Below are 144,179 nucleotides of genomic sequence, written 5' to 3'. Positions count from 1 at the left end.
TTTCCTTTGGGACAATACTGAACTCCTGCTCTATTTAGCCAGTCACAACAATTGAACATTTTCGAATGAAACTGATGCAGAATTTTGAAGAGGGAGCGCAGACTTAACATGCATTATGGACTTATGAAATCACTATTATCAATCATTAAAATATCACAACTAAATATTTTTTCAAGTGATTTCAGAAAATATTGTCTTAGACCCCATGGCCCTCTGTGCCAATGGATTTTAATCTATTTCAATCTTTATTATATCAAATGTTGTTTTCCTCCCTCATAATTGAAATTTTCACCACAAAGACTACTGGCTGTACTGACTCATTACATGGTGATCGTACGCCTTTGGATCACCTCTCCGTCTGAGTACCGTTGACCCTGAACAACATGGGTTTGAACTGCGAAGGTCCACTTATCAGTGGATTTTTTCCAATAAATACAGTACTACGTGATCTGAGGTTGAGTGAATCCATGGATTTGGAACCCAGAATATGCAAGGCTGAATACGGAACTTGCGTATCCAAGGATTCGAGTGTCTCTGGAGGGTCGTGGAACCAATCCCTCACGGATATAAAGTGATGGCTATAGACTGAAGCTAGATGTAAACAGAGCTCCTGACTGACACGGATCAGAATTCACTGATGTCTGCCTTATTTTTCCTCCTGCAATATGAGATGTGTCTTTGAAACATTCAGCTGTTTCAAAGGCCTGCTCTTGGTCGCACGTAGAAGTTCCTTAAACTACTCAGATCGTGGATCACAAATATCTGTTAGCTGTGAAGACCTTTCTTAAATCACTCATTTGGAAAAGCTTGTCTGTGTATCGCCTCTAGTTTCTCAAAAGTCAAAGTAGCTTCCTTAATGCTATGGGAGGCTCCTCCCATGCCTTGTTACTATTCTCAGAAGTGAGTCAAACCGAAAAACAACAAAACCTAATAATTAAATTATGTTCTTACAAGTAATAATGTTATATAAATACATTTTTTTCTTGCAGGGACTGTGAACAATTTTGAATAATGTGAACTAGTCATTGAGAGATTTATGCCTCAGGAATGGACCCATTTTTTCATTTTGGAAGGACCGAGAGGGTGTAACCTGAAAGTTCGAGAGGGAATAGTTGAAAGGAAGTATGTTTGAAGTGTTAACTGCAGATTTTCAAATTGTGATGGCATTGGGGAAAAATTCTATTTTTCCAAACCGTTTAGACAGTACTAGTACTGAGAGTTTGTATTTTATTTTACTTTTCATTTATTTTCTTATATGAAGTATAGTTGATTCAGGTGTACAGCAAAGTAATTCAGTTATACATATGCATATGTATATATATACACGTGTGTGTTTATATATATATATATATATATATATATATATATATTCGGATTCTTTTCCATTATAGGTTATTACAAGGTATTGAATATAGTTTCCGGTGCTTTACAGAAGGACCTTGTTGTTTACCTATTACGTTTATAGTACATACTGTGTATCTGAGAGTTGGTATCTTAGAAAGGGTGTGTGTATGTGTGTTTGTGTGTTTGCAAGCACGCATGTACATATCTTATTCAACAGTTACACATCAGGCAAAATAACAAAATGGTGAGTCTGCAATATACACACTGATGGAGAACTTCTAATGCGGCCACACTCACTAGACTGCTTCGAGGAACTGCAGGGTCCAACAGCAGAGGTGCCCTTCTCCAGAACTTGGGATGCTGAAGGCTCCTACAGGCCTTCTTGCCAAAGCCAGGTAACCTCTATACACAACATCTCACACCTACAGGGACTCAGGAAATGAACTATGGTGACCTAGTGGTTTCCAAAAAGTGGGTTGAATGCCATATGATTGACTTTAAGAGAAAAAAAAGTGTTTTCTCAAAGAGCTAGGGAGCAGAGGGCAGGGTAGTCCAGTCAGAAACTGGTGATTTCCCCAGAGAATTCCATTTGAAGGATGTCTTTCCATAGATGCTTCTTCCATGGTGTGTGGGAAAAGTTCTCCATAGCAAATGAATAAACATCTTTCCTTTCATCTTCATAATCTTTTACTTTGAAAAGTAAAATCTGATAAACTCACATAGTTTTGTGGGTGGTATTGTAGGAAACAAAAAAGAAAAGAAGGAGAAAGGGTGACCTCTCTTTCTGTCTTTCTCTCGCTCTGTCTCTCTCTCTCTCTCTCTCCCTCTCTCTTAATGTCCATGGCCAGGACCTCTTTTCAAGACCTGTATCCAGGACCCCTGGGGGGAGCCCCCAGGATAGGAAGAGATGCCCATGGAGGGATTGAGAAGAGTATCAGACGAAGTAGAGAAACAACTAACTGGACAAGCCAGGAGCCAATAAGGAACAACTCCATGTCCATTTCCCCCCATGTAGTGAGGGGTATTCCTTAAAAGCAGGGAAACAGTAAATTTTGGAGTCTATGTGTGAAACATGGAACCCATAATAACACTATTTTCTAAATGTAAAGATTTCTTACTTGATTTCCAACACATTATTATTATTAGTTTGCCTTGTAACAGTATTTTGAGGCTCATGGTTTAACCTAATATTTTCACTTCTGCTCCAGCTCCATATTTGAAATGTAAATTTTGTGAAATGAGAAATGTTTTCATCGTGCCTCTTATGAACACTAATTCAAAAACTCGCTCAGAGATGAATGAACTGGTTCTCCCTCCAGTGGCACACGTGGGCCTTGAGTGGGGACACAGCTGCCAAAGCCCACACCTGCGGGAGCTGGGAAGGTGGGCTGGGAAGATGGCTTTGAACTGACTGGCTTCCTAGTGGAAACAAAGAAAATAATTTGCTCGATTAGATCATGGCTTGTCTTGGAAATAATCCAGCTTAATATCTGCCAGCATTCTGAAGGGATCATCAGTGAAAGACAGTACTGTGTGCATGGGCGATTCAGGAATTAAAAGAACAATGACAAATAACACACTGGCTCTCCACTGCAAAGCGTGTGAAATATTCCAAAAGGAAATGTTTCAGAAGTATAACCGTACCTCTCACACTGAAAACATCACTTAAGTGATCGTATCAACCAAGAATTAGGAAGCTACCCAGAGGTATCAGCATTGTTTTAGGAGGAGATTAAATCACATATTTATCTAGGAAATGAAAACTTGATGCCTCATTTTCACTGTCCATTTGTTCATATTGATTTTTTATCATAATTTAGAAACAGAGCCAAACCCTCCCAAACACAAAAGCAGAATAAACCTCACTTTCTTATTACACCAGAGAGCTTCTAAGTAGCGGAGGATTTTGATTTAGATTCAGGCATTAAAATTAAATCACACAACCTAAGGAAAAATGATCTGTAATAATGAAAGCCACACACATGGGATATGAAAGTGGTCTTGAGTAATGAAACTAACTACAGTTGCAGTGTGTGAGGCCAGTGTGATTTAATGAAGAGTGCTTTTGAAAACCAATTTCTTCTCTGCTGTCATCTATCGATTGCTGGCATATTAGCAAACAAATTACTGGAAGAGATGAATATCATACATTAGAAAGGAATTATTCCTCCTCAATTAAAGTAGCTTCATTTTAGATGCCCTGTGGAGGCTGTTAGGACTGGGCCTGTAGGTACCATTTCAGGGCATAGCAGAAGCATCAGCTGGACAAGGTTATAAAGGATGCCCTTTCTCTAACTGTTACACAGTGACACTAGCCACCAGGGAATGAAAAAGTGTGTGGTACTGATATTGACAATTCTTTCATTACCTGAGCTCCTTGACGCGCTTGTTTTAATGCCACCTGAGGTAATGACCGAGGTCAAGATTTTTCTGCATTCATACTGAGCTGCCTTGAAAGCTCTGAGTTGGCACTTTTTTCTTTTCTCTTCTTTTAAAATCAACATCTTTATCTTGTTTGGTCCATTTTAAGATTTTCTGATTAAAATGTTTATCAGTGATAGTTTAACCAGGTTACAGAATTTTATGACATTTTTTTAAAAAGTACTTTTTTTTGGTGGGCAATAAAGATCATTATAGTAAATACTTTTTTATGAGCAGATTAAACAGATGAGGATTGAAATCCAGTGAACTCATGAAAAGGGCTTTATCTACCCGTCTCATTTTTTTGTGAGTGATTTGTATGGCATTAATGTTTTGGGAAAACACTGATATGGTTTCAATCGCTTTGATTTAAATCACAAAAAGAATGCATTTTTCAGTTGGTCCTCATAAACCAGAAGCATTCTTACTTGGTAGTGGGAAGAAAAAGAGCCTGTCCAGCTATTATCAAATCCCTTTCTGACCTATGCTACGTGACTCTGCATTGATTTTACTTCTCTATTTGACTTCTAAGGAATTTTAAGTACGTAACACTAAACTAATGTCTAGCAAGAATCATTATGAGATACGTTAAAAGGGAATTAAATATTTTTATTCATATTTATAGGCAATAAGAGAGAAAAAGGACAGGAAGAAAGAAGGAGAAAGAAAAAGTTTTCATGGTTGGAAAACTGTGAAAAGAATCCCTCAAATTCCCTAAGAGAGAAAAAAATCTCTACCTTATATGTTTGGGATGGAAATAATACATGTGCAACATGTGCAAAAGGACTTTGTAAGTATGAAGCTTTCTGTAAAGGAGAGAGCTGAGTGCTACGGGAACCAAGTGCCATGATCTCCAATAGTGACTGAACAAAAATTCTCACCAATCACCTGGGTCTTGAGATTTTGAATAAGAAGTTGTTGGAAAGGTCTTCTGAGATAGCACTTGAAAAATGGCTTCTTCCTCAACGTGTAGAATGAAAAACTAATGCTAAAACATCATAGAACATTGTTTGGTGGCTCACACCTGGTCTTCCTAGATGGAATGAATACACAAGTTGCTGGCGCTACTCAGCAAGTTAAAGAAAATCAAGGACAATGACACAGACTCGTTATTTCTTTCTTTCCTTTTTGCTACTATAAATACCTGTCTTCTCTTTTCATGTTATGGATGCTTTTATACAAAAACCGGCAGGTAAAAAGAAGGCAACATTATCAGGTTAAATAAGTAGTTTCTATATCATTTTAGGATATCTCCTAGATAAATTAAGACAAGTAATTATAAGGGAGAAAAAAAAATGCATGAAAACTTACATTTTTAAAAAGCCTGAGGCCATAGATAGACTTATCCCATGCATATTCATATGCACCTATAAAAATGTCATAGTTTTAAAATTCAAGTGCTTTTACTCCAGTGTCATAATCCTGGGACTAATATATATATACTACTATATATAAAATAGATAACAAACAAGGACCTACTGTATAGGGAACTATACTCAATATTTTTTAATAACCTATAAGGGAAAAGAATCTGAAAATATATATATATATGTACACATATATATATATATTTATATCTGAATCACTTTGCTGTACACCTGAAACCAGCACAACGTTGTAAATCAACTATATTTCATTTTAAAAATAATAAACAAATAAATAAAAATACAATTCTTAAATTGGAAACTCTTTCTTCAAATAATAGCTGTAAAGGAAGCCCAATATTAAAATATATATGTATACACGCACACACATAGGTGTGTGTGTGCGTGTATATACATATAAACTAAGCTCTCTATTTTAAGATACACGAGGGTGAAGAGGGTACCTTGGAACGCTGTCTGCTGTCTCCCACCTGCACCCTGTTTTTCTATAACCATAATTTAAAGATTATTGAAATAGCTCTGCAAAAGTAAAGTGAGATTTCTAAACTTTGGCTTTAAGTTATGAAATAAAGTGAAAGCTACAGAAGCCTTGTGTCACCATGGGAAATTTTTATTGTTAAAACTACTTGTCAAAAATTAACCTTTTTTTCCTACATTTATTAGAAGTAATATCATCTACTTATTAGAAGTCATAACCTTTGTAGCATTGTGTGTAAGTTGTTCTGAATAAAGTTAAGGGGATGTGAATTTGAAAGAAAAAGAAGTCTGAATTATGCAGCCTGAATCATCTCCCATGATATTAAAAAATATCAAGATATTTTTATTAGCGACAAATCTGAAAACTAATTTATCCAGTAAATGACACCAGCACTGCCCAACCCCTTTCTATATTTCTTAACTCTTTTATTATCAGCCAACCACGTCCATAAGTTCACAAAGAATTTCCATTAAAAATGAGCCTTACAGAATACATAAACCATGAAATTATTGTCAACAGTGCTACAATTCCCTCAAACATAAAGTCCAATAAAAATACTCTTGGTGTAGATAAAGTCTGTGAATACGCTATAATGTGGAGATAACACACTGAATGGACATTTATTAATCACAGTAAAATACCCATTAAAACTAAATTGCATGTGTGTTAAGCAGAAGCAGTCAGGATATCATAAGACAAATCACAGTATTAGGTTTAGCCCCAGTTTGAGTTGTAACCTGACCTCAGCAATCTGAGATCCCTGGGTTCACAGTTCTTTCTGTGACTGGTCTGCTTGTGCAGGCTCACACTGGCCGGTCTGTGGCCCCTTTTAATTTTTTTTTTTTTTTTTTTTTTTTTTGCGGTACGCGGACCTCTCACCGTTGCGGCCTCTCCCCCTGCGGAGCACAGGCTCCGGACGCACAGGCTCAGCAGCATGGCTCACGGGCCCAGCCGCTCCGCGGCATGTGGGATCTTCCCGGACCGGGGCACGAACCCGCGTCCCCTGCATCGGCAGGCGGACTCTCAACCACTGCGCCACCAGGGAAGCCCCGTGGCCCCTTTTCACAGAGGAAAATGTCTCCTCATTAGCCATGTTAACAGTGAATAACTGCTGACAAAAACTACCCTATTGTATTTGACCCTGCTCACTTTGGGGGAAATAAAATGAAAGCCAACAACAAAGGGAATATGGAGTAATTTTTGCAGTTCCTTGAAATCCAGGCAAAGGAGAGAGGGATGCTTTCTAAAAGTGGGAGCAATGGTTGTCAAGAGTGGCAGGTAGGCACCATTCACTGAATGACCTGGAATAACAGGACTCCAAGGCCAGATGGGTGTGATGGCGGCACTGAGTTCAGCTGTGACAATTCAGTGTGACCTTGACTCTGCTGTCCTAAAAGGCCTTGCAGAAGAGTTAAGGCGAGACAGTTTTTTGTTTTGATTTTGTTTTTGTTTTGTTTCTCCTTGCATTTTCCCGAGTCTATGAGACCCAAATCCAATAATCTTCATGATATACTACCACAGTATACTCACCTCTGCACTGGGCATCATTTTGTTTATTTATTTATACTTATCACCATGGTATCAGAAATAGAATCCAAAAATCATACTTAGTTTGTAAATGAACATATAGAGCCTCTGGGTTAAAATAATATACAGATAATAATACACAAAATAGTCTATGTGTAACAACCTAAGACTGTCTATTGGGTATTTTCTGGTATTACACATAGGTTTGCCACTATTAATGCTGACCAACTATTCGGGTTTGCTCCAAATGAGAGTCTTCCCAAGATGCGGGACTACATCTGGGAATCCCCAGGCAAATTGGCATGAGTTGGCTACCCTAATTTCCCTTTCCTCATTTTAAAAATTTGTTCACTTATTTTAGCTATTCAAAAGTAAAGGGATTTTTTGTTGTGGTTCAAATACCTGATGTTGTCAGGAGGGAAAAAAAGTGATGGCACGTTGAAATAGGACTCTTGGGTTGAAGGAGAAGTATAATGAAGATTAAAAATATTTTGACAATGTAGAATTAAAGAGTTACAGTGTCAGGATATAGGTTCATGGTGAATCATTTCACAAATGAAGGGAAAAAACTGCTGTTGGAAGTTAGCAGAAATAGCAATAATGTTGTCATTTCTTTTAAATTCTAGTTCAATTAGAATCATGCTGAGGAAAGAATGATGTGTAAAGAGAACAGGTATTTGTTGAGTGCCTGTGATGTGACTCTGGAATCACAGCCCATTTATTCCTCCCATGAACACTTTCACTCTGCACTACATTTTCTACTTGAAGATAAGATATAACTTCAGAGCAATTAAGAGTCATAACCAAGCTTAAATTGCTGGTAAATGAAAGACGGTGATTTGAATTCAGATCTGTCTGTTTCTAAAGTTATTGCTGTAGGAACCAACACTGGAGTTTTTCCATAGTCACTGCCATGCTTCCCTGGGGTGGGGTAGACTAGGGGTTCCCTATTCCAAGTGATCAGAAATGAGCTTAGTTCTAGTGGCTTCTGCAGAAAGACAGAATTACAAAATTATAAATTTAAGTAAAATTACAATGGAAAGCAGGAATATGTGAAAGCACTGCTTGTCTTTAAAAAATAATCTTTCAAACCTGAGTTAGTTAGATTTCTTCTAGGCAGCTAAAATATCTCCTCTTGCCTCTTCCATTTCCCACTTATTCCATCTCTTCTAACTTCCCTCCCTCTCTCTTTCTTATAATTTGGCTTTTAAAATTTTGTCCAAAGGTTTTTACTACTTGCTGTAGAAAATGTAATCCAATTCAAAAAGAGTATGAAAGTGAATATCCTCCAAATGCCCCAAACCCCAGAAACAAAACTTTTGATTACCTTTCAGTCTGTCTCTATCTCCGCACAGGTGTAATTGTACAAACTCTCTCTCTCTCTCTCTATATATATATATATATACACACACACATTCATATATATGTGTATGTAAAAAATATGCTCACAAGGCATATTTTTTATTCAGGTCATTAACATATAGTGTAGTTTCATGCACCAGTGTATCATACATTTTAATGCTACTTAATGATGGAAGTATAGATGGTTTCTAAATATTTCAATATTTTTAAAGACAGTATAATTAATAACTTTGCATTAACATCTTTATGCACCTTGTCCAATGGGCTTCTTGCAATAATAAGAGTAAGATTGCTGGGTTAAAAGGTATGCTCATTGCTCATTTAAATTTGATGTATTGCCAAACTTCTCTATTAGGAGCTTATATGAAAATAAACTTCCATATTTCATACTGTGGGTAATAATTTGTTTTATGTACACACATATACAAACACAGGGTATATGCTAAAACAGGTAACAAAGGTCATGACATCATTATTACTGACATTGATGTCATTATTATTCTGGTTTTCTAAATATAATATTTAGTAATATGCAGTAATAGCCATTCTTCTATAATGTGTAATGTTTTACTTATAGAGAATATGTGATTACTGAAGGTTTGAAATAGTTTAATTACCTTTAATCCTATCTAAACTACTATTATGTGGAGTAATTCTCAGAGAACTCTTTTTCTCAAAGCTACTAGAAACACGCTAGTATTTTCCTATTACTTCTTGGGTCATATATGTTGTCCTATTTTCCTTCACATTTTACTTATTTTTCATTTATCCATTTGTTCATTAAGCGAATTTGTGTTTGGGTGCCACCCTTGTGGCAGGCACAGTTCTATATTCTTAGTGAACCAGAGTCAAAGATTTCTGGCCACATGAAGTTTCCATTCTAGCACAACAGACATTTTCTCTAGAGAGAAAATAAAAAATAAATAGAATACACAAATCTTTGAGTATGTCAGAATTTGACCCATACTAAAAGGAAGATAAAAAGTAGAGCAGTTTAAAGAACATCTGAAGTGTTCAAGCATATTCAAGTAGGAAGGATCAGTTGGCAGTGTTAAATAGGGTCTTCAGGGTGGTTTTATTGAAAAGTTAAGATTGGAGGAAAGAAAAAGACTGATGGAATGAGGAAGTTAAAAAACATAGCTAGTGAAAGACATTTCTCAGAAGGAGTGATTGGAGCAAAATTCCTGTGTCAGGAGTGTGCTTCATGGGGTCTAGGATTGGCAAGGGTCCCGTATCACTGAACAGAGTTCAGATTATTATCATACAATTATTTGCATTCATCTAGATCCTCAGTAGCTCTCTGTGTTCTAATTCAGCTCTCGCACTTACTGGGGCTTCCTGACTATAAGAGACTTTACCTCTCTCTGTCTCAGTTTTCATTTAGAAAATGAAGGTATTAAAATACTGACCTCGCTGTGTTGATGAGAGCAATGAATGAATAAGTACTTGTCACACATTTAAAGCAATGCCTAGCACATCATAAGAACTAAAAGTGGGTTAGCTCTTATCATTGTCATCACCACCACCAACAGCAGCACCGTCAATACCATCATTTCTCACCCAAGAGAAATTAATTTTGTAAATATCAAGTCATTGGGATTTTTGTAGTTTTAGCCAATTTAGCCAACATTTAGTCTAGGTCGGTTGTCATCAAAGATTTGTAATTTTCTTTCCAGCCGTTCCGATGTCCAAGGTGGTAAAAAGGTAACCATATATAAAGGTAATATATATTATATTCCATATTGTATACGTCTTAATAATCAAGGTTTTTGGCTTGTGAGTCTTCTCATGTTGCATACAGTAGCTCATTTAAATCTTCCTACATAAATATAGGATTACAAATCCTAAGAATATGTTTCAATATTATTCCTAAATCATTGTTTAACTTCCTGAAATTTCTTGGGAGGTAGAATATTCATTCTGTGCTTTCTAAACTACTTTTGTTTGGCTTTTTCGTCTTCTAGATGATAAGAATCTTATGGGCACAAAGCTGCAATTTTTTCTCCAAATTTTATTTTGCCATTAGTACATAGCTACACAATGACAAGCAGATGTTTTAGAGGAAAATATACATTTTTGACGTGCGTTTTTCTTTAGTAAGAATTGGATATTCTCCTCTGAAATATTTCATTAACTAGTTTGATGGTATATTTACCTTTATTGGCAGAGGGAGCACCAGTGGGAAGGTGTTCAGTCAACACCAGGACACTGGTAGCTTTCCTGGCCTAGTAAGTGGTCCAGGTTGACCAGCTGTCATCAAACAAGGAGGAGGCTTGCTGTAGGAATCTGGAGCCTTGAGTTAGATTCTCGTTTGTTTAGTCTTTAAATTTCTCAGCTATAAAATTAAACAAAAATTAAAAGTTGTCCCCAGGTCTTTACTATAGAGTACCCTAATCCTCTTATTCTAAAATATAGTAGAGCTCAGTTTATCAGGAATCTCATTTGAATTAACCAGAATGTCTATTTGGCGACCTTTAATTCCATTTCTAGCTAAGCGTGCAGGCAGGCCAAAAAAGCAACCAAGTTGTTGCCATCTGAGGTCTCCCCAAAGACCTGTTTGCCTAAAAGCATCACACTTCTTAGCCTCCAATTATAAACTGTCTATAATTAGACCACTTCATATAGACGTCTAGTGACTTACAGACTTTAACTTTCATTTGGAGGCTGCCTTGGTGGCAGGCATCTAACAGATTACATAGCACATAGTAGCTACTTCATAAATATGGAAGGAATGGAAAAATGGATCAAGATGGAACTGTTAAATAACAACAACTCTATAACACTAGACTCCAGTAGTTTAAATTATCACACTTGCTAACACAAGTTACTTCCCAAACAGAAATAGAGGTCATCAATTTGTTAGTACTGAGAAATTAAACTTAAAAAAAAGAGCTGTTTTTATTTTTTACTCTCAGTTATTTTTAGAAAATATATAGTCTGTGACATTACTTACAAGAGAAGCTATTAGGATTTTCCACTTCGTTATATAATTAACCATAAAATGAAAGTAAATTCTGCAAAAATTGCTGAATGCTTTTTTTAGGCGTGATCTATTATTATGTCACTATTTCCTTCAAACCATTTTGTGTGTGTGTGTGTGTTGCTTTTGATGCTTAAAATACTTCTTCTAAAATGGGAAATGAGATAGCTTTTTCAGCTGTCATGATTTAAAGACAATCTTTTATAGTTCTTTTTATAGTTTCCTTTTCCTAAATATCTGTGTCTACCTCCAAAGTCTCTATCTATAACTAATGTACCTTTTCAGAAGTTAGAAAAAATAAATCTAATATTATCCTGTATATTCTAGATAATATAATTTATTGAGCACTCTTTGAAATATTTTGTGTTATTATTTTAAATGAACATATCTTAATTTTAAAAGAGAGTGAATATGATCAGACAGGCCATAAATAATTAAGGAGTGGCTCAATAAGATAATGGTAGACATATTTAATACGTACATTATCAATAAACTCTAGATAATCATATTTAGTATATTAAGTTGGAGGAAAATAAGTTTACTTACGAACATAGTACATGATTCATAAATCAATCTTCAGGCTTTGAGTATATATGTGCTTTGAGTAAACAATGACTAAGTAAGAAGGATTAGAAAACAAATTCTGGTATTGTTCAAACCAAATGTTTATTATGTGAAGTTCGACAAGTCACTTAAATTTTCTGATATTAGTTTTGTCTATATATATATTGGGTACAGTAATATCTGATCTTGCTGACACTGAAGGATTGTTTTATGATCAGATATAATAATAATAATAATAGTACAGTGATTTTAAAACTTTAAAGCATTTATCTATGTACAAAGCATCAATAATTGACAATTGACCAACCAGGAAGGTAGAAGTCCAGCTCCTAACCACTCCATTGAGTTCTCTAGAGGTGAGTTATAATTACTGATTGTCTTATTAAGTATTGTTTTTATTGATCAGATACTTACTTTCCGGTAGCTAACATTCTAAAGGATAAAAATAGACAATAGATTATAGACAAGCACACACACACACACACACACACACACACACACACACAAAATAGACAATAGACAAGCACACAAATACAGTTGATGTATCTTGATGGTGAAAAGTGCAATGATGGTCACCAGACCTTCTGAGGAGTACATAACTGAGTGGATTAGCTGTTTGATGGGGTGCAGTTACTGTAAACAGTGTACTCATGGGAAGCTTCTGAGAAGATGAAGTTTGAGATGAGATCTGTAGAGTAAGAAGAAGCTAGGCCGTACACCAGTGAGAGTTATAAATGATAGTATACATGGCCTTGAGGAATGAGATGGGTGGGTGAATCTTGAAAATATATGGCAAGAAGACTTGGCTACATTTGTTGATAGATTGAATATGGAGGATGAGAAAAAGAGAGTCTGAGTAAAAGATTTTTGGTTTGAGGAATTGGGTAAATAATAGTGTCACTTACTGTGATTAGAAAGAATGTAGGAAGAACAAATACAGAGCAGGAGAACAAGAGGTCAGTTTCGGACATGTTACATTTGACATATATGTGAAACACTCAAGTGGAGATGTCAAAAAGGATATATGCTTTTGGAGTTTAGAGGAAAGATAAATGTCAGGGATGTAAATTCTGTAATCGTCAGTGTGTGGAGCCTTTCTGAAAGCAAAGAAAAGAATGAGTTCATGTAGAGTTTGTAGACAGATAACACGGTATGAAAGAAAGAGAGAGAGAAATTGATGATAAGAAAAAGCAAGACGGATACTCAGTGTTTGGCGTCCACTTTTATGATCCATGCTTGTGTCATAACCAATTGGTAAATATGTTAAATAATAGCAAAAAACTGAAACAGCATTGAGTAACCCAGATAAGAAAGAATCCGGAGCGTACATTGGAGGATGACATTTTACCAAAGATGTGCTTTCGGTTGCACCATTGAGAAAAGACTTAGAATACAAAGTTTGCAGAAGGTTTGGAGTTTTAAGGGTGAAATATTGATGGAGTTCCTATAAGATTGATTTTTATATCCTAGTGATTCATAAGCAAGGTTTTCAGAAATGGGAGAATGTTTTTATTGAGATATGGGAAGAAAAGAGACAGAAAGAAATATTTGTCTGGTAGAGTGGAAAAACAATCTTTCTAGAGCCAAATAATAAGATTGTTAATGAGGGAGTTTTGTAATTTTAGGACCTAGAGGAGAAACAAAGTTTGAACAACACTGAAACAAGATACGAATACTATTCTTGTTCTTGTTCTATAAGCAGGAGTGAGGATCTGTGTAGTAATTCTCACTACTTTACAAAGTCCCTTTAGTCCTATAGCCTCCACACGTGTTTTTGTTACCCTCAAACTGAGATTTAACCAGAGTATATTAGATCTGGCAATGACCTTAAGGATCATTCTTTCCAACTATGGCATTTTATACATAAGACAAGCGAGGCCCCTGGGAGTTTAACGATCTAAACAATTGTATGACTGTGCTGTGGCAGTCAGGAGGCCCTTCCTCTGCTGTTCAGATTTCTTTTATTGGGTGATTTTTAATCACTGAATTCCCCTAACAGTCGATTATAGATACAATGATACTTTTCCTATACTATGGGTACATGTGATATAAGAAATTAACTGGGAAAGAAGAGACACATTAAAAAAATACATCATTGTTCTAATGTTTCCTTTGTGAAGGTTTTCTTTGTGAAGATTAAAAAAAAAACTTGGAAATATATATTACCATTCTGGTAATGTGATTGTCATACATTATTAGAACTTTTCAAGCTAAATGGTTTATTATTGCATAAAAAGGAACTGTATTTTCCACATTATCTTATAGATTTTCTTTCACCCTTTCGACAGAATATTCTAAACAACTCATATTCATAAAACAGAAATGAGGCACACAAATATGGATAAAATGTATCTACACAATTAGGAAATTTAACGAATGGTATTTTCTATTGACTTCTATTTTATACACTTGAACTGTCTATAAATGCTATTGTAAAGTTCCCAAGTGTAGCAAGTAGGCACAGATATGAATTTAAAGAGTCTCATTTGTAAAAATCATCTTTGAAGTTGTAAATTAAAAAAACATTTATTTGCATATAGGATCTTTCCAACAGAGGATCTCAAAGCATATTTAATTGTGACATGATTTATATAAAGCAAGAAGAGTGCCAAGAAAAGTCTTTATTTTTTCTTTATACAAGAGCATGCTACGAGGATAAATAGTCACTGAATATCTGCTTCTCAAACTACTAGCATAGTTTAAAAAATATTTTTCACTCCAGGAAATCTGTACTATAATACTTAATGTTTCCTTCTCTTCTCATTTATGATTTTTTTTCCATAACTCATGAGACATCTGATGAAACTATACATGGCATAAAGTGGCTGTGTGTCTTCCCTCATATTAAATAATAATCAAGGTCATTTGCCTAGATTATTTTTGCTACCAATCAGTTTTTCTTCTGAAATTCTAAACAATGAAGAAACTCAGACTATGGGTATAATTTTCAAAACAAAACTCATACAATTTTTTTCACTGATACAATATCTTATATATAGTTTATTTTCCTTTTTGTGTTCTAATATAGAATGTTTTTTAAAAGTATTCAATTAACATTTTTGAAATAGCAATATAGTGTTGAGTTATTAAATTAGGAAATTAAGGATCACTAATCCAAGGAGAATGCTTCTAGAGGGATAGAATTGAAAACTGTGAACCACACACAAATAAAGTAAATGTATTGACAGGTTTTGTTGATTGTATTTAGTTGAGTAAATTTACAAAAGAAAAGTAAGGTTGAGATGAAACTGTACTTATATCATGTATATTTTTTTATAGATAATATTTCTGTATTATACATGAATATTAAGTGAAGAGTAAATAGAATGAATGGAACTTGTTATGTAAGTGCTAAGTTAAGTTTTTTTACAGCAACATTCTGCAAAGAAAACTTCACAAAAGTCCAAAGCTAATAAACCAGGTGAACAAATCTCTAGTATTGGGAAGTGGATTGGGATAAAGAGAGGGGAAAAAAGGCTTTCTTAATGTCTCAAATTTATTGGCAAAGAGAGAGAGTGCTAAAGGTATCTTGATGCAGAGATCTGTGTTTGTTAAAAATAATAGAAAATATGTTTAACTATGAGGGTGTACTTAAAATATATTCCATTTAATTTTATATGATTACATATATTTAATTATCATAATTTCTTGCTGGATAGAGAAAGCAAAATTAAGCCAGCATTTTTAAAAGCATTGGTTTAAAGTATATAAGTACATGTCTTTCTCATAAACACTCAAGAAGTAGGTGGTCCAGAGCTAGCATACCCAATCCCGTATATTTCAAATCTTTTTATCAGGAAAGCTTTCAAAAGCATACGAATTAAATAGAATAGTATAACTAATCCCTCATTGATCCACACTAATTTTGGACAGTTGTTCTTAAGTTCTGCTATTCCTGTTTCATTATACCACCACACACAATCCACACCATAACATTCACTTGTTAGTATTGTTTTACAAATGTGTATCTATAAAAGTAGAAAATGTCCGTCACCCCAGAACATTTGTTTTCATTTGCTAATACGCCATCCAAATAGCTTTGAGGAAGTGTCTGGATCTTTTAACCACTTATTTCTATTGAATTCTTTGCTTTCTTTTTTTTTTTTTTTTTTTTTAGTGGATTACACTTTGACAATTCTTTATAGATCCTGGAAAAAAAACCCTTTATCAGATATTTTATTTGCAAAATTTCTCCCATTCTGTTCATTTTCTTTCCATAATTTTACTAGTGTCTTCTGAGGAGCAGAAGGTTTTAATTTTAATGAAGATCAGTTCATCAATATCTTCTCTTATGGATCATTCTTTTGATGGAAATGTCCAAGAAATATTTGCCTAACCAAAAGTCCTAGAGATTTCTTCCACTAGAAATTTTAGAATTTTAAGCTTTATACTTGGCTCTTTGTATTTTATTGAGATCATGTGTGTGCATGGTACATGCTATTGATAAAATTTTGTTTTCTTAAATAAGATATACCATTGTTTCAGTGTCATTTACTGACAAGACTATTCACTGAATTGCCCTTACACGTTTGTCAAAAATCAAATGACTATATATGTTTGCATCTAGAAACACTTCGATTACCCATTGGCCTCTCTGGACACCAACTGGCCTCTCTGGACACCTCACTCTAGTGATTCTGCAGCTTTATAGTAGTGCTGAAGTCAGGTCCTGCAACTCCTCAAACTTCATTCTTCATATTCGAATTTGTTTTGACCATTTTAGGTTAGTTGCATTTTAACATGTATTTTATTTTTTTAATATCTTTATTGGAGTATAATTGCTTCACAATGGTGTGTTAGTTTCTGCTTTATAACAAAGTGAATCAGTTATACATATACATATATCCCCATATCTCTACCATCGTGCATCTCCCTCCCTCCCAGCCTCCCTATCCCACCCCTCTAGGTGGCCACAAAGCACTGAGCTGATCTCCCCGTGCTATGCAACTGTTTCCCACTAGCTAGCTATTTTACATTTGGTAGTGTATATATGTCCATGCTACTCTCTCACTTTGTCCCACCTTAACTTTTCCCCTCCCCATGTCCTCAAGTCCATTCTCTAGTAGGTCTGCATCTTTATACCCATCTTGCCCCTAGGTTTTTCGTGACCTTTTTTTTTTTTTTTTAGATTCCATATATATGTGTTAGCATACAGTATTTGTTTTTGTCTTTCTGACTTACTTCGCTCTGTATGACAGACTCTATCTAGGTCCATCCACCTCACTACAAATAACACAATTTCATTTCTTTTTATGGCTGAGTAATATTCCATTGTATATATCTGCCACATCTTCTTTATCCATTCATCTGTCGATGGACACTTAGGTTGCTTCCATCTGCAATCTGCAAACAGTGACAGATTTACTTCTTCTTTTCCGATTTGGATTCCTTTTATTTCTTTTTCTTCTCTGATTGCTGCGACTGAAACTTCCAAAACAATGTTGAATAATAGTGGTGAGAGAGAGCAACCTTGTCTTATTCCTGATCTCAGAGGAAATGGTTTCAGCTTTTCACCACTGAGAACGATGTTGGCTGTGGGTTTATCATATATGGCCTTTATTATGTTGAGGTAAGTTCCATCTGTGCCTACTTTCTGGTGGGTTTTTATCATAAATGGGTGTTGAATTTTGTTGAAAGCTTTTTCTGTATCTATTGAGAATATCATAGGGTTTTTATCCTTCAGTTTGTTAATATGGTGCATAACATTGATTGATTAGTATATATTGAAGAATCCTTGAATTCCTGGAATAAATCCCACTTGATCATGGTGTATGATCCTTTTAATGTGCTGTTGGATTCTGTTTTCTAGTATTTTGTTGAGGATTTTTGCATCTATGTTCATCAGTGATATTGGCCTGTAGTTTTCTTTCTTTGTGACATCTCTGTTTTTGGTATCAGGGTGATGGTGGCCTCGTAGAATGAGTTTGGGAGTGTTCCAAACTCAGAATAAAAGGGAGAAAAATTAGAAAGAAAGAATTAGTAGAAGTAGAAAGAAAGAAAGAAAGAAGGGAGGGAGGGAGGGAGGGAGGGAGGAAGGAGGGAAGGAAGGAGAAAAAGAAAGAAAGAAGATAAAGTAAAATAAAATAAAGTAAGATAAAATATAATAAAGTTATTACAATAAAAAAATAATTATTAAGAAAAAAAATTAAAAAACAAAAAAATGGACGGATAGAATCCTAGGACAAATGGTGGAAGCAAAGCTATACAGACAAAATCTCACAGAGAAGCATACACATACACACTCACAAAAAGAGGAAAAGGGGAAAAAAATCATAAATCTTGCTCTCAAAGTCCACCTCCTCAATTTAGGATGATTCGTTGTCTATTCAGGTATTCCACAGATGCAGGTACATCAAGTTGATTGTGGAGCTTTAATCTGCTGCTCCTGAGGCTGCCGGGAAAGATTCCCTTTCTCTTCTTTGTTCGCACAGCTCCCGGGGCTCAGCTTTAGATTTGGCCCTGCCTCTGCATGTAGGTTGCCCTCAGGCTTCTTTTCTTGCCCAGACAGGAGGGGGTTAAAACAGCGGCTGATTCAGGGGAGCCACGGGGAGGGAGAATTATGGTATTTATAATTGGAATGCAGGGCCAGCCTGTGGCAGCAGAGGCCAGTGTGACGTTGCAGCAGCCTGAGGCATGCCCTGTGCTCTCCCGGGGAAGTTGTCCCTGCATCACGGGAACCCGGCAGTGGCGGGCTGCACAGGGTCCCAGAGGTGGTGGCGTGTGGATAGTGACCTGTGCTTGCACGCAGGGTTCTTGGTGGCGGCAGCAGCAGCATTACCGTTTTACGCCCGTCTCTGGAATCCAAGTTGATAGCCACGGCTTGCACCCATCTCTGGAGCTCGTTTAGGCAGTGCTCTGTCTCCTGTGGGCAGATGGGGAAGGAATCCCTTCTCCTCGCACACTCCGAAACAATGGTCTCTTGTCTCTTCGGCATTTCCAGACTTTTTCCTGGACTCCCTCCCAGCTAGCTGTGGTGCACTAGCCCCCTTCAGGCTGTGTTCATGCAGCCAACCCTAGTCCGATCCCTGGGATTTGACCTCCGAAGCCCAAGCCTCAGCTCTCAGTCCCCACCCGCCCCAGTGGGTGAGCAGACAAGCCTCTCAGGCTGCTGAGTGCCAGTCAGCACCAATCCTCTTTGCAGGAATCTCTCTGCTTTGCCCTCTGCATCCCTGTTGCTGTGCTCTCCTCTGTGGCTCTGAAGCTTCCCCCTCTGCCACCCTTCTGTCTCCACCAGTGAAGGGGCTTCCTAGTGTGTGGAAACCTTTCCTCCTTCACGGCTCCCTCCCAGAGGTGCAGGTCCCATCCCTATTCTTTTGTCTCTATTTTTTCTTTTGCCCTACCCAGGTACGTGGGGAGTTTCTTGCCTTTTGGGAGGTCTGAGGTCTTCTGCCAGCTTCCAGTAGGTGTTCTGTAGGAGTAGTTCCACATTTAGATGTAGTTTTGATGTATTTGTGGGGAGGAAGGTGATCTCCACGTCTTACTCCTCTGCCATCTTGAAGGTCCACCCCCTTAATATGTATTTTAGAAGGAGCTTGTCAATTTTCACAAAAATTTGTGCTAGGATTTTGACTGAGATTATATTGAGCTTAGAGATGATTATGGGGAAAGTTAGCAATATAAATAAGCACAATACATTTCTCCATTTATTTACATATGTACTTTCTATTATCAGTGTTTTACAGATTTCAGGATAGATGCATTCCCATCTTTTGTCAGAGTTGTCCCTAAATATTATTTAGTTTTGATGCTACTCTAAATTACATTTTTATTTACATATTTGATTGCTTATCACTAACATATAAGAATGCAATTAATTTTCATGTATTGACCTTTTATCTTCCATTGTTGGTAAACTCTTCTATTGGTTCTGGAAGGTTTTTTTGTGCACTTCATAGAATTTGCTAATAGATAATCATATTGTGTGACTACAGAGAACCTCTTAATTTGCAATCTGGCTGACTTTTATTTCATTTTCTTGCCTTATTTCACTGGCTAGATACACAGTCCAATGCTGAAAGATACAGAGAAATTAACATCATTATCTTGTTCCTGATTTTAGAAAGCGTTTAGTTTTTCACTATTATGTATGATTTGTGATGCAGGGATTTTGCAGATGCTATTTCCAGGATGAGGAAGTTGACTTTAATACCTAGTTTTTTAAGAGTTTTTATTAGCAATGGATGCTAGATTTTGAGAAATGCTTTTATAGTCTATCAAAATGATCATATGCTTTTTGAGATTTGGTCATTTTTGTTCAGCTTATCCTAAGTTATAGAAATTATGAGTAGCGTGCTGTCTGTAGTTTTCATGATTATTATAGGTAGAGGATTAAAAATTTATTAGTCTTCTCAAAGAACCAGATTTATTGATTTTCCTGTTTTCTATTTCATCAATTCCAGTTCCAATCTAATCCTTATTATTTTTTCCCCTTACTTTTGGTTTAGTTTGTTTCTTTTTTTTTTCTAATTTCTTAGGGTGGAATCTGAGATCATTGATTTTCATTTCTAGTATGGGCAATAATGTTATAAATTTAAGTACCACTTTATCTGCATCTCATTCATTCAAATATGCCATGATTTTATTTCTATTCATTTCTAAATATTTTCCAATTTCCTTTTGATTTGTTCTTTGCCACATGTGTTACTTTTGAAACCACTATATTGAGGTATTACTGACATACAAAAAGCTGTACATATTTAGTGTATACAACTTTATGGGTTTGGAAATATGTATATACCCATATAATCATCACTATAGTCTATCCCAGAAACATATCCATCACCTCCAAAAGTCTTTATCTCATATCATATTAAGAAAGACTCATTATTAATAAAAATTCTATTATGGTGAATTTATTGTCAAAAAGTGAGTCTATTGTTAAAGTAGAAAAATCTAAACTACTAAAGAAGTTCCCTTTATTTAAATCTTAAAAAGAATTATCCATGAAAGGCAAAGTGTTATTTTTGTTTTGTATCATTAGCCAACACACATTTTTATGATTTTGCACAGATTGTTGTTTTGAAATTATTTTTACTTCCTTGAAGAGCTCTTTTTGGAAAAAAAATGCTGTACATTGAAGCTTAAGGCTTGAGGAAAATAATTTTGTCAAATTAGAAAAAGACTGGTTTTATGACATCAAGTAATAATAGTTTGAACTGTAAGAATTGCATACACTTAAAACCATGATGACCTTCAAAATGGCAATGTCATATGCTTCTACCTAACACGTATTATACCTTGAGGAATGCATGGTCACTGGATTTTTCTTGTGTATCCCTAGAGGCTCCCTGAATCCTCTCAAAGAGGCTTTAGTCATTTTTCAAGGAAACAAAGCATGTTTTATTAAACATGCCCTTGTTTAAAGAACATGTATTACATCACTCCAGGAAAAGCACAGGAGCTAATGTAAGATTTTTCTCAGATCTTCACCACATGGAGAAAGTGCTAATTAGTGACAGTACATAATTTGAACAATTGCTACTGACAAAGTTCTTCATAAACCTATATTTCAAGGTTCCAACAAGTTCCCTTGATTTGAAATTAAATCAATTTCATCCAAAGGCACTCAGAATAATGGAAATCCCCAACAATTAATGTAAAAATAGGTAGTTTGGTCAGACACAGATTACATCTCATTACCAGCTAGTCTTTCTTTGGGGTCAAGTATGCCATTTATATTTTATTAAAGTAACATACTTCTGCACAAACTAGATTTTTCTTATTTTAATAGTGGTATTAACTTAAAGACATACATTAAACCAATATACATGCAAAGAACAATGTCTAAAATAACAACTTTCTTTCCTCCTTGTCACCTGGCCTAGATTCAAACACTGCTGCTATAGATATCAAGTCATAATAATTTAAAATATATTAAGTTTATTCTTTAAAGTGTAGTGTATAATGCAGGACAGTGCACACAGTAAATGTTTTGGGAAAGGAATAAACAATAAAAGATTAAAGAAAAGACACAAGAAAGAAAGAAAAGATGTTTGAAATTTCCTGTTTACTTTGTCTATAAGGAAACAACATTCACAGACAAATTAAGAGTGTACAATGTGGGTATGATGCCTGATTTCCCATTACTTATTTTTTTAAAATTCTACATTATGGTAATTCATCTTAGGTGTGATATCTTTGAAGCAACTGCAACAATCTACCAATATATTGAGGAATCTCCTTTCTCAAAATGACCTTTAAACAGCATTCTTTCAACATAAAGGAAACAAAATGTGCTTATTGAAAATAAAGTTAATTATCTTTGCCATCAAAAATAATTCATCAAATTATGTATGTCACAGTGCTGTGTGCTCTACATTAAGAATTTTTAAAAAATATATGCATATCCTAAGAATCAGTGGTCTAAAATAAATAACCCTGATATTGAATAAAAAAGAATTAGGCTTGAAGTTTTTGGAAAATAGGACAAAAATTAAAAATTTAAAAAAACATACAGAGTTGTGCTTTAAGTTTATTTTTTCATTAAAAAAAGTAAAGATGTTCTTCCTATTGACATCACCAGAGAAGGTGAATGCAGGTATAATCCACAAGTCCAATTTGGTATAAGCTCCAGTTTGAAAAATGCTGTTAACCGTTATAATTATAAAGAAAACCATTTGTTTGTTTGTGTGTGTGTGTGTGTGTGTGTGTGTGTGTGTGTGTGTGTGTGTATAAAGAAGCATTGATCTTATACTAGGCACATTCTGTGGAAATGTTTCTCCCAAGTCCCTATGATTGCCAATAGAGATACGTTCTTACAGGATTATAAATTTTATAGCCAAGCAAAACTTTAGATGAGCTGTTTTGCTGTCTTTTTTTTTCATTTCTCTATTATTATATTATTCCCTTGGTACTTTAAGGCAGTCACCAAAATGTCAGAGGATTTATTAAACATTTTCATATTCCAACCAAAATGTTTTACCAGTGAAGGGAAAAGGGCATGGTACTAATTTTAACCTAAACTTTGGGAGAAACCCTATGATATTCTCTCACAAAGCATAAATATTTGCACAATGGATTACTAACAAGACCTTCAGTTATATATATTCCTTTGCGAACATGGGAGAAAACTAAATACCAAAATACTTGGAGGCGCCAAAACCAATATTTTATATATATATACGTATATATATATAAATTTATATTTCACTGTTTTAAAAATTATTTTGAACCAGTTATCCAGTTTGAGGCAAAACAATATCACAGGTCAAAATTCCATCTCTTAATTAAATAAAATAAGAAAGATCACTGAGTAACACCCCATGATAATTATTAATATTTTCAAACTTGATATTTTCAGGAGAAAATTAAATAGGGACCCTAATTCTCCACACATGGAGTCCAGAAATAGGCTAACACAAATACATACAAGCTTCACTCTCTCAGTTTACTTCTCTATTTGATTATTTTTCTGGAAACATATTTGTTTAAAGCATCCCTCATTAGAATTTCACTCAGAAGAAACGGAACATGTGTTGCAGGTTATAAACACTTGCTCTGGTGATCAGTAACTTACAACAAAAAATGCAGGATTTCCTGCCCTCTCCCAAACTCAGATAATCTCTATCATTATAATTATAAATAAATTATAAAGCCCAATTTTCTTTCTTTTTAAAATGTAATGTTCATAAATGTTTGCAATGTTAACATTTTAATTAGTTAATATGATCTCACCATAGGAAAATATGTTTGTAGTGGTAGAAAAAATTACAAACATTTCCCACCATCTAGAGATTCTAACAACTTATTAGCAAAGCTACTTGTGGTCTTTTCCCTTTACTGGTTACACACTGAAACTCCTTCTGTATGTGGAAACTATATATGAAAACCATTTGCACATGTTTTCAGAGGCTGTTCTTCAACTTTATTCTTAATGGTGGCATGATATTTATATAAATGCTTCATGATTTATAAAATTTCTTATTACTTCAAGTTTAACTTATGTCCAACTCGCTATTATAAATTATAATTAGTGCACATACGTACTCATAAATCTAATTATAATTATAAAACATATAACTTAATATTTTAAGAAAAAGTTTAGAAATTTCAAAAAGATACTTACTTTAATTTTGAAATGGGGTACTGAATACATTGACTATTTTAATACAGTGGAAACACTGAATGATATTGAACTGACATTAGTTTAATAACTCCCTGGTTAATAATGCCCTTGATACCTATACTCTATATGTGTATTTTGATAATTTAACAGAGCACAAAGCAATATAGTAGAGAGCTTAACTGCACTGTCTACTCAGTTTACCTGTGTTACAAACTCAGTTGTGTCACACGCTAGGTGTATAACCTTAGGCAAATTATTTAGCCTATTTTCTCCTTTCCTCATTTATAAAATGAAGTGATGGTAACAGTATACCTATTTCAAAGAGTATCTGTGAGGATCAGTGAGTGAATATAAGTTATTAGAACAGTACTTAGTACATAGTAAATCACACGTGTGTGTTAACTCTTATGGTAGGAAAACATTAGGTTACTGAAGCTTTTCTAATCCTTCCAAGTTTTCCTTTTCTCATGCATACAAGTATCTGCTTACTCTATGTCTTTATGTCTTTGGGGCTTGTACAACATCTATTAAAACAGAACTAGAGAAATATATTCGCAGATCAGAAAAGTGTCTGACCAGTCAGAGCAATACCGAGTTATCAAGTCACTGAGTTTAACGGATTGCAGCTGGCAGGATGAAGATGGCTCTTATCCCAACTTGCCCAATCCCTGGATTAACCATCCTTTCCATTCCTATTCTAAATCATACTCTGGGGAACGCTGGGGAACCAGTTCCTCACTGGTAGGTGGCCCCCCTATTGGACACCCATTCCCACTGCCAGAGTACCTTCACCTATGCTTTCCAAATGTTTAAGGCTGTGCCAGGTGTCACTTTAATTATATAATTTAAAATCCTTTGATAATTGATAACATGTACATACGAAAGGAAAGAAAACAGATGTTTTCAAAAGAGAGTTGACAATGTTTGCTGAGATTTGAAGTTGCATCTCTAAAACTAACAACAGAAGCTACCAGGGAATTAGGTATATGTAAGGTAACGGTAAAAAATGTGGAAAAATCATAATCGAATAGGTTTTACACACACGTGGCTTTTCAAATGTCATCAAATTCTTACTCTAAAGAATAGAAACACAATTACAGAGTATGTGTTATAGATTTTATCCAACTAAAACCATCAGGAAATTAGTCATAAATAAATGTATTAAAAATGTAAATTGGTTGCATTTCCCGCCCCCAACAAATTATGCTGGCTATTTATTTATTCATTTATGATACAGTTTAGTTTTTAGCAGTCATAGCAAAAGTGAGCTGAAAGTACATATTTCTCATATGGCCCCAGTCCTCACATGTGCACTGCGTCCCCCACTAGCAAAATCCTGCATATGTTTTTTAAAACTATATGTTTTGTGATAATTGGAAATTTACATGCAGTGTATGAAATAATACAGAGAGATCCCCCTGCGCCCAACACGTATTTTCCCCCAGCCATTTTGTACAACTACAGCACGCGATCATAACCAGGATTATGACATTGATACAATGCACTGACCCGATTCACATTTCAAAAGCAAGCAGACATGCTTGTTTGTATGTGCACTTAGCTGTATGCAATTTTATCACATGTGTAGATTTTTGTGGTAACCATCGTAATCAAGATACAGGGCATTTCCATCACAAAAATCCCCTTTCATAGCCACAGAGCGGCTGTGGTGGCCATATTTATTTTAACAAATATATGTAACATGAGCCAGGCAGCGTTCTAGGAAAACTTTTTTTCCGGACACGCAGGCTCAGCGGCCATGGCTCACGGGCCCAGCTGCTCCGCGGCATGTGGGATCTTCCCGGACCGGGCACGAACCCGTGTTCCCTGCATCGGCAGGCGAACTCTCAACTACTGCGCCCCCAGGGAAGCCCTAGGAAAACTTTTAAAAAGCTAACTCATTTAAAATTCTTCTTCCCAGTTTTACACATGAGGAACATTAAGAGACAGAGAAATGAGTACATTTCTCTAAGTCACAGAGCTGATAATATCATGGTTTATTATGAGGTTTGAACCCAGGACACCAGGATCCACAGTTCGTGCTTCAGATTCTTTGCTGGCTCACACATCAGTTGATGAGAGAACTCCTTTGTGTTTATATTTTTAGTTAAAATAAAATATTTAATGTATATTTATGTATTTTTATGACTCACAACATTAATCATCCTTTTGAATTATCGAATCAAATACCACCCTAAGATGGTTTGATGAGAAGACTGACTTACATAGTTAAAACATACATAGTTTTCTGAGCCCAGATATAATAAAAATGCAAAATTATATGCAGATTATTTTTTCATAAAACAGAATCCAAAAAGCAATCTAATATGTACTTATAATTTATCTTAGAACTATAAAATTGGTCCTCAATATAAAACCATTCAAAATCCATGAAATTGAATGCTATAATTAAATAGGTTTCACTTTACTTTTCACATGTCCCTAGAGTAGATGTGAGACCGTCTTCTGTGTCAATAGGAATTAATTCCTTGGTACAGAGATATTTCACCCACTTATATAACAAGGAATGTTTATTGAAGCACATACTATGTACCAGGGATCTTTCACATGGATTATGACTTTAGTCCTCATCTTTATTCTAGTTGAGTCTATAGTCCAGGAGGTATATACTGATAAATGATAATGCATTGGGATAAATGCAACCTGGAAAGGCAGGTGAAACTAACTCGGCTCAGGGAAGTAGGGGGTAGTAGTGAAGGCTACATCACAGGAGAGACGGCACCTGGTGGCAGCTATGCAGCACGAGCAGCAAAGGCAGGAATGGCTTCAGCAGAGTGAGTGATACAAGCCAAGTGGCAGTCATGAAAGTACATTTTTTGGAATAAAACTGAAGCAAGACCCAATGCGGAGTGAGGTGTCAGATGATGAAATCACCTCCAATGTAGAAATGGAAAGACTGAATATCTGGAGGTAGGGGAATGCCATGCACTGGAAACGACAAAAAGTACTGTTGAAGTTGCATGGAAACTGGCAAGACAGAGGGCCACAGTTAGTACCAACAGGGCTACATTTTGCCATGTGTGGCAGATTACATTAAACATAGCAGGGAGCAAATAACGGAATTTCACCTCTGACCTCTAGAGCCACTGATGTTGCCTCCCTGTTTTGCCGGATTTTAGATTCTATCTGTTGGGGTCTACAGTAAACATTGCCTGGGAAGCTGCAGTGGGCAATGGTTATGGGCATGGGTTTTTGATCAAGATATACCTGGTCTTGAATTCTATAATTATTACTTTTTAGATGTGCGAATTAGGCAAAAGCCTGGTTCCCTATAAATTCCTCCTGTAGGGAAATCAGGAGATGTTGGAGCCCACGCAGGGCAGCCTGGGCAGTGTGTGTGATCAGGGCGAGGGGACGGCAGGTGGGGACCCCATCGATCGTGGTTGGGCAGTCTCCGACCAGCAGGTTTGCTCGGCCCAGGAGACTCCGGCTGGGCTTGTTTTTGTGCAGCTCGGGGAAGTGACCCTGGACAAGCAGGCTCTCTCCTGGACAAAACAAAGAACTGCCAGAACGAGGCAACAGCTGCAGAGACACCACCTTAAAATGGGACTCAGATTAGGCTCATGACACCAGGAACCGCGTTTCACCCTGATAATAAAACAAGGGGGAGAAGGGAGAACTGACCTCTACTAGGTAGCCTGTCTTTGAGATAAGATGCTTTTAAACATTAAACATTGGCAGGGCCTTGCTCCTTGCTAACACAAGCAGCACACAATTTCCAAGCCAGCTTTAAAAGCCATTGTTATCTTTGTTATCTGTTATTATTTGGATCTTGGACAAAATTGATGGAGTAGGGGCCAGTAGAGGAATCCTGTTTGATCTGGAAATTCTCTGTGGAGAGTCCAGAAGGCCAGAGCACCAAGTTCCCAAGATCTTTTAGTTTACCTAACATCTCTGCCTTTGGTCTTTCATTATGTTCTGCAGTTTGCTTAGGTAATCTCAGACAAGCTTCTCTTGCTTGACGTATCCCCAGCAACTCTCAGAGAAGATTATGTGGAACCACCAAGAGTCACTGCCACTGATGGGTCTTTTTGTAGTATGGTTCCTAGCACTGTATTTTAGAAAATGTAGTTGATCACTGACTCTGTCTTACACTGACTCTGTCTTACAAGTTTGCTGTTAAATCTCAATAAAATTACATCTACAAAATACAGTGCCTAGAACTTAGTAAGTCCTCAAATAACGGTAGCTATTATTATTATCTCCTCCTAGCAATAGCTGACTCTTTTTTGTCTATACTTGGATTTATCATGCGTTGCTGAAATTTTAGCCTGAACTCTGCTGGTCTGATTTGCTCCATTGCTGATGGTGACTTAACTGGCAAAGGGATATATTTTTATATCTAATTCAGCTTGTTGCATGTGTGTGCCACCATGAAGAAGCAGTGGTTTGGTTTGAGTTGGCTTTGCTGTGAATCCAACCCTGAGAAATGGCTGGGGCAAACCAAGATAAGGGCCTTGCATTCTTGGCATGAAAGGTGTGTAAGAGCAAGAGCCCTCACGGAGAAATGTCTCTCAATAAGCATGATTTCTGAAGGATAATGTCAGATAATTAACTCAATTTATATATATTTATGACATGCCTACTCTGTATCAGGTACTTGCTGAATGTGCAAAATAGATATGATTTCCGTAACAATTCAGTGAAGAGACAAAAATAAAGAAATCAGGGCATAAACAAATACATAATTTCTGATTTTCATAAGGACTCTGAGCAAAACAAAAATGAGAACGTGAAGCTGGAAGTAAGGACAACATTTAATGTAGTTTCAAAAATCAGGGAAGGGGCTTCCCTGGTGGCGCAGTGGTTGAGAGTCCGCCTGCTGATGCAGGGGACACGGGTTCGTGCCCTGGTCCGGGAAGATCCCACATGCTGCGGAGCGGCTGGGCCTGTGAACCATGGCCGCTGAGCCTGCGCGTCCGGAGCCTGTGCTCCGCAGCGGGAGAGGCCACAACAGTGAGAGGCCCGCGTGACGCAAAAAAAAAAAAATCAGGGAAGGCCTCTCTCAGAAAGTGACAGGTAAGTAACCACATAAATACCCAAATGAGCATCCTGCCACATGCTAGGTCCTTGAATCGTTCTGTTTTAGAGCACATGCTAAAATACAAAATGCCCTTATCTTCATTCAAAATTCTTCCAAGTCATTCACTTGATGGTCAGAATTTAAAAATGAAAAGAGAGAGTTCTATATATCCCACTCCCACCTGCATTTAGAAGGCACGATTGAACATTCTGAAACTAGAAGCTGCTGTTTCTTCAGACCTCTACACTACTCCATGGACACACTTTCCTTTATTGAGTCCTGCTTTTATAAGAAGATCTATAAATTTTAAGAAGCAAATCAAATGGGAATTGCACATTTGGAAGAACATACACATTTTGGCTGTGTGAAAGATAAATGCACTGTGTCTTCCTTTGATCAGAGAAGAGCCTCTGAAGAACTAACTCTACAGTCGGCACAGAGGGATAATTCGTTCAGCATCTTTGAATTTCATTCTGACTTTTTAAATGATGTAGGCTCCTCTGATATTTTAAGATCACTTGTCATTACGTGTTCCTAATTTGTCATTTGATAGATTCAAACAGCCCTAAAGAAGCATCGCTGATTCAAAAGAATGAGTCTTTAATTTTAGGTTCCCCTCTACTTTCTGTCAATGCGGCAGCGCATCCCAGTTGAGCTCAAACCAAGATTCCGTTTGAATGTTTGTGAAACTGGTAGGCTGTGCATCTCTCTGGCATATGCTTTTGTGATTTTCTCGAGGGCTTTTAGGAGTGTTTGTTGGATGTAGGGGTAGAAACAGATGGAGATGAGAGTGGGTGGGAGAACAGAGAGATAACCAAGCAGAGACAGAGAGAGGCAGAGAGAGAAGAAAGTGATGAAATGGCTTTTGACTGCCCACATGGAAGATTCCTTTTGAGAGAGCTGAGCAGTGAGAGTTGATGTATTAAGGTTCTCCAGAGAATTGGCTCTTGCAAGTTTGGAGACCGCGAAGTTCCCTGAACTGCTGTCTGCAAGATGAAGACCCAGGGAAGCCAGTGCTGTGATTCAGTCTGAGTCCAAAGTCCTAAGGGCCAGCAAGCCAATGGTTTACATCCAAGTCCAAGAACCAGAGAAGGTGAGACAAGATGTCCCAATTAAAACAGGTAGGCAGGAAGCAAAAAGGGATTAAATCAGCCTTCCTCTAACTTTTGTTCCATTCATATTCTCAACAGATTAAATGATACCCACCCACATCGGAGAAGGCAATCTACTGAGTCCACAGATGCAGATGCTAATCTAATCTAGAAAAATCCCTCACAAGCACACCCAGAAATAATGTTTAATCTGTGTACTTCATGGCCAATTATGTTGACACATAAAATTAACCACAGTGGTGTTAGAATCAGAAGCTAAAGAAGTCATTCTAATAGCTGTAATTAACAACTGAAAAACCTTTTCAGAAGATGTTAGGTCAGGATTACAAGAACAAGTGAAATCTAAATTCAGGTTGGGGGGTCAATGCTTCTTTTCTCCATCTCAGAAACACTGCCACTGTGCTTCATGGACTTCTGTACTCTGAGGGCTCATATATGTTCCCAGGAGAGGCAGAGGAAGGTACCTCGATGAAGAAGCCAGAGCAGATGAAACTGTGTGGAAATTACTGGAAACACATGGAAGTAACCCCAGCAACTCTCAGAGATTATGCGGAACCACCAAGAGTCACTGCCACTGAGTTCCTATAGTTATCAAAGGTGGGATCTAAAAGTCGTACTAATTAGCTCATAATGTTTATGTAAGCACTGCTCCTTCATACATTGATGGTAAGACTTTAAAGGGACAAACATATTCCCAAGACCTTGATTTGGGTCACTGTGGCACCAAACTTCACCATCACACCCAAGAGTTAATAAGGAATAAGGAGGAAGATTTCAATAAGTTAATGATGAATCAACAACAAAATCCAGTTAGTCTGAGTCACTGCAGTTTTCACTCTTAAAGTAGTTTGTTGAGTTTTTACAGGCGCAGTCATAATTTTAAAATAAAATATGATGTGTGGAGTAATCTTCCCATGCACTATTTTCATGCCACATCATTGAGTTTTTTTTAATGAAATTATAAAGAGATGGTTCCAATATTGTATTTATAACTAAAAATGGTAGGATCTAAGCTTTGTCTCCTATTTCACTCTTATCGTATTAAAGCCACAAACCTGAAAATCACCAGTTAATTAGGTAACACTTTTAAGTTACGTGTACTCTCAACTTCCTTGACTTAATTGGGTCATTTTATTTTACCACCTGTCTATTCAAAAAGCTGACTTAGCCTCTGTCACATGTTCAGTAAGCAAATACTCACCTAGTGGCACATATGAAAGGAAACAAAAAAACTAAAAACACAACACAACAAAACAAAACCCTCCAAACCCAAACGAGTTGTGAAAGAATATATATTTTTTAAATGTTCTCAGCATTTTCTGTCATCCCTCCTTTACTTCCAGAACCTTGTCACTCCTCCATCAAGTGGTGGAATCTATGTCTCCTCTTCTTGAACGTGGTGAGTCTGATTGCTACAACTAATAGAATAAGAAAGAAATGATGCTATGTGATTGAAGCTAGACAATAAAATGGGATAGAACTTTTCTCTCTGTCTCTTATATTCCTTGTGAAGTTTAAGACACATGGAGAAACCCATGGGGGGAGGAACTGAATTCTCAGCCCTCACCTTTAGCTGTTTTCCTGCCTAACAGCCAGCCAAAACTCTACAGCCATGTGAGAAATGGACCATCTTGGAAATGGACCCTCCAGCCTTCAGGGGAGGTGTCTCAGCTGATGTTCCATGCAGTACCACCAAGCCAATACCAATTTTAACATGCGATATATGCTACATATCACTTATATATAACACATACTACTATATAAGCATGTATCACAAGGTTTATAATGTTATAAGCACTGGTAAAATTTTCTGCTGGGTGTGGCTGGAGAAATACTTCTGAGTTTTTGCAGAATCTTTTCTTCCATCACCACATTCCTCATTGATCTTTTCTGTCCCCTGCCAGCAACCTTCTTTGTATCTCATCAGTTTACACAAGTTGACCGCTGTGCTCTATTACCAAGCATTTTAAAAAATGTTAAATTTCAGGAAAAGGAAGGGAATTGATTGTATACGCTATGTACCAAGCACCACCATTGGGTGGTGCAAAATATTGGGTTCTTTGCAAAATATTTTATTATTTAATTGAAATTACTTTTTACTGTCCTTTCTTTTGTTGCTGTGGGTTGCTTTGTTTGTTTATCTGTTTTTGTTGACACACAAATTTTGTAGATCTTTTGAGTGCAGAACAAGGGCTTTTTTTCCTTAGTGTTTGTTCTGCAACATTCCTGCAATAAAATTCTGCTAGTAGATGTGGCAGCAGGGGATGTACTACAGTGCAGTCAAGCTTAGGAAACGTTACTGAAAAGAAATTGAAGACAGGGTACACAGTGAAATATTAACATATGCCGCTTCCCATTGCTTACAGAAGTAGTCTTAAAACAACTTGGTCCCAGGGCTTCCCTGGTGGCACAGTGGTTGAGAGTCTGCCTGCCGATGCAGGGGACACGGGTTCGTGCCCCGGTCCGGGAAGATCCCACATGCCGCGGAGCGGCTGGGCCCGTGAGCCATGGTCGCTGGGCCTGCGCGTCCGGAGCCTGTGCTCCGCAACGGGAGAGGCCACAACAGTGAGAGGTCCGCATACCGCAAAAAAAAAACAAAAACAGAAACAACTTGGTCCTGTCACCACAGCAGGACATAAACAGAATTACGTGGTCCCTGCACTATCAGTAAATAAGAATTTGAACAATCGTTGTATATTTAGTTACACACTTACAAATAGATTGCCACCAATTCAAATATCTATTAGTGACTATTAATTCTTTCATCATTATGTAAGTATATAAATAGAATGTGTAATATTTTCTTCCCATGCTCCAATAAGGAGCACACTCCAACTTGGTTTAGAGAAACCCTGTGTTGCTTGCTGGCTGTGGTTACAATGCTGTGTCATCTGTGAATAAAGTTTTCTCCTTTATTTCTCATCATATGTGAGCTGACATAAATCATATATATTTATGTAATATATGTTTTATATGTTAAATATATATATATATATTTATGTTTCACATATATATATGGAACAGAACATAAATATTCTGTTTCTCTAAAATATTAATGTATTCTCAATCTACACTGAGATCGCAGTGACTTTGGAACATTCCCCTGGATAAACAAACGATTTAGTCTATAATCAAAGTTATTGTTATTTAGCTTACAGAAATAACATATGGCATGAAAATTCTCCTTATATTCTTTCGATACCATTCTATCTTTCTATCTAGGAAGGCTCATAATAGTACAGATGATGCTGTCAGATGTGGTATTTCAATGGCATTAGCCATTTCTAACACCGTTCAAATTCAGTCTTAACATGTATACGAAAATATCACATAGAAAAAGAAAAAGAATTCTTTTAAACTCTTTCTGCAAGCCGATGCTCATCCTTCTGGCCAAAGTAATCCTAATATTTTGCTTATAATGCCATAAAATTAGATTTGCCCTTCTTTCACTAATTCTATATTGTTTATAGCTTCCTTTTAGTGGTTGTTCTAGTGTGTATGCAGTTTTGATCATTTGAATTACAGACACATGCAAATTATTTTCAAGAATTAGAACCTATTTTTCCTCTTTCTAATATATTATTTTGTGTTTCATATTTGAACTTTGTAAAATTACTATGGAAATTGAGGCAACTTCTTAGATTCATATAGTGGATAATATTTTATATTTATTTCAGTAGCACTGACTTTCAACTGCTATAATTTTAATCCCATCTAAAAGCAACAATCAAGAACGATGTGAGTCGAAAAAGAAAACAAATAGTTTAAAATCTCAGATGTGGCGTACGTATCTTTTTCAATTCAGCTTCGGTGAATTTGTCATCTAATCTTTTCTAAAACGCTCAGCAGGAAGTTTACAAAGGCCCATTAGAAGCAAACACTGCATGATGGAACGTGGGGAAGAAAAAGGAGCTTTGTATTTTCAAACAAGAAATAGGATTTAAAAAATAACCTGTGGGGCTTCCCTGGTGGTGCAGTGGTTGAGAGTCCATCTGCCATTGCCGGGGACGAGGGTTCGTGCCCCAGTCCGGGAAGATCCCACATGCCGCGGAGGGGCTGGGCCCGTGAGCCATGGCCGCTGAGCCTGCGCGTCCGGAGCCTGTGCTCCGCAACAGAAGAGGCCACAATGGTGAGAGGCCCGCGTACCAAAAAGAAATAAAATAAAAATAACCTGTGATCAACGGTTTGTTATTTTTCTTTGGGCCTTAAACTTTGGTTTCTCTTATGAAGTCTTATGCTGTTAAATTTCAGATGCTTATTTGACTAAGTCACTAAAGTGTAGAAAATTAGCACGGAGAGTGTTCTGAATAATTTAAATATTTTTCCAAGATTTTTTAAATTGAAAAGAGGAATAGGATTAAAGTTTATTAAAGAGAAAACAGATATTTTAAGTAGTTAAGGAAGACAATATTGCTCAAAGATTGTTTAGTATGGTTAATAATTTAGTATTTTCAAAATGGAGACATCACCAGAAATTCTATCCCTACGTGTGTGAAAGGCAATATATGTTAGCTCTAAAAAGTAAATAAGAATGCAGATTAGCAAAAAGATTTAATTGTGATCATAATCCCACTACAGTGTGTATCTGGGCATATTTTCTATATATTCCTCTACTGCTCTCTGCCTATCTATCATTTATCTATCTATCTATGTATCTATCATCTATCTATCTAGTCTATCAATCAATCATCTATCATCTATCTCTTATCTATCTGTCTTTTTTCTATCTATTCATCGTCGTATCTATATCATCTGGCTTACTATATGAGAATGATACCATTTTATAATCTAAATTTTGCCATTTAACTCTACAGCATACCCTTAGATGGATGTAGTCTAAAATAAGTTGGCTTTACTCAATAATTGTATTGTGTGTTGATAATATGTCAGTATGTTGTGATGCAACATATATTTATTTTGAGGAATCTAGATGTTTTATATAATAGTAAAAAAATGTAATGATTGAATCAAGAATTTAAGTGGGATCACTGTCATGTTAAATCTGGATTAAAGTCATTAATATAGATTTAAGATTTATAATTCAAGAGTAAATATATAGCCTAACCTCATCCACTGAAATGCACAGAAGAAATGCCACTTACACAATGTTATTCTTGCAACAAAATTCCGGTCTCTAATATAATTTTTCACCAAAAGGAAGAAGAGTTCCTTGGAGAAATAGCTAGTTTCATGTCTTGGGGAGGAATATGCAAACTAAATGTGAAACATCTTTAGTCAGAAAACTTGTCAGCTTTCAAAGATTAATGGTACATATTAAACTGACAAAAGAGCCAATCTACGAGAACCTGCCACAGGCCAAATTTGAGACAATTTGAGCCTAAAAGGAGACTATTGACTGAGGTCAACTGACATACACATAATATGAAAGGTTTCAGTACTGATATTAAAAAAGCATTTACTAATAGGCAAAAATGAAAGAGTTAACATAAGACATTCAACAGAAGATGAATATGTTTCTATTGTGATTTGTGTTGGTATTATTGACTCATTCATTGTCTTGGAAAATACAAGATCTACTACACGTAAATACATCATTAATAAAACTCTGTTTGACCCAAAGGGAACAACAGTAACTTCATGTGTCGTGACCTTTAGGCAAACAAAGCTAATTAAAATATCCAGAATTCAATGAGATAGGATATATGGAAGTACTATATAGCCATAATGATTAGTTGAATTTGGTCCTGTTCAAACATCCTTTGAGACATTTGATCCATGTCCAAATGTCCTTGCTATTTGGTCCTGTCAAAAAGTCCATGCTTAGAAAACATCCCTAGGTTCAAATAGTCCATATAGTTTATTTATATTCTTGGTTTACAGGATTAATACCTAAAACTACTATCATGTTTTATTAGTCCAATAATTGTGCTGTGGCTGTACTGCCAATAATGACCATTCTTGCCTCCGAAGCCTAGCTGGTAATGGTACACGAGGCGAAATAGGTGGATTGGGATTCAAATCTTGCAGAAGAGCAGGATTGGCAGAGGTGTATTTTGAAGATATTTTGAGCTTGGTTCCAGACCGTGACAATAAAGCAATAAAGCTTGGCAATAAAGCTTGGTTCCAGACTGTCACAATAAAATGAGTCATGTGCATTTTTTGCTTTCCCAGGGCATAAAAAAGTTCTGTTTACATTATACTGTAGACTATTACATGTGTGATAGCATTATGTCTAAAAAAATGTATATACCTTAATTTAAAAATACTTTACTGCTTCTCATCATCTGAGCCTTCAGTGCATTGTAATCTTTAGCTGGTGGCGGGTCTTGCCTCTTTGCTGATGGCTGCTGACTAGTCAGGGCTGCTGAAGCTTGGGGTGACTGTAGCAATTTCTTAAAAGAAGACAGCAATAAAGTTTGCACATCAGGTGGCTCCTCCTTTCACTTGAACACTTGGAGGTCATTTTAGGGTTATTAATTGGCTTAATTTCAATATTGCTGTGTTTCAGGAAATAGGGAGGCCCAAGAAGAAAGATGGAAATGGGGAAAGGCAGGTTGGTGGAGCAATCACAACACACACATTTACTGACTAAGTTCGCTGTCTTAGATGCACTCAGTTGGCACGTGACCCCACCAAAACAACTACAATAGTAACGTCAAAGATCACCAATCACAGATGACTCTAACAAATATAGTAATAATGAAAAAGTTTGAAATTTAAAAGACATTGATGTTTACTTCTTCACATGTCCAATTAAACCAGCTTTATCTACAGTCGAGAAGGGATAAAAAGACTGTAGATTAACAATTTTCTTAAATAAGATGTTTTCTTTTTACTCATTTATTCAACATCTAGGTTAAAAATATTGGTTCTGACAGTGGTTTACCTAAAGATCCTCTGAGGACAAAGTCTGAGCTCTTAAATACAGTAATTAGTTTTATGTATACATAAAATACAACACAGACAGATGATGTCAAATATCAAATTGATTATAATACAGATCTTTTCATTTGCAAGTCTTGTTTCTCAGAACTAAGGGAGTTTCCTCAGAGGCATTGTGATTTTTTGTTCTGGTGCCTATTATACAAATTGTGGAATGGGAGGATAGGGAAGAGGTGAAAGGCAAGTCCTATAAGTTCAGGAGGAAAATTCGGAATGTAAGATTCTCAGTTGCATGCTGATTTTACTCAGATACCTCCTGTTAGTTTTTGCACAACCATCTGTAATTACTTGAGGGTGTGTGTGTGTGTGTGTGTGTGTGTGTGTGTGTGTGTGTGTGTGTAAGGTGAGACTTTGGAATGTACAGTCTTTCTGTCCCATGTATTATCTAGTTCTTACCAGACCATATTTATGTGGCTGAATTTTACAGACACAAACACATCTAAAAATGTCTCCATCTCAAGTGAATTCAATGACAGAGAAAATGGTCTCTGTACTGCATTTTCTTCGTCCATAAGGAATGCAAACTGGGTCAGTTCTAGTCACCAAGTATAAGCCTTTTATCTTAAATTTAGTATATGACAGGGATTCAGTTTATCTCCAGAAATGTGATGCTAAATATTGACCATTTAAAACCTAATAAGATGCTGAGTGGTAAAGATTAATAAATCAAATGCATTAACACTGCAAACGTCTTTGAATGTTGCAGGCTGCCATGATAGCACAGATTTTACTTGACTCCATAGTACCATTACACTAGCTGCTGCTCTAAATTTAGCTCATTGAATGCCTGATGAAATGTCGTATACTGAGAGTCCATTATAAGCACATCAACTCTTGCATCTGTAGTTTTCAAGTCTAGACAGTTATTCTTTGAAAAAACTCTTAATGGGTTTTTAGCATTAGCATTTGATAAACTATGAGCTATTTCACCTAGGACAAGGCTCTCCTAGTCAAAACAAATGTATTTCCTCTTCTAATTTAAAGATCACAGAAAATTAAAATAAAACAGTAGCACTTATATCAAACCCTTATTATATATTTATAGACATCCAATATAAAAATCCATTCAATCAAATAAAACATAAAAACATAAAGTCAGTGGTACTTATTTTAAAATATAGTAGTAGTAGGACCAGTAGTAGTAGCAGTAGCAGGTGTCCTTATGGAATACTTACGTTAAACGGAAGACTGGCATACTTCAAGACACTAAACCTCACAGTAACTCTCTGTGTAGGTATTATTTCCCTTCTTACAATTGCGGAGACTAAATTTCAAGGAAATTAATTACTTTTGAAAGAGTCACAGGATTAATCAAAGCAAAGTCACATTTGGAGACCAGAAATAACTAGTTCCAAAGCCACCCTGCTACTTGACCATCCTAATAGAGATGTGTAGTTTGTTACTCCTTTCTGCTCTCCTAATTTTAGTTGTTGTCAGCTATGGACTATCATTTAGACTGTGCAAATAAGAATATATCTGAGGTAAGACTGCCAATGTTGGAGCAATTGCCTAGATGTTCACTTCCTTGGACACCATGTAGCAACTTCCCACTACATTCAGGAAAATGCTTTCTTATGCTAAATGAAGAGTGAAAGGAAGTAAAGACACACTGTGATTTTGAAATACTGTCTTGGTCCCAGTCACTTCTGGAAGAGATAGTTCCCAGGGGAAAACAAATTCTTCTTTTATGATCTCAATATTCAAAGTAATGCAATATGTTCAACCACCTACCCATTTAACATAGGTTCATAATCAATGCGCGTTCCATTTTATGATGCAATAACTCGAAAAATTATACAACTAATTATAAGTAAATTGCAGTTTCAGTCTTTAGATTTCAATTCTTTTGCTTTTTCGAGACCATGTTTTCTCTTACATACAAATATCTGGAATGCATCCTCAAGGTTTTCCTTCTCCATTTTTTAACAGAATCAACTTGAGTGATGTGACAACCCATTTACGCCCTTAGGCTGCAATTTTTCTTATTCTTATGTTTTATTTAAGTCTTTTTTTTCCCCATAGGGCAGATAGGGAAAATATGTCTGGGCAGATTTAGGCAGAAGCAGCTGTTCCCCAACCCCAGGCACTACAAAGCGTGAGCTTTCAGAATTCTCCCTGATCTTCCCTTTGAGCATCTGGTGTAAAATCTACAACAGGGTGCCAATCTCCCTAGGTCTGCGGCCCTCAAGGGTTTCATCCTCTCTCTCTAGCCCATAGTTGGCCTTCTACAGTGCACTGTAACTTTCTAGCTGAATCTTACCAGCTTTTATGGTGTTCAGGGGTGTCTCTCCCAGATAAGCAAATGCTCAGGTCTTGCTTCTCCCTGCAGGAGTGTGACTCTCAAGATTTAGGGATATTTGATTGCCCTGAGATCTCAATTATTTGTTGGTTTTAAGGAAAGTTGATTACTTAATTAAGAATTACTTAATTACAACTTGTTGATTCCTTAAAGCTTGCCCCCCTCCCATTTTTCCTGTGGTAACGGGATGAGCAATACTTTCCTGCTCTTCATATTTCCAATCTTTCAGTCTGTGGCAGGCACAGGTACACAACTATAATACAACCTTTTAATAGCAAGAATGGGTTGATGGTAGCGCAGAGAAGGGACATTCACCCCAGTCTCCAGCACTCAGGGAAAACTCTAGGAATTGATTTTAAAAGGAAAAATTGGGATTCCAGAAAAGGAGAATTCCCGAGAAGAAGGTCTGCACATGGAAACCACATTTTGTGATAAAGGGAACCGTAAACAGATTAGGATCATTACAGCTTAAATTCAGAAGGAAAAAAGTGCCTAGAAGTAATTCTGGAAAGGGAGATAGTCCCAGATACCAGATGCCATTTTACGAAGCTTAGACTATGTTCTCCTGGTCATAAGAAGCTGTGACAGCGTTCTACAAGTAGTTAATGGGGTGAGTTTTATATTTTACATAAATCTTGAGTATTTGTGCAAATGGTTGACTCAAGAGACTTGTCAATGGATGCAGTGGCTGTTCAGTACTTTATAACAGTAGCACAGAAATAAGATGATAAGAGAATGTGGGTGCTACAGCTGTCATTAGCAAGGATAGAGAATAAGGGCCAATTTGTTAAACCTTAGGAAGTAACACAAAATTTAGAAATTGCCTGGAGGTAGGGGGTAAGGTGACAAATGCTAAATGGAGGTATCAGACAGAGAAAAAACGATGAGCAGGTTTATACAAGAAAAGGATGGATTTGGGTTTTGACATATGGAACTTGAGATGTTCGTGGAACAGCAAGGGCTGTATTCAACAGGTGGTCAAGTACATGATTCAGAAGCTCAAATAAGCTGCTTAAGCTTGGAAACAGAGACTTGCCAGTCTCTAGCATAAAAGTGGTTGATTGAAAGGTATAAACAGATGGGATGATTGAGAGATGATGGGTCAGGAGGAAATAGTGGAAAATTAGGACACCACCTTGTGAATTCCTGAAGCAGCTAAAGGGAGTCACTCAGGAACTAGTCTGAAAGAAACAGTGATAAAGTCCTAAATATGACCAGAACGCTTCTGAGGAAACCCAAGGAACAGAGCTTTACAATATAGTTTACAAAATAGATGACATATATCCCAACATCTCCTCCCTCTTGCATCCCCTTCCCACCCAGAGATCTTTAACAAAGGATAGAGACTGAAAAAAAAAAGAAAGAAAAAGAAACTGAAAAAGCCATTGCACCCAACAAGTAGGGGGCCAAATGAGAAAAGGCAGTTTTAGTAGCGTGCTGTGGGCAGGAGTCAAATTTCAAAGCATAGACGATAGACCAGAAATTGAGTCAGTGAGGACAGACTGTATTTAAGAGTAATTTTGAAAAAGATGATGAGGCTAGAAAAGAAACTCAACTGCCCTCAGAGAATACTGCAAATAATGATGTATTAAAGGACAAATGTCAGAAGTGTCAACGACTAAAATTCATTTGTATGCACGTGCATAAACATTCCAACCTGAATTCAAGTCCTGGGTTAATCTGAAAAGTCAAACAATGTCTCTCCCCCTAATGTGTCTCTTCCTAAGAATTCCCCTCTTACTGTTCACTCTTCTTTCCTTCTCTGCCTTCCTTCCTGTCTTCTCTCCTCCTTTTACTGCTCTTCCTCTCATTGGTTTCATTATTCCTTTCCCTTTCCCTATGACATACCTATACAATTGATACATATTTTAAAATAAATTCTTAAAAGTTAAGGAAATCAAGGGAAAATGTACACAAACTTATGTGGATTGGTTCATTAAAAAGTCAATTGCAGGGCTTCCCTTGTGGCGCAGTGGTTGAGAGTCCGCCTGCCGATGCAGGGGACGCGGGTTCGTGCCCCGGTCCGGGAAGATCCCACATGCCGCGGCGCGGCTGGGCCCGTGAGCCATGGCCGCTGAGCCTGCGCGTCCGGAGTCTGTGCTCCGCAACGGGAGAGGCCACAGCAGTGAGAGGCCGGCGTATCGTAAAGAAAAAAAAAGTCAATTGCAAAAGGAGGTAAGGACTAATAAAGTGTTCTTTGAGGCCAGATAGTATCAGTCATGTGGAATGTTTTCTTCTGCTGGGAAGAGATGACTTTGATGAACCGTCACCATTTTTCCCGAAGCTTTGTCGCACAAGGCTGTAACATTCCACCTGATGACAAGAAGGAAAGGTGCCAGAAACCAGTACTACTTTGCAACTTCCTATGATATCTTTCTCTATCCAGAAATTTTGTATGCTTAGTATCTTGAAGTTTCTATTAAAAAATAGAAAGCGAAGGACACACAGACACACACACCCTTTCTTCTCAAGCCTCAAGAGAACATCTGTAAGTGTATTCTTTAAATTTTTAATCTAATTTTAAAGGCTACACTCCATTGGAATTATTAGAAAATACTGGCTATATTCCCTGTCTAAGTGTATTTTTTAAAATATCTGCCATTTCTGCCACAGGAGAGATTATGATCAGAACCCCAGCACGTCCTCGAAATAGTTTTGCCCATGACACACCTCTGTCCTTGTCCATCCATATGTCTTTGAGTGAGTCTAGAATATAACCAAGAGTCAGAGCGTAATGTCTACCTATAGACTAGTCCAAAAGGGTAAGGATTAGGTAGCCAGTTCCCAGCCCAGGGTTGACATCACCTCCACCCTGCTGTGTACCAGGCACAGACAGATCCTCTCACTGATATTATAGGATGCTGCACTCACACTGGTCCAGGTACCATCTGAACATGACAGAGGCAGGCAGAGATGAAATATCCCTTCAGGAGAATTAATTGTATTATTTTGCTTTGTTTCTAAGTTTTCTCTTTGGACATTGTATGCTTATTTCTGCTTCAAGTTTCACTCATGTATTTATTTATTGCTTTTTGCATAGAAATTTTATATCAGTAGACCAAGGAATTTCTCGAAGTACTGAGAAATGAAAGAAAAATATGAAAAAGGAGATAGGAGTACTTGGTTCCCAGTTGTTCTTGGATTGATATTAATTTCCACTTACAAAAATGATTAATCATTTACATTTATTTTATGCCATATCTGGATATTCTATGTAACATATGTGAATAATGAAGCATACTAAAACAATTAAAACCATATAGTTTGGGGACAAGAAGAGTGTATATAAGTATACACACATATGTATGCCAGACATACATATATGTACATACATATGATTCAGTACAGGTATCAGAATGTATAACCAGATTCCCTTGGAAGACTGATTTTGTCACATGCCCACAAGCTCATAATATTATTACAATCAGTTTTATGTACTTTATCACTATACTAAATCTTATGAAGTAAAATTTTAAGATTTACACTAGGCAGAATTCTAAGATGACCTGCATCCCACACTCTTGTATAAACTGCTCCCCTTGAGTGTGGGTAGAACCTTGATCCTAGCCAATAGAGTATGGAAAGGTAATGGAGTAGTTACTTTCTTCCTTATCTTATATGGCAAAGGTGATGGAATAATTACTCACAGAATATATTATATGTAACACTTTGTCTTAGCGGTCTTGAGAAAGAGAGACTCTCCTGCTGGACTTGGAGAAGCCACCATGTTTTGAAAGGACACATGGGCAGCTTCTATGAGCGGAGTTCAGTTGTTAACCAACAGCTGGCAAAAAAAAAAAGGAGGGGGGGACTTTGGTCATATAACCTCAGGATATAAATTCTGCCAACCACCTGAATACGCTTAAAAGCTGATTCCTCACCAGACAGGCTCCCCAACACAAATGCCACCTAACCTGCGTTTAGATTATAGCCTGTGAGACCCTGAGCATATGCCCAACTGCTCTCCCACAGAAACGAGAAAATAAATGTTTGTTGCTTTAAGCTACTAAGTTTTGTTAATTTTTTACACAGCAATTTATACAAGACGGATGGAAATGTATTATGTAAACAAGTGGTCATAAGTTTATACAATTCTTGTAAATTGTCTCAAATATCTGATTACCTGTCAATTTCAACATCTCTAAAACAACAATCATTCCTATGACCACTTCATAGGAAGTGGTCATAAGTTTATACAATTCTTGTAAATTGTCTCAAATATCTGATTACCTGTCAATTTCAACATCTCTAAAACAACAATCATGGTTTATACAAGATGTCTAGATGCATGTACATGTCATATATGGGTCATGCCCAGATAAATTTCAAGAAGAAATGCATATGGGATGGTCAGTGTGTTAGGCATTATTGTTATGCAGTGATCTAATTGGTGATCAGAACAGAACCAAACCCATGCCAATAAAGAGTAAGCCTGGAACCAAGTCTGCTTATGGGTTTGGAGATGTAGTGTGTTCAGTCTGTGTTCTCTGGGTAGGTTTTCTCAGGGTGAGATATGAAAGGCAAGCTTGTCAAGGACACACGTATTGTTTGAGATCCATACACCTGGGTCTATAATTGTGTCTGAGCAAATGCGTTTGTATTTCCGGGTTGATTATTTCCTTTCATTAAAAATAAGCGATTTAATTTGTTGAGATGTCATGTGAGTAAAGGTAATTTGTGCACTCTTTGTTTATATTCTTAAAAAGAAAGTTGCCTTCCCTTCATCTTTTTTTCTTATTCCTGTTAACTAGAAAATGGCAAAACTGGAGTTGCTAACATGGACCCAGAGGTGAAAGCCATTATATTGAGAATGGCAGAGAAATCCCGCCCTCCTGAACAGTTTGGGAATAAACCTGAGAGAGTAGTAAACTTCCATTTTGTTTAATTCATTGGATTTTGAGTTTCTTTTGTTTGAAGACCTAAAGGATTCTTACTTTGAACCCTAACTACTAGATTAATTATAGAGTGGTCACCTAGACCGATCTTTCCTGTTTTTCTCCCTGGTCACGAGGTACCTTGGTAACATTTCCGCCTCATAACTCCCTGTTGCTTACTCCAAACTTTCAAAATACGCAGACCTGTAAGAAGTTCCAGAGCCCAGACTTTTGAAGTCTTGACATCTTCCTGCTCATGACTCTCTGTTTTTATGTTTTACTTATTTATTTTTTAATATTTATTTTATTTATTTATTTGGTTGTGCCAGGTCTTAGTTGCAACTCGCAGGTTCCTTAGTTGGGGCATGTGAACTTTTAGTTGTAGCGTACATGTGGGATCTAGTTTTTAAAAATGTATTTTGAGTCACAATATAGGGTAATAATTAAAAACATAAGACAAAGTAAAAGTCATATATGAAGAGAATGTTGAGTGAGAAGAGAAAAGCACAGAAAAGAATGAACAGATGCTATGGATTGACATTTGAGGAAAGGTAAAGGAAAAGTTTCAATAAAGGACATTGGAGATGTATCCAGAGGTTAGAAGGAGAACTCTGAGAGAACGATGCTATGGAAGCAAAGGAAGAGACAAAGGAAAGTGAAGGGTTGGGAGGGAAATGTTAAAGTTGGCTTGTAACCTAGTCATTCCTGTCATCAGAGATTCAACTCGGGAGAAAGAAAAGGATGCAGATGGGCAGGTGGCCTGGTCTACTCTCTTTGTCACCTGGTCCTCTGATATCTGCCCTGAGGAAGACCTCATCTCTGAAATACCCTTAGCAGGATGTTGATGGCTAAGATAACCTATAGGCAATTGGACCCAGTATCTAGGAGGAATAGCAGCCTAGAGAATGTGACGTAAGCTGCACAACACTTAACTGGTTATAAAATGGAGATATTTATAATTTAAATAATCCCACTCTGTTAGGTGACCACGGACCTCATTAGAGACCTCATCTATTACTCTGAATCAGAGGTGCATGACTGATGCAGGAAGACAGGACCCCGAGGAGCTGCCCTTGAAGTCCCAGACTCCTCTCTACTTCAACTAAGCATTGATATTACTGGTAATACTAAACATTATCAGGAAAATACCTGATCCTATTAGTCTGATTTGACAATAAGGTCCTATGTGTTCGCGCACAGTCAATATTGTCAAAATGTTTCATGGAATCCAGAAAAATAATGCTTAAAAATATTGGTTGGATTTAGTTTTTAATTTGGGCAAGCATCAGTGGGCAATCACTGGTGACCTTTGCTGTGGGCAAGATTTTAGTTGACTGTGGATGAAATAAGGAATGATAAAGTAGAGAGGGTCATTCTAGCATCATCCATTAAGCAGGTGAACTGAGAATGAAAGGCAGGAAGCATATTTTCTCTGGGAAAATATCCAAAGAAGAATGGATTTTTTCCTTTCCTTCCTTCCTCCCTCCCTTCCTTCCTTCCTTCCTTGCATCCTTCCTTCCTTCCTTCCTTTTTTCCTTCCTTCCTTCCCTCTTTAGTTAATGAGAGAAGGGGAGAGGGCACCAGATCAAGAGCATAGATTAAGGGTTTTTCTATGGACAGAAAGAGGAGCATCTCTTACTCTGAGATCGGCAGGAAGTAGCAAAGACAAATACAGATCCTGGGAACTTTTGAAACTGCAGTAAGTTGGAGGATGTCATTTCTGATGACCTCTACTGTTTCAGTCACATAAGTGACAAAGATGGGGTTAAATTTCGGCTGTGAAATTAGCATAAGACTAAAATTTCAGTCGAGCAAATGAACACAATTAGGGGATTAAAAAATAAATCAATGAAAGTCATCTGAAATGCATTCATTATTGGATTTCATGACATTAAAGCCTTATATATAACAGAATTATTCTACCTCCTAGTACTCCTTTCTTATACACTGAGACCACTGTAACTTGTCCATATGAAATCCAATGTAAAAAGTTCTCTCCTTTGAACTTCTTTATGCAATTAAACCAAACTATTAGTATTTATTTTGGACTTTGAAAATTCAGCAAGCTAATTTTCTGTCTCTAAACTTCTGGCGTGTCAGTTCTTGTGGGACTTTTCCAAAGTCTAATTTTCAATAACGGCTACCCTCTCTTGTTTTGTGGCTTTTGCTAAAAGTATCTTAAAAATATTTTATTAATCTCACTCTGCCTGCCACATCCCGGAAGCTAGGTCATGGAGGTTTTCTTTTATTTTTTTCCTTGTCTTAGTTTCAAAAAGTGACATTTTATATGTTATAAGAAAGAGAAGACAAAAACCTCTATTCCTTTACAACATTTTATAATACCCTCTCCTACTCCCAATGAAAGCTTCTTCTCCCTCTTTCTCCACAACCAAGATAATAGAGCATCACATCAAGAGATATAAGAGCAGGCAGTCAATTTGTAAGGAGGCCTGAAACATTATACCAAATACATCAGTGTAATATAAATCAGTCCCAAACAAGCACTCTCATGTATACACATCTATATTTATGGAATACTTTTCCATTTACATAATGCAGTCTCAGTGGTTGAAAATTCTGTAACAGAGGAATGCAGAGCCTAATGCTATTTCCCAGAATAAGTTATATTTAATTTAAACTTTAAATCCTTCAAAGATCTCATAACAATTTGTCCATTTTAGGAAAAAAAAGAAAAAGTAAAACAAACTGAACAGAATTACAATTAGGTAAAATGGAGAAAGACTTACCAATTCTTTTTTATCATTGTCTATTTTTGTTAGTGTAAAGAAATCTGGTTTTATTTGGAATTAAAATATAGTATATAATGTAATAATTCATAAATAAGTAGTGATAGAAAATAATATAATGATTAAAAAATAAATTAGAAGTAATATGTATCAATACAAAGTGAGTTTCTTCCCATTTTCTCTAAATAAATTTTAATAATTTAAAATTTTTAGTTTTAAAAGAAATAATTTATTATACTCTCTGGTGACTCCTTGCTTCAAGGTGTCAGATATTGATCCTGATATCTCTTCTATTTCTCTAAGTGGCCAATTACCCTTATGAAATATTCAATTCAGCTAAATATTTAGGGCTTGGATGACACCCACTTCTCTAACTGCCCACCCTTCCCCCAAGGCCATTATTAGTTGAACAGAATGACACCAATTTATTTTCATTCAGCAAACAAAATGGGGGAAGTGGAGACAAAATATTATAAGGAAAATGAGATCACAAAGCATTACCCTATAATGATGTTTGGTGAGTTTAAGAAAATATAGGAGAGCTATAGAGTATTTGATCTGGGAAAAATAGTAGAGATAACATGACATTGATTTTAGACCATGTTACTTAGGAAGATAACTGGAGTTTCTTGATCAATATCTGTAGCCCTCTTTATATTCCTTAGTGCTATTGACCTCTGAAGTAGTCCGTGGAGTGTCCAAACAAATGAGGGCATTTTCAATGTATAGCAATTCAATCCAGCATACAATTTTATTCACTCATTTGGAGCCCCTCTGTGTTATTGATAATCCAAGATCAATATTAGACATAATTCCTACCCTCCAAAAATAAACAAATGGGACCTAATGAAACTTCAAAGCTTTTGCACAGCAAAGGAAACCATAAACAAGACCAAAAGACAACCCTCAGAATGGGAGAAAATATTTGCCAATGAAGCAACTGACAAAGGATTCATCTCCAAAATTTATAAGCAGCTCATGCAGCTCAATAAACAAAAAAACAACAACCCAATCCAAAAATGGGCAGAAGACCTAAATAAACATTTCTCCAAAGAAGATATACAGACTGCCAACAAACACATGAAAGAATGCTCAACATCATTAATCATTAGAGAAATGCAAATCAAAACTACAATGAGATATCATCTCACACCAGTCAGAATGGCCATCATCAAAAAATCTAGAAACAATAAATGCTGGAGAGGGTGTGCAGAAAAGGGAATACTCTTGCACTGCTGGTGGGAATGTAAATTGATACAGCCACTGTGGAGAACAGTATGGAGGTTCCTTGAAAAACTACAAATAGAACTACCATATGACCCAGCAATCCCACTACTGGGCATATACCCTGAGAAAACCATAATTCAAAAAGAGTCATGTACCAAAATATTCATTGCAGCTCTATTTACAATAGCCCGGAGATGGAAACAACCTAAGTGTCCATCATCGGATGAATGGATAAAGAAGATGTGGCACATATATACAATGGAATATTACTCAGCCATAAAAAGAAACAAAATTGAGCTATTTATAATGAGATGGATAGACCTAGAGTCTGTCATACAGAGTGAAGTAAGTCAGGAAGAGAAAGACAAATACCGTATGCTAACACATATATATGGAATTTAAGAAAAAAATGTCATGAAGATCCTAGGGGTTAGACAGGAATAAAGACACAGACCTACTAGAGAATGGACTTGAGGATATGGGGAGGGGGAAGGGTGAGCTGTGACAAAGTGAGAGAGAGGCATGGACATATATACACTACCAAACGTAAGGTAGATAGCTAGTGGGAAGCAGCCGCATAGCACAGGGAGATCAGCTCGGTGCTTTGTGACCGCCTAGAGGGGTGGGATAGGGAGGGTGGGAGGCAGGGAGATGCAAGAGGGAAGAGATATGGGAACATATGTATATGTATAACTGATTCACTTTGTTATAAAGCAGAAACTAACACACCATTGTAAAGCAATTATACTCCAATAAAGATGTAAAAAAAAAAAATTCCTACCCTCCATGATCTTCCTGTAGTATTAGGAAAGTGGCACGTAAGCTCTATGAAGGCCGTGACAATGAGTCACTCACACTTCCTTCGAATGTCTAATCCCTTCTTGGTGTGTTCTCAGAGAACACAAACATGGGTGATATCAAGAGTAATAAAACAGGAGGTAAGATGTGGCACACCTGTCACCTGGTCACTTGGTAAGCAAAGAGGACCACATGTTGAGGGATGTCCGGGAAGAGATAGTTGCTGGCATACGATGGCAGCCTTACTAATGAATATTTCACTTATAGTGACCTGGGAAACATTTTGGTGGAGAGAAACAGGTGATTTAGGCATTTGAAATCTATGCAAGAAACGATGTACCCAAGGAGTTGACTGGTTATTGAAGAAGTGTGGTAACCTCCTATCTTAGTCAGCTCAGGCTGTCACAACAGAACACCAAGGACTGGGTGACTTGCACAGAAATTTCTGTCTCCCGGCTCTGGAAGCTGGGAAGTCCAAGATCAAGGTACCAGCTGATATTGTTCCTGATGAAAACTTCCTTCCTGGTTCGCCAATGACCTCCTTCTTGCTGTGTCATCACATGACAGAGTTAGAGAGAGCTCCGGTATCCCTTCCTCTTCTTAGAAGAGTACCAGCCCTACTGGATTAGCGTGTCATCCTTATGACCTCATCTAACCTCCATCTAACCATCATCTCATAGACCCTACCTTCAAATATTAGGGCTTCAACAAGTGAATTTGAGCGAGGGGAAAGACACAAACATTCCATCCAAAAGACTGAATGTGGTCTCTCTAGAGAGAGACAGTGAGAAACTGAGTGCCATTACCAAGTACTTAAAGGCTGACCTTGAAAACTAGAAGTCCTCTTTGGAAATTCATTAAGAGACCCTTATCTCCTTTAGTGAGACGGGGGGGGGGGGAAGATGAATAGCAGACTTAGAACCTAAAATTCATAGATCTCCAAGAGATATTTAAATATTCAGTCAAACCCAGTCTTTGGACTAAGTTTAGGACCCTGCTTAGAAAAACCTGAGAACTGGAAACATGGAGTAGGCCATCTGGATGGATGCCCCAGTGGGTTGTCTCTGCAGATCCCCTGAGCTGTCATGGCCTACAGAAGTGGCCCAGCTCTCCTTAGCAAATTCTTCCCCTGTGATGAAAGATAACGTACAAGGGAACGGAACCCCACCCCAGGAGCCCACAAGCTGATAACCATGATTTAACCCCAGCAAGTATAATCTGGCTAGGGGCATGCTGGGACTGATAAAAGAGGAATAAAATTATACAACAAAAGGAGCTACAAGAACTAGTGAGCGTGTACTTGCAGGAGAATCATTGGGGTTAAATTTTGAGTATGCTTAAGAGGTCTGAAACTGAAGACTCAAAAAGTAACAATTCATTGACCTGGTGGCAGTTTCTTAGGACACAGGATTTTACAACCTGACAAAGGCCCTAAGGATGAGCCTGACACACTGGTAGCATGGCTATTAGAAACTTGGTGAAAGTGGGGGCCAATGCTTAGTAAGATATACAAAGCTGAGTTGTTGTAACAGATGGTAGTGGAAGGTAGACAGAGGCTGACAGAGGGGGACATGATGGAACAGATATATTATGTGATGCCAGAGGACCCACTCGAGGATTATGTTCCCTAGAGCCACAAAGAGAATGTACCATTCATCAAGGCCAGAAAGAATACTGTGGTGAGAAAGATACCCAAGTTCAGAGACTGCTGTCCTCTGCAGGCTAGGGTTAATGTTAAAATGCTTCTCTAAAATAATAGGGTCAGGGTCATTGTTAACGTATACTGGAAGAATTCATATATATTTGGATTTCACAGAACAGTACAATTCAAAATATATATAGGAGAATTGTAATTGTGTTGTCATTTTTTTTTCTAATAAGGGTATAAAAAGTCAAAACAAAACTAGATTTTACCATCCAAAGTAGAACTTTTCCTCAAGTCATTTCATGAAAGGAACAGTATTTCAATACCAAAAATTAGGAAAGAAATAACCTCAACTCAATTTAAAATCCTTAATAATGAATAAATTTGGCTTTAGGAAAATTTTACTGCATTAACCTTGTTTCTTACGTTTTGACATGGCCCAATAAAATCTCATTATGGAGGAAGACTGGTTTGCTGACCAGAACTTGGAAACAGCTAAGTAAGATTTTGTTCCAAAACCAACCATATTTACCCAGGATAGAGAGCAACCCAGTGCCAAGCGCTTAGTTGTGGTTGAGAAGACTCAGATTGGAAGGTCTGAGACTTAATGTATTTGCTCTCTATTAAAGACTCTTACATCTGCTGGGGAAAAGCTGCCACTCAGCTCTTGCTTGAGCTGGTAAAGCAAGACTTCACTGGACACAGGTGAGTGGAAATTCAAATTGGATAAGCTGGCAACAGATAAAAATTAAGACAAGTGAAATTGTCATTACATCTTGAGGATATAACCTGTTTGACTTCTCCTTGTGTGTAAATCAAGGGTTTCTCTTTTCATTGCTAATCAGGATAATATGCTGAAGAAGTATCACTGCACTATTTATGGGGGAGTAGGCTGTTTCTCACCAACCTCAACTAAATAAACTTAGTCTTAAATATGGGTTGCCCATGAAAAGGGGGAAGACAATAAGATAATGATAGGGTAGCTTAAATGGAATTTAACCTGTTTCAGGACTCAGCTATCAAAATTGCTTGTGGGCAAAGGATTCCAAACAGTTGCCTTATTGCCATATTCTAGTGCTATCCATTGCTCCATACATTACATTCTTCTGGGATTCCTAATTTTTGTATATGCATCCTGTGTCTTTATGTGCTTCAGAAACCTCAGTCCCGTAGATGTGTTCTGAATCTATTTTCCAGTTCATTAACCTTAGCTTTGTGTTTGAATCTCCATTTAATTTACTCTCTGGGTTTCAACATCTGTGGATTTCCATAATTATAATAGCAAATACCATAGACTTGCATAGATTTTTTTTATATATCAGGCAAAAATAAAGTGCCAAATCCCATTTCTACCTGCTTGTATCACAGAACGTTTTGCAGCAAGGCCAACACTGTGGTTCAAGAACCGGAATGTTGGGGTCAGATAGAAAACAAATTTTGACTCCATGCTGATGAGTTTGGATTTTGTCCAGTAATGAGCCAACAGGGAGCTGTCCTGATAAAATTAATTTAAAACAGCAACCTTGGTGACAAGGTAGGTGATAAATTAGAAGGGATTAAGACATGAGTGAATTAAAAAAAAATAGTACAATCTTCTGGGTAAGGGATTTTTGAGAGGCTGAGATAGGAAAATTTCACTGGGGCTAGAGAGGAAGGCATAGATTAAAGAGACATTTTGAGGTAGAACTGACTTAACTATGGTAAGCAATGTAGATGGGGGAGAAGTAGTGGCTAAACTCCAAGACTACTGGGGTTTCCATTGTGGAGACAGCCAGAGAGAAATATGCTGAAAGAAATTACAAGAAACAAAGTTAGAAAGTAAATATCATGCTTTGGACAGATAGGGTGTCTACAGGACATACTGGCTGCTCTGAAGAATAACCATTTTATAGATGAATACCTGGTCATCATACTTCCCAGAAAAAAAAAAACATTATTAATCTTTCCATTGTTCTCAAAGTCCAGCGTATGTGCTAACAGTCTCTAAATATGACTGCACTCTCATCTCTCTGTGAGCATCAACGGCCTACCTTCATGACTTCCTTTAGCCATACCTAAATGTTCTGCCTTGTTGTTTATTTCATATCTCCTTTTGCAAAGTTGCTTCTTCTACAAGAAAAGTACTCACCTCAGGTAGGCTGAACCCTTATTTATCAGGATTCACACTAACAGTCACTTACTCTTACTCTGAAGTTTTAAATTTTTTTCTTTCTCCCAAGCATCCCCACCCTCAAGATCAAATCACAAATTAATTTTACATGTTCTGAATACATCCCCCATATATTTTTCTCATAACAGAGTTGAATTCAGTGTTTTCACCGGTGTTTCCCTCAATACAGGGTAGATACTGTATTGCATTTGGTTTTCTAGTCCAATAGCCCCTGTAGCTAGGAAAGAATAATGTTTGTTGAATGAATAAATGAATGATTAGTTGAACCAACATTACCCATTAGGCGGTTGTAATTATCAATCAGGTATCCTGAAGATAGGTTGTTAATTAAGAGAGATATTTGAGTGGCACCCAAGGAGATAGAAGAGAATTTCAATGGGAAAGGAGTTGGTTAAGGGGTTCAGATGTCGAGGGGAGATCTAGAGGATGAAGACTGAGAAAAGGCTGAGTTTGTTATTAAAGAAGCAGTAAAGACAGAAATCATGGTTGAAAGGTGATAACTAGGGTGAGCATAGCACTAGCAGTTCTGTAGCAAGAATAGCAGATTATCTATTTACCTCTCTATCATTTATCTAATCATATATTTATGTAGTTAGTTTAGTACTCCTTGCTCTTTTTATGAAGCATTTATAGGATATACACAGGGACAGAGACAATTAAAATAACCCAAACTGGGAATTCCCTGGCCATCCAGTGGTTAGGGCTCTGCACTCCCAATGCAGGGGGCAGGGGTTCGATCCTTGGTCAGGGAACTAAGATCCCACATGCTGCACAGGCGTGGCCAAAAAACTAAAAAAAAAAATAACCTAAACGATATACTGAGAATGAATGTTCTTTTACAGCTAAAGTTCAAACCAGGAAAATAATCTAATATTATGCAACCTGGACCTCTGCAATCTCATACTAGACAGACTAGTGCCTGAGATAAGTGTGTTGTGTATATATGTGTGTGTGTATATATATATATATATATATATATTCAATTTAATTACTGTATTCCTAAAAGACATTAACATATCACCTTCTTCTTCCCTCATTTTACAGGACACTTTCACATAGAAAAACAAAACCGCTTGAATATGGATGTATTTTGTTATAAAAAAAGATAATATTGAGATATTTCAGTCAAGCATCCAGGAGAACGAGTTTTTGAACGTACTGCATCAGTTCATTTATTTTTATGGTTTAAATTTTGAACTGATCAACCGACCTATGTAATAAAACTAATTTTTCATATAACGACTTTTTAAATTAAAACCAAAATAAACACATATTCTCATGAGGCCTAGTATGAAATAAACATTTATATGAAATAACATCTTAAAAGTCTATATAAACTAAGAAATTAGTGACGTGTTCATTTTCATTCATTAGGTTAATTGATCTATTTAATTGTATTTCTCTTGAAATATTATATTGATTGTAACAAAATACCTTTAAACCTACAATTACAGAGATTTACCAAATTATAAATTCTCTGTTCTCATAATTAATTTATTTCATAATATAAAATATCAGGCTTCTAATCATAGCTATGATGTAGCTCACAGCATCTGAATGTTTCAAAATAGTTTAGATGACCTGCTACTCGTTGTAGCAAAAAAACTTCAAGAGCTTCTGAAATAGGTCAGATCATAATGGTGATACTGAACTCTTCAACTGAGAATAATTAGGTTTTATTTTCAGTGTTCACTGACCTGGCCTGAAATTTAAGGTAATACAGGAAGAGTTTAGCTACACTTGGCCTTACTTAGAAGCAGTTGTTCGCTCTGTGTCCTATTAGGATGCTTAGCAGCCCTGAAACTTTTGCTGACATCTGCATCGGCAACACTTTGCCACAGTTTAGGAAGCTGAAGTGATCAGTGGCCAAAAAAAAAAATGGTTACTATCACTTTCTTCAAAACAAGAATTGACTATTAAATCATTTTAGCTTCAGTGTTCCTGCATATAACCACAAATGCTCTAGTGATCGTGTTTCTGAAAAAAAAATTTTAAATTAATCATGATAGCGTGGAGCATGGTGGCATTATAATTTCTAGTTTAATATTCAGTGCAATATTAAGAAAACATTTTTTACCCTGATTTCTCTTTTATCCCATGACTCAAAAGAAAGCATCTATTAGGTCAAATAACATTTATCCTTTATATCAGGACATGTATGCAGTTCAGACTGTAAGGTTTAGCAATATGATATCCTTTTCCACGATTGGGGCAGAATATTTTACCTGCCACAATAGTTAGTGCAGCAAACAATTTACCATCTGCTTTCATTCTGAATGTGTTTTCATAGGTGTGAGGGCAGCTTGCTACCCCGTGTCAGCATCCATTATAAGGCACCATGCAACTTGACATGACACAATATGACAGATGAAACCCAACTCAATATGGCATCCGTGAAGCTGATACAGATGAGGAATTGCAGTGCATGTGCTTTCACACTTTAGCAGAGAAATAATGCAGAGATGCTCAGGTATTTTGTTTCACTTATTTCTGCCAACCTAATTTTTGAAAGAAACACAACGTGTTCAGTTGATTTTTCTCAAAATTTCCAAAGCAGAATCTATATGATCAAGGAGAACTAGACATCTTCATTCAGACCGTCATTTCTTCTGAGAAAATGTTCAATAAGCAGAAGATAAAATTATTCCAAGTAAAATGGCAATAAAATCACATGAGTTTATATTCTGAACATATTTTCAATTGTACATATTTTCTGACATCAAACCTATAAGATAGCAATAAATATTACACCCTCAATACTTAAGCATACAGTGTATTGACAGTTCTGCTATTTTGATGTACAAAAACTTTGTAATGATTCTTATCTTGTCTTACGTGCCTATTTTTTTGCTCCAAATAGATTGTAATCTTAATGAGCAGATATATCACATCTCATAGCCTAGAATAAGAGAGAGATAAGTAAATACCCTATAATACCTAAGATATACAACTTGTTATAAAGGTATATACTTTGAACCTCATGGTAATAAATACCAGTTCTTATAAATCTTGGCAAAGTGAAATAAAACAAGTAGTTTCTTTAATATAAAAGCTCAAATTCATTACACAGTATTTTAAGTTTTCAAGAAAATATGGAGTTTAAGTTGATTTTTGAAAAAAATGTATTTTTAAAAATTTTGGTAAGCATAATATAAAACGAAACACTTTTTAAAAGGTTTTCGATTTCAAAAGTCACACAGCAATATCTTATTTTTATGTTTCAATGACACAATAAGCCACAGGATATACTATCAATACCTTCATTTTTGGAAGACTCATACAAATAGATTAATATTTTTGCCTCTTACAAAGCAGAAAGAAAGATACCCAAGCTGAAAACCAGAAGATCTAGGTCTTGTCCATATGTCCCTCTGATTATACGATTTTTGTAAGTTTGTTAGATTCTTTTAGTCACATCTTCTTGCCTCCTGAATAACATAATCATTATAATATGATCTGATTTCTATTACATCTACGTAGCACAAGGACAATTTCTAATTTTATTTAACTCTAACAGAGTAAATGTTTGAGTTGATACTATATGAGAATCTTAAAGCAATTTCACATATGCAATTGAAAATCTGTCTTTTTGTCTCTCTGTCACTCTCTCTCTCTCTCTCTCTCTCTATATATATATATAATATATGTATATGTATGCATATATTTCTACACATATATGCCTGTGTACACACACATATATATATATATAAATAATTGGGTTTTAGAAATAAAAATAAAACCTAACTCTAAGATAGTTGGTAGGAGGAAAAGTTTAAAGTTTTAGTATAGGTTTCTTATTGAATATAGGTTCATATAGGTTCAACATATTCTTATTGAATATATTGAATATAGGTTTTTATAAGTTTTTAATAAGGGCTTTTAATATAATATCATAGAATTTTATGATGCATTATGAGGCATTTCCTTAGATTTGCATTCCTTATATAGGTTAAGTCAGGGCCTAAATAACACAGTATTTATGTCATTAATATACACATATACAGATAGTGTGCACATTTGGGTGTATTTTAGGGGAGGTGTCAGCAGTGTGTTTTGTGTCATAAATATAAATGTGAGTATATGCGTGACTGACCAAGAAATATCAACCTTCTCTTTGATCACTGCTGAAAACGGATATTTAAGATGAAAGGGAATCTTTATAACTCTCCACTCCTCCCAAATTAAAAATGTACATCATACTAAAGTACTATTGACGGTATTAACATCCTTCTAATGGGCCAGCTGAGTTACGTTTTAATCTCATTTTTTCCTTTGATGCTGATATGTAGTCTTTTGCAGGATCAACTTTTTTCCCTTTATTTCTAGTCTCTAGCCTAACTCACTGTGATGTAAGAACATGCATGAAAACAACTGCTGTCACTTCTGCTTTTCTCAAACGTGTAATCTACCTATTAGGACAAAAGGCTAGCACCATTTTCATCCTGCCTCTCCCTTGTTCACCAAGTCCCCCACCCCCCAAAAAAGTGTTCACATTTTCACACTGTGTTTAATTCAAACTCTTAGAATAAAGTTTCACATTCTCTGTTGACAAATGATCAAGTAATATTTGAATCCTTTTTTTCTGTTGCAGCAATTCTGTGCTCTCAGTTTTAGGAGAAATCAGACTATATGTTGCTCCTCCAAAGTTAAAGCAAATTCACACTAAAGTTGGCTCTTTATCCAAAGATGTCATATTATGTATACGTTTTCAGGATTCAGGCCATTTAACCTTATTTGAATGACTTCCTTGGTAAGTTTGCACACCTTGTTCATGACTCATATATTAAATAGTTCCTTGTGACAAGCCATTTTATAATCTCTCTTGAAACATCATAATTGTGTATATTTTATTAAGTAACATTTATAAAAAATTAAAGTGTTCAATAACAATATGCCACTGAAGACATTTTTCATTTCTTTATAGTCTCTCTTACTGCTTAGAGTTTTCCAGAGTTGAAAAAATAAAGTATGGTTCTGTGATCTCTTTGTGGACATAACAATGTTATGAGAAACATTTTCAAATGATTATATAATCAAAACAGTTATCCTTTTGGTGATCACAATCAAAAACAATTTTACTCGCAGTTGGACTACATACTGTACACATTATCTCATTTAATCTCCTTATAAAATTTATGATTTGGTGTTATTATTTCCATTTTATGCACAAGAAAAATTTTAAGTTCAAGATATTAAGGGATTTGCCAAAGATTATACCCAGCTAGCAAATGGACAGCCCAGGTGTTTCGGATTCTCCATTAATGTAATAGGAAAGAACAAATCTGACTCCATATTGGATCTGTTTCTTTTACTTTAACCTTTGTATTCTACTGCTTTTGCTACAAGTTAATCACTAAAGGGATGTTGCCTATAACTTCAAGGGTACATAGTGGCCCATATCCTAGAACCCTGCCTCCCATACCTGAATATTAAATACCTTTGTTCAGCTCACAGGAAACATCCTGACCCAGCCCACCTGTGAATGGCTGCAGGAGAAAAGAAATTAACATATCCTGTCCAGAGACTGGCCAAAACCAGGAAATACTGGCAACAATTTATGGTCCTTTTACATTATATCCTCTTTGTTCTGTAAAAGAAATTAGCATCCAGACCTTGACAAGATGGTTCTTTAGGACGCTAGTACGCCATCTTCTTGGTCTCCCGGCTTTCCAAATAAAGTCCCTAGTCCTTGCCCCTACACCTTGCCTCCTGCTTTATTGACCTGTCGTGTGAGAAGCAGTATGAGCTTGGACTTGGTAGCATTAATAGAGGTGCTCATGCACTGTATTTCTTATTCCACAATGTTTCCTCAAGGGAATTTATTAACAACTAGTATGGTTTTACTTTCTGTTTTTGTTTTTGGTTCTTGGCTCCTGAGAAATAACCTGTATCTTGCATATTTTTGAAAGGAAATGTTATGGTTTATAATATGGGTTCAGGTCTACATTAACAAGTAAGTTTGTGTTTTCAAGTAACTTTAGTTTGGTCAGTAAATCGCAACTTCTGTCATCTCATCAGTAAAATAAAAATAATTAAGCCAAACTCATTGGGTTTGCTTCATATTTGAATAAGACACTGTCCACAAGCATAGCTCAGGAAATGAAATGTAGTAGGCATTTCATAACTTTAATAGTTATAAAATAACAATAGCCTTTCGTTTATGAATGATGTTAAGATTGACAATTATACTTAATGTAGCAAACTGATAAATAAAAATGGAATAAAAATCCTAAACACTGATTGATACTACATCAACTATTTTACTTAATGAAAGAAGACTAGTTCCTTCCTCCTTCCTTCCTCCCTTCCTTCCTTCCTCCCTTCCTTCCTCCTTCCTTCCTTCCATCCATCTTTCCTTCCTCCCTTCCTTCCTCCTTCCTTCCTTCTTCCTTCCTTCCTTCCTTCCTGCCTCCTCCCCTCTCTCCTCCCTCCATCCTTCCTTCCTCCCATCCTCTTTTTTTCAATCTCTCCTTACTGCTCCTTGTCTTCCTTTTCTACTCTTTTTCCTTCTTCTTCAATTTCTTTTCAGTTTACAAAACGTTCTGGGCATCAGATATTTGTATTCAAGATGTTAATTTGTATAAATGTTATGGCTATTCATATTTTAATAAGTATTTTCATATTGTTTTCCCTTTATTGTATATAACTGTGGTTAAGGAGGGTTAAATAGTTGATTATCTCTTATAAACCATGCACCATGATCTGTATGTAACAGCCCAGGCAAATTTCACAATAATCATGTCTTATTGCCCCATTTTACAGAATGGGAAATGTATGTGATCAGGGTCAGTGCTGGAATTGGGACCTAGTGTTTTTTTTTTTTTTTTAACTCTACATTTTTTTATTGAAGTATAGTTGATTTACAATATTGTGTTAATTTCAGGTGTACAGCAAAGTGATTCCATTATATATTTTTTCAGATTATATTCCATCGTAGGTTATTACAAGGTATTGAATAAATTTCCCTGTGCCATATAGTAAATCCTTCTTGCTTATCTATTTTATGTATAGTAGTTTGTATCTGTTAATCCCATATTCCTAATTTTCCCTCCCTCTCTCCCCTTTGGTAATGTAAGCTTGTTTTTATGTCTGTGAGTCTGTTTCTGTTTTGTACATAGATTCATTTGCATTATTTCTTAGATTTCACATATAAGTGATATCATAAAATACCTGTATTTCTCTGTCTGATTTACTTCACTAAGTATAATATTCTCTAGGCCTCTATATGAAATATTGTGGTGCATGTATCTTTTTGAATTAAAGTTTTCATTTTTTCCAGATATATATCCAAGAGTGGGATTGCTAGATCATATGGTAGCTCTAATTTTAGTTTTTGAGAAACTCCATACTGTTTTCTATAGAAGCTGCACCAATTTACCTTCTTACCAACAGTGTACAAGGGTTCCCTTCTCTCTGCACTCCCTCCAGAATGTATTATTTGTAGACTTTTTGATGATGGCCATTCTGACTGGCTTGAGGTGATACCTTACTATAGTTTTGAATTACATTTCTCTAATAATTAGCGATGTTGAACATCTTTTCATGTCCTTTTTTTTTGGTCATCTGTTTGTTTTCTTTGGAAAAATGTCTACTTAACTCTTCTGCCCATTTTTTGATTGGGTTGTTTGTTTTTGATATTGAGTTGTATGAGCTGTTAGTATATTTTGGATATTAACCCCTTGTCAGTCACATCATTTGCAAATATTTTCTCCCTAGTTCTGTCAAACCCAAAAGCCTGTATATTTTTCCTTTCAGCATTTCAAAAAGAGACTCTTAGGTCACATAGCCATAGGTTTGAATGTGTTTGCATTTTAATATTAAAAAGAGAAATTGAAACTCTAAAGATGTCATGTGTAATGAAGATTTTTATCAGAAGAATATTTTAAAATGAGAAAAATAATAAAATGTTATTTCTTTAAATTTTGAAGTGATAAAGTAAAAAATTTGAAAGCTGCTGCACATTAGTGTGTAAATATAAATAACTATCTAGGTATTTGTTTCTGTACCATCTAGCTGCATACAGATATTTTCTTAAATTCAGCGCTTCATAACACAGGAAATGTATGCCTATAGTTTTAATAGTTTTCAATAAATAAAGTGAAAAAATATGCTACTCTCAAGTAACCACTCCCATACATTTAATTATTCAGATAAGACCCTGGGCCATTTTTTACCTGCTAGGAGCATGTTCAAAATTTTAGCAAAATATCAAGAAGGAAACTATTAACTGTTCTGAAAATTGCATTACAAATTTAAACATATAATGTGTCAATAAACATCTTGGTGTAATATGTGTACATCAGGGTGTACAAAATTATCTAATTTTTAAAGCTCCATTTTGAAATGATTTTAACTTCATTTCATATATGCTTGCATTCTCTGTCAACTAGTTTGTAATATTTCCAAGAATAAATATTTGTTTATTTATAAATATATACTTTAATGATTAAGGTAAATTAAGGATATTAATAACTAATTGTTGAATTTTAATACAGAGAATAGTTAACGAAAACATAGGCTATATTTCATAGTATACCTCTACATGGTCCATCTCTTAATAAATACACTACCAATGCCACTGAAGTTCTAGGATTGATAACCATAGATGGATAACAGTGGCAGACAGTTCATTCTTCTGAGCAAACAAATTAAATGGCTTTAGGAATGGAATCCTTCCCCAAGTACTACATTTCAGCTATTCTAGAAGCACATTTCCCCCAGTATATCAACTCTAAGTTCAAGACACATCATCTAGGAATTGATGGCATCTTTCAATCTCTGCCAGCAAATGTTAGCCATTGGAGGAATGACTGCAATTCCATTGATTTTCTTGCAAAGCAAAAATAAAGTGCTTTATTGTACCTAAGAATGGGAAAAACCCACAGGTAGATCACCATGTGTTCCATTTTGCAAGTGAGTTATGTGCAAAATGATTGCCCATCACCTGCAAACAATAAAAAAGAAAAAAGATGACATCTTCCTTGAAATATATTAAAGATATTTTCAAGTTTCCAAAGGCTAGTGTGATGAATATATATGCTGTGTAAATTATTCCTAAGCATGCATTATAGTTTATAATTTTATTTTCTGTCTGAGTGGTACATAAAACAGTGGTACGTTTAAGTACATTTAATAATCAATGGCTTGTCGGATTTGAGTGAAAACAATATCTTTTTATATCTACCACAGAGCCTGCAATTCCATTATTTAGACTTTTAAGCGCTTTGTTCAATGTAAGTTGTATAAGAAAATACTTCACTGGATTGACCTAAAGGCTTCTGCAAGCAGGTACACACAAGTAATGCTTAGAATATTGGGAGGAAATGGAAAATACTAAGAGGAAGTACAGAGGTCCTTATGAAAAAGATTCATGCAATTTTGACTGGTGTCTGACCTCTCAGAAAATTGGAGTAGGACATTTATTCCACAAGCAAGCAAACTGATGTCAAAATATTTACTTAATTTCTTCATTAGTAAATATTTGCCATTTATCCACAATATTGAAAAAGATGAAGTAAAATAAAGGTTTTTTGAAAAGTTGATACATAGAAAACATTATTTCCTGATAAACTGAGGAATTAAAACATTTTATTGATCCAGGTGCTTCTGAAACATTCTAGGCTAATGACTTCATTCATGTATTTTTTTCTCATCAGCTCTTGTCACTATGAAAATTATTCTACAAGACTTAAGTAATTGAAGAGCCTTAGTAAATCTTCCAGGAAACTATGATACTGTTAAATAAGTTATTCCAACCAGAGTAGTAACATGATTAATGTACTTCCCACATTGTTCTGCTTTCTTTAGAAAATATGAAGGAAGGCACAAGAACACTCAAACAGAAACACATCATTAGGTTGGCTTCCCATTAAACATTTCATTAACATCAAACGGTCCTGTTTTATCCATCTTAAACCTTCACCTGGGAGATGATTTTATAAATCATAGCCTGATCCTAAAGTTATGCTTCCTAGAAAACAGGTCACGATGTTCCAGAACCACAGGGCTGACACCACATTCCTCTTGAGTGGACACATACATCACTCCAGTTCTCAGGGATTACTATTTTTTAATGGGTTTCGCCAATTCTGTTTACCAAATGCTTACAAAACACAATCCGTTCTTTGGAGTCAACTCACTTAATATGCTACTTACAACTACTCATGTAAGAGGCAGCCAGCCGTAGATGTCTGTGTTTCCTCTCTTGATAGCCTAGCCTGTTGGTTCCACCAGATCAAAGCATATTCAAAGATAAGGCATTACATTGCTTTAACTCTCCCTGTGGAAAATGTGACAAACTTGGCCATACACATTTATGTATGTATTACTGGATTATTTTATGAAAAAAACCCTTTAATTTTTAAAGCCAGAATATTGGGATTCATTGATAACACCTTCATATCCTCATTTATATAATTTTTGCAGTATTTTATTTTAATTGGGTGAACAGTTTCCAGAGCGCCTCTTACCGCCCCCCCCCATATACTTGCTGACATAATAATACTGACAAGGAAATAAATGCTTAAAGAACTGCAGGCTGGGAGTGAACTTTTCGTGTCCTTAACCACTTAATTAGCCTACAGTAATGAAGCACCAAAAAACAAATCCACCAGTTAGGTTTTGTAAAGTGAAGCAGAAACAATGCTTAGTTCAACTTGTTATTTATAGAAGCACAACACATTCAAAATAAAGATGAGCCTTTTTTTTCCCCTAAAGGACAACATCATAACCCAGCTGTGTTTAGAATTCTGGCTTCCAGAGCTCTGCTAAGGAATGCTGTCAGGGATGCATGCTTTCTCTGTACCCTGCACTCCTGCACAAAGAAGACATTCACTCCAGTTTCAGATAAATATGCCATATTCCAGTAGTTGGTTTTTATTTTACTTATTTATTTTGCGCTACGCGGGCCTCTCACTGCTGTGGCCTCTCCCGTTGCGGAGCACAGGCTCCGGACGGGCAGACTCTGCGGCCACGGCTCACGGGCCCAGCCGCCCCACGGCATATGGGATCTTCCCGGACCGGGGCACGAACCCTTGTCCCCTGCATCGGCAGGCGGACTCTCAACCACTGCGCCACCAGGGAAGCCCAGTTTCTGCTTTTTAACAAAGTGAGTCAGTTATACATATACATATGTTCCCATATATCTTCCCTCTTGCATCTCCCTGCCTCCCACCCTCCCTATCCCACCTCTCTAGGTGGTCACAAAGCACCGAGCTTATCTCCCTGTGCTATGCGACTGCTTCCCACTAGCTATCTATTCTATGTTTGGTAGTGTATATATGTCCATGCCACTCTCTCACTTTGTCACAGCTTACCCTTCCCCCTCCCCATATCCTCAAGTCCATTCTCTAGTAGGTCTGTGTCTTTATTCCTGTCTTACCCCTAGGTTCTTCATGACATTTTTTTTCTTAGATTCCATATACATGTGTTAGCATACGGTATTTGTCTTTCTCTTTCTGACTTACTTCACTCTGTATGACAGACTCTAGGTCCATCCACCTCACTACAAATAACTCAATTTTGTTTCTTTTTATGGCTGAGTAATATTCCATTGTATATATGTGCCACATCTTCTTTATCCATTCATCCGATGATGGACACTTAGGTTGTTTCCATCTTCTGGCTATTGTCAATAGAGCTGCAGTGAACATTTTGGTACATGACTCTTTTTGAATTATGGTTTTCTCAGGGTATTTGCCCAGTAGTGGGATTGCTGGGTCATATGGTAGTTCTATTTGTAGTTTTTTAAGGAACCTCTATACTGTTCTCCACAACTCTATGACATAAATCACAGCAAGATCCTTTTTGACCCACCTCCTAGAGAAATGGAAATAAAAACGAAAATAAACAAATGGGACCTAATGAAACTTCAAAGCTTTTGCACAGCAAAGGAAACCATAAACAAGACCAAAAGACAACCCTCAGAATGGGAGAAAATATTTGCAAATGAAACAACTGACAAAGGATTAATCTCCAAAATTTACAAGCTGCTCATGCAGCTCAGTAACAAAAAAACAAACAACCCAATCCAAAAATGGGCAGAAGACCTAAATAGACATTTCTCCAAAGAAGATATACAGACTGCCAACAAACACATGAAAGAATGCTCAACATCATTAATCATTAGAGAAATGCAAATCAAAACTACAATGAGATATCATCTCACACCAGTCAGAATGGCCATCATCAAAAAACCTACAAACAATAAATGCTGGAGAGGGTGTGGAGAAAAGGGAACACTCTTGCACTGCTGGTGGGAATGTGAGTTGGTACACCCATGCTAATCCTGATGAGAGATGGTACAGCTCCTGGGATCACTGCTTTCCTCTATGTTGCTCTGGAAGACAGGAATCTCAACTCAAACCTTAAATTCATCTAACCATGTTTAAATTAATCAAACTTGTTATCCAGAAATAGAGCATTTGTCCACAACTGGAAATATCTGATGCCTGGGGGTTTCAGGGGGTTTTTGTTTGTTTCTGCCCCTTCCCTTCTTTTTTTTAAAAAATTTTTATTGGGGTATAGTTGTTTTACAATGCTGTGTTAGTTTCTGCTTTCTGAAGAACCTAGGGGCAGGACAGGAATGAAGGCGCCCCTTACCTTTTAAGCACCCATTCTCTCCTCCTTCAAACTTGGAAGAATTCATTAGCACAAATTCCCAGACCAGTTTGGAAGGAGATTACTCAGTTTGTCTGTCCAAGGTCATCCACTGGAGCCGATTTCTCACTTGGCTGCATCCAGAGGCTCACATGTCTGACCCTTAAAGTCACGCCATCCTTTACCAGGGTTCTGGGACCAAAGGGCGGCCTCCAAGGCTTTAGCGCGACAGAAGCCTGCTCACATGACACCAGGGGAACCTGGGGAGGACAGGCTGGAGGCCCTTCATTCAACACCTTGTTAACTTCTTATTTTAACAAGTTGACCTCAAGCCACTGGCCCCAAAAATAAATAAAAGGAGGGAGTGGAGGAGAGGAATTAATTGCATTGTCCGAGGAAAGACGTCAAAACAGATTCAGGTTGCTTCTGATCTATTTATTCTATATCTGTATCTGTATCTGTACCAGTATCAGTATCTGTATCTACCAATATCTCTCTATATATCTTGATATAGTTATATAAAATCAATTTATATCTATTAATACAAGATATAAATATAGATAGATAGATAGTTATGGAAAAAATTAAAATTCAAAGCATAATATTTAACACAATCTTGAAGCCCCCCCAGAAAGATCTCGATCTACATACAGTAAAGTCATCTGGACAGAATTAAAATAAACTAGGCGTAAAATCAGTAAGTAAGAATGAAAAGGCCTACAACATCCCAACAACAGAAAAATAAATTAATAAAAAATAAGACTCATATTGATATAGAGAACTGAAAAAATAAAAACTATAAACAATAAAATTCATCCTCTAAAATAATATTTAATAGATTTTTTAAAGAATAAAAGACTAAATCAGAACTATCAAACATAGGAATAAATATGGTATAAAATAAGACCATATACTCTATGATGCGGATGTGGTGTTTTAGTGCTGTTTCTCCGGCACTTTGAAAAGTGATGTGATTAGAGTTTAGTGAAAACTCTGTTTTGATTGTAGATTTTCTTTAACTGATATAAAAGCCTGTGAAAAAATTATCTTTGCAGATTTAATTTACTACATAGATAAGCCAAGGGAATACAATTAATATATATTAAGAATCATAGAAATCAAATTCCAAAATTTCCAAAATCTAGCAATAGTAACTAAGAAGCATATGGATTCAAAGCCTTCATTTACACCTACCATAAAAATGCACATCATCTAAAAATTAACTTGGTATGTATGTATATCTCTATCTATCTATGCATCTACGTATGCATCTATGTATCTATGTAAGTATGTATGTATGTATGTATCTATCTCGAGAGAGAGAGAGACAATTTTTCTAAAGTTGTATGAATAAACATAAAAATATTTTTAAATGCAACTTATCCCTAAGTAAAATATAAATGTAAATAACAATATTACTTTGGGCTACTTAACAGAAGTATGATGAAATGGTTTGGGAAGCAATACTGGGAGAAAATTTGTCAATTTCTTTTAATTTAATTAAATTATAACGAGAGAACTTGCTGTGCTAAAAATTAAAATACATTTTAAATAGCCATGTGATTGAAACGGTGTCCTCTTGAGTTGGAAAGACAGAATTTAATCAAACAGAGCCAAAGAACAGAAATAGACTTTAGTGTCTAGTTTTTAGTACATACATGATAAAGATGACACTCTGAAATCAATGGAAGAGAGACATTATTTATTAATAGTTCCAGGGTAACTGTTTACTAAAAAAATAAAATAAAATTAGTTCTTCTACCCTACCATGTGTTCAAACATATTACATATAGATAATATGAGATAATATTCAAAACAAAGAGAACAAAAAATATAGGTAGATATTTCCATAACTTAAAGAGATTTTGTAAGCACTCACACAAAAGCATAAACTATAACAGAATGTTACATTTAATTTTATACATTTGGAATTATACATATGCAAAAAATGAATCTTTTAAGCTTGCTAAAAATATAAAAAGAAAAATATTGGTAATATATGATGAGTGATTATATAAAAGATATTAATTGGAAAAAACATAAAAATAGAATTTTCTTAATTGGAAAAAACATAAAAAATAGAATTTATGCTTAAAAAATCATATAAATATTTATTTATGATTGTTATTCTTAGAAGAGTCCAAAAATGTAATTTAAAACATTGAAAATACATTTTTCTTATAATTTGAGAAATTTTATTTAAGACATTTGTATTAGATTCTGTGAAATGGACAGATTAAAAAATTACCATGCATCAACTTTATAAACAGAATAAATAAATAAACAGCTTAGGGCTGTTGTATTAAGAGGATAAAGGAAATAACCTAAATACTCAAAAACCCTTATCGATCAACTAGACTGTGCTGTATCTATAACATGGAGACTTTCCAAAGGGTACTAGCTGACATGGTAAATATTCAAGATTTGATCTTATGTGATAGCATAAAACAGATTCAAAAATAAGGAGCAAAATCTCCCATTTGTATTTACTGCTGTCTATATAACTGTGTCTATACTATGTGGTTCACTGACAGCAATCCAACTCGGAAAGATACACAGCAAAACGTTAGGATCTATAAGTAGCCTGTGATAGGATTATTTTTCCTTCTTTACTATGTATGTATGTAGAATTGTCTTTTTAGAAAATCATTATGCCGTTTTATAATTAACAAATTATTTGAAAGTAAAAATCATTAAAAAATCATTTTTACTACATAGATTTGAAGCTTTATAAAGTTGTTGTTTTATAATTACCAAACAATAATCATGCAAATCAATTAAATTCATTATCTTGTATCCAAAAATGGGCTAATTAAGTTATCTTAAATGTTTGCATTATTATATCTGCATTATTTTTCTCAAGACCAAAGGTTTAATAGCAGATTCCCCACAGACATTAAGATAAAGTTTCCAAATTACAATTCTTGCTGAGGCCTTTAGTCACAGTTAGATGATCTTTGTTTGCTTTATTTAACTTCCTTTTCCAATGTCTATTTTTAGAACTCAGGAATATATAATTATTGTCCAAATGAATAAGAACTGAAACAGGAAGTGTTCCAGAATTAAAACTCTGGACAAGGTATTTGGACAGGGAATACATTTAGAACAATATGATTATTATTTTAACAGGTCAAACAATGGAGATCACATGTCATATAGATGCATCGCTTTAAAATGAGAATCTTTCACACAACCAACAGAGATCTGCACAGATGCCAATATCAACTTGACACATTCAATACAGGATATTTATACTTCCTCACAGTACTATCCATGGCTTATATTCTACAAACTACAAAAGTTTCAATTTTTCTTGATCTAATTACCTCTTTCATTCTCCTAATCATTTCTTTTTTTCAAGACTTTCATTTAAGTAATAAAGAATCTGGGCCAGTCTGAAGGAGGGCATACTTTTCTCCCTTACTCACTTTATTTTGAGGATTAACAAGATTTATGGACGGGTGCTTATTCGGTGGGGCTTTGAGACTGTTTTATTTTACTGTAGTCATTCTAGCCTTCCGTTGTCTCTGCTCTTCCTCATGAATTGAACTTTTTACCTCCAAGAGTCCATATGCTCGCTCAGTGGACCACAGAAAATGCCAAATGCTGCCTAATCGTATTTCTACCTTAAAACCGGTAACCGGTTATTTTCATCTCAAACTTTATGGCCAGTGCAAAAGCTCAGGAAAGGAAAGAAGCACTGTATGCTGAGAACACACGAAGTCTCATTAATAATTTAAACTAAACAGAAATAGAAAAAGGTTGCGGGTGTTCCCAAACTTTAAATGCACTTTATTTTTCTGTATTTTTCTAAATTTTGTTTTGAAAAATATTCTCTGGCTTCTTGTAAATCTACAACCTAATAGATCGGGCATTTTGCTAACGTGCAACATTCTTGCAAACGATGCTCAAAAACATCAATGAACATGAACTCAAGTCCTACATTTACTGTGAAGCTTTTATTGCATGGTGTTTCCAAAGTAAATCCACTGAAGAAAATACTAACTTCCTAGATTGCTCTGTTCTTCATTTGCTCACATTTTGTCCCCTGTTAAGGCTCCACCTTTAAGAAAATTAAGAATGATAATATGTACTATTCTATGTAGGAACTTTAGTCGGAGTTCCTACTAAATGATGATATATATTGGCACTGACTTGCTAGTTTGATCATAAAAATCTGACCTGTCATCTTTGACCCAAATATTTGTAAATATTATGCTTCTGGGATTATTACTGTGGCGTGCAAAGAGCAAATCCACAGCAAAGAGAACTCAAACCTGGCAGCCTTTGGTGGAAGTCATTTGACGGCCTTATCAGCAAAGGAACAATTTTACCAGCACCCTCCTTTATTTGTCTGTTTCCAGTGCTTTTTACGCAAGGGATGATTTTGAATTTGCAGATTTGCAGCATCTCTTAGTGTGTGGTGTCTTTTTTAAAAGCTATTTTTAAAACCTTTTATAGTAACAGAAGAGCCAAATTTCCCCATCTCTATAGATGTGTCCTTATAAAAATAAAACTCCCTTTGGAAAACGTACAGTAGGCTTAATCCTAAATTAAAGTAGTTGCTGAAATGCTATTACTTAACCCCTAGGCGTACATGATTTCTAAAGAAACAAATTCCGCGTTTAATTAACTCTGAAATCCTCCTGTAAATGGAACTTATGCGTTGTGTGTAAAGTTCAAGGCAGGATGCATTTAGAGGAGAAAACCGCTTGGAGGGCTGGCTGTCCTACAGCATCCCGCCTGCCCTATCTGAGGCGGACAGATTCCGCACATGGCTACATGTTCTAAATTAGGGAGTGCAGGGGCTCATCTAGAGTGCACAGATTAAAATTTTCAGTAGACCTAAAACTGTCTCGAAGGCATGAATGAGCCTGTCGCTTTTTCTCTGCCTCTCCAGCAAATGATGGATTCACTTTATCCCCACCATCTAACCCACGAGATCTGCCAGCTTTCAGCCGTTATTCTTTGGCCCCAGTCATGCTGAAATACACAGGTTGCCTTTAAACAAATCTGCTTTTATGGAGCAAAGCGCTGTGAAACAGAGCTGATTAGGGTCTGACACATCGAATTAGACCGGGCTATAAAGTTGCCTGATGACTCTATTGTTTCAGGGGACCTGGTTCTAGCTTTGCCATTCTTTCTAACCACGCGTGGAACTTTGTTTCATTTGAATTTAGGGGAGAAAACTTTTGCAAGAGTGAAATTACCATGATTGCAATCATAAATATTTGATTTCTAAACAAATTGGATGCAGTGTTTTTTCTTGGCACCTTGAAACCCAGGTTCTTGCCAACTAGACACTAAACAAATCAGCTAAGAAACATGAAAAATTACCATTGGAGGGTGTTTTAAAATATTATTGTGTGAGAAATAGCAAGGCAAATGACCAATAAAGTATACAATATGTGTGAAACGTTCTGAAGTATTTTTTCAATAAAACCACCTTTGTAAATATAACTAAGACTATTGTTTAGTATCCGTCACAGATGAACACTATTAAAAAAAACTACTAATCATTTTATAAGAGGATGATTGCTATCATATTAGCATAAATTCTCATATACTTCCTGGATCCATTCATGTGTGTATATACATTTACCCATCACGATAAATACAGGACATTTATCAGGAATTTACTCAAAGTTTTGAGCAAATATTCCCCCAAAGATGCTTACCTTTAAATACATCATTATTGCTTTTTATGCAAATGTGTTATACTTTCTTTTTCCGACTCTAGAGAATTTTCTAAGGTTACTCTCATGTTTTTATCTGGAATCCTGAAACTAATACCTTTTCAGCAGTCTTATTTGCTTGAGATAGTAATTCACCTTAGGAAGAGGATAATATAAAGAATACTAGTTAGGAAGTAATGGGGTTTTAAGCCATCAGTTAGTTGCATGTAGCATCTTTTTGCATCTCAGTTCAACAGGTTGAAGTTTAGATTATAGAGGAGAGATGGATTTGATATGAGATCAAGTTTTATGTAAGCAGAGTTCCCTGGCCCTGACCTCCTCCCTCAAAATGCCAGTGTTAATCTCTCTGCAGCCTGTGTGGCCCACAAGCCACCAGTCTGTGCTGTACCCACAGGAGGGACCCTCTGTTCTGAGTTCTATTTGCCACCTTCCCAGGGCAGGTGATAGAAGTAGCTTATCTTAGACATTTTTCAGATATTTGAGTGATGTGCTAATGCCAAACAGAATGTAACATACAAAAACAATTGTTCATGAAATTGTTATTTTTCCTTGACGTCTTTTGTAGCTTTTCAAGTTCAGACAGTTCAGGGAGGGTTTGGGATTGTTCCAGATTTCTAAAATTTGAAAAAAAAGATTGAACAAAACCTGTGTTTTATCGTTAGTATTTAGAGATTCTTACAATTGATAACCTCGGCCTGGACTAGTCTGATGGTCACTGTGAAATGTCAGTGTGATAGAATAACTTAACCTCAAAAACCAGATTGCTCTTTCTATTACGTGTACGTCACAGACCACATGTGTGTGGGTTGGTTTGGGGTTTTCTTCCTCTGCATAATGTCTGATACTGCAGGAAAGAAAGAATGTTTTTTCTTAGCACTTCTAGATGTGGTCAGGGCACTCAGTATCGCCCAAAATCTTTATATGGTGTACATGGATAGGAAAAAACAAGTTCTCATAACTTGTTGTTATGATTTCATTACTTTTGTTGTTACATTTATAATAGACACTTGGGTTGAGGAGACCCTCAGGGGCTTCCCAGAGGGTAGGGCTTGAGTAATATGTTTCCTGAGCTGGAGTTCAGAGGATCCAGGAATCAGGAGCTTTGGCTGACTTGATGATCTATCTCTTTGATGACTACATCTGCTGGTCCTTTCTGATTCTGCTATCATGAGAGGCAAGAGGGCATTTCTGGAACCTTGCATTTGCATCTGAACTTGTTTTTTTCTTGATACATTTAAAAATTACTCCACACATGATCATACATATGCATGCCTACCCACAGTTACACATCTCAGACTGTAAATTCCACCAGTGATAACAGTAGATGGTTATGAAACACAGCTACAGTTGTGAAGTCATTTTTGGTTAATTCTCAGATTAGATAGAACTGTTACTTTAAATTAAATCTTGAAATAATTTACCTAAGGTCATTTTCACTCAATATGTTAATAAAACCAGTTATCTTTTCCCAACGTATTTCAGTTAAACAAAATACATGGGATTAAAAGTACTATATGGAGAAAGTCTCCTTAAATTCATCTGAATGAATTTAATAAAATACCCAAATATCAAAAAAGTGGGAGAATACTGTCCTCGAACAAGCTGAAACTAAGCAGTAATAATAACAATAAAAATCTTACCAAATAAGAAATTTGTCAGTTACAAAACCATTTTCTCTTAGCATCTATATAGGTTTTATAATTCTTTATGCACTTAAATAATACTTAGGATATTAGAAGAAAAAAATCTCTAACTTCAAGAGTTTTACATATGGACATAATTCTCTTAAAATAATTTTTCTCCTGCAATGCCTACCAAATGTTACATATTAGCTACAAGCAAAATAGATGGAACAATAATTATAGGCATTTTGGCCTCTGTATATTTACATTTCCATTATTGTAGTTGAACAGTTTAACACTTGAGTAAAATTCATTCTGTATTGTTAAGAAAAAATTATATATTTCCATAATTAAAAGAAGGTTAATTATATATTAGCTGGAATACCTAAAGTTACATATATTTAAACATATAGTATTTACACACAAATGGTAAGAGGTAAAATAAAGATAATAAAATACAGAAATATCATTACAATTGATTCAAGTTGCAATATGACAGTATTTTTCTAGATTAATATGTAAATGATTCAATGATTGAAATATGTTTATTTCTCAGAATTTATAAATTTTCACATGTACATATTGCAATTTAAAGTATTGATATAAATCTTTTTATTTATGAGTTTCTAAATTGGCAAGCATTTGCCCTATTATTTTGTGATACTTTATTGTAACACTGCCTTATGATTTTCATTGTCAGAATGACATATTGAAGTAAATGTGATTTGAAATAGGCAATTCAAATGAGGTGGAATAAGTGCTGCTAATATCTAATGTTTGAAAATACTAGCTTGTCAATATAAAAGGGAAAAAATTACCATTGTTTTAAGCCAAGTTTTGTTGATGTAGAAATATTGGTTTTTTCTTTCAAATTCTTTCACACTCTTAATGGAATTCTATTCAGATTTACATCAGGGTTTTATTTTATTTTACCTTTATTTTTAGGGGTGCAAATAACAAAAGGAACTAACAAAACAAGGAAAACCATTACCTCTGTCTTGTCTAAACTGAGTACAAATCCTAGTGCAGACAGCGAGTCGGAAAGTTGGGTATAGGAATCTGACAGTCATGCACTAGGGCTCTGCTATTTTTGTGCATTTGAAAGTCAGGGTTTGGATGCTCTCTGCAGTCGTGGGATAAGTTAGCTGTGGGAGGGAATGCACATATAGGGAAGAGGGGTGAGGAAGGGGCCTTAGGACACTTCTCTAGCCAGTAACTGATAAAGTAGAAAAAAAATACCAACAAAGGAAATGGGAGTGCATTACTAGTAGTCACTAGTGAAATGTCAAGAAAGCTGAGAAAAGAAACTTTTATGAAAAAGAGGATGCTTAACACTGCTAAGATGTAATGTAACCTGAAGAGAGAAAACTGATCTTCAGGTTTGGCAGACTTTATACGAGAAGTCTCTGGAATGGTGACACAGAAAGTCTGACCAGAGAAGGGTGAGGAAAACTAGGAGATGAGGAAATAAGGCCAGGAAGGTGAGACACTTGAGGAGAAATTAGTTCTGAAGGAAGGGAAATCACAGTACAAAGGCAGAGATGAATAGTATCAAAGACATAGATACTATGTATTAAGTCTGGCTTATTAAGGCTGGCTTTCATACAGTGACTATTCTTTCAGCTCCACGGGTGGGACACTTGAGCATATGGGTAAATACTGGTTAAAGTGATGATAGAAAAATGAAGTCGTTTTGACTGGTTTCAATGATTTTATCCCCATGCTGAGAGTCAGGTTGGGGATGAGTTGTTGAAGATTTGAGGAGAAGGCGTGAGATTGTCATCCCAGAAAGCAGAAAAGGTCATTTAGCAGAGAAATGGAGTTGCATTATCCTAGAGTGTTGAGAGCCTATTTGAGATCAGTGATCATAAATGTGAACTGAGTCCATCCAGCAAGTTTGTGGGATTTTTTTCTCCATCAACGTTCAGCTGCTTGAGTCTGTGCAGTGGGTGGAGCTTCTGAAGCAGTGGTATTTTGACATGTGAGTATGCCCCCTGACCCCCCCACCCCGCCAACAAAAAAAACCCCGGAAGGACAAGCAAGTTAATGATATTTGTAAGAGAGTGATTACAGTGCTAAGTGGGAAAATACAAAGGAGGTTGGGACAATAAGAGGGTAGGATAGAGTAAAAATGAGGTAGGGTTTGATGCATTCATTGGAGGTTGTTATGGGCAGTAAAGTAAGTCAGCGGGAAATAAACAGAGACAGATTAATAAAAACAAACATTTCAAATCACGATTTAAAGGTGACATAGATAGTGGTCATGAGAAGATATACAGTAGAATGACTAGAGCGAATCTGAGAAAAATGATAGAGCAAAGTAGGTCAAGAAACTGATGAGCCAGTGACACCTGTTGGTGGATGATCCTTGTGGATGTTGAGGTTTCCAAGGATGCAAAGCTGCAGGGAGGAAGGGAGGAGGAGAGTACCCTTGTGCTAAAGCTGATAGCTCAAAAAACTAGTACCTGGGAGGCCATTAGGTAATGCTCACTATCACAGGTAATGGCAAGAATGATCCCATGGAAGGTACTTCAACGGTATTGAGATTTGTGAATAAAGAAATGAATAAATGGTTTAGAACAGCAATGAGAGAGCTGCAAAGGAAGTGAGGTCTACAGGCGACAATTCATGTTTAGGTCTTTGGATCTAGGAAGAAAAAGTTTAATTATAACTTACAGTTTGTAGTGTATAGCTTATATTATGAATGGATTAGAAATGCAAAATGCCATGTGAATTCTGAAGAGGCATATAACCCTGGAAAGAGAGGGGCACACTTGTTAAGGATGCTGAAATTGAGTTTTGCATTGAAAAGCATTATCTAGATTCAGAAATTTTAAGTAACTATTGTAGATGAGAAATTGAATAATTATATCAATCCTAAGAACTAGATTTGTTAAAAAGAGCAGAAAACACTGAAAAAGACATTTAGTTCAAAATATTTCTCTATTTTTAAAAAATGGTAAGGAACTATACAGATGTATGCTAATACGGATGGTTGCCTTAATTTTGACAATAGGTACAATAGCTCATTACGGGCTAAGTTCAACTTGAAGAGAGAGAGAGAGAGAGAGAGAGAGAGAGAGAGAGAGTGTGTGTGTGTGTGTGTGTGTGTGTGTGTGTGTGTGTAGTAACAGTATTTAGGTATGCTTTGAGTAACATTACATTTAAACATATTTGAGGCTCTAGAATTTGTTCTGGAAAGTCAGAAATTAAAAAGTAGTTTCAATACAAAGAAAACTAATAAAGCTACTTACTCTGAAATTAAGTATTTTTAAAAATCTAGGGATTATTGAATTGATATTTATATTATAAATTATCTACACTGTTTCATTACAGATTTGTGTATTGAATAAGAATGCTAGTGGTCATAGTTCTAAATATTTTACAGTAAGGCCTACTATGAATTTTGATAAGTATATTCATTATTAGATAAGTTTTCTGGGTAGAGACTTTACTACAAGAAATCTGGATTGAGACAATCTTTAGAGAGAAAATAATGGGTTAGGAGTTTATATTACATTTAATCCACTCAACAAAATTGTCTTATTCTATACACTCATATTGCAATTGGCATTTAATTGAGTTGACTTCTTCATGAGTATTAGTTGGTTAAATATAAATTTAATGATATGTGGACATTAATTCAATAGAAATATCATATGTATATAACTAATCGAAATATTGATTTAATATAGGTGTGCCACATTTGTTCATATTTTATGTGGTCATAAAATGTGTTAATTATAGCATGATTTTATTTTTGATACATTTTATTGCTGGAAGTTTGGATAAAATAATTGAAATTAAAACACTGTGCTGGTTCTTGGATTTTTCCATGAAATGCAAAGTTAGGAAACAAAAGTAGACATGTTTATTAAATCTATGTGATTAAATTTTAGCCTACACATCCAGATTAAGGGATGGTAGTTGCTAATACATTTTAATTTGAACGCTTTTATTTAGATCACTGAGTGTAAATGTGGCTATTAGAATATCTAGAATGTTAGGTCACTGAATTTGGGTGACTTTTCCTCCTTGAGAAGGAAATAGAATGAGATTGGAAAGGCTGATATGTAATTCCAAGAAGAATAGGAATTGAGATTGGATCTATTTCTCCAAATAATTATAAAAAAATATAAATTTGGGGTAATGAATCTATTCATGTAACACTATTAATCTCATTATTTTAAGACTGACATTTATCTACCCACCTATATACCCAGCTCTGTTTCCATTTCACCTCTGGAATCTGGACAGAGAGAAAGAAAAGACATAACAAATGTGTTTCTTCTCTGATTAGTTACTTGACAGAGGCTAGTTCAGGTAAGTATTAATTCCTGGAAGGAAACACAGTATTTCATTTAATAAGAATGAATACAGAAAGATCTCTAAGATCTGAAAGATCATACAAATTCTAAGATTTTTTGTTCTAGTTCTGTAAAAAATGCCACTGGTAATTTGATACGGATTGCCTTGAATCTGTAGATTGCTTTGTGTACTATAGTCATTTTCACAATATTGATTCTTCCAACCCGAGAACATGGTATATCTCTCCATCTGTTTGTGTCATCTTTGATTTCTTTCATCAGTGTCTTATAGTTTCTGAGTACCGGTCTTTTACCTCCTTAGGCAGGTTTATTCCTAGGTATTTTATTCTTTTTGTTGCAATGGTGAATGGGAGTGTTTCCTTAATTTCTCTTTCTGATCTTTCGTTGTTAGTGTATAGGAACACAAGAGATTTCTGTGCATTAATTTTGTATCCTGCAACTTTACCAAATCCATTGATTAGCTCTAGTAGTTTTCTGGTGGTCTCTTTAGGATTCTCTATGTATAGTATCGTCATCTGCAAACAGTAACAGTTTTACTTCTTCTTTTCCAACTTGTATTCCTTTTATTTCTTTTTTATCTCTGATTGCCCTGGCTAGGACTTCCAAAAGTATGTTGAATAATAGTGGCAAGAGTGGCCATCCTTGTCTTCTTGCTGATCTTAGAGGAAATGCTTTCAGTTTTTCACCGTTGAGAACAATGTTGGCTGTGGGTTTGTCATATATGCCCTTTATTATGTTGAGGTAGGTTCCCTCTATGCCCAGTTTCTGGAGAGTTTTTATCATAAATGGGTGTTGAATTTTGTCAAAAGCTTTTCCTGCATCTATTGAGATGATCATATGGTTTTTCTTCTTCCATTTGTTAATATGGTGTATCACATTGATTGATTTGCATATATTGAAGAATCCTTGCATCCCTGGGGTAAATCCCACTTGATCATGGTGTATGATTCTTTTAATGTGTTGTTGGATTCTGTTTCCTAGTATTTTGTTGAGGATTTTTGCATCTGTATTCATCAGTGATATTGGTCTGTACTTTTCCTTTTTTGTAGTATCTTTGTCTGGTTTTGGTATCAGGGTGATGGTGGCCTCGTAGAATGAGTTTGGGCGTGTGTCTTCCTCTGCAATTTTTGGGAAGAGCTTGAGAAGGATGGGTGTTAGCTCTTCTCTAATTGTTTGATAGAATTCACCAGTGATAACAAAATATTTTAAATCCACTATATTTCAACAAATATTTTAAAAAATTAAAAAATTGAATGTCAAAACAATAGTTGGAATAAAATGTATAAAAGATTAAAATACCACAAATAACACGTTTTTATTTAATATAGCATCAATAACAGACAATTTTAAAAATATGTCACCTCCCATAACCTTCATGTATAAATCATACCTGTCATGTTATTTTGGTTTGCAGTAGATTTGATCTAATATTTCCCCACTTGTTTAATTTGGGGATCAAATGCATCTAATTGTTTATATACCCAATGCCACAATGATGATGGTAATTTCTAGTTTGTGCTCTATGTCGCCTTTTAATTGACATTAAACAGTTGTTGAAAAAAAGCTTTTTAAATCAGCTAAAACAGATCTTTCTGAAAACTGATTATTCTGGATCATATAAATAATTTAAAAAACCTCGTTTTATTGAAATTAAACATTTCCATCAAACTCAATTCAGGGAAGCCACATATGTAATTAAGCACATTAGCCAAACAGCCCTTTATTACATACCAATTTATTAGGAAAGAAATTTACGTGGGGAAGGAAGGTGTTGACCTTTACTGAGCACGTACTATATTGAAATTAAACAGCCCAATAGAGACTCTTATTGAATTTCATCAACTTCAATGAATTTCACAAAATGTGCTGGAGGAATGCTAACTATAGATTTAGGGGAAAACATTTTATTTCACCAACAGAGTGCTAAAATGATGAAGGCTTCACCACTGTGGGTCCTTGGGGTCTTAGGAGGGTCTGCCTGTGAGCAAAGACGTGGGTGTGAAAGATGGCCATGAATGATCAGTTAGTTAATGGACAGACCACAGAGATGAAACTAAAAGCCAGAAAAGGGGCACCTGGTGGCAGGCTAAAGTGAGTGACTCTTTCAATAAGTGAATCAGGTTGAAAGTTCAAGGGGAGAGGGAGAGGCAAGGAAAGCGCTTCCATTACAGAGCCACCTCCCATTTGAAAGGCACTGGACTGTAAAGTTTATTATCCCATGTCCTCCCATGAACCTTATGAAGTATTAATGGCCCATTTTATAGGAAAAGTTCCTTGAATCTGAGAGCATTTATATAGGTTATCCAAGGTTCCCCTGCCAGTAAGTAGTGAAACCAGAGTCCAAAATGCAAACAAACTCACTCAATAATCCGTGGTTTGTCAACTAAATTCTTCCTCCACAGACTGATCTGTGTCTTGGGACCAGCAGTGTCTTCATGTGGGAGCTCGTTGGAAATGAAAGGTTCACACCCCCCGCCAGAACCACAGAAGCAGAATCTGCATTGTAACAAGATCTCCAGGTGATTCTCATCTACGTTAAAGTTTGAAGAGCACCAAACTAAAACCATCTCGTGAAGCAACACAAGACGATAAGCAGAACGAATGATGGGCGCTCCAGACGTGGAATGAGCCAGAAAGTACGCAAATACAAAGAGAGTTGCCGCCTCTATCACAGAGCACCTGCTGGGGGTCTGTGATGGGAAGGCTGGCTACCTGCTGTCTCGGACAGAGGCAGAGGATTAAGTTGCCCAGACATGGCCAGACTGTGGCCAAATTAGGAATCAAAAACAAAAACCAACCCATATCAAAATGTGAACTGAAATAGCTTTACGAATTATCTGCTCCCAACCCCTCATTTTCCACTTCACGTGCTGACTTATGCAAGGTAGACCGAAACCAGAACTGACTCCTACTCGCCAGACCCGAGTCATGCCTTCAGAAAAGGAAGTGCTATTAGCTCCCCCCAAATGAAATCATATATCCTGCGTTTTTCAGGATACCTCTGATTTCACATATTGGATAATGATTAGACCACACATATCAATGTAATGAAATACTTGGATATATAAAGCTTAAGTTTTCAAAGTGTTGATTTGCTAGCAATTTTGATAAATCTAGGCTGAATGCTCTAATACTAGCAATATGATGTTATATAAATTCAGTATTAGGGCAAAGCAAAAATCTATTGATTTTTAGTTAATGGTTTATATGAAAGTTGTTAAATTGATGTCACTTTTTCATGTTTATTAATAATCTTGAATTTCAGCATGTTTACATTATCGCTAAGTTTTAGTTATTCATTTATTAATGTTTATTGAGTGTTTAAGAGATGCTAGATATTATTTTAGTTATTAGGGTTTAAAAAGGCCTCTGATTTGGCTCAGAAAACAGAGGCATGAAGATAAAGAGTATCAAGGTTCACTGTTAGCTGTATTTTAGAAGTTCATTGTTAGCTGTATTATCATGCCTCTGATTTGGCTCAGAAAACAGAGGCATGAAGATAAAAAGTATCAAGGTTCATTGTTAGCTGTATTTTAGAAGCACAGAAGATTCAATGGACACAAAAAGAGAGATTCAATTCAACTTGCAATGAGGTTGAATCCTTCAAACAAGGTATGAAGCTTGAGGTGAATAGTGTGGGTGGTTACTATGTGAAAAAGCTGGTTGGAATAAATCTCAGGGGAAGGCACCACGGTAAACAAAGGGATGGGCTAAAAGGCAGGAATATCTTTGACAAACATACAAGTAGTTCAGGATGAACTACTACTGTGTAAGTTGTGAACTGGATTTTGTTGAGAAATCAGCCTACATGTCTGATGTCCAGGAGGTTGGACTTTGCTCTTCAGATGATGGTGGAGCCCTGGAAGGAGGGAATAAAGTGATCACTCTGGCAGTTCTGAAAGACTGTTCTAGTGCTGGTGTTCGGGGGCTACATTACACCAAGGGAATCGATTAAGAGAGGACAGACTTGATGGGAACTGGAATTAAGAAAACATATGGTGATTTAATGTCTTTTTGCATCAAGTATGTTATCTGAGATTAGTGTGCATGTTTGGGCATTGGAGCAAAAAAAAAAATAAATTAAACATTCATCTGGGTCGGGGGGAGCCTTGGAAAAAAATTTAGTAAGAGACTTGAATTTGAATGGGAAGTAAGACCCTGAGCATGTGAATTTTAAAAAAAGGAAATGTTTGCTCTGCTTTAGAAATGGTCAGGAAAATCATGGCGAGGCAGTGCAAAGAGGAGAGGGGGGAGCCGGAGAAAATGAGTAAAGGTACAGCAACATGGAATACTGGACGGTTCCATTTTTAGGATCACAGATGTCTCTTGTTAAGCTTGCTTTACATACAAAGGCTGATGTGAAAGTACTACTACGTCAATGTATCTGTATGCCAAGTATCTGTATATGTATTAAATTTAGGAGGAGCTAAATTTAATATTTGGGTCTATATAATAGGAAAATAGGGGGATTAAGTAATGAATAGCAAAAAGTAGAAGTTATCCTCAGGGTATGAATGGGAACCCCAGCCAACTGAAGTCAGGTCAGTTGTAAATTAGCAGTTACAATCAACAGAAATAAGAAACTAGACATGTAAGAGACATGTGAAGGGTGACATTCAACACACTGAAAACCCTCTGTGGCAGGTGTTCCAACCTATGAGAAAAGATATATATCTATAGACAACCAATATGGCCATACAAGCGTTATTCTCTGAATACAAGTCCTGCTGAAATTATTGGCAAATGTTTGCTTAATTTGGAGCTCAGCTAAATAGGACAAAGGAAACACTCATGGTAAGGAATGACTTTACTCCTCCCTTAGGGAGCCATTTGTATTCATGAAATCTGTGGACTTATGCAGTTAACATAGGGTAGGAATCACGCCAAGCCAATTAAGTACTGAGTCTTCTTTACGTTTGGGCGTGTGGTTCCAACCTAAGAAGCCATGCCGCTAGTATTCGAGCCCCAATATTTGCTCAGATCTACTTTGCAGGATCTGGATCTAGATTTTCTAGTTGAGCCATCTAGACTAGGGTTTCCAAGCTAATATATGGGCTCTTTGTATGGCTTAAGGGCCTTCGTAAAACCCAAAAGTCAAAGGAAAGAAATATATTTAAAAATGTCCACCAGACTTCCAATCATTCTGAAACAGCCACTGTTGATCTGCAACAATCTTTCCCCATTTCTCTTGCAAGAACATGGAAACCTATCGTGCATAGGCTGTCACTACAGGCACAGTTAAAAGTGTTCTTATTAGCTGTGTTCTGCTTGTTTTATTTTTATTTACCTTGTTACCCCTCATCCACTCCTTATACCAACACCCAAGGCCCTACAAGCAACGGTAACAACCAGATGGGTCTGCTTTCTAAGAAGTTTTGCACTGAAAATTTCAAAATATTAGTTGAGAAAGTTAGATTTTCAGGCCAAACAATTTTTGTCTTTATCAGATAGAAATAACAAAAATAAAATGAAAATAACCTGGGGCAGACAAATAACATTTGATTGTAATATTTGATACTATGTTCAAATGCATTAGAGTGACAGTATGTTGGAGTGACTCTGAAGGCTGGCTCCAGAGATAACCTGTTTGCATTTGTGTCCTGATTATTCTTTTTTATTTCTAGCTGTGTGATGCTGAGCAGTTACTTAACCTCTCTGTGTTTCAGTTTCATCATCTATAAATAAGGGTAAAAATAAAAGGTTATGGAGCGGTTTGGGAATTACACTGGTTAATACATGTAAAGCGATTTGAATTATGCTTGGTACTCAATGCAGGAAAAAACGAAACAAAACCCTCATTTTTTTTTTTTTTTTTTTTTTGTGGTACGCGGGCCTCTCACTGTTGTGGCCTCTCCCCGTTGCGGAGCACAGGCTCCAGTCGCGCAGGCTCAGCGGCCATGGCTCACGGGCCCAGCCGCTCCGCGGCATGTGGGATCTTCCCGGACCGGGGCACGAACCCGTGTCCCCTGCATCGGCAGGCAGACTCTCAACCACTGCGCCACCAGGGAAGCCCAAAACCCTCATTTTTTGTTTACTGCTATTATTGTATTTACCAGAGTTATTACTATTCCATTCTTCACTCTAGAACCGTGTGTAACTCCCACTTGACCTTGGCTATGTTTGTATGTCCCTGAAGTACCCAAGGATCTCTTTTATGATGTACCATATACGTTCAGGTGGTGGGGTGAGAAGGGTGTGGTATCTTTGTCCATCAAAGTTTTGTTGGAATAATCGTGGCCCCATGAGATGATGTCACAGGTCAGAGTTTCATTTCATAAGAGAGCACCCGTCTTGGTTATAGGCATTTTGCACTAGGTCTCCCTTGACCCTAACTCCACTCGCGAGTTTACCCAAAAGGGCAGTATTGGGGAGCACCTGCGGAGCCCTTATGGGGCCTGCAACCCGCCTCCTCGCCCCCCTCCCTACGCTGCGGGTGAGTAGAGGGAAGAAGGCAGTCCCACTGCAGGCGTCCAATGGAAAAATCGCTATAACATTAATGAAAACAACAAAGAACGTTGGAGGATACTTAGCAGCCAGACAGCCCCACAAGGCATTGGCAAATAAGCCCACTAAATGCTGTGTTCAAGTTGTCTTATCTTACGATTCATCTGCAGGCTTTAATTAATGTGTGGCTCCATAATTTACCCGATTTCAAGTATTATCAGTATTTCTTCAAGGGCTTTTGCCTTGATGGCTACCCGAACTCACAATAAACAGATTACATTTTAATTGAACACCCTTGTAGTCTGACTTAGTAAGTCATCATTCCAGATATTTTTAAAAATCTCATCTGAATTTTAATAAAGATCAGCGTATATGTGATAAAGGGTCTCAGGTTTCTCTTATGAGAACTATATCTACAGTTCTTTGAATTCATATAGCCTAAAGTTGTGGTTACTTTTCACATGAAATTCATATTTCCAGAAATGTTTAGGATGTTATTTGCTGTGGATAAGTTAGGATTTGATGGTAAATAATAATTGTTTTCACTGATTAACAATCAAAAGGAAAGTTTTGTGGTTTTTTTGTTTTTTAGGAAAGTTATTAATGTGTAATTTGATTTTGGCTATTTCCTGTATCAATTACTGAAACTTACTGGAATCTAGGAAAGTGATTTTAAATGAGAGGTAGCTTATAGAGAAGATTGACTTATTTATTCTCCTTGAAACATGAATAAATTAGTGATTATGTACCTTGGGGCTTACAAATTTAGATAGTCAGTAAATCAATGGATCTAACCATTTCTATCAGGGACAAAAGATATAACTTTTGAAGGAAGCTGACTGGGAAATTCAGATATTTAGGATAAAGCTTTAATCTATTATAGAGAGTTAGAACTACAAATTACAAATCTGTTCTCAATTTAAAATAAGCAAGTAAACAGTAAAAGTCATAAATAGTAAAAGAACATAAATATGAAAATATTATATCCCTTCAATTTAGTATTCTTTCAAATATGAAGTCTTAACCAAAATGCAGAATGGCTTTGTTCTCTTCAACAGAGTTTAAGTCAATATAAAAGAACAAAAACAAACTATTTTATTTGAATTCAAATTACTAAGCACTTTAATTGCTAAGTAAAATTTCTTTCACACATAGTGAAGAAACATATTCAGAGTTATTTCGAATAACAACAGCTAGAGAAAGGTGTTAAAGACTAGCATACTCTTGGAAAAATCACTTTATCACTTAGTCTATTAAAACTATGTATGCTCTATTTTCATTTGTAGCTGAATAATTTCAGCCATATTTAACATTCTTGTTATTACTACCCTGTATAATGATAAACTAACATGAGACATCAAGTTGCAGATGCGTATTCATTAAAGTTGCTTATTGGCTAAAAAATGTTTATAAGTTAATATTTTTAAATGACTGAAAATTATTAAATTGTTTCCCCTGTGATGTCAAATATGCTATGTGCCCCAGTTAAAGGGGAGGCAGCGATTACAGGATGTAGGGGAATATTCCCCAGCCAATATGAATACAATATTTAATATAAAGTCAGGAAATGTAAGTGCTGCAGGCCCTTGATAGCTAACCTAGAGACCTCTGGGTGCCGAGCTAGAAAAAATGAAGTCTGATTTTGACTTCATCATATAAACAGAATGTCATCCACACATCAAATTCCACCCACAGTGAACCCCTGGCATGGTTAATGATTATAATCTTCACATTTAATCATGGGAACTCAGTGACAGGCAAACAAAGGTTAGCTAAACTGACAGTTCAGATGGTTTCAACAGAGAACTCCACAAGTTTTATTTCTAAATGTGTATGTACAATTCCAATGGCATTTTGCAACAATGTAGTTGAATTTGTACAAAGCATACCTACATGAAAGAATTGACCGTTTGCCTATCTTTTATATGGTAAGAATTATACGGAAATTTGTTAGATTTCTTTCCAATGCCTGTTTTCCCAATACTACTTTCCCTGTTGAAATAAGTGGTGGGTTCTTAAATCTGAAACAATGATCTGGACGAAGACTGGATTCTTTTAACTGAAAATGTTCTTAAGTTCTCATCTTTCTTCAAATCCTTGGATTCATTTTACTAAATAATCTCATTTTAACATGTTTCGTTCCTTCACAGAATATGCACCCAAATCATGTATAATCTAATAAAATGTGTTAAAGAACTCGAGATATGTTCTATAATAGCATGCATTCAGAATTCCTTGAAATGACAATGATTTAAAGTTTTTAGAATTTTACACAAACACACCATGAAAATAAAATTAGCTTATTGTATTTTAATTGGATAATCATGACAATTCAATGAATACATATTTAACCAGTGATCAATACTATTTACCTACTAAAAAATCAAAAGTGGGCATTATTTAATTATTTTAAATTTAATGAAAGTTTTATAAAAATCATGTTTTAATATGTAATGTATGCCATTATATATACATGACATATTTGTATTTATAATTTTTGTACCTTTTCCAATATTATGCTTTTCCTTAAATGATAAGATATACTTTAAAATGTATTAAAAATTATTTGAGGATTTTCATTTTATTGGGAACTTATTACCTCACACAGACAAAATATATATATTGCTTCTCCTCATAAATTTTTAATATGAGATAATTTTAATAAATATTTTATAGTATTTAATGCATTGTTCTACTCAAGTAGCTTTTTTAGTTACTTTGTATTATTTTTTTCCAAAAAATGAATTTATTGTCCTTATTCACCAAGCAACAATAACATAAGAATGTTATGATGCTTAAGAAATCATAAGAATCTTATGATTTCCTAATTTTATTTGTTAAAAAAAATAAAACTTATCTTCAAAATAACTACAAATAAAAAAGAGAAAGAGAGAGTGAAAATCAAAGAATAAATGCAGGTACAATCAGAGTTGAGTGGGGTCTGCTGCTTATACAATTTAGGGTCCCATTTTAAGAAAGATGACACAAACTCATGAATAAAAATGTGTGTAAAAAGCAGATCTCATGTACAGCATGATGACGATAGCTAACAATACATACTGTATACTGGAAATTTGCTAAGAGGATAGTTCTTAAATTAAATCTCAAAACATACACACATACTTGGTAATCATGTGAGGTGATGGGTATATTGTTTAGCTTGAGTGTGTTGATCTTTTCACAGTGTAGACATATCATCAAAAGTACATCTTAGATATATACAATTTTATATGTCAAGGATATCTCAATAAAGTTGTTAAAAAATAAGCACAATCAGAATGAAAAAAAATCGCAACAAAAAATTAATGAAAAAATCTCAAATTACAAAATCTAGAAAGAAAAACGCATTTTCATTAACTGACTACTTGACAAACTATAATACTTCCTTAGCTTTCAGTTACTTATATTTAGATCACCTTTCATATGACAGAATAATATTTGCACTATTTTCTGTAGAGACAAGAAAAAGATAATTCAGTCTTCCTTTTAGCCCAACTAATTAAATTTTGCTTTGCATTATTGATTTTAAAAAGTTCAGAAAAGTTGCTTTCAGCTTCACAATTGTAGGATTTTTATCTAATTTGGGGATATTTCAGTCAGATTCTCCCGTACCTGAGCTGTTCCAAATATATCCACTTTTTGTAGTGCTGCCACAGGTTATGCTCTGCAGACGTAAGAATTCTGATAAATTCTATTTTGCATGATACTCATCAAAGAAAAAATAAAATGTACATCAAATATATTATTTTGTTCAATGCCTTATTAAGAATGTCACTGACTAGGGCTTCCCTGGTGGCGCAGTGGTTGAGTGTCCGCCTGCCGATGCAGGGGACACGGGTTCGTGCCCCGGTTCTGGGAAAATCCCACATGCCGCGGAGCGGCTGGGCCCGTGAGCCACGGCCGCTGAGCCTGCACGCCCGGAGCCTGTGCTCCACAACGGGAGAGGCCACAACAGTGAGAGGCCCGTGTACCGCAAAAAAAAAAAAAAGAATGTCACTGACGAGAAAGAACTTCCAGTTGACAAGTTACCCATGAGCACAATAACAACAGTCTCCACATGATGTTTTGAGAATTCTTCTACAGATTAGATTTTGGCTCCATACATTGTCGACCTTGTTTTTCCTCCTAGGCCTACACGCTTTGAGGATATAGTTCTAGAATACCTTCAAATCCATTGACTGCAGGCCCTGGACCTTTGAGTTGAGACACAGAGTATTTATTGCAGGATAGGGAGAAGCAGGAATATTCTTGGAAATTATTTCCACCCCAGAGCAGCTGGCAATAAGTGAGCTGTACACCTAAGTGATATAAACCACAAAGCTATATCCATTACATGTATTCTCACTCAGCTTCTCCTTAAGGGGATCCAGAAAAGCCTGTATCCACTCCTATCTACTCCAGTCACCCTAGGGAAAAGGTGACGGAGGGGAAATTTAAATGGAAAGAAAGAGTGATCCTAACAAAATATCTTGCTTTTGCAGATTTTACAGACATGTGAACATGGGAATACGTCACTTGTCCAGGGTCTTAGAAAGGCCCGTGCAAGGGAGGAGGGCCCTGGAGCTTGAGGTACTTTAGGTTCATGGAAAATTCCCCTGTTGGTAGATTATAGATAATACAATCTTGATTCAGGAAACATGTTTGAGGCTCTTTGATACTGCAGGTTTCTTTTCATGGTTCACGTTAAAAGTATAAATTTGTTGAATTATATAGCCATGAAATATATAGATTCATTTTTATAAAATTTATCTCTTACCCTCTTGCCTCTCATATGCTCATAGGGGCTCAGGTACAGGCACACATACACCTCACATTTAAAATCTTAGAGGCATTACTCAGCCATGAATAAAGAATGAAATAATGCCATTTGTGGCAACATGGATGGGCCTAGAGATTATCATACTAAGTGAAGTAAGTCTGGCAGAGAGAAACAAATACCTTATGATATCACTTATATGAGGAATCTAAAAAGATGATACAAATGAACTTATTTACAAAACAGACATAGACTCACAGACATAGAAAACAAACTTATGGTCACCAAGAGGGAAAAGGGAGAGGGATAAACTAGGAGTCTGGGATGAACATATACACACCACTATATCTAAAACAGATAACCAACAAGGACCCACTTATAGCACAGGGAACTATACTCAATATCTTATAATAATCTATAATGGAAAAGAATCTGAAAAAGAATATATATATATATCTATATCTATATCTATATCTCCAAATCACACTGCTGTACACCTGAAAATAATACATTGTAAGTCAACTATACTTCAATAAAAATTACAAAAAAAAATCTTAGAGGCAATAAATAGCCATGATGGAGAATCTATATTTCCTTAACAAATTTCCCCTTTAGTCAAGTAAGAAATTATAATAATCAAGAATTTAAAATCAGGGTCAGTTTAAATCCTCCGGATTTTATCAACTATGAGTAGACCAAGAAAGAATTAATTACATCCAAGGAATAATTAGCAATAACAACTGAGATATAAACTCACAACCTAGTGTTAGTTCCTAAAATCAGGAATAAATTAAAAAGCAGCAATTGGGATAGTAAAACAATTGGGAAGATTCACACTTTATTTATAAAAATTAAAATAATTTCAGCAGAGAGAAATCCAGAAATGCTTTTCTTTCATTGTCAAATAAAAGTATATACCTCTTCTTCACATTTATGAGGAAGAATTTATAGCATGGGTGTTACTAATTGTATAGATGCACTTCAACACTGTAAAGAATGTTAAATGTTACTTTGATAATCTATCTCAGACATTTTTCATATTCTAATGTTTCACAATTATGTAATAAGAAAATAATAAACATTATGTTAGATTAACACATGTACTTCAAAAAAATAAAAATATACTTTTTAATCCATCATTCATAATGTAATAAAAGTCATTTCATAAATATTGTCACAAACTTTTTAACCACAAACGAATATTCTATTCTACATTACCTTCCCCATCCAATCAAACTTTGAGCACACAGTTTCGCCAATTTTCTCCTGAGAAATGTTACTATTACATGAGTTGTTCACAATTAAGGTAACTTGACCTTATCTGATGTATATTTGCAATAACAAAGATTTTCCATTCTAAGTGTTAAGATTATGAAACACTCCATTTGAGATCAGGCTATCTATCCATTTTAGCAAATTACTTGTCAAATGCTGTTGTACCTCATCAGAATATTTTAAATAGAATTGTACTTCAAATAAAGTCTCAAGCGTTTTTTTGTTTTGTTTTGTTTTTTTAAACTTCTTTATTGGAGTATAATTGCTTACAATGTTGTGTTAGTTGCTGCTGTATAACAAAGTGAATCAGCTATACACATACATATGTCCCCATGTCCCCTCCCTCTTGCATCTCCCTCCCACCCTCCCTATCCCACCCCTCTAGGTGGTCACAAAGCACTGAGCTGATCTCCCTGTGCTATGCGGCTGCTTCCCACTAGCTATCTGTTTTACATTTGGTAGTGTATATATGTCCATGCCACTCTCTCACTTCGTCCCAGCTTACCCTTCCCCCTCCCCGTGTCTTCAAGTCCATTCTCTACGTCTGCATCTTTATTCCTGTCCTGCCCCTAGGTTCTTCAGAACCTTTTTTTTTAGATTCCATTTATATGTGTTAGCATACGGTATTTGTTTTCTCTTTCTGACTTACTTCACTCTGTATGACAGACTCTAGGTCCATCCACCTCACTACAAATAACTCAAGTTTCATTTCTTTTTATGGCTGAGTAATATTCCATTGTATATATGTGCCACATCTTCTTTATCGATTCATCTGTCAATGGACACTTAGGTAGTCAAGCGTTTTTTTAATGTAAAAATTAGGAACAGTAAGAACGCTAAGAAAAGTTAGTGACAATTTTACATGTAGATGAAGATTAGGAGAGGTTGAGTGGGAATAGATATTTTTTAATCTATTTCCAATGTTACATAACACAATGCTTGAGCTGTCAAGAATTTATTAAAGAGGGAAAGAAATGAGAAGAAAAATGATGCTGGGTTTTAAGCCTGAAATGATAGCATGATGGTACCAGAAGAGATTAGAAGTGTTGTTTATCCTCACATTTTTGATTCTGGCTGATAGACATTTAAACTGATGGCAACAAACAAGCTGAGAATAAATGGGTAACCCGTATAACTCTTTCAATTTTATAGCCACAGAAGCAGGGCACGGTGACTTATAATCCTGAAACATCTGCTGTCTACCCAATGGGGAGGAGCATCTTTGAGGAACAGACTGGTCAATTTCTAGAATCAGTAAGAAGGAAAGATCTGTGAAGGACACGGCGACCCCAAAGAAACAAACGAGTATGAACATGAGCTCAGAGCTCCACAATCAGCGTGTGTTCACATGGGTATGTCTAGCTAAGAAAAGAAAAGAAAAGAAAAAAACTACAACATCCTAGTGAAAAGAAATTAGAACCAAAATATAGCTACTGTGAAATATGAGTCCTAAGGGAGGTCTTTAGGCAAGTATGTTTTTTAATCTTTAAAATAGGGATAATGCCACATGTAGGTCCCGTATAAATTATAAAAAATGATCTGTGTAACAGCACTTTTAAATTATCAAGTGTCATATAAATAGCAGCTCGATAAGCCCTGCAGAGAAGCGTGAGATGATGAAAGGAGATATTTGATGTGCTCTCGTCCCAGGCAGTCTTCATTTCCGACTGCCTCTCACAGATCCAGGGCCTCAGTTCACTGGTTAGGTTATCTTGATGGTATACACTTTCACTTTCCATGCTGATTTTAGAACCCAACCACCCCATATAAGAGAGTCAACGTCATGTGGATTTCATCTGAGTGCAGAAGTGAAGTGTGAGATAGAAAATAAGTCCCAAGGTCCATTGGGGAAGTGTTTTCCCAGTGGACGGCGTTTCTCTGTTGAATCAGTCTTTTTGTGGGATATTGTCCAAGTGAATTCAGTGCCCAGAGAATAATGGTAAACAACATTACGAGACCCTAGTGGATAAGCATCTGTTATCCCCAGCTCTATGGAGGTTAAATATAAAATGGCTGCTGTGTTTCCCAAAAATGTGGTGAGTGCAACTACCAATTTCCAACTACTACCAGTTTGTGCTATTCTCATCAGAATTTCCATCCTGTTGCCCTTGCAAGCACAGAGAAGCCAAATGTTTGTTTCACTGATTCTCCTTGAGTGCACAGAAGGGCATCACTGGACAGGAAAGGATGGTGAATCTCTGCCTACAGTCAGATTATCATGATGTTTGTGCCAAGCTACTTGATATCATACAAAGAGTGGCTTTTCCTGTCAATCTTTATTTCACTTCAAAATTCACTGATACAGCATCCTCACAGATGTAGCAGGATTGGACACTGTTTATTACACGTGAGTCGTATACCCAAACTCTTAGAGAGTTACATGCTACAACCACAGCAAATGAAGCTACACAAAAGCTGAGCAAAAATTAAACTCGAGATAAACAGTTGATATGAATTTAGCTAAATGAAACATATTAGCTAAAGAGATCTCCCCACTGGAGAACAAAAACTGAAAAAACTTCTGTTACTTCCTTACTTTCACTCCATCAATGTTTATAGCTAACAAACCATAAAAAAGTGTGTGTGTAATATACATAGTACATGCGAATTCATCATTTCAAGGTGTCCTAGGAGGACAAAGCCATGATCCACTCTTTGCTAAAGCTGCTGTTAATCGTCAGTTTCATAGTGTTCCATGGCCCTGTGTGCTCTGTGCAAAGTCCAAATCCCCTCTTGAGAAAAGACTGAAGTTGCAATTACAAAATGACAATTAATTACTGCTTGCTCTTAAAAGTGTGCCTTTTTTAAAAGATAAATTCCTCGAGGTACTGGATCATGGTATGATAATCACTGGAAGAATACTTAACTATCAACATAAGTACTGACATTTTGAAAATACTTAAAATTGAAATTCTCTAGTACTGAGGTTTGGGCCTAATGAAATCATTTCTGAGAATGAGCCAGTCACTTATATCCCAGCCCCGAAACAAAAGTCTACAAAACAGCAACAATTACTAGCCCCATTTTAGAAACAACAAAACTTCAGGAAAGAGAGGACATGTTTTACAAACGTCCCAATACCAAGTGGTGTGTAGGTACGGAATAGTCTCATACCGGGCCCAGGCACTAAATCATGAGGGCGTCTTTCCACCAACAGGGAGAAATGGAAATGGAATGGATCCCATAAAAACCCAACTCATCCTTCAAAATCTCCATTTTCGTTCAGCATACCCATTTCAAATTCAGAATCTAAAAAACAAAGCATGCTTACGAACACGTTCTTCTGTTGTTCAGCTATAAATATCATAAAGCATTCAATGCATATATTCATTTTTAACAAAGCCCAAAACATTCATGTCACATTTCTAAGGTCTCTTATGTAAATTGTTATTTTATTGCAGTTATTTCTATAATTGAAGATACACATGCCACAAACTACAATCCAACAAGAACTGATCTCAGGTCACGTCATGCTCTCCTGCTAGGCATGTTGAAGGAGCAAATACAAGAGACTCTGTGATTGTCAGAAGACAATATAAACTATATTTCTTTGGAATGGATTTTACCTTTCTTTTGGTCAAATATGTAACAGCTAAGCAAACAAAAAAAACCCACCAAGACCCCAGTCCCATTTTTATCCTTTCTTTTTTCTAATTAAGATAGTATTGCCACTAACAAAATTAACAAAGTAACACTGATAAACTACTACCATCTAATCCTTACACCTCATTCATGTTTCACTGCATGTCCCAATAGTATCTTATGACGAAAGAATTAGTTCAGAATTGCTGGATTTAGTTTTCATCTTGTTCTAGAGCCTTTCGCTTTGTAAAAGGCCCAGATTTCTACCTATCATGCATGGCCTTAGCACCTGATAAAACTTGGCAGGAGACTGAGACAACATCTCACTCTATTTGTTGGTAATATGAAGCTATTTGAGGCATAAGTGTATTCTATAAATGTATAATGATAATTACGATGAGCACAAGAGAAACATAAACTACCACAAATATCAGAAGGGGTTCATGTAAATGAAAAATCAAGCGAACAAAATGTCATATAACAAATTAGAATTACAAAATAAAAACATAAACATAATGTAACTTGTTAGAAAATCAAGCCATGTCCATCATAAGTACTGGTGGGAGGAAAAGAGAATTTGGTGACCAAATGCTTCAACTCACTTCTCTCAGCCTCTGATTAAAAAATACATTAGTATATAATATATGTAAAAACATAGGACTGATTCTTAAATATGTCAAACACTTGACACACAAAATTATTTTCCAAGTGTCTATGTTATATTCATAAATACTGACCGTATTTTATGGTCATGATCAAAATTCAACAAGTAAAAAATGGAATTAGTATAGCAATGCTATCTGATTATAATACGAAAAAATGTTAATAAATATTAGAAAAAGGACCTTCATTCTGGCAATTAACTTAAGAAATCTTTAACTAATACTTGAGTGGAAAACAAAGCAGAAATAATTGTAAAACTTATCAAAATCTATATCCTGAAAATAGAACTTATGTGATATTCGTAAGGCAATGATCAGAGATATAGCTACCTGATACTGTGTAATGAAATCTGTCAACAATTAGAATATGGGTAAAATCATTGAACAAAAATTTTCCAAATGACCAATGCAAGATGTTACAAAATTATTTATGGACAGAAGGTGCATTCAAATTACAAAATGGATTTTAATATTACAGAGTAAGAAAAATTCATGACTATTGTTTCAGATTCTATATTGCAACTAGCTTTGTAAGAAAATAGTACTTGTCAAGTTTTGGTGTAGCATAAAAGAAGAATATGCACTATTATCTGAAAAGTTCATTAAAATACTCCTCCCATTTCCAACTACATATATGAATGTGAAGCCAGATATTTTTCATATATTACAACCTGAACTCATATAGCAAGAGTTGAATGCAAAAGTAGTTGTGGAAACCCACTGGGTTCAATTAAATCAAATTTTAAGGGAGATTTACAAAATATAAAACCACCCCAGTATTTTCATCTTTTTAAAAAAATATGGTTATTCTTACAAAATATGTTATTTATGTTAACATATGTGGTTTTATTCTATTAAAATGAATTGATAGATACATATTTCAAAAACTTTAATTTCAAATACAGTGAATATCAATAAACTAACCTATTTAAACAAACGATCTTTGAAATCCTCAATAATTATTTAATGTTTAAAGGGATTTTCACACCAAAAAGATTAGACTCAACAGCCTTAACTGATGAGTTTAACTCATTCAATGGAATTACTGATATGATTGCAATTATCTGTATCTTATTGTTTTCTGTTTTTCTCTTCTATATTTTTTTCCTCTACATCCTTCCTACTTTTTAAAATTATTTGTTTTTTTAGTAACCCACTTCATTTTCATTTATCTTTCAAGTTTGGGTTTTTTTTTTTAATATTTTTGTTTTTTGTTTGTTTTCAGTAGCTTTTTTTGTGATTGCTCTAAGGAAGATTACAATATACATACTAAATTTTCCCCCAGTAATTTAAAAGTTGGAGGAAAATAAAATGGGAGTCTTGCTACCAATTCACCTGTACTTAGAGTTCTGGTTTCTTTCTCCAAACTTCCTGCTACCACTTACTCACCAGAGTCCTAACATACTTGCTTCATGCGTTCCATCTGAAGTATTCACTTGCATTTAGTGAGAGAGATGGTGGAAGGAGCCTATGCCCTCCTGAGTGAAACAGCAGGGGTGTGGAATTATGACTACTGCTTTTCCTGCATCTACCTAGATAATCATAGAGTCTTCTGCTAATATCCTGAATTGCACTGATTATTGATTGTTACACAAACCTTGCTTTCCTGGATTAAACCTCAGTAAGTCCTGTTCCTTCCTACTATATTAAGTTGGATTTTATAGTATTTAACTTGGATTTTTGCATCCATAGCCCTGACAGAGATGATCTGTAACTTTCCTTCTATAATATTTTTCATGTTTGAGTATCAAAGTTATGCTGGCTTAACAATTCAGTCAGGAAGTCTACCGTCTTTATTCTTAAAGCCATCTAAGTCTGGGTTATATTGTTTTTGTGGAACAGTTTTAATATCGGTTTGCTGTTTAAAATTTTTTAATCGTGAGAAAAAAAATATAAAACTTATCATCTTAACACCACCTTACAGTTCAGCGGTGTTAGATATCTTCATATTGTTTTGAAACAGATCTCTAGAACTTTTTCATCTTGCAAAACTGAAACTCTATACTCATTAAATCAAATCTCCCTTTCTCCTCTCTCCTCCCAGCCCCTGGCCACCTCCATTCTCCTTTCTGTTTCTGTAAGTTTGACTACTTTAAGACACCTCATATAATGGAATTATATAGTATTTATCCTTTTGTAACTGGCAGATTTGTTCAAAATATTTCGGTACATTTAGGAGTAATTGTATTCTGTATTTCTCTTTGTGATATTTTAAACTAGTATTATTTTTCAATGAATTGGTCAATTTCAAATTGTTAATTTGCAGCATAAAACTGTTCACCGTAATTTATTATTTTTAACGTCTACAGAATCTATAGTGAAATATTTTCCCATTCTGATATATTTTATTACTCTTTTTTCTCTCCCTACACTCCTTACATTTTATTAGTCTTAATAAGAGATTATCTTTAATCATCTTTTTAACCAGTGCTTGACTTGTTCATTGCTTGCCTTAGAGGATTAAAATCCACATTCTCAGGCTTATTTTCTTTTATATTTTTAAAATTTATTTATTTATTTATTTTTGGCTGCGTTGGGTCTTCGTTGCTGCGTGTGGGCTTTCTCTAGTTGCAGTGAGCGGGGCCTACTCCTTGTTGGGGTGCACGGGCTTCTCACTGCAGTGGCTTCTCTTGTTGCGGAGCACGGGCTGTAGGCCCACGGGCTTCAGTAGTTGTGGCTCGTGGGCTCAGTAGTTGTGGCTCGCGGGCTCAGTAGTTGTGGCTCGCGGGCTCTAGAGCACAGGCTCAGTAGTTGTGGCACACTGGCTTATTTGCTCCGCAGCATGTGGGATCTTCCCAGACCAGGGCTCAAACCCGTGTCCCCTGCATTGGCAGGTGGATTCTGCACCACTGCGCCACCAGGGAAGTCCTCTCAGGCTTATTTTCTAGTAGATTTGTTTGAGGTTATAAATTATATTTCTAGCACCGTTCTATCTGCTGTCTATCTATCTATCTATCTATCATTCAGTTCGATATATTTTCTAATTTCCATTGTGATTTGCATTAGTTAGAAGCATATTGCTTGTTTTCCAAAATAGTGGGGCTGTTTTTAGCTCCCTTTTGATCACTGATTTCTACCTTAATTCTGTTATGGTCAGAAAATCTACTCTGAGTGAATTGAGTCTTCGGAAATTTCATCAGTTTTGCCTACTGATCCCGTTATGGTCATGTTGGTATATGTTGACTGTGTATTTGAAGAGAACGTGTTTCATGATGTTGCTAGGGGCAGTTTCTTTATGTCAGTTAGGTAAACTTAATTAATTGTGATATCAAGTCTTTTATATCATTACAGAATCTTTATCTTTTTCTTCTGTCGGCTCGTGAGAAAGATACGTTAAAGTCTTTCACTAAGATTGTACAATTTTCTGTTTCTCCTTTGACTCTCTCTTGGAAGGGCATCTAGAGTCAGGCTGACCACAGTTCTGACCAATCAGAAACAATACTTGCTTTCTGCGGTTTGTCCCTAAGCATCAACGGTCTTTATCAGAGTCTTGTGTATTCTGCATGCCTCTTAACTCAGCCACATCCAATCATGTCTTACCAGACTGCAGAAAAACTCCAGTCTGCTTTTCAAAAGCTTTCTGCTTGGGCTGTTAGTCTGCTGACCTTGGTGTCATGGCAGCATCCCCTCCCAACCCAGTACCTATAAATGTCCTAGGGGAAAACTGTCCAGGTGATTGAAGCCCACTGGTCCCTGCCAAAGCTCTGGGGTTTTGCTGTTGTTTTTTTGTCCTCCTGACCCCCAGCTTCTTTCTATGTAACACCTAATGCTTATCCACTTTCTCTCAGAATAAGTCAGCCCGAGTGAAATTTCGGCCAAGTCGCTAACCCGAACAAGATTTTCCCCTTCAGATTCTTAGCTCTCTGGCTCACTTGTCTTTGCATCATTCTGCACGCTTCAGATGATTCACCATTTTTTATTCCATCTTTTCTAGCTGTTTAGGCAGAAGTTCCCATCTGCCATCAGCTATTCTATGCTACTTACAATCAGAAGACACTTGAGTTGAAACTATTAGATTAGTTCCTTTTTTTCTTTTGTTGTCTTAGCTTTATACAAGCAGGCTTTTCCTGGATCAGCTATATCTACAGGTCTTTGGTGCTTTTCTCATTTATTGTTTTTATTTTGAGACTGGGGTTGTGTGAGTAGGGGCAAGAAAATGTTTCTGATCACCTTGAATTTTTCCCTAGTAGTCCAAAATTTATGGGTAAATTAGTTTGTTATTTGCTTCTCCCTAACCAAGAGGAAATGAAATCTGTAGGATTTTTTTTCTTATTTTTTCATTTATATTTTTATTTTAAATGCAAAGACTGGATTTTTGCACTCCACAGGGACAGGCTATATTCTACAAATATGGATTTTTTCATGCAATTCTTTATTAGTCTGCAGAATCACTTTCTGAAATCAAACAGCAATTCAGTGGTTCTCTGCTATCATCCTACTAAGTCCTTTTTCCCTCTGTTTTAAACCAGTGGTTTGGATTTCACACCTAGCCCTTGAGAATGGGATTTAACTGGGTCTTTTTTTGACCACTGGGTCCTCTTTTCCTGATATCTTCCTCATGATACGCTGGTCCCTTCACACATCCTGGAGGGTCTTCCAACTAGTCTTCATATGGAGGCTCTAACTTTTTATTAGTTTTATTTTTTTTAAAAAAGAGAGAAAATAAAAATAATATTTCATTTTTGTTTTACTTCTCCTTGTTGCTTCTAGGACAGAAGGAGGAAATACCAGATTTATACATCTTCAAAAAGAATTAGCAAGCACCACTCTTAATTCCCGTATTTTAAGGGTGAAATATATAATCAAAGGGGTTGGCTCTGCAAAATATTTTCCTAAATCCTCAAGCTCTTTTATAAGAAAGGGACAACTGGCTGCCCATATGTTACATTTTAATTTGAATACTTAAGTTAGTATCTTATTTACATAATAGCCAAGGATTAAAACATGTGGGACTAAATCAGAAATATAGCAAAAGAGATAAGGCAATAATTCCCGTGAATGGAAATTAAAATACATACACATATGGATAAACACAGAAGAGATGCTATAACAATATGGCAATAACCAGTATGTTTCTAAATTAATGATCTAAAGTAAAACTCAGAGGATCCTTAGAACCTACTGCAACAAACCACTTAGTTAAAATCTCCTATAGAATTGTAGTGATTCAGAAGAGAAAGGACGCCTAATAAAATTCAACTGCTTTTCCAAATTAAAGACGAGTAACACTAAAGTGTTTAATCGTGTCAAATTTTGTTTCCAAATATTGTAAATACTCGGTAAATAGACACTGACTGACCTAAACTGATGTATCAGAAAGTCAGGAGAAACCACACAGTTCTAGTCTTCGATTCTTTCAAATCCACAAAATACTAAAAACAATGAGGAAATTCCAAAATATTTATCTTTATTGTAATTTAGACCACTTTTCTGGCAGTCCTTTAAATCTTTCAGTACATCAATCCAGGTAAGACATAAAAGGGAAGATACTATGTTACCTTCAGGAATGTTTACAATCTCATGTAGCAATTAACTGAATTTTTTAAAACTGTATTCCTCATGTGTGTCTCACCTCAGAATGTTCAATATCTACTTAATGACCTTGTTTGCTGTATCATTACAACTTCTGGCAACCTCTTGCTAAAGGAACTTTAAAAAATTAACAATAGTTAAAAAGCAGGAGGAGATCATTATGCTCATTAATGAGGTTGTTTACCCGATTCCACAACAGTCCCTTGCATGGCAGGAGAGCCAGGCTATTTTTATGTCACATATACTTATCCTTGACATTCCTTAATTACTTTTCTTAGTTTTCCTTGACTCACCTTAACCACCACAAGTGTGTGCCCCAAACCCACCATCAATCAAAGGTAATTCAGATGACAATGACCCGCTAGTAGACTTGATGTAACACTGGACCTGAAAAGGTTAAGCTTGTTTTACAGAAATTAAAACCACAAATTCTTGTTAGATCTCAACACTTATGTTTATTTTTAACACTGAGAGTAGAAATTTAAAAACTTTGAATGAAAGGTTGTCTTTCATGTACTCAATTAAAAAGGTAAATATTATGAAGTCTACTATAAGCAATGATACTCACAAGGGGTAAGTGAGAGGACTTTGGAAGAATCATTACAGTCACAAAATTACTGAGTACTGAAGATTTCTACGTGGTCAGTTATTTTAATTTGTTATTATATTAAATTTATACAACACTCTGAGGCAATTAAAAATGAATCAGTTGATTATTAAGATTCTTGATGACTTAAGACAGGATGAATAACTTGCTTAAATGCCAGGACCTGGAATAGATCTGATAAAATTGGGAAATTATTTTCATGCAATGGAATGTTTTGGGGGGTAAACCTGTTCTTTTCTAAACTAAAAATGTTAATGATATTTGACAATAAAACAGAATAAGAGTAAGAGGTGGTCTGGTATAAATTTTGCACTATAGAGGGGTTTCTTTTTGTTTATTTGTGTAGAAGTGGGAAATCCCTAATGTTTGCCAAAGTAAAGTAATAGTAGTAAAAAGGAGTGGGTTCCTAGAAAAAAAGAAATTCAAATAAGATGTTTCAAAACACCTTAAATGACTCTCTATGAATCATTGTTGCCATATAAAGTTGTAAAGCAAGTTAATAGAGACCTTCAAGTGATTTAAAGTGGTGACCAAGGGTGATGGAGCTGGGGAGAAATAGGCAGAGGCAGCTTTCAGGGATCCCAATGCAATCAGTGCCTCGCTCACGGTCCTTGTTTGCCACAATTGAACTTAGACGTGTCATTTTACATACATTACCTACGATCTCTAAGGAATTATTCACAATCTCTTAAAGCATATACATTAAATTTATTTCCTAGGATTAGGAACGGTTTGGCATACTTGTTATCACTATTAGCTACTGCCTCCTGAGAGGAGAATTAATAAGTAATATTAAAAATAATGAGAATATATGTCTCAAAGACCGATTAAATAAGATTGTGACCACAGGGTGACAGAGCTATTCTCGATGATCGGATGTCATGGCCATGGGTGCGTATTTGAGACACATTCATGTAGAATAATGCTGGCACCAGTTGTTGTGAAATAGTCACTTTGTCCAAGTGAAACATATTGACTGACGTAGATACTGATGCTGTCATTGTCTGTCTGAATATCGTGGCTCTAAATAACTGCTTTTACCAAAATGCCTCAACCTTGATATTTGTCCACAAAATCCTTCAGGTAAAAACTAAAGTACAAAGAGGAAATCAACAATTTAGCCGCTAAGTTTCTTCCCCGCCACGGATTTTTAAGTTTCAAGTTTTTGATTCTTATACAAGAGAAACACTTGTAGAGACAGTGTTTCTCTTATCTATTGATCCTTTGATAATTGTTTCTGCTGTACCTAAGTGTCCCTCAGTACAGAGTAAAATCTATTTTAATGGAAAGAACATGAAATTTGTACTCATGAAGAACTGGATTTATGTCCTGATGTTGGTAAGTAATCTAATGTACATCCTAATCGTATTTATGAGCTACAGTTTCTGTATAGTGAATAAAATATCTCTGCTCCAGAATTATATTTAGAAAATGCAAACCTTACATAGTACCGGTAGCATTTTTGTCTCTCAGTAAATAGAGTGTTTATTTCATTATCCACCGTGTGATTAATTTATACTCTCACACCCCCAGGTAACTCATTGGCAAGGTGGGTAGTTTCTATTTTCCCCATCCTCAGGGATGCCCCAAATCATTTCCTTGCTACTCTCTTAACATACACACTCTCTCCTATAAAACAAAACTCTCATCTTTTCAGGATTACATATGTAATTTTTTTACACTATAATTCCTCTTCCTTGTTGCTGAATTATGTCAACTCACAAATCATACCTTCTCTTTCATTAATTTTATTGCCATTTTATATTATCATGATTATGTATTTACCTTTATAGACAATGTACTCTTTAACAAAACTGAGAAAATAGATGCTATGTTTATTATTTTCCTGTTTCTTGAAATAGATTTCATAGTTTTTAATTTTTTATTATATTTATTAATTTTATTTTATTAGTTGTATTTAATTATTTTATTTTTATTCTTTGGGTTGTTCCTCCTTTGGATTTCAGCATCTTCTCACAAATTACCTCCTTTCTCTTTTTTTCCTCTTTTGCTCATTGGATAAATACCCCTGCCATACAGATTTACTACTCTTTCCAAAGTCTTGGTGTAAGGTTTCTTTGGGACACCTGCCCCCAAAATGCAATCACCCTAACATTAGGTTTCTCTTTGTCCAGTCATCGAACCCAAATCTATCTTCGTATCTCTGAATTAGTGGGTTTCTTTCAGTCTCCAGAGACTCTTGAATCAATGCTTTCACAAGGAGAGAATTCACGAGATATACTCTCCATGCTTTTATTTCTATTTACTTATTCCCTTATAGCTTCTGGCATTTCTCTTTAATATGCATATCTGATGACAGACGATGCCTCCCTTCACCTTCTTCCCTCCCCTTTTTCTTTCTTTCAAGTTTTGTCATTTTCTTCAGATTCTGGGAATAGAGTAGGCACTTGACTGCACCTCAAAAAATAATAGGGAACAATTTTAAGAAATATAACTTCTGACCAAATTAGATAACGATGAACTTCTTTAAATTAACATCTTCATTAGGAAGCAGATGACAAAATAAGATTTATCTCTTAGGGATTTTTGTTTTTGTTTCCCTTTGCTTTATAACAGTAAAAAGTTGTCTTAAAACATGGTTACAGAAATTATAAAAAAAGAGACAGACTACATGATCGATATTCATGATCATACTAATATCTGGCTTGACGCTGAGTCTCAGTTAAGAAAACTTAGAAGAAAAGAGTCATGTGATTTTTACTTGAGTAATTATTGCAAAGATTTATTTTTAGTGTATTGCTGTATAGCACTTAGCGGAGTAAACATTTTCTCTTTTTCTTCTGCCCTTTCCTCCATCATGGTTTACCATTTGGTAATCCTAAGAATGATTTTAATCTCTAAGGAATGCAAATAACTATGATTATCAATGCCATTTATTAAGCAATATACTTTTTGCACTGAGTTATAAGAAATAAAAGATGGTTTAAATACAAACAGCCCTTGTCCTGTAGGAATTTACAATGTCAGCCAATGGTACAAATCCACGTTAAGAATACAGACATAAATAAACAATTCCAAAAGTAAAATATATGCATTTTAAATCTGAGTGACATGAAAAGGAAGAGTGTTTCCTGGAAGTTGGAGGAATAACTGAGATATTGAAAGTAAAACTCTAAAAGCAGCTCAGCTTCTGGCCAAACCCTTACTGCAAACTCCTTTGAGTATTGCTGGAGGGAATGTTGATTGGCAATCTTACACTGGTGGCCACAGATGCTGCTGAGGATTCACTGAAAGGCCTCCTGGGGTAAAGACCCTTCAGTTTTTCTCAAAATAAATGGAAAGTTATACTTCGTTAGAACCAAAATCTGTTGCATTTTTCTGGCAGCAATACCAGCAAATGGAGGTTACCATGTAGTTGATATTAGTCTATAGCAAAAGGAAAAAAAACTTGAAAATAAAAAATTGGAAGCAGTCTTGTATGAGCTCTGAGGTCAGACAACCTGGGTTTGTGTCCTGGTGCTAGCCTACTAAACTTTCCAAACATTAATTCATCTAAATCTCAGTTCATCTAAATTTCTATCACCCTTATGGTTGTAGCTAGACCTTGTCATTACCAATACGGGCCACCACACCTATCTAAATTCCTTGCATCTCTCTCTGGGATCCCTTCCACCTTCCTTTTCAGCTCTCTCTATCTTGTACCATATTTTTGTCAACTTTTCAACTTTACAAATGACCTCCAGTTCATTGACTCTACCAAATTTTTACTGTCTAGTATTCCCTTGATTATCTATACCCTCCTTCTTACCCAAGTTAAATCCATGATAAATTATTATATCCACTCCTTTCCCTTACAAACTTTACTACATTACTCATTTGCACCCCTCCCTCTCTCCCTCCCTCATTTCCTCCCTCCTGCCTGCCCTTAACACTAGGCAAATGTAAAACCTTGATTAAATCTAAACTTCTGTCTACTCCACACTACACACATGCAGCTGGAAAAGAAACATAGCCTAGGTGGCTGGCTTTGTTTTCACTGGGTAACAGCAGACCTCAAGTGTGCCCTCAGTGCTGTCAGGCAGTCATGTTCCCCCTTAGTTTCTAGAGTATTTACTCATTCCTTTTCCAAGGTAAGACTTCAATCTCCATTATTTTCTCAAATCACAGCGTCCCCCTTTCCACTCCCACTTTTAACCGGTTACCTAGACAAGAGCCACACACGTCTACCCAGCTACCAACACCTGCACCCCTTAACTCTGCTGTCTTTCATCTCAGTATAGATGAGCCATCGTTAAGCCCAGCTCGCATGACTCCCTCTGCTTCTGCACCGTCTCCTGTTTTCTTCCCCTTACACTAGACATAACTTCAGTTCTCCACTCATCCAGTATCATCTGTTCCTTGCTCTCTAATGGACAATTTCCATCAGTACCCCAAGAAACCACTTCTATGTCTCTCATTAAAATACAAAGTTACCAGAAGACTTCCTTTGAACCCACTTACCCATTTGGTTGTTTCTAATTGTCTGTATTACTGTCTCTGACTTCTTCCCACCCATTCTCACAATTACCCAACAAGCTTTGGTTTCCACCATCCCAAGAAAACTGCTTGCCTTCACGCAACCAATGACAACTTTGTTGTTGAATCCAGTGGTAAATTCTCGGCACGTGATTACTCTTCCTTCTTAAAACATTTTCATTTGATTCCAAGGGCATCTTACTCCCCTTGTTTTTCCACTTTCCTCATTTGGTGCCCATTAATCTTCTTTACTGGTTTCTCCTACTTCTCTGTTTCTATATGAGAGTCCCAGGACACTTCTCTTGTTTATCTACACTCATGTCCCTGGCGATCTCCTCCAACTCAAGGTTTTAAATATTAATTACATATTAACTACTTCCAAATGTATTTCTCTGTCCTGGGCTTCTATGCCAAACTTCAGATTACCATATATGATAGCAAATATATCTCATCCTGGATGTCTAATCTCAATTTGAATATGTTCAAAGATGAATATCTGATTACCCGCCCTCCCAAATCTATTCTACTCACAACTTTCCCCATTTATGTTGATGACACCTCCATTCTAACAATTCCATGGATCAAGCCCAGAAGGTTATCCTCATCTGCTCACTTACCTCACAATTGACATTCAATCTGACAGGAAATCCAGTTAACTCTACCTTTAAAATATATTCAGAATCAGATCTATTCTCATCATCATTAATTTCTTCTTCTACCATATCTGAGAAACATCACTTCTATTCTATTTTATCTCAACAGTCTAACAGTTCTGTGTTTTCATCCGTCCTTTCATCATAGTGTCTTCCATACCAGAAGGATCCTTTAAAAATGTAAGTCAGAGTATGTCACTTTTCTGTTCAGAACTTTCTCATAATCCCTCCCTTCCACACTTCCCCACGTTACTCAGTAAAAGCCCTAATTCCTTCTGCTTGGAATGCTTTTCCCAAATACCTTCTCTGCTATCTCCATTTGCCCAAGTGTCACCTTCGCAATGACGTTTACGTTCACCAGTATTTAATACTCTGCCCCCTTGAACTCTGCTCCACACAGACCAACCCAATCCTTGTTACTCTGCTGTACATTTTTGGTAGTCCAAATTCCACAGAACTTATCACTTCCTTATGGCCTATATAATGTAGTTATAAATTTATTTACGAGTATTACTGTGTACTGTCTATCTCCCAGATAGAAAGCATGTTCCAATAGAGTAGGGATCTTTATACATATATCTCAATGATACATAGTGTTGGTCAACAAATGTACTTTAATGAAATAAATAAATAAATAAAGCTGTTAAATATTGCTATTATGTATATCATGCAATAGGTTTATGATAAGAGCTAAATGAAAGATTGAATAATTTGCTTAGCTGAGCGGCTAGCACAAATTAAGCCTTCAATAAATGTTACTATTATCATTATTTTATGTCAGCTTAGATTGTCTTATTGTTTAGACAGTGCTGAGAAAATACTAATCAAATAGCTTTTTAAACTTTATGGCTATTAAAAGTATTTGGGCAAAAGAATTTTCATTCTAATTTTATACCAATTAAAATTGTTTAATTGCACCAATATAGTATTGATATTTGTGTTCTATTTAGCATAGCAGTAATTTTAAAGTCTACCAGAAACAAATATTTTAAAACTTGACATATCTATTTGTATACATATGTAATATATATGTGTACGTATATAAGATGTATACATGTATATTAATATATATGTGCATATGCATACATATGTTGTGTATTAAATATACAAATAATATTTTAAAAACTAACAATTTTATTCAAATTTGTTAGAGTTTATTGTAAACAAAACAAAAATAAAATAATATTTGAGAATGTGATATTTGGTTCTGCATTGGATTTCCCAACAAATCATGGAAAAAATTCAAGACAAGAATGACACAGTAAATTACTACAATGTTAAATAACTGTGTTTTATGTGTGCATCTGTTTTATTTTCCCATGCTCATTTTCTTCTAAAATTGCCTTTGCATTGTCAATATTCCTAAAAGAAATATTTTTGAGGTTACATACTGCTTGTATTTTGTTCTTTTTATTTTCATAAACGTTGCAAATACAATAGCACACTGACAACTCTTTCCGAATGTACTAGAACCCTGGCAAATACCTCTCAGATCAGTCTATTTTTATCTATCTCCCCGTCCAATGAATCCTTTACAATGTTCAGAGTATAAAATCAAATCCTCTTATGTCCTTCCCTTGCTTAAGAGCTCTTTTCTGCAGAATAAAGTTCAAATCCCTTTTCCTGGTAAGTGAGGTCCTCCATGAGCTGCTTTTGTTTGCCTATCTTCCCACAAGCCTCGCCTTTACATCCCCATTTTCACAAGGACTGCAGCCATATTGACTACTTAAAATCCCCTAATACGCCACATTCATCTCTGAAGCACTGTACATGTGTCTCTCACTGTGTAAAATTTCAAAAATATATAAAAATGCTTTCTTTATTCCAGAGATTCTGTTCATTGACTTTGATGGCTCCAACTTACCCTTCAAAACTCCTACAGACTTAGTTCCAAGGGGAGTCTTTGTTGATTGCACACGATTGAATCTGTAGGCCCACCTCTGTGTTCCCACAGCACGTTTCACATTTTTTCCAGTTATAGCACTTTCCATGTCCACAATTCCTAGCTTGTTTACTTGTTTATCTCCCCTAAGATGCCATTAAATTCTTGAAGCAGGAGCAAAAGCATACCATATTCTCAACCTAGATAGCACTTGATACAGGGGAAGTACTCAGTTAAGGTTTGCTGATTGCATAATAGCGCACAGATGGGTAGTACAGTCTAGCCTCAGGAGTGACAAAGACATTAGAAGACATGACTGAGCAATGACCTCAGTGCATGCAGTTCTGGTCCAAAAGCAACCTAGCATCAAGATGCCATCTGGAATTGCAAGACTAGGTAGTTCTAGCCACGTCTCTATCCTTGACGTCTGTGGGTAAAATTTAAAACTTTTCTTCCCCCCCACACTTCGTTGTTTTCTATTCCACTGTCTCATTCTCTGACATCGACTCAAACGTTACAGCTAATATTCTTACCAAACATTTTCACTTTGTTTTTAGTTCTTGCTATTTCTTAGTTTCACCCAGGAATTTCCCTCTCCCTTCTGACTTTATTATCTCCCCTCAGCCTGCAGCTTCTATCATTGCCTCTTTGGGTTAAATCTGCTCATTTTCTCATATTATCTGTGTTTCCAATGAGGGTTCGTGGCAAGGCTGTTTTCAAAGCTTTTCACTGCAGACTTTTAAATTTATCATTTATCCTGCAAAAACTCTTCTTTGACATCCATTTTACTTAACAATTTTACTCTTAAAACATATATGTCATTGACTTTTACAAAGTTCCAAGTCCCTCTCAACCTTATTTAATTATCTCCTACACTCTATCTGAATTACTGCCAATATATGGGTCATAATTAGTAGACAAAAACATTATACCCGGCCTTATAGATTTTTAATCTACTCTACCTCAGTGACTGTCCTTTACTTCTCTTTTGACTTTTATAACCTGGCCTGAGGTTTCATTTCTTCAATAATTTCTACAACATCTTAAGAGTACTTCTAATTTCTGTTCTTCCACTGCACATACTTAGTACACCCAATGCATGAATGTATACAAACTTCCAAATTCTCTACTCATATACCTGGAGTTTGAGCAATTCTAAACAACACTGACCAGGTGCCACATGGAGAATAATTTGACTTTAGTTAAGAAGCTGAAATGGTCTCTGAAAGAATTTACAGCCTGGGTCTGTCAGAGTAACCACTTTCTTTGCACCTGGGCAGTGATTCCTTCTTGAGGAGAATGTGAACATCATGAGTTTGTGCCTTCCACAATCACTGACGCGGAAGTAAAAGATACACAGCACAGCTGAGATGAGGGGCTGTCAGACTACCTGTGCACGCACGATGCCCCAGCAATGGTCAGAACAAAAATGTGGGCCAAGAGCATCTGACAGAAGAATGAGATACTGCTAACTCAACAGACATCTTTATTTTCATTGTGTGCTGTGGCCATTTGTGACTTTATTGCCCAGCATTTGTTTCTCATCTGCCTCATGAGAGTACTATAATTTTTTTTTTTTAATTAAAAGCAGCCACCTCCCTGGCTCTCAGTTTCTGTGATTGGAAGGAGTCACCCAATCTAAAATTTCAAGGCAGTCATCGTATGAGTCAGTAAACCCCAATCTCCCAACCAAACGATTGGTCCAGGGATGTGCACCTAATCCCATTTAGGCCAAAGGGATCCAGAACTAGAGCTTTTACATACACTCTTAGGAATCAGCATCTCTTCCTCATCTATTGGACTTGAGAAGAGGATGCAGTCCTGGGCTCCAGGAGCCTGCTGTGTAGATGTTACTTCTTCAGGGATGGTGCTTACAGAGATGTGAGTAGAGCTGAAATGGAGAAACACCAGTTTCTGGTGACACATTGAGTCCCTGAATCAAGTCACTTCCGACATTCTCTTGGATGTTATTTCACATGACATGATGCATTCCTTTTCAATTATGCAAGTTTGAGTTGGTTTCTTGTCACTTAAAATCGAATCCTCTCAAGTAATAGTTATAGTTATAGTTATACCCAGTTTCCAGGTAAGAAAATTCAGATGCTGAGAGGTAAAGTACTTTGTCTAGGATCAGGTAGGACAGGGAACAGTCTGAGACCTTTATGCCACATGTACTTGAATTCAGATATACTAGTTGCATTCCATTGGGTTATATACCTCTAGAGCTTATCTAATCAGTACTTTAATTTGAATAGCTTTTTTTTTCTTTTTTAAAGTTTTTTATACAATTTTTAAAGGTTAGTTTCCATTTACAGTTATTACAAAATATTGGCTATATTCCCCATGTGGTACAGTATACCCTTGAGCCTATCTTACACCCAGTAGTTTGTACCTCCCCACTTCCTCCCCTCAATGGTAACCAGTAGTTTTTTCTCTATATCTGTGAGTCTGCTTCTTTTTTGTTATATTCACTAGTTCGTTGTAGTTTTTAGATTCCACATGTAAGAGATAACATACAGTATTTGTCTTTCTCTGTTTGAATTATTTCATTTAGCACAATGCCCTCCAAGTCCATGACTCTTGCTGCAAATGGCAAAATTTCATTGCTTTTAATGTCTGAGTACTATTCCATTATGTGTGCATATACATATATATACACACATATAGAGTATATATTATATATATATATATATATCATCATCTTTATCCATTCATCTGTTGATGGACACTTAGGTTGCTTCCATATCCTGGCAATTGTAAATAATGCTGCTATGAACACTGGGGTGCATGTATCTCTTCGAATTAGTGTTTTGGTTTTTTTTTTTTTTTGAATATATACGCAGGAGTGGAATTGCTTTTAAAGTAGCTTGTCTTCTTTCTATTTTGCCAGTTCTCTCTCAGTTTAAGCATTCGGCATTTCCATACCACAGTTTTCTTTCTAAAACATACATATGATCACATTTTTCCTATTTCGTAAACGACTATTTTTCCCTATAGTCTCCAGGATAAAGCCCTAATTTAGTGGATGACACGTAAACTCTATTATTGAGTCACGCCAAACGTGCCCTGCTCTATTTTTGCCCCATTTCTAGTAAGACCTTTCCCCTAGACTAGATCTCTGCTCCCAAGTCTTCCCCAGACTAAGAGTCGTATCTTGTCTGAATTCATACCTCTCAGCAATGCCATGAATCTTCATACAATGAACTGTGCTCCTCGAGGGCAGGGATTATCTTTTCCCCCAGTCCTGTCCCTTTGTAAGAGAACACTCCTTAGTAAATGATATGCCCCCAACTGATTTTGAATCAACTAATTGTTTTAATAGCTGTCACTTTGGTTGTGAGACTTCAAAGACTGAAAAACAAAGTTTGCACAGGTTTGTCAGTGTCAGCTAAATCAAGGGGGTGTAAATTTTTTAAAAATCAGTCATGTTTTCATCAATAAGGTATTATTTTCTTCTTCATAGAAGTGAACAATCACTGATGAAATATTCTTGACAGAAAAAAAAAAAATAGAACCTTACTCTGACCAAACATCTACAGAAAAACAGGGGACAGAGAACGTGAAACATGACACCAATAAAATAATTTTAGATTATGACTCTATGGGACTAATCCCTCTGTATCATTTACAAACGCATTGCAAAAGGAAAACACGACAGCAAGGAGGACACTACATAATAAAAGAAACTTGCAATTTATCAACCAATTACAATAGATAGCTTTTTGAATCCCGATTTAAAACCCAAGCATTCATTCAGGCAAGTGGGGGAAATAAACACTGACAGGATATTTGATAATTTTGAGGGATATTTTAAATAATGATAATGCTATGATGGGTATTTTTTTTTTAAATTTTCTCTCTTAGAAATAGATATTGAAATAGCTTTAAATACTATGAAATGATACCAGGATTTATTTAAAATGGGTTCCCAAAGAATGGGTGGTGTTACAGATGAAATGATATTGGATAGGAGTATACAATATTTGATGCAGGGTAATGAGTACATCTGGGTTCATTATACTGTGCCTTTTATTTTTATACATGTTGGAGGTTTTTCATATGAAAACATTTTAAATCACACTTGGCACGTAGTACTCACGTATGTTTCATCTGTATCTGAGTGGAGAGGATCTCGGAACTTATTTAAAATGAACTCAGTTTTTCTGACCTCAATACACATACGGACAACACCTTAACCTGGCAGTGATGTATTGATGACCATAGTGAAATTCAGATTATTTCAGCATGATCATTGTAAAAGGCAAAAGCAAGTTTAACAGATTCCATGAATTACTTTTCCCACCCCTCATCCCTTCCACAAAGGCAAGTATACTTATTATTTCTATAGAAGCCAGTTTCCTGGCGGCTGTTTCTTTAGAAGTTAGGGCTACATTTTGGCATCCAATCATGCATAGGTACACTTAAGATTCAAAAGGGAGCTGAATCTTGGTCCTTGATGGACAGTTAGGTATGAGCATCAAATCAACAATGAAAAGTAGTGCAAAAAAATCATTTTGTAAGCAGTTTGCACATACAGTGTTTATTCCCATTCTTGTAAAACAACTGATATTTCTTGAGATAATGGCCACATTCTGCAATGGCTTTAACTCTAAAATTAATTCTGTTCCATCCATCATCCAATGAAGGGGCTGGTTTATCTCTATTTACCAGCCTGATATCAGATTACCAAGTTATAGCTATTGCTGGTATTTGTTTAGAAGTAATTCAGCTCCATTTCCCTTTAGAGAGGAACTGCTGAAGTAAAACTGAAAAAAAATTAAAGCACTATGCTCCTTAACATTTATGAATCAACATCCTAAATGCTTCTCTCATGCCTTTAAAACCAGTGGCTAAATTAAACAAAAACAGCATGGCATTAGATCACAGGATCCAAATTCCTCTGGGATTCTACTTAATGCAAATTCCACTTTTGGAGTTGAAAGGAAATTAGAGAAGTTTAGTGTGGATAAAATGTTTCCATTCAGGCATATAAAAGAAACTGGATAAACTATTGAGCATCTGCTCGATGTAATAACATTGGGGAATACAACATCTTGAAATGAAGCTCTGAAAAAATAAATAATAAAATAGCTATTTTCCCCAAAGCCTAGCACCCAGTGTAAGCTATTTTCTAACGACTTCCGTTGGTTAAGTAATTTTTCAAAAACGGTTGAAACAAAATCGAGTCTTTACCATATGAAATTTTAGATATTGCCTGGATGCCGAAATGAACAGATACTTAACCATGGCGGAACCAGTCTTTGAAGTTCTAGTATCTTCTTTCTGGATGAAAGTGACTCTATTTGCAAGTATTCTATCCTTATCCGGCTCACTTCTCCCTGATGGCTGACGGGATAACGGTTAGGTCACTTGGTGGTCTGAAACATATATAGGGCACCACTTTTTCTCCTAAGTCTTAATCTGGCTCATATAAGGGAAAATCCATTTACAAGTGTGCTCTTTTCTATAGCTGTACTTGGTCACCTGATCCAAAGAACACTGGCAGTGGAAGGAGTAATGACAGGCAGATAGCATCAGTCAGCTATTGATAGCTGCCAGCCTTTGAAGCTCCTCTCAGCTAAGATGTAAATCATACACAATGAAGGCACAGAACATTAAAGGCAGAAATTCTGTAAAAACCAGTTGAGCTGATTAGTACTAAATTACTGATGTTACATCTGCTGGGGTGGTAGTATTTTTTTTTTAACTGCCTGACTGAAAAGCTTCATTTCACAAAGAATCCATGTTCAGTAGTCCCCGGAGATGTACTTTATGGATGTACAAAAGAAGGAGATGGTGACAAATATGCAATCATTGCATGAGGGTTTAATGCCACCATTAAGAAAACTAACAACCCATATATGAAGGAATTAGGAAAATATGTTTCCAATAATGTGCAAATGTATATTTTTCCATCAGAGTGCTGAACGGAAAGTTAGGACTGGAGCCTTCAGATTTTCATACACGTATATAAACGTATGAATAAACAGATGAGGATTTATGTCACATCGTACTAATATTAGTGCAGATGTTAAGGGTAGTATCCAACCATGAGCTGTCCAGGGGAGAGAGAACCAATCAGCTTCGAGTAGTTCACACCTGCTGAAGTCATTCAATATCAAGGATGACTGCATCTTAGCCCATTGCAAATAAGCATTTGATTTCCCTAAAATATTGTATAATGATTCCATGCTTTCCAGGCAGTATTTTCATCACAGTTTATCTTTCCTTGTAGATTTGCTTATAAGCACAGATATAAGTACTTGGAGTCTTGACATCCCAGCAGTGATATTTCTCTGTAAATTATACACGTTGTTGAGAGAATAAAATGCTGGAAATCTAGTGTTATATATTATTTACAGATTCTGTGTATGAGAGATGAATCCATAATCAGTATACTGACAAATCATGTTGCTAGCTTGCAATTATTTTGAAGGTAACAGAAAATGTAAATTAGGCAATTTTTCACAGAATGGTTATTAGTAAACAAGAACTTGTTCTGATAACTTTATATATCATACAGCTCAGACTTAGTAATATTACGGAACCAAACAACCCTTACACCTCAGGAGTTCACTCGAGCTAAGACTGGTTGCACATTTATATATATATCCTTAAACATGAGCTATGATTCTCTGTGCTGTCTTCGTGCCAGGATGCAGCCTGGAGGAGCAGCCTCTATCAGCAATCTCACAGGCTTCAGAGCAGAGGCAAAAGAACGATGGGGTAGAAGACATGGTGGTCTCAGAGCTTTTCCTCATAACAGGTATCACTTCTACTCACTGATCAAAATAAGACCCAGACCAAGTTGATCAGTGTGGAGGAGATGAATCATCACTTCTGAGAAAATTAAAAACAGCACTGCTTGCAGCCAGTACGAGGTGTTCCCAACTGAACACAGACGACATCCAATGAGGCCAAGCTGCAAGCATGCTTGGAACAAGATGAGGACACACCAAACCCGCCGCCCTGACAGCGACTGAGCAAACCTTGCATCTGATTAACGTGGATGCTGCTTTTTTTTTTTTTAACCAGTGACTATCCTAGCCGACTCTGATACTCTTTCCCCCTAGCTAAAGTGTTTAAGGTACACAATATCTGAATTCCCTCTGCTTCCAGAAAATATCCAATTAAGAACCAGCCACAGCTTCCTGAATTCCTAGCAAGAATCATTTGGCACAAGCCTGAATTCTATAAATTCTATAAAATGTTCCTCCAAACAGTCCTTTTTGAGGTGTTGCCGTGATGCCCCTGGGAAGCACTTGCCCTTGTTGAGCTAAATTAGCCTAACTTTTGGACTACAGGTGTATCCCCAGTGAGTCTTTGGTCAGTGACTTCTAACGCCGGGTAGGGACAGGGCTCACTTTCAACAATGATGCCAGTGACATACTTGTAAATTACATCTCCAGTTGTAGCTGCACACCAACACGGGGACATATGCTCTCAACACTGTGCCATTCACACATCATCATGAATTACTAACTGAACACTGCTTTGAAAATATATCTACCCAGATTAATTTTAAATCTATCTTCATGTTTACAAACACTTTTCTAAATCATTCCTTCATATTGCTTCCTTTTTAATAAAGTCCAATTATTTGAGTGAATTTATTTTCTCTACCTTGGTACCGAGTAAAGCATAAACAATGAAAAGGAATAAAGGCCCTGGATTCTCTGATGGTAGACATAAATTGTCAAAAAGTAACATATACAAATTAACTTACTAATAACTAATATTAAGAAATTACCTCATGAGAGCTTAAGACAACATCAATCAGTTGTTTTTTACAATGGCTGGATGAAGAGTTATCACCTATCTATGAAACAGAAACAGACTCACAGGCATAGAGAACAGACCTGTGGTTGCCAAGGGGGAGATGGGGTGGGGGAGGGATGGATTGGAAGTTTGGGATTAGCAGACGCAAGTTATTATACATAGGATGGATAAACAATAAGATCCTACTGTAGAGTACAGGGAACTGTATTCAATATCCTGTGATAAACCATAATGGAAAAGAATATGGAGTCACTTTGCTGTACAGCAGAAATCAACACATTGTAAATTAACTATACTTCAATAAAATTTTTTAAAAATTAAAGATACGACAACAAAAAAAAAGAGGTGTTGGACAAATTCTTCCATAAAGAAAGATATAAAGGCAGGAATTCTCATTGTTTGGGTACAGCAGGTTAACATCTGAAAGAATATATTTTTATCTCTGCTTTCCAACCAAAAAAAAGGCCAAGTCTTTGTGTTTCTTTGCCTGGAGTCCTTTAACATTGCAGTACAATACTATTAGCAAGGCAAAGGGGTGAGGAGAGTAAGAAGGGAATCGATGCTTTGAAATGAGAGGTGAACATCCGTGGAAGGGCATGAGGCAAGATAGAGTATTGCATATTGAAGAAATTGATACACGCTCAGTATCAGAATAGAGTGCTGGTGAAGAGGGATAAGAGAAGAGTAAGAAAGGTAAGCAGAAACCAGACCACAAGAGCTCCAATGAGCATCTTAAGGAGTGTAAACTTGATCCCAAGAGCAAAAGGAGGCATCGGAGAATCTTCATCAGTGGAGGACATTGTGATACTATTGGTACAATAGAAACACAATACTGGGCGAAATCTGGAGTACAGCTTGGCAGATATCAAACTGAAGAGAGGAAAACAATGAATATATTATGGCAGAAATCCATGTGCAAAAAAATGGGAATAACCTGAAACAGAAAATGGCAGTGGTTTTTGGAGGAAAGGAGTAGCTGGTATAATAGTTAAGAGGTGGAATATGCACGATTTGGTGAACATTACTGGTGTAATGAAGGCCAAAGAAGAGTCTAAAACACATCCAAGTCCATGAATGATGGAGACATTTATCACATGAAGGAGGACAGGCAGGAAGTGGGAAGTTTGACAGAAAAAACAAGTTTAACTGTGGGCATAGTATGGCTGAAAAGCCTGTGAAACATCTACATACATGTGCCCAGAGATGAGTTACATGTATGCATCTGATATTTAGAAAAGAGCTTGCACTGAAAATAGTGACTCTATACTCACCTTCATTTACATGGTACTAGAAATATGGGAATGGATATGACTGCATAGGAAAAGTGTCTAAAATGAGGGGTTAAGTCTTGCTAAAGCAGAACCCCAACGGACATCTACGTTTATTATACAAAATTAGATAGAAAAGCCCACAAATAAAACTGAGGAAAAGCAAAAATGGGCAAACTTTTGGAAGTCAAGGGAGGAGAGCTTTAAAGATGATGTCATTTATATTGTCATTCATTTTTTTCCATGAGACTGAAAAAACTAAGGGTTGATGAGCTGGACCATGCTAACATCAGAGAATTCAGTTTCAATGTAATGAGGTTAAAAAATAAAACAGCAGAATGGTGTAAGTGAGCGTGTGACTGTATTTATCTGAGCTGATGCTGGTGAGAGAAACTTAGTTTGAATATCTACATCAAACCAAGAGATTTATCAATATTAAATAGAGTGCACTTGTGGCTGGACTTCAGAAATAGCTGGAATCAGGGTCTTGGAGTTAAGGAGGACACTTTCTGCATTTAATCCCTGACTTTTGTGTGTATATAAGCATTATTCTTTCCAATGCGATTTCTCTAATTTTAGGAGAAAGCACAGCCAGGGGAGGTTGACCAAAACTCAGTATCAGCAATGGACTGAATCTCTTACTAAACTAAAATTTGTTTGAAAAATAATAGGCGAGAACAGTGACCCAGTTTTGGTCTGAATGCATAAGCCACACCCATGCAGTTTGACTTAGGTGTCTGCCCCTAAACTGACAAACCCTTTCTGGTGAGTATGAGGGTATTAGATTGCATTATGTTTCCAAAAGCCCCAACCCCTCCCCCTACATCCTGGGATGGTCTCGACCATGTGACTGTGATGGTGGAGCGGTGTCTTCCCTGGCTTGGCATCAGCCATAGAACTTGCCTTGGCTAACAGTTCTCAGTGGCCCTGACATGTGCTAGCTTTGTCCAGCTTGTTCTCTCACTCCAGCCATCAGGACTGGAGGAGTTTCTTCTGAGGAGTGGTTGTCCCTAATCCACAATACAGACGTAAGTAGAGCAAACCTGAGCCCACGTGCAGGAAGAGCCAAGCCCAGCCCGACTGCAGCCTAAAGCAGATCTTCCCATTTGCATTTCAGCCTAAAGCAGCAACATGGGGCCAACCTGTGGTCACGGTGAACAAATGGTTATTAATGAAAACTCCTGAATTTGGGGATCATTCTTTGTCACATCACCTTTATGAGGCAGCAGCCAAATGATACAGGTGGGGTATTATGTTTTTCATTTTCCTCCAGAAAAAAACTCATGTTTTTAGTTAAGGAAAAATAATTCCCCAGGAATGAGAAAGAAAAGCTATGCAGGATAAAGAATGGGCAGTGGAAAACCAAAGGGCCAATGCCCACCAATGTTCAAAAATGAGTGAGGCTGTCACGTTGAGAAGTTAGAGTGAAAACAAGAAATCTGGGCAGGAAAACAAGGAACGACTGAAGGTGGTAGCTGGAGGGCGTTGTGAAGCTGAGTTTTGTTTTAGATTCTATTTTGTGTTTTTTTTTTTTTTAACAACTGGAGGACTTATTAATATATAAAAGCTGATAAAATGGAGTGAACAAAGCAGGAACCTTTGAAAATATCAGAGATGGAGAGTGACTGGAGTATAAGGTCCCTGAGAAGGCTGAAGACCACGTGGTTCAGAATGAAATGGCGGGTCGCAGAGGGCAGGCAACAGATGTTTACTAAACAGAAAGGAAAAAGGAAAATCTGTGCTTGGAGAAAATAATTGAGAAGAGTCTATGATGGAAAGTTGAGGCAGGTAGGTTTACTTTGATCATGACAAGTTATTTCTGTGATGCAGATACTAAGTGCTTTTGCTAGAAGTTTGGGAGTGCACACAGGGTTAGCGATATGAAGAGAGGGAAGAAGAGTTGAAATAACTGCTATGTAGACTAAAGAAAAACAGAAATGATGAAGGCTCACATCACCACACCAGCTAGAACTTATAATAAAGCCATTTACAGGATACAGAGGAATTTTCTCCTGTAAGTGTAATGCAACCATTGAGAAACAAAAATGTGAACCCCTGTCATTTTTATTTGCTAGGACTGCTATAATCCCACTGTCAAGACACAAGTCAGAAAAACACATTTCTACTGTTTGACCCCAAACTGAGAGTCATAATATCTGCCCCTCCACCACAAACAAAAAACAAGGCAAAACAATGAAAACAAGCAAGTAATAACGACCTGATCTCCTCTGCTGCTCTTCGAAGAAGCTACAGGAATGTTAATCCAGCCCCACCAGCAACTCTCTCTTTGAAAAATCTCACTTTACAAGAGTGGAGAAATACACAACCAAAAAGTGTAAAATAATCCATTTGACCGAGCACAGCAGAAAATCAAATCCCTCACTTCTGAGAACTATTGTAAACCGATTAAACCCCGTTTTGATGCTCAGATTAATTAGAGATATTAAACCCAAATAGATACTACTTTGAAGAGACACATTTAAAATGAAATTTGACATGAAACTTTTAAACAAAGGTGGACAAAGTGATGTGGACAAAGGACACAAAAACAGTGCACTTGTGGCAAATTAATTGCGGGCAAAGAGGGATTTAAAGGAAAAGTCTTTGACCAAGGCAAATAGGGTTGGTTCAAATTGACAAAATGTCCAATCCACAATGAGTAATCACTCATGAATGCTTCTGTAATAAATAGGATGGCAACAAAATATATAAGCCAGAACCCTGTTAGAATAACAATGATAAACTAAGAGAAACATAATTGTTCTGTGATTTTGACGGGTCTCTTCCTTGCTCCATTGGTCTTACAGATCCCAAGATAAATAAATAGATGACTTAATAAAATGTAAAAATAAAAGACATGTAGAAAATTTTACTTGCTCAAACAGTGGAAAACTGTCTAAGTATTAAATCAGAGGAAACAATCACAAAGTAAAATACTACGTTAGCATAAAATACATTTCACACTGCAAAGAAAAAATATGTTAAAATATAAAAAGAAAATGTTTGTGACAAATATGGCTAATAAATAACTCTTAACCTTTGTACAAACACTTATGTTTCAAATGAATAAGCAAAATTCTAGCTCTCTAATTAAAATCTTTAAAATGCAACGTGTCTTCAATTCCATTAATAATATAATAGCAAGATAAAATGTTTATTGAAACTGATTATCAAATAGATGTACATTCAATTAAACACCATTTTTAAAATATGATACTCTGATACTATAATCTTCATTGCCAGTGAGCATCTGGTAAGAACACTTATTTTTGCAAATGGTGCATACTGCTAGTCAAAATATGGCAGTAAACATTAGACCCACCTATGCTATAATGTATAAGTGGTAAAGCTAAGCTCAGCAGGGTATTGGAGAACTTTACAACCCATTTTTTAAGTAAAATTATGTATGTTTTCAGAAATGTCTATACTATAAGTGAATTAAAGGACTACAAATCTTACATGCAGAATGAACAGACTTGTGACACATGTAGACCAAAACAGAGATTAACATTAGAAGGAAAACCACCTCCTAACAACACTTTCAGGGATTATTCGTCTATGTATTCTTTTTAATAGTTTCCAAAGATATTATAAAATATTATTTATTTTACATAAAAAGTGTATGTTGTAATAAACATAAATAAGACAATGTACAGAAGAGGGCATTTAAACCCAACCTGTTAACACCCTTGTTATCAAGTCTTTGGTCCCATGATGGAGATTCCATTATCTATTTCACTAAAAGAATGTATGGCTGGAAAATTATTCTAACCAGTTCTTCATGTCCTGCACATGTGAAATTCATAGGTTTCTTTACTAGAGCTCTTCCTCTGCTCTGCTTTCTCTGAATACCCCATCTCTTGGATAAGAGTATGGAAACTGGCAGTGTCTCCAGGAACCTTGGGTTGAGATTTGTTTTCAGTGCTGCAACTGCTGCTCTTGACTTCAGGTGTTTGTATATCACTGTATCTATGAGACTAAGTTGGAAGTCATAGTCCTAGTAGTGATAATTATGTTTCATGAGTACCCAGTTTGGGTTGCAACAAGTAGTAGAGTTGATAAATGATACAATAAATAAAAATGACTCTAATTAATGTGAGCTCTTTTGTGGGGTCCATTAGAAGACAAATAATACAAAATATTCTTAGAGAAGTTCCCAAAGCTAAATGCCATCAATGCAGCAAGCAATACAAATCAGAAAATTCTGTTTGAAGTTTTGCAAATATGGTGACTTGAATACTGAATAACGTAGGTAAGAGAGCAACAGAGAGAATAACAAGCTCGTCTGGATAAGACAACATTCTGTAAAGTGTGCTGCTTATCCATTTTAATTTTCTCTACCTCCAAATCAAAACAAGTCAGGCAGGAATAATTTGCTGTAAAAATCTACCCATAAAATGATTTGAAATGTGTTTCTAAAAATAACATGGGTATCATTAAAGCACTGAATATACATTTTATGATCTAGCATTCTAAAGCATACTTATAATGAGTTTCTGATATTAAAAATTCAAGTAACGTATTTACTAAGTAAGTATTTACCCATCAATCTCTAAAAGTATTTTCTTCGTGTTCAGTCCAGGTGACTCATTTTGTTCTTTCTGAATCTTGTTCAATTTGACTTACTTTTACTTTTCACACTTTGGCGGCACCTCACTCTAAAATTCTGGAATAGATTCCTTCACCTGTGTACACCCTAAGTATTTAGATTCTTGCTCAAAATTCATTTTAAGTGCAGAGTCTTGAAGAATTACCTTACTACTAGCACTTAATTTTCAATCACTGTGTTTCGCAAACTGCATGACTAGCTATTAATTTGTGAACTGCGATTCTTTCATTTGAATTTCTTCGCAAACGAATCGTATGCATTTGTTGTCATATTAAAATCTGATCACCTGAATCTTGCTGTCTGAAGTACTCTACCTTAGTTTTCTGTCCCAGTGACATATTTATTTATTCATTCATTCTTTTTCATTCATTAAATCATCAAATATTTGGAAACATCCATTCTGTGCTCTGTCATCTGTGAGGTGTTCAAAATAGAAAATGATTTACAGAAAAGCAGTACTTTGTAGGAAAGCCAGAGAATTGTGCCAAACCTTTTATTTACGTGTGATATTATCTCTCTTGAAGCCTCCCTCCTTGAAATTTAGACTTTCATATCTTTACGTTTATGTCGCTGTGCTCTTTGTTGGAGAAAGGACTGTACTTCAAGTGACACCATATTTCAGACCACATTTCATCGACCATCAGGTCTTTTTCCCCTCAGGCATTGATACCTTATCACAACTGCCACCTTTCAGCATTTTCAATTATCACTCTACTGATTGACACTCTTGAACATTTGTCAACATGTTTACTTTCTTTTGGATGACATGCAAATATTCTGAAGCAAATATTCAGGCAACTCAATTACTGTGGACTGTTGGGAAGCATCATTACTGACAGCCAACAACAGGACAAGCTGGTCAGCAAATGAAAAGCCATGGGTCAGTACCTTCTATTTAGCAAATGTGTGGTGTGGACCAGGAGGTGAAATATCCATGGTTGTTTTAGCAAAGAAGTTGACAAGTGAAAACAAAACAACAGTATAAAATGTACAACTGGCCAGGTGCACAGATCAGCACTGTGTGTGTGTGTGTGTGTGTGTGTGTGTGTGTGTGTCTGTGTGCAAAGTAGATCTTCACAGTTGTATGGTATTAGCCCTCTCATCACAGGTGGTAATACTGATATCCAAAAGAGAGTCAAAACTTTTCTAAGCCCACGAGATGGTTAAGATCAGAATTTGAACTCACAGCGTCCTTTCCAGTGCCTCCAGTGCCTCTTAGGCACTAGTAAGAGTTGCAAATCAACATGTACGTTCAGGTTAGAAATAGCTCTGCTATTGGTCTCATGTTACACATATACATGTACTCTTGTCCATAATACCAGCATAATATGTTGTATCTTCACACATTTATTTTCCAAGTTTTAAGGGTGAACTTGGTACCTGATGGCATTTACAAATAAAATGCCTGTATAAAAGTTTATAAGGCCTGAATAGGCAAATTATAAACTACAGTGCTAGACATAAATATTGAAACAATTTTGTTAGTTAATTGCCAAATAAAGTCTTATTGAATTTAAGATGAAGTGGCTAATAAACAGAGAGATAGATGATATACAGATGGATGGATGGATGGATAGATACTTAGGTAGGTAGATACACAGGTCATTATTTCTTACTTTTGTAAATGCTACATTATTTTCTAGAAAAAATATCATGAATGGAATATTTAAAATTAAAAGGAATATTAATGGACTTTTCTGCATTTTCACTAGTAATATTAAATATTTTCATTAATCTCTAATGATACCCACTTAAGGTGGAATTTATACACCATACTCATCTTTCAATCTGATTTAAACCATCTTATTAGAGTCAATATTCTATGCTTTGTAACAGGAGACAAGTCAGCTATTTCTCATGTTTGAGACTCAAATATATTTGAATACTAATTACCATAAGTTTAGACATCTAGATCTTATGATAAATAAAAAATTCCCAGCAGAGAAAGGGAAAAGTCTGCTTAGGATACATTAAAGTGTTTGAGCCATTGAATTTCTAGTTTGCTCAAATACAACACTACATAGAAGGCAAAAAATCAATTACCTTAGTAGAATCACAGAAGTGGAACTAGTTTTTGTTGTGATGAGAAGTTGCTTTTAAATTGAATTAGTTTTGAATTAACCCAATTACACATCACTATTCAACTGTGATATTAAATTTAGGAAATTTAATGATGTGAAAATACTTTTACAGGAATATCTTGGTGACAACAGAACATTTGAAATGTTCATATTTAGAAAATATTGACTATACATATTGAATTACTTAAGGAATGTTTCTCATAAAGTATCATTTAAGAGAAGAAAATATTTAATTGCATAATATATGATTAGTAAAGCAAAACAGTTTCAGAATATCATGGCAAAAAAAGAGGATTAAAGAGGACGTAAAATTCTTTGGCAAAATTTTTTCATGATCTGGAAAAGAAAGATATGTTTTCAGAATGGAAATTAAATGACTTCAGTTTTACCAGTTTTCAATATATTCTGGAAGGAAATGAAAATTCCTTGGAACATATTACTAAAACACCTTTTACCCTAAGTTTTATGAATAAGCGAAACTTGAATTGACATAATTTATTTTTCCAAATGCCTTTTTAAATGTAATAACGAAAGACACAAAATTGTGTCTAAAATATCACTGGCCTAGTTTCAAATCTATACTTTGTGCAAAAAAAATGTAGTTAAATATTATTTTTAAATGAGAAAAAAACATGGAGAAAGATAAAGTCATATATCTTAGGCTACTACAAAATAATAATGTTCTCTTGTAAAATTCTATAAACTCTGTACATATTTTCATTTTGAATGAACTGAGTACCCTGCATCTTAATCCAATGAAACTAGTAAAGCAAATTATACCATCGTGATGTAAATCCTTTTTGGACTACAAATATATACATTTGTAAAGAAAATGTACAAACCAATCGGCTTGTTGATAAGTATAAAGGGAAAACATTTAAAAATGCTTGCATACTTACAATAAAATATCTTTATGATTAAATCTTAACAAGCCATAAGGGCTCACTCCAAAAGGGTTTTATCAGGACATAACATTTTATCGTAAGGTTGAAATTAATAATTTGAGAAAACTAGAAATAGTTCTTATGATGTACATTGAATTGCATCTTACACTCTGGCTAATTAACAAATATCAATTTAAAAACACTATAATATTTTGGAATGTATTAACTGAAAGGGCAGTGACCTAGAAATAATAAGATTTCACTCACTATCACTCTATTGGCTATCCCCTTCACTTCTCTATACAAGTAATACTAAAACAAAATTATCAAATATGCTTCATTCTGATAGATGTGAATGGAACTGTACACCAAATCATTCTTTTCCTAGGTTATAACTATAGTAGTTGCTAAATACTATTCCTCTGTCATTAGACTAAGATACCTTTACAAAAAAATGTTTTCTCTCCTCATTAAACTAGATAAACTTCTTCCTTGAAATAGTTCATTAAGTCTCTGCTATGGAAAACAAATTTTGTTAAACGATATGATCCAACATGAGTCTGATGACAGCATAGCTTTAATTTGTTAGGGGATTTTACATACTTTTTTGCTAAATCACACATAAATCAGCTTAAATAATGAACTCTAGAGTAAGTCCAAACGAAAACAAAAAGATTAAGAATAAAAAATCTTGGCACTACACTTTGTCAAGATCCTATATTAAAAGAAGTGCTTCCCTGGTGGCGCAGTGGTTAAGAATCCACCTGCCAATGCAGGGGACACGGGTTCAAGCCCTGGTCCGGGAAGATCCCACATGCCGCAGAGCAACTAAGCCCATGCACCACAACTACTGAGCCTGTACTCTACAGCCCGCAAGCCACAACTACGGAGCCCACGTGCTACAACTACTGAAGCCCGCGCACCTAGAGCCCGTGCTCCGCAACAAGAGAAGCCACTGCAATGAGAAGCCCGAGCACCACAACAAAGAGTAGCCCCCATTCTCTGCAACTAGAGAAAGCCCACGCGCAGCAACGAAGACCCAACACAGCCAAAAATAAATAAATAAAATAAATAAATAAATAAATAAAAAACAATTACAAAAATGGAAGGAAGTGCAGTCATTAACAAAGTAAGCAGTCATTAACAAAAGCTTTAGATACTGTTACTTAGTGATTTCATATTCCTTAATCTTTCAGATTTGTCTGTCTGTCCTCCATGACAAAACTGTATTTCCTTATTTTAAATAAATACTACTGTAAAATGTGTTTTAATCTTTACAGTAATAAACATGCTTTGTAATTTAAAATTTTCACCCCCAAATCATTTTAGAGAGAACTCCATATGAGAATTACCACAAGGTTTTCGAATTCCACTATGGACAGGCAATAATAAGTATAACTGATTGAATGCTAACTATATGATATTTACTGGATGTTTTGCATGTTTTACCTTATTTACCATCTTCAAAAACCCTTTGAGATAGTTTTAATTTCCCCCATTTTACAGGTGGGAAATCCAAGTTTCAGAGGAAATTTGCCCAAGTTCACTCAGCTACTACATGAAGTAGTACAATCCAAGTCTGTTTGACTCATATAACATTACTCTAAGTCATTACCCAATTCTTTCTAAAACACTGACTCCATCAAGTCTTTTTTAGATTTTGTAACCGAGGATGTTTGCCCTTAAGCCAATGAGAAACATTACTAATCCATAGTCTCACCTATTTTCAGAAGCCTCTCTTCAGGGAGTTATTCTCCTTGAAAAGCATGTAGCATTAATTCAATTTTCAATTTTTTTGATATTGCCTACCAACGCAAAAGTAGAATTCTTTTTTTTAAATTGTATCTTTAGTTAGTTTCATAGAGTATCTTCCTCCTCTCTCTTTTCTTTTTTTTTTTTTTTGTCTGTGTTTGAGGAAAAGACCTACTTTAAAATATGTAATAGATCTGAGATTAAAAAAAAAGTCAAAGTATCTTGTAGTACAATTCTCAACCATCCAATATGATATTGTTCAAAAAACTAAATGGAAGGAAAAACCTCCAGAATTAGTCTTATCTCAAACTTCAGCACATTAATGTCATAGTAAGATTATAGTAAAATGAAAGTATAATATTATCTCTTTACTCCCAGGGCTCCCAAACTCTTATCACTAGTTTGAAAACTATTTATTTAGAGTTTTCTGAAATGTCCTTTTAGAAGTTTTTGGTTTGTTTTGTTCATCTTGAAGATGGAAGATAATAGGGTGTTATATCCTCTATATATAGTGAAAAAAATACTGTTAAGTAATTACAGAATTGCTCCTTATATTGGCTTAATTATACTCTTTAGATACATGTATTTTGACTGAAATAAATATATTAATATATGGGTGAGCATCAACCTCAAAGAAAAAGTATGGAAAAGCATGGCCTTTGTTTAACTTTTATGCAGAGATTATTAAATTTTAATTAGATCTTTACATTGTCTCTCTTAAGTCAGTAAAAGTTGGCTCCAATACATACTCCTTCTCCAGCCCAACCACCATCTAACTGTAGTCCCAGAGGAAACTCTAAGTGAAAATTACCTAGTAGAGCCTAGTAAACCCAAAGACACATAAGAGGAAATAATACATACTTTTTCTTTTCAAGCTACAGATACATAAAAGAAAATAATATATTTTTTTGTTTTAAGCCACTAAATTTTAGAAAATTTTTTTATGTAGCAATAAAAAACTGGAACAGACTTAAGGAAACTAATCAATTATGATACATAGAATATATTAGAAACCCTGTTATAGGACAATTTGGAAAACGAAATTGGGTATTTGCACACATCAAATAATTACTGGTAACTTTCAAGGTGTGAAAATGGTAACCTGGGGTGTAACCTATGGAGATTCGCTAAACTTCCTTCAGCTTAGTTCCTTCATGTATTAAACATGAGAAACAATATAGGGAATTAAATTGAAAGCAATCTGCATAATGTATAATGTAACTAGCACAGTAACTGGGTCATATTACTTTCTCGGTAAATTTTAGTCCCCTCGTACTCATTATTTTAATGAAATATTTACCTAAAATAATATCAAAAATTTGAAAAATGAGTGAAACAGAATCAGGAAGGGCCATATCAGAACATAGGACACTTTTGACAAAAGCATAGGAAGAAGCAGCCTAGTCTTTGTTGAGCATCTATCAAGAGTCTGTCCCTAAAAATCAACAATGTAATGTTCATATTTAATCATATTTAACGCTAACCACCAACCACGATAAAAAAAGCAGGACTGGGACAATAACGGTAATTAGAATATGTTGTTTATGAATAAGTTGCAATTGAAAATTATATGACTAAAGATAATCAAGTGACAACTCTATTGCAGAGAAGAAAAGAAACATACTACAGACTCTGAGCAGTAAGTAGGTACATTGAATGGTACCTTTGTTTTCTGTTCTCTGGGTTGAAGGAAATTCCTGAAGGGTTGTGTTTGTAAAGGAACACTAACTTCTTTTTTATTGTCAGACTGCTTTTGCAAGAGTCTGTGAGAGAACCAGTGTAAATGTACTGTTATTAACAAGCAGTTTATTTTCTATTTAAATATATTGCATTTAAATATATTTAAATGCAAAGAACAGACATTTCTAATGTACTCCTGTTAATAACTAAATGCATTCATTGCTGTCCAATAACCAAGAAATATTTGAGGTGACTTATGAAGCAGAACATATATAATAAGATGAACATTTTGAAATGAAAAATTAGGTCCAAGGGGAAAGAAATGGAAAGCAATATAAATAGATAAATAAAATATATAAAAATATATATAAATATATATAAATACTGGCATCTATAGTAACATCTGATGAAAATTAAATGTGTGATGTTCACTAGCTGATATGGATTAGCTGGTGGTAGGTGGGTCCTCCTTCCTCACCAACTAGAAAAACAGCATTAAAATGAAAAAAAAAAAAAGGGCTATAAGAAGGCAATGAGAGTGTCTGAAGCAAAGAGAACTAGACTAAGACTGCTAAGAGGAAAGAACCTTCTAGAAGGAAGTGAACCTCCTGTCAACAATTCTACCATGGAGCCATTTTCTAATTCTGAGTGATTACAGTAGGCTGATGATTCTGCTTACATACCCATGGAGGACAACTGCTGAGAGAAACAGAGAATTGGCAAATGTTTTTGCAGAGATTTGAGGGGCCACAAACATACAGCCAGTTTTTCCCTAACTACATTTGCTGAATACGAGGATTCTATGGGGTTGAGACTAAACACATAAGTTAAAAGCCCAGGCAAAGCAAAACAGAGCATTTTGTTAGTTTTCTGAGATAAGGATAAGATTGCTTTATGGAGAAAGGCCCCAGAGGACCCACTGTGACCTTATTTTAAAACCCTAAAGGACCAAGGAGATCATGGATAGAGTTGGCCTTTCCAGGACTGCAACACAGCTGAGATATAGCCAGTCCCTGATTAGATTAAGATGATCAGAACCTTCTTTATCTGCTGAGAGCTGGGGGCATACTTTTTCCGTAAAGGTCCAGATAGTAAATAGTTTTTGCTTTGCAGGCCATGCAGTCTCCTCCTGCAATTTCTCAGGTATGCCAATGTATTGTGCATGCAATTATAAACAATATGTAGATAAATGAGTGTGCCTATGTTCCAATAAAACATTATTTACAAAAACAGGAAACTAGCCAGATTTGGCCCATGAACTATAGTTTGCCAACCCCAGGTCTAGAGGATGCTAACATTAGCTGAAGGCTTCACAGTTTTTATATGCAATGTCAATGTATGGCATTCAATCAAAAAATGCTAGTTGTACCAAGAGATAGGACTGAAAACCAAGAAAGCAAAAGGAAAATGAAGCAGACTGATAGGTGAGGCAGAAATTGAAGTTAGCTGACTAGGGTTTGAAAATGAATACTATGTTTTTTTTTTTTTTAAGGATGGGTGGACAAGTTAGACAAAAACATAAAGACTTTCACGAATTAATTAGAATCAGTAAAGGGAAATATATGGACTCTCTAAAGGTAAAAACTAGAACTCCTGAAATTAAGAACTATTTAGGTCATATTAACAGAAGATTAGACACAGAACACAAGGAGAAATGGAAGTTAATAGAATGTATGCAAATGGAAGGAAAAAGTTTTTAAAAATGAGAAAAAAAACAGACATAATTCCTTCAAATGGGCAAGCATAAGATTGACAAGTAACTTCTCCATAGAAATCACAAAAATCACAGGACAATGGGTAGAGTTCTTTACAATATTAAAAGAAACAACCAAGAATCCTGAACCCAAGAAAAATATCCTTGAAAAAAAGGCAAAAAATATTTTGAAGCAACTTGTAAAAATCCTATTGATCTTGGTGTTAGTAACATGTAAATTCATCTAATTGTACATACATTTCCCTGTGCTTTTCTTTATTTATATATACATTAATGAAAGATACATTAACATTAAAATATAGTAAAAATAAACACACACACAAAGAATATTCTGTAAGGGTTAAGTTAATATAGTTTAAAAGGTTAGTCAGATGGATTCACAGGCAGAACTCAGGCCATATAGAGGAGTGAATATATACTCTATCACATGGATTGTATTATCTCTATAACATTTCTCTCAACTAGATTCCTGGTGAGATACCAGTTCAGGATTTTCTCCCTAAAGAGACTCTGGAATGCTGGTAACTTATTTTGTTGGATGAAGGGATCTACTTGCTCTAGGATTCAGACAAGGATGTAGTAGGGAAACATTTCTTATGGAAATCTAGACATATCAGTGATTTTGTGTTTGGAATCCTTCAGAACTAATCTCAATTGCTAGCCAAATCCACTCAATAGAAATTAGAAATATCAAAACTGCATTGTTATTGAAATAATGGATAATATTTAAAAATTTATGTTGGATTAATTTTATGCTTTATTGATTTAATAGAAATCAATATAAAAATAAGAGAAAATGGTACTGATACAATTAAATATAGTTTAAGAGCACAAGACAAAATATACATTTTATATCCTTTCTTGAGCAGCTTACTCACTTTGTAAATACATTATCCATATGCCTACTACATAAATGAAAATCCAAAACGTGCTAAGTGCTCAGGATATAAATGAAATGTAGCTTCTGCCTTGCAGGGTTATGAATTGGTTTTGATGGATAGCTAGATATGATAAATAGAAGAGAACAGATATACTTGGTGGAGGGTGTGTGATGCCAACTTGATAAATACTGAAAACCAAAGGCTATTTTTAAAGAAAAGTAATAATGTTGCAAGGCTGCCTCTCTCTCCCTATCCACAAAATTGTTAAGGACTGCAGCCATGTCTTAGCCAAATAAGTTCTACCAAATTCTTATAATTGATATCTCTCCTCTGTGCTATATTTTAGGTTGCCTGGAGGTGAAGGGGGTCTCTAAAATTTCCACATTGTTATTGTTCTCGGATCCTCTAATCATATCATAATCCATATTTGTACTACAATTTCCAATGTTCTAATCATTTCTCAGAGTAAATACTTGGTCTTAAATTAGAATAGTCAGCAAAATATGTGGCTTTTTTATATTCTATGTGAGCCTTTTTATTATAATCAATTCACATTCCCCTAAGATGCTAGCAAGTGAAATTCATTGGTGCTTTTTGGTTTATTAAACCAATGGTTGTATGAATTTTGATGACCCTCTCATGTTTAGCTCCTATTTATCTCTACTGTTGACAATAATTTGTGCTTCACTGAGTCAATCATCCCAGTGTGATGATATCTGATTCTGATACTGGCTCTCAAAAGCATCCTCAAAGACTATTAAAATGTTTTTTTTAATTGGGGTATAGTTGCTTTACAATGTCGTTTTAGTTTCTGCGGTACAACGAAGTGAATCAGCTATATGTATACATAGATCCCCTCCCTCTTAGACCTCCCTCCACCCCCCCATCCCACCCATCTAGTCACCACAGAGCACCGAGCTGAGCTCCCTGTGCTATACAGCAGGTTCCCACAGCTATCTGTTTTACACATGGTAGCGTATATATGTCAAGCCCAATCTCCCAGTTCATCCCACCCCTCCTTCCCCACCCCCGTGTCAAAAAAACCAAAAAAGACTATTAAAATGTTGCTTCGTTTCAGCCAATGGCAAACTCTGATGCCATTCATTTTTGAAAATGAAGATATAATTTTGTAAATTATTTTCAAACAAATATTACAATATGTATGTATATTTGGGCATTATCTGATCCAACATTTCCATTGGAATTTTGTCCAAGTTTTTGCCTGTCATTAACAGTTATACAAAGGGTTTTCTTTGAAGCCATTCTATTTCCTGAAATAGCAACAGGAAAATAGGAAACAGAGTTAATATATATTGTGAAAATTGAGCTGTTATTATTTTATTATTCTAGTTGTTTTATAATTTAGATATATGTATAAATATATATGATATCATATTAATAATTATAATTTCTAGTTTTCCAGAACATCATGATAAGAAAATTTACACAGCTTAAGAAATTTCAATTAATTAAGATTTTATGAATTTTTGATAGGATATTTTTGGCTTTTATTAAGTAAAAATTTCTCTATGGCTAGTAAAAACAATGAACAATTTTCAACATTCTTTAGGAAACTTTATTATTTAAATCACTTTCATTTGGCATATTAACTGTAGGATATGTGTCCAATATTTTACTTTAATCAATTAAACATCAAAGAAAAAAATTGAATATTAAAATATCCCATGAAATATTTTCTTAGCTGGTAAAAAGACTGACTCTGTTATGAAGTTGGAAAATACTGTACAAAAGAAAATCTTTTTGAATGGTTGAATAAATACCAAAGTGCTGGCAATAACCATGGAATCGTTAAGAGACCAAAAATGACCCAAGTGTGTTTTGCTTAGATGTAAAATAACAAAAAGGAATAGGGTTATCTTACTTTGATATTATTACTCCCAAGCTTTTGTTTTTTCTAGCAATCCCTAAGAACCAAGAGAACCATGAACCAAGAAATTTCAGTGCGTGTTAAAAGAAAAAGATTAGCACTGAGAAGACATGAAGAGACACAGAATCAAACGGAATCTGTTTGAATTCCCATGGACATTCACTGCTGCAGAAGAACTGTTAGCTCCTTGTGGAGACGTCGAGTGCATTACACCTCTGAGGAGTCTGTGACTGCAGACTATTTGAAGTCAATGAAGCAGTCAGACAGTTAGACCCAGTTTTCCATCTGGCTTAAGTGAGTAATCATCTCATTTCCTTTATACTATTTCTTGACATCTACAACCATTTCATACCCTGCTTCTAGAAAAAAAAAAGAAAATAATCCTCGACCTGGAGCAGTAATTCTATGCTTGTGTTGATTCTGGAGGTCACTTTCAGCAGTGGGCATCATTATAAATATATTTTTTAATAGGTCTTTGATGGAGTATAATTGCTTTATAATTGCTGTGTTAGTTTCATTACATTTTTAAACGAAAAGCAAGTGAAAAATATTAATATGCTTGTTTTCTTTTAAAACTTTTTTTTCACTTACTGGTTCCTGCACTTTATGATTTATAAATATTTACAGATATTTATACATTTGTTATTTACGTATAAGTAATAAAATCTAAAATAAAATATTTGTCAAAATCAAATAACTTAACTTTTCCTTAGTTAACACTGTTTGAGATTTTGTGCTTTGTCCATAATCATATTATCATTTCTGGTTCTTGTAAAGTCAAATAGCTTCTCGAAACTGGGACTTCACCAATAAGATTGTGTTTGGAAGAATTCAAGTGCATAGCAAAGTATTAATACTTAATCAAAATTGCCTACATTAATATTGCTAAAATTGTATTTTTAGTACTAATAGTAATAGTTTACTTTTGTGTGTGTTTTTCTCAGTCCTTTATTTTTAAACTTTCTGAGGTATTTGATCAATTCAATTTTATCTCTGGCAATGTATGCCAAAGAATTTATTGTAGATGTGCCCAAGGATTTTATACAAGAATGTTGATAGCAGCATCATTTTTAATCGTGAGCTATTGGGAGCAATATAATTACCAACAATGAGGCTTCTGTTAAAGACATCTATTTATGAACATGGAATAGAGGCAGTAACTAAAATAAAATTTTAGAATATTTAGTGACATTGGGACAAGTTAATAATTTCTTTTCAGAAAAATCAGGCTACATAGCTGTAAGAAACAATTTGGTCCACTTTTAAAATTAGTGTGCTTTTGTGTTTGAACAGAATATACAACTGAACTAACTGTAACAAACTGGAACAAATATCATTACTTTGCTGGCTGATTAAATGTGATTTTTACATTCCATTCATGTGTTTTATTGGGTTCAGTGTTATATGCCTTATGAATGTTATCAGATAAATATAAAAATATTATGAAAGTAGAAAATTACATTAAGTAACTGGACTGGAATTTGAGGAGTGAGGATATTAGGAAAATATTAATAAGCGTATGTGTCTAATCAGAAAGGCATCTTATGAGAGAAAGTACTGAAAATGTGACTTAGAGAGAAAACAGTTGAAAGGACAATTACTGTATAGTACCTTAGAAAGAACAACAAAGAGAGAAGTAAGTAGATTTTATATATATAGTGTATGATAATTGCTATGACCTTCACTGGTCACCTAAGATGTGACCAGAAGGAAGTAAAGGGATTTGGAGTTGGGTGAGTGATGGACAGGAATAAAGGGAAAGTGATAGGGTGAAGAGGTGACCGAGGGAGAAAGTTATGGTTAGGATGACATAGAGATGTTCTAGACATGGGCACAAAACAGTCCACAGTCAGATGGCTTCTAAAAATACATAAAAATGAAGTATTCGCCTCCTATAGTGAACCCTTTACATATCATGGGTAATTATGCTGCAGAATAGAAAGAAACTTTTGCATATGGATATACCCAAGACATGTCCCGGTTTTTCGGAGTATTTATAGACAAAATGTTATAGTGCAAGAGACGTGTGCTAAGCATTACTGTGCAATTGCTTGAGGTCTATGAAGGTAGTAAAGTGAGGAAGCGATTTGCACCTGTAAAAGGATCAGGTCAAAAATCAATTGTCCTTCGACAGATGAATGGATAAGAAGACGTGGTACATATATACAATGGAATATTACTCAGCCACAGAAAGGAACGAAATAGTGCCATTTGCAGATATATGGATGGACCTAGGGACTGTCATACAGAGTGAAGTAAGTCAGAAAGAGAAAAACAAATATCATATATTAATGCATATATGTGGAATCTAGAAAAATGGTATAGATGATCTTACTTGCAAAGCAGAAACAGAGACACAGACATAGCAAACAAATGTATGGATACCAGGGGGGAATGGAAGGGTGGTGGGATGAAATGGAGGATTGGGATTGACATATATACACTACTGATACTATGTATAAAATAGACAACAAATGAGAATCTACTGTATAGCACAGGGAACTCTACTCAATGCTCTGTGGTGACCTAAATGGGAAGGAAATCCAGAAAAGAGAGGATATGTGTATATGTATAGCTGATTCACTTTTCTGTACAGTAGAAACTAACACAACATTGTAAAGCAACTATACTCTAATAAAAATTTTAAGAAATATATCAGTTGTGTGTTCTCTGCTCCCTCTCTATCAACACTCATCAGGCTGGATTTTATAACACATTCCTTTGTTGGTTCTCCCTCCAGGAACAAAACTATGAACTTCTTGGTCTTTATATTCCTAAACCCTAGCAAGGTGCTCAATATAAAATTTAATGAGTAAATGGATGGATGGAATATACATAAACAAAAATCCTTACAGGATAGCAAAATTGCAAAGCTATATCTATGAGAAGAAATTATAGGTAAAATGTAATTCCATCACATTGTGGATTTTAGAGAAGAAAGACACCATGGAAAAAAGAAGAAAGGTCTATGAACAGTCACCAAAAAATAACTGAGTAGAAAAAAATTCTCTTCAGGAAAGTTTACTTAACTAATCTGTCAAATCTATTTTTATTTAATGATAGTGGAAAATCAAATGACTACATATATTGATAGGTAATAATCATGCATTTTGACGTAATGGATCATTTATGGCTAAACGTATTTTAATTTGAAATTTTTACCCATCAACCTTAAAGTCAAGTTATATCTATAAGTGCCTACGTTGCCTTAAAATTAAGATTTAATAACTAAGTATCCTTATGTGAGAATACTCACTACTATTTCAATGATTTTAAAATGTAGATACTGCCTATCACTTGCATTAATTAGATTTATGTGATTTTCACAAAATCTGTTCATTTCACAGACCTAACACAAAATTATGGGACTTTTTGTAGTCTTGATTTGTTTGAGAAATAACAGAGATAAATAAACTTAGGTGTAAAAATGATGAAATATTAAGATACACCTCAGATATATGCAAAATATTTTTCCCTAGAATGCAAGTGAAAAATAAAGAAGCTTTTCTATACGATATTTTTTTTTCTTGGCAAATTTGTTAATTCATAAATAAACATAGGCATGAATAGAAGAATATTTTAAGAAATGATTTCATATTTCACTGTTTCAGTTTCATAAATTAAGCAACCCACCTCCTTTCACTAAAGTATGTTGGCACCATAAGCTTTGGAAAATATTGATTTGCTCCCGACTGTACCTAAAGACATAATTTATGAATAAAGAAATGAGATTAAATCATCAAAATCTTACAAACTATATGAGTTCTCACTTTTAAAAATTTAATAAGAAAGTTAAAGAAATAGATTTTCTTTAATTATTCATTTAATGGTTCTTGGCATTGAAAAATATGAGACTTTCCACATTTGACATATCCTCCATGTAATTTTAAATATATTTGTAAAACTTCTAATAATTGAATCGTGTCATTTCCTTGCTTGAGCATCTCATATACCTATGATAGTTCCTCATTACTTCAAGAAAAAAACCTAAACACCTCAACATTGCACACAATGCCCTCCACAGTCTGCTGTGTTCCACTCCTCCAAGCTCATCTCTTGAAGTCCTGTCCATTGACTCTGATTTACCGGCCATAGCTGGGCTCTGAACACATGCTACTTTCACACCTCTATTTCTGACTATGCTAGCTTGTTTCCAGGGATACAATTTAAAGACAATGCAAAGAAGTTTATTTGCACCATTTTTTTAGATTCCACATATAAGTGATATCAATGAATTTATTTACAAAACAGTCACAGATGTAGAAAACAAACTTATGGTTACCAAGGGGGAAGGAAGGAGGATAAATGGTAGATCAGGATTGACATATACACACTACTATATATAAAATAGATAACTAATAAGGACCTACTGTATAGCACAGGGAACTCTACTCAATAGTCTGTAATGGCCTATATGGGAAAAGAATCTAAAAAAGAGTGGATACATGTATGTACAACTGATTCCCTTTGCTGTACAGCAGAAACTAACACAACAATGTAAATCAACTATACTCCAATAAAAATGAATTTAAGAAAAATCTCTATCTTCAGACTAAAAAAATAAAATAAACAATGTAAGTAACATCTTCTTGAAGTCCCTGCTCTTCAATCATAACTGAATACTGATCTTATCTCTTCCATAACACTAACTATATGTTTCTCTTTCCTTACCCATCACAGTCATCTATATTAATGTCTGTATACATATGATTATGTTTCAACATATTTACATATTTCAAGACCTAGAAATGCCTTCCACATTGCAATAGGTACTCAGCAACTGATTATAAGTGGATCAAATCATAAGAGGAAGAGAAGACCGAACTTATTTAGGAGACCAAGGCCTAATTCTGGATTTTTTTTACTAATAAGTACATTTCATCATGACACAACCAAAACAGTGATGCGGGATGATACAAATCTGAGCATGTATTCAGACTGAAATTGGCTCCATCACTTATGAGTATCTTATTTAATCTTGCTTATGTCTAGCTTGAGGTTAATTGTGTAGATGAACAATGAATGGACCTGCATGAAGTACTTAGAAAATAATAGAACACAATAAATACAAAGATTATTTCATATATTTTCACTCTTACATTAAAAAAAATGCTTAACTCTTTTATGACTCAGTTCATTCATCTTGAAGGAGGATTTTGAAATGGTTTCTAAATTTCTACTTATCTCTGATATTCTAATCCAATAATGACTTCACAGCGTTCAGTAGCATTAGTCTGTGTACATGTGAAACTCCTCTTATGGATCTGGAACCATGTCATATACAAACACATGAAGTAATCATATTTAATGCATGCCATAGTTTTTCAACTTGATTTGCTGAAGGCTTGTAATGTCTAGTATCCTCTGCTTCCTTTTTTGTAAGCAAATTTGCAGCAAAAGTTTCTTCCCTGCCTAATCTACAAAGTTGCTGAGGGATCAAATGACAACACATATGTGAACATCCTTAAAATAGAGGAAGGTGTGAAATAAGTATGGAGTATTTTTGTATCTTACATTTATAGTTTGAACATTATTTTTATTATCTAGATACTTACAAAACTCCTGATCAGTGGCTATCTATTTACACCACATCCATTCATAGGTAAGGAATCTGAGGTTCAGAGTGCAAGCGGCTTGCCCCAGGTCTCCTAGCCAAGGAGTGGAATTCTGATTCAAACCCAGATTTTCTCACTCCTGATCCAGTTCCCTTTTCCCTACACTAAAATGTTTTCAATAATTATCTTTACTATGAGGCTGTAGGAAATAAAGCAACATATCTATAGAGTCTTCCAATCTATGAATAAATTAGCTGTAACTGAAATACCAAGAAGACATTATCAATTCAGACATCAGCAAGGTAAAGCATTAATAACAAGATGGTGTATAGATAAATTTACATCTCAATTTTATAGTGTAGAACTGCTTTATTATTGCTACCTAAATTCATTTTTCATGATGCCTGCTGAGCCAACATAGGTTAAAAGTCACATGAAAGAAATTATCCCTACAATAATTTCCCTCCTCTGGACTTTACAGTTTCAGCAGTCATATTACCAGCACATCACATTTGCCTAACGAGAGTATCACAGACCTTACTGTGAAAACTAGAACATTTTTGAAAGTAAAAAAGGGCTCCATGTATAACTGCTTCAAGACATAAGGTCACTCTATGCCTAACCAACCACTCTCTTTACTTATTATAACTTTTAATAAAAGAATGGGAGAATAAGATAGAAGTAAGGTTGAAATATAGAGATTATCAGAGAAAATCAAAATATTAAATTTGAATGTAGGTCTTGAACCTAATGATGTTTTTTTTGGTTGTTGTTTTTTTTATGCGGTACACGGGCCTCTCACTGTTGTGGCCTCTCCCGTTGCGGAGCACAGGCTCCGGACGTGCAGGCTCAGCAGCCATGGCTCACGGGCCCAGCCGCTCCATGGCATGTGGGATCTTCCCAGACCGGGGCACGAACCCGTGTCCCCTGCATCGGCAGGCGGACTCTCAACCACTGCGCCACCAGGGAAGCCCTAATGATGTTATTAATGAACCTTTGGCACATATAATTAGAATAAAGGAAAAATACTTTTAAGTGTTTATTTGCTCATGAATTTAAGCCATTCACACTTTCACTTGATCAAAAATAGCATTTTACCATCAAGAACCTTCTTTCAAAAGGTATACATTTCCAAGTAGAAGATGGATAATTTCTGGAGATCTAATATAGTGAATATAGTTAACAAATATTATATATTAAAAATTGCTAAGAAAGTAGATCTTAAGTATTCTCACCACAAAAAAGAAATGGAGTTATGTGACTTGATGGTGTTAGCTAACTGTATAGTGGTAGTCGTATACAGTATATGGGTATCAAATCAAGACATTGCACACCTTAAACCTATACAAAGTCATATGTCAATCATATCTCAATAAAGCTGGAAATTTAAAAAAAAGAACCTTATTTAACTCCTTCATCAGCAACTACTCCTTGCATTTACCGTGCTTTGTACCAAAATTCCTTCTATGAATCACTGGTTCTCATGATCTTTTCAACTCTTTTTACTATTGCTTCTTAGACTCATTCCAGTTGGCCTCTTTCCTCATTGAATGAATGCATGATAATGCTTCTGCCAACGTCTTCATTTAACTTTCTGGGATCAGGACCTCTCTGTGTTATGCAACAGATTACTCTTTTTTTTTTGGCCATACCACACAACATGCGGGATCTTAGTTCTTCCACCAGGGATCAAACCTGCTCTCTCTGCAGTGGAAGCGCAGTCTTAACCACTGGACCTCCAGGGAAGTCCCAGATTACTCAGCATTTATACTAATGAGGGTGCCATTGTAAATTCTCATTGAGGTTAATAAAAGTTTATTCCTTATCTCTATTTTAAAAACATATACATGGACTAACACCCCTTGAAATAAAATAAATATTCTTAAATCCATGCTGATATAAATAAACTGAGTAAATAAATAAATGGAAAAATAAAGAAACCACTTTCCTCATGGAAGCATTTCAATCAATACATGCAGTAGGAAAAAGAACCTAGAAAATCACCAGACATAGAGAATGGACTTGAGGACACGGGGAGAGGGAAGGGTAAGCTGGGATGAAGTGAGAGAGTGGCATGGTCATATATCCACTCCCAAATGTAAAATAGATAGCTAGTGGGAAGCAGCCGCATAGCACAGGGAGAGCAGCTCTGTGCTTTGTGATCACCTAGAGAGGTGGGATAGGGAGGGTGGGAGGGAGACGCAAGAGGGAGGGGATATGGGGATATATGTATATGTATAGTTGATTCACTTTGTTATACAGCAGAAACTAACACACCATTGTAAAGCAATTATACTCCAATAAAGATGTTGAAAAAGAAAAAAAAATCTCAGTAATTCTAGCTACAGGAAAGATTCACTAATGCATGCTAAAATTAGTGGGAAAAAGAAAGGTGTCTGTCAATCTATCTATCATCTATCTATCTATCTATCTATCTATCTATCTATCTATCTATCCTAGTGTCCTAGTATAGGAGCCCAGCAACTTTAGCAGGAGAGCTGTAGCTAAGCAAGCACTAGCCAGAGCTTCTCCTGGGTGCACTGGAAGCCATCTCCTGAGGTGGGAGCACTGGAGCCAGAATCCAGCACAGGTCACAGCTTTTCCCTGGGCACATCAGAAGCTGCCATCTTGAAGGGGTGGCTGGTTCCAGAGGCGATAGTCAGAGCCCAGCATGGGCTGGGGCTTCTCTGAGGGCACACATGGGGTCCCTGGGTCGGCAGGGATGTTGGAGCTGGACTTGTTTGTGGGATGGGAGGCATGGAGGGCAACCTTGGCAGGCTGGCTAGAGTCCCCATCGCTCTTCAATCCTCTGCCCCTGTGCAGGGTCTTGGAGAGAGTAAGAGTACACACTTTTAGTGCTGAGTGTCAGTTTGCTAGAGCCCTCTGGCTTTCCTGGTTGTAGTCCCCATTTTTTTTCAAAACCAGTGAAGGGGGCTTGTCTTCCCAGTGTTGGTCTCCAGAGTGGGGTGCCCGCTGTGGGGCTCGAGCCCCTTGCTCCTTAGGGAGGACCTCTGAGTTTGTGACACACCCCTCCTCTTTTGGGTTGCCTGCTGGGGGTGTGGGTCCTAACTAGGTCCCTTCTCTTGCCCTCCTACCTGTCCCGATGTTTTTTGTTTTGTTTTGTTCATTTTGTTCTTATCCTTACTTGTAAAAGAGCTATTGTGCTAGTCTTCACGTTGTTCTCAGAGAGAGTTGTTCTATGTGTAGCTGTAGTTTAGGTGTGTTTGTGGGAGAAGTTGAGTTGGGGGTCTTCCTATTCCGCCATCTCCATCTCGCTGCCTATAGTGTAACTTTAAAATCTCTTTCTCATTATTTACTCTTCACATGTGGGTGAACAGAATAGTTATCCCCTCTTATTAATTACACTAAAGATAGTTCAGTCACAAAATATGATTGAGCATTTGGAAATATAACACTTTAGAAAACATATTAATAAGTTACTTAAGTTTTTTAAGCATATCTAACTTGCTGGATCAGTTAGTTAATGCTAATACTTCAAGCTTCTCTTTGATATTTATTATTGATCTCAGTTAATATTTTGAATGTCCTTCCATTTCTTAGCTGTGGAATACTAGGAACTATACCTTCTATTAAGCCTTGAAGTTCGTAAGTTAAATTTCTTTAAATTTCAAAGATTTCAAAGGTATTTGCAGAGATAAAAATCCCACTTGTGGAAGAACAGTGTGTCATTTCATTCAGTAATTCAATAAATAATTAGTACCTACCATGTGCCAGATATAATATTCTAAGATTATCTGTTATTTTACTGAGCATATTATAGGTATAATACATGCTCAGTTGGAACAGGTCAAAAATATTTACCTTTGATGCTGTAATACAGCTTTCAATATAGCTTGTGCTATTGTTATTTTTCTAGAAGTATTGTCTTCTTTTCTCCAAAGAGAAGATTATAGATGTTCTGTAAACTTTTAACCTCATCTGTTGTAAAAATTTGAAGACAAACAATAATATATGAAACAACTGAAGCCACATATGTCATCATTATTGATTTTTATCTTAAAATGTGCAAAGGACTTTGGATATTCTATTGATTCATTGTCTGGCTTTGTTTCAATTTTAAAATTAAAATTGATTTTTAGGTCTTTGATTTGTTTGGGGTCAAAGTGTTAAAATGTGTATTCTGTAAGGAGAAAGAGATGTACATACAAAGAAGAGAGTGTTTATGAAGGTCAACCTTTTCCAGGATAATTCCAGAATAATGCTTTTACCATTCTGAACATTATCAGGAGGATTCTAGAGCTGGAAATTGTGTTATTAAGTATACAGCAATCATCTGTTAAATTGGGAGAGTCTTCATTTCACATCAGGAACCACATGGTTACTATAACCATTATTTATGTTTTTATGATTGTACGTATTTATTTTGAGGGATGCTTGAGGAGCAAGTACCAGAATCACTCCAAGAATTTAAGATGTATTTGCCAAGTCAACATTCTTTAGGATATTACTTCCCAGGAAGCTGGGAGAGAAGAAGCACTTTCTTTTTTGAGACTGTGTAACCACCAAATATGGGCCAGGAATGCACATGAGAATCAGGTTAGTGCTAGACATAATTCCTTACATGTGATTCCTTTATTCCATTCCCAACGCTCAACCTAAAATCAGGCACTTTCAGAAAGTCCCGTAAAAATCATTGAGTTTTCCAGGTCTGGAGCTGGCCCAAAAAACATAAATATGACCACAGGTCACATCCGTAGTCATATATCAGGATCCTCTGAATTCCTGGGAGAATACTGTTTAAAGGATACAGTCAAGGGGAAAATTAGTGGCATAATCAGTGGCGAATTGACATATTCTCAAAAATCATTGCAAAACTTTCTTGGATATGAATAGTTTAATTATTTATATATTACGCTTTCAGAGAAATGTTGAAAACGTTAAAGTGATTATAATAAGTATATGCATGGGAAAGGTGTAATCTATAGCATGGAGCCAATATACAAGGTAATCTTAGCAATCAGTGTAATCCTGAAGTTGAGGGAGATTATTTATTCGACATGCACTCACTCAATTTTGGCACCTTTGTTTCCCATAGGGGTTAAATAGGTAGAATTCATTCTCTCAGGCAGGAACCTCAGGCTATAGCTCCTGTGCTAGGGAGGCCCAAGGAATTCATACCATTACAATGCACCCGGAAGAAAGCAGTGAGTCATTAAGAGATCCAATTCATAGAATGTATAAAGTGGCCATACAGAACAGTATTAACAGAAACAAGAATATGAGTTTATGATAAGTTCCATAAGCTCTTTATCACAGAACCCATTACAGGAATAAGCGGAGAGAAATCAATGTTATTAGTAAAGCTATCCTTTGTAATATCACAGCTAATAAAATAACAAAAAATGTACCATGCAATCAAAGGCAAATTGATTTTCTTTTAACGTTGAGTATGTATGTCTATATTTCTCATGTGTACTCTTTCCAAGTGGTAGTGAAGATAATAAACTTCTTTCACAAATATCTTTAGTGGAAATATGCAACATAATTTCAACGTCAAGAAATTGGCTCTTGATTACTTGAAAACTCAAACAGAAAGTGCTCTTTTGAGTATAGCTGTGTGGTTTTTTAATTAAATTAGTTTAATGGAATTTTGAGTATCTTAGAACAATAATGTTTGTACCTAGAATTGTTAATATATGACACTCCATGGACTTAAAATGTAATAAAAAGAATTTCAGAATTATGTTCTCAGGAGAAAAACATTCAGTAAAATGTTTTTGAGCATTTCTAGATCTAAAAAGAAGAGATGGGGGAGTAAGGGATTTAACATTTTGGAGCCAGTCAGGTGGGATTAGGACCCACCCCATTAGCCTCATTTTAAATTAATTTTCTTTTTTAAAGGCCCCATCACCAAATACAGTCATATGCTGAGGTAGCAGGGTTAGGGTTTTGACATATGAATTCGGGGGGACACAGTTCAGTCCATGACAACTTGCAGAAAGGAATGACCAAGCCCATGAAAGAAATAAGTCAGAGACTGTCAAAAGGCTTTTGGTGTGTCTCAGAATAAACACTTTTTTTGCTCATGACTGAATTAACTATCAACCCATCCAAGAAACAACTCCTCTTGGAAAATGAGGTTTGGAAATTGTGAAAAACAACATCTTGCAAAAATAAAAATCGTCATGTCCTTATTGACTCAACCAAATGGAAATATCTCATAGTCTGGCAAAACAAGCTTTACTTTAAATCGAAATAAAAAGTCAGAACCACATTATGTATTTAAAACTTTGAAAAAAATGTCATCATCATAGTGTCCTGTCATCATATACAAATCCAATGAAAACCCTCAGAACCATATAAAGATGAGTATATTCCTCCTGTAATCTTACTTGTGAAAGGGACTCTCCAGCTTGTGAAACACACTCACTTTCCCTGAATCTGGCAACATCCCCAATAAATTATGCAGTTCCATATGGTCTGGAAATAGCTCCTATTACTTTCCTTATCTTTCCAAAATGAGGCCTATTTGGATAAATAATGGACATTATGAGCAATTTAATTTGTTCTTGTCTGTATATGTATATATATTAGCTGTAGTTGGTTTCTTCTTTCCTATTATTTCATCAGACACAGTAAGTCAAGAAGGTATTCATCTATTCCTAAACACTAAATCATAATTCTTTGTAAAAGCAAAAGAACTACTGCCTTGCCAAGAATACAAAAACTGTAATTTGAGTAAATGCTAGCTTCCATAATGGGTTTTGGATAAATAGATCATTTATTACAAATACAGAAATGAATGTTAACATCCAAATGCCAGTATGCCTCTAGATTGAGAAGGCTGTTTTCAAATGGAGAAGCTGGCTTAGTTAGGCTTATCCAGAAAGCTCCCACCACACGCTGATTAAATATATCCTTGAGAGAGTGCATGTTTTGTTCTGAGTTGTGGCCTACTCAGCCGTGAGTCTGATTACCAAAATTCAGCTTCTATCTGAAATAAACTAGAGTCACTAAGAGATTCTATCGGACTGGGAACACAGTCTTTAAGAATTCTCATCAGCAATTCGG

Source organism: Lagenorhynchus albirostris, chromosome 18, assembly GCF_949774975.1.
Source record: "Lagenorhynchus albirostris chromosome 18, mLagAlb1.1, whole genome shotgun sequence".
NCBI classification, from domain to species: Eukaryota; Metazoa; Chordata; class Mammalia; order Artiodactyla; family Delphinidae; genus Lagenorhynchus; species Lagenorhynchus albirostris.
The sequence above is the reverse complement of the archived record's forward strand: the minus strand, read 5'-3'. Positions refer to the sequence as shown.